The sequence below is a fragment of the Macaca mulatta genome, chromosome 20, assembly GCF_049350105.2.
Source record: "Macaca mulatta isolate MMU2019108-1 chromosome 20, T2T-MMU8v2.0, whole genome shotgun sequence".
NCBI classification, from domain to species: Eukaryota; Metazoa; Chordata; class Mammalia; order Primates; family Cercopithecidae; genus Macaca; species Macaca mulatta.
The window spans coordinates 27645479-27788678 of record NC_133425.1 but is presented as its reverse complement, the minus strand read 5'-3'; the positions used below and the strand labels follow the sequence as shown (position 1 = coordinate 27788678).

The 143200-nt window shown below is 44.7% G+C and overlaps 1 protein-coding gene and 1 pseudogene across 12 annotated transcripts; one reads left to right on the top strand and one right to left on the bottom strand.

Annotated features, from left to right (window-relative positions):
- Positions 1–22432: 22432 nt before the first annotated feature.
- Positions 22433–139951, top strand: XPO6 (exportin 6). Of its 12 annotated transcripts, none has more exons than XM_077985655.1 (25): positions 22433–22519; positions 22752–23038; positions 54507–54597; positions 58869–58981; positions 60084–60281; positions 66599–66758; positions 69821–69898; positions 80095–80548; positions 83830–83956; positions 91033–91142; positions 101932–102040; positions 103331–103420; positions 104905–104974; positions 111769–111928; positions 115834–115926; positions 120118–120262; positions 124225–124371; positions 125290–125479; positions 129616–129771; positions 130796–130910; positions 131079–131250; positions 132567–132728; positions 135663–135761; positions 135920–136150; positions 139287–139951. In XM_077985655.1, the coding sequence occupies exons 2-25, from the start codon at positions 23036–23038 to the stop codon at positions 139386–139388; spliced, it is 3375 nt and encodes a 1124-aa protein (XP_077841781.1). In that variant the 5' UTR covers positions 22433–22519; positions 22752–23035; the 3' UTR covers positions 139389–139951. The 12 variants fall into 12 exon arrangements, with proteins under 12 accessions (XP_077841781.1, XP_077841780.1, XP_077841784.1 ...); XM_077985654.1 differs by having other exon boundaries at positions 103328–103420; XM_077985658.1 differs by adding an exon at positions 25221–25356 and having other exon boundaries at positions 22433–23038; positions 103328–103420.
- LOC114674504 (small nucleolar RNA SNORA25) lies at positions 57007–57132 on the bottom strand (annotated as a pseudogene).
- Positions 139952–143200: the final 3249 nt, after the last annotated feature.

The window sequence follows — 143200 nt, the reverse complement described above, 5'->3', positions numbered from 1 at the left end:
GCACTGATTGACCAGAGTCTGAATCCAAAGTCTCCCTGGGAGAATTTATGTGTCCATAGCTTTTCCTGATGTTTGTACTCTGCCTTGTCTCTGAGGCTTTCCCAGACCATTGGGTTCAGCCCAAAGTGCACCTCTCTCTTCTCCACATTTGCCAGCGCAGTGCATTTGGCACTGAAGTACGTGCCATCTCATCTGTTATTGTCCTGAGATGGTCTTTCAATCTTGGCAAACTTGGGCTGTTCCTCAATTTTTCTCTTTTGAAGTTAACTCCTCCAGGCCAGTGGCTAGCTCTTATTGATTGAATTTTTCCACATAGCTCTTAGCACAGAGCTTAGCTCATTGATGGACTTTTGGGTGGCAGCATGGGATGATGGAAGGAACGCTGGCCTTGCATCCTGGCTCTGTCACTTAACTAGCTGGATGACCTTCGGCAAGTTACTCAAGTATTCTGAGCCCTATGAGAATTGCTGTGAAGATTAAACAACATAACATGTGCCTTATTCCATTCAGGTTTCAATAACAAAAGATCATAAACTGGCTAGGCGAGGTGGCTCACTCCTGGAATCCCAGCTCTTTGGGAGGCTGAGGCATGCGGATCACCTGAGGTCAGGACTTCGAGACCAGCCTGGCGAATATGACAAAACCCCATCTCTACTAAAAATACAAAAAAATTAGCCAGCTTGGTGATGGGCACCTGTAATCCCAGCTACTCAGGAGGCTGAGGCACAAGAATCGCTTGAGCCTGGGAGGCAGAGGTTGCAGTGAGCTGAGATCATGCCACTGCACTCCAGCCTGGGCGATGAAGCGAGACTCCATCTCAAAAAAAAAAAAAAAAAAAAAAATGAAGATAATAAACTGGGTGGCTTACAAACAACAGAAATTTATTGCTCACAGCTCTGGAGACTGGCAAGTCCAAGATCAAGATGCTGGAAGGTTCAGGCTGGTGAGGGCCTGCAGTTCTTACATGGCACCTTCCAGCTGTGTCCCCACATGGATGAAAAGGCAAGGCAGCTTTCTGGGACCTCTTTTATAAGGCGACTAATTCCAATCATGAGGACTCTACTTCCATGACCTGGTCACCTCCCAAAGACTGCACCTCCTAATATCATTGCATTGGGAGTTAGGATTTCAAAATATGAATTTAGGGGGGATGCAAACATTCAGACCACCGTGATGTGTCGTTCAATTGTTTGTTCAATCAATAAATATTTATTGAGTACACATTCTATGTCAGGCATGGGGCTATGGACTGAAAATACAATGAATACAATGGTGAGTGTTTAAGTTAAGATACACTGGCTGGGTATTGTGGCTCACACCTGTAATCCCAGCACTTTGGGAGGCCGAGGTAGGCAGATCACAAGGTTAGGAGTTTGAGACCAGCCTGGCCAATATGGTGAAACCCTGTCTCTACTAAAAATACAAAAATTAGCCAGGCGTGGTGGCGTGTGCCTGTAATCCCAGTTACTTGGGATGCTGAGGCAAGAGAATCGCTTGAACCTGGGAGGCAGAGGTTGCAGTGAGCCGAGATCGCACCACTGCACTCCAGCCTGGGCGACAGAGTGAGACTCCATCTCAAAAAAAATAAAACAACAACAATAATAACAAAAACACTTTGGTTGGCCGGGTGTGGTTGTTCATGCCTGTAACCCCAGCACTTTAGGAGGCTGAGGTCAAAGGATTGTTTGAGGCTAGAAGTTCAAGACCAGCCCAGGCAACACAGCAAGACCCTGTCTCTATTTTATTTTAATGAAGAAAAAAATTTTTTTAAAGATACACTTTGCAGCTGGGAGTGGTGGCTCATGCCTGTAATCCCAGCACTTTGGGGGGCCAAGGCAGGTGGATCACCAGGTCAGGAGATCGAGACCATCCTGGCCAATATGGTGTAACCCCGTCTCTACCGAAAATACAAAAATTAGCCGGGCATGGTGGTGGGCACCTGTAGTCCCAGCTACTTGGGAGGCTGAGGCAGGAGAATCGTTTAAACTTGGGAGGTGGAGGTTGCACTGAGCTGAGATCGCGCCACTGCACTCCAGCCTGGGTAACAGAGTGAGACTTGTCTCAAAAAAAAAAAAAAAAAAAAATACACTTTGGTTGCTTGCAAGCAATAGCGACAAGCCTAGTTTCTTTTTTTCTTCTGGCACATGGTTAGACTACATTATTTCTTAGCCCCTCCCGCAGCTGGATGGGGCCATATGAGTAAGTTTTGGTCAATGGAGTGAGGGCAGAAGTGATATATGTTGCTTCTAGGCCTTTCTCCTAAAACCCTTCCAGAAGAAGATCTGATGTAGGTCCAAAGACCTAGAGGAATGTTAAGCCCCAAGATGGAAAGGGCCTGGGTCCCTGAATAACTGTGGAGCGGAGCCCCACTGCCAACTCACTGTGACTGTGACGTGAACCAGAAATAGGCTTTTCCTTTGTTAAACTACTGGGGTTTTATTTTTAAATGTTATTGATTGATTTGTTGCTTCCAAGACAGAGTCTTACTCTGTCACCCAGCTGGAGTATAGTGGTGCGATCATGGCTCATTGAAACCTCCACCACCAGGGCTCAAGTGATCCTCCCATCTCAGCCTCCTGAGTAGCTGGGATTATAGGTGTGTGCCACCACATGCAGCCAATGTTTAAATTTTTTGTAGAGATGAGGTCTTGCTACGTTGCCATGGCTGGCCTCGAAATCCTGAGCTCCAGTGACCCTCCTGCCTCAGCCTCCCAAAGTGCTGGGATTACAGGTGTGAACCACTGTGCGTGGTTCCTGGGATTTTAGATTATCTGTTACACCAGCATAGCCTACCCTGACATCAATTCTGGCCAACTCAAGCAAAAATGGATTTCTTGGAAGGAAATGGGATGCTCATAAAGTCGACAGCTAGCTTGGAAATGAGCAGCTGTGGAGGCTGGAAGGGAGGACTGGTCATGGAGAGCATGCACTCATTTTGGAACTGTCATCCAGCCATTTCTATCTCTTTGTCTCAATATTAAAATTTCCAGGCTGGGCGTGGTGGTTCATGCCTGTAATCCCAGCACTTTGGGAGGCTGAGGTTGGCAGATCACAAGATCAGGAGTTTGAGACCAGCCTGACCAACATGGTGAAACCCTATCTCTACTAAAAATACAAAAATTAGCCAGGTGTGGTGGTGCGTGCCTGCAATCCCAGCTACTTGGGAGGCTGAGGGAGGAGACTTGATCAAACCCTGGAGGCAGAGGTTGCAGTGAGCCGAGATTGCACCACTGCACTCCAGCCTGGATGACAGAGAGAGACTCCGCCTCAAAAGAAAAAAAAAATTTCCAGAAGGGAGGATTTATCTGGCCTAGTTTTGATCATATGCCCCTCACCTTGGCTAGAGGATAGCAGACCTTTTATTTCAATCCCTACCAACTGTATTTATTTATTTATTGGTGACAGAGTCTCAATTTAGTATCCACACATACTAAAATTAGTTGGGTGTGGTGACACACGCCTGTAGTCCTAGCTATTTGGGAAGCTGAGGTGGGAAGATCACTTGAGCCCAGGAGCCAGAGGTTGCAGTGAGTTATAATTTTGCCACTGTGCTCCAGCCTGGGTGACAGAGCAAGAGGTTGTCTCAATCAAATCAATCAACCCACCAATCAATCAATCAATCAATAAAGGGGGAAAGAAAAGGGAAGGACATATGTAACAGCTATGAAGTACTACAATAAATGCAAATTTCTCTCCTCTTCTCCTCACTGAATGTGCAGGGCTGAAGCATTTTATTTATTTATTTATTTTTGAGATGGAGTTTCGCTCGTTTTTCAGGCTGGAGTGCAATGGCACAATCTCAGCTCACTGCACCCTCCACCTCCGGGGTGCAAGCGATTCTCCTGCCTTAGCCTCCCGAGTAGCTGGAATTACAGGCATGCACCACCACACTCAGCTAATTTTGTATTTTCAGTAGAGACGGGGTTTCTCCACGCTGGTCAAGCTGGTCTCAAACTCCAGACCTGAGGTGATCCGCCCGCCTTGGCTTCCCAAAGTGCTGGGATTACAGGAGTGAGCCACTGCGCCCGGCCTGAAACATTTTATTTTTAGTCACTTCTGGAAAATGGAAGAAGTGGCTGGGTGTGGTGGCTCAGGCCTATAATCTTAGCACTTTGGGAGGCTACGGTGGAAGGACTCTTTGAGGTCAGAAGTTTGAGACCAGCCTGGGCAACAGAGCAAGACTCCGTTGCTATTCTATACATTTTTTAAAAAATTAAGAAAAGAAAATGGAAAAAAGGAGATAAAATTAACATGATTTACAGATGATACAGCCTTATACCAGGAAAACCTAAGCGAATTTGTTGCAAAAAAAAATGATAAAAATATTCAGGGCTGGACGCGGTGGCTCAAGCCTGTAATCCCAGCACTTTGGGAGGCCGAGGTGGGCAGATCACAAGGTCAGGAGATCGAGACCATCCTGGCTAACATGGTGAAACCCTCTGTCTACTAAAAATACAGAAAAATTAGCCAGGCGTGGTGGTGGGCGCCTGTAGTCCCAGCTACTCGGGAGGCTGAGGCAGGATAATGGCGTGAACCTGGGAGGCAGTGCTTGCAGTGAGCTGAGATCGAGCCACTGCACTCCAGCCTGGGCGACAGAGCGAGACTCCATCTCAAAAAAAAAAAAAAAAAAAAAAAAAAAATTTCAGTTAGTTAGCTGGGTCCAAGATTAAAAAAAGGAAATCAATTGCTTCCTTATTAATACCAACACCAACCACTTAGAGGGTGAAATGGAAGGGGTGACCCCATTTGCAACAGCAACACAAAAGATGAAAGACCTAAGAATAGATTTAACAAGAAATGCATAAAATATATATGAAGGAAACTTTAAAATGCTGCTGACGAAGGCAAAAGAAGACCAGAACTCACAGGATGACAGACTTATTCTTGAAAGAGCAAAGTCAACAGCATAAAGACATCACTTCTCCCTAAGATGATGTATACAATTAATGCTATTAGAATTAAAAGTAATTCTTAGACCAGGTGTGGTGACTCACACCTGTAATCCCAGCACTTTGGGAGGCCAAGGCAGGCAGATCACTGAGGTCAGGAGTTCCAGATCAGCCTGGCCAACATAGTGAAACCCTGTCTCTACTAAAAATACAAAAAAAATTAGCTGGGCATGGTGGCAGGCTCCTGTAATCCCAGCTACTCAGAAGGCTGAGGCAGGGGAATCACTTGAACATGGGAGGTGGAGGTTGAGGTGAGCCCAGACTGCACCACCGCACTCCACCCCGGGCAACAGAGTGAGACACTGTCTCAGGAAAAAAAAAAAAAAAAAAAAGTAATTTTCTACCTGTTGAAAACTCAACTTTTTTTTTTTTTTTTTTTTTTTTTGAGACGGAGTCTCGCTCTGTCGCCCAGGCTGGAGTGCAGTGGCCGCATCTCGGCTCACTGCAAGCTCCGCCTCCCGGGTTTACACCATTCTCCTGCCTCAGCCTCCCGATTAGCTGGGACTACAGGCGCCCACCACCTCGCCCGGCTAGTTTTTTTGTATTTTTTAGTAGAGACGGGGTTTCACCATGTTAGCCAGGATGGTCTCGATCTCCTGACCTCGTGATCCGCCCGTCTCGGCCTCCCAAAGTGCTGGGATTACAGGCTTGAGGCACCGCCCCTGGCCAATTTTTTCTTTTTTTTTTTTTTGAGACGGAGTCTCGCTGTGTCTCCCAGGCTGGAGTGCAGTGGTGTGATCTCGGCTTACTGCAAGCTCCGCCTCCCGGGTTCACGCCATTCTCCCGCCTCAGCCTCCCAAGTAGCTGAGACTACAGGTGCCCGCCACCACGCCCGGCTAGTTTTTTGTATTTTTAGTAGAGACGGGGTTTCACCATGTTAGCCAGGATAGTCTCGATCTCCTGACCTCGTGATCCACCCGCCTCGGCCTCCCAAAGTGCTGGGATTACAGGCTTGAGCCACCGCGCCCGGCCAATTTTTTCTTTTTTTTTGAGACGGAGTCTTGCTGTGTTGCCCAGGCTGGAGTGCAATGGCTTGATCTTGGCTCACTGCAAGCTCTGCCTCCTGGGTTCACACCATTCTCCTGCTTCAGTGTGAGCTGAGCCACAGGCGTGAGCTACCGTGGCTGGCCCAACAATTTTTTAAAGTTCAGCTCAAATGCCATCACCTCCTACATGAAGCCCTCCTGAAAGTTAGGATGCATTATTCATAGTCTCTTGATTTTTATTTATTTTATTTTTTGAGATGGAGTCTCACTCTATTGCTAAGGCTGGAGTGCAGTGGCACGATCTTGGCTCACTGTGACCGCTGCCTCCAGGGTTCAAGTGATTCGCCTGTCTCAGCCTCCTGAGTAGTTTGGACCACAGGTGCATGCCACCATGCCTGGCTGATTTTTGTATTTTTAGTAGAGATGGGGTTTTACCAGGTTGGACAGGCTGATTTCAAACTCCTGACCTCAGGTGATCCACACACTTTGGCCTCCCAAAGTGCTGGGATTACAGGCGTGAGCCACTGTGGCTGGCTGTTCACAGTCTCTTGACCTTTATTTTATTCTGCTTTTGGTCTTAGAATTCTTGGCTGATACATGTGACTCTTCTTTAAGAATTAGAACCTTAGGCCGGGCGCAGTGGCTCACACCTATAATCCCAGCACTTTGGGAAGCCACGGTGGGCAGATCACAAGGTCAAGAGATCATAGACCATCCTAGCCAACATGGTGAAACCCCATCTCTACTAAAAATACAAAAATTAGCTAGGCGTGGTGGTGCGTGCCTGTAGTCCCAGCCACTCGGGAGGCTGAGGCAGGAGAATTGCTTGAACCCAGGAGGCAAAGGTTGCAGTGAGCCAAGATTGAGCCACTGCACTCCACACTCCAGCCTGGTAACAGAGCGAGACTCCATCTAAAAAAAAAAAAAAAAAAAAGAATTAGAACCTTATGTATGTATTTAACTCCTATTTTTTTTTTTTTATTATTATAGTAGAGATGGGGTTTGCCTATGTTGCCCAGTGTAGTCTCCAACTCCTGGGCTCAAGAGATCTGCCCACCTCAGCTTCCCAAAGTGATGGGATTACAAGCATGAGCCACCGTGCTTGGCCTTATATATTTTTTTAAGAGACAAGGTTTTGCTTTGTCACCCAGGGTAATCATAGCTCACTGCAGCCTCAGTCACTCCTGGCCTCAAGTGATCCTCCCACCTAAAGTTCCCGAGTAGCCGGGACTACAGGTGTGAGCCACCACGCCCAGCCAATAAGAACTTTTTGAAGGTAAGGATGCTTTCTCACCTGTCTCTATGTATCAGGAAAGTAGGGCTCAGGGAAACAGTGACCTTGAGGCTCAGGAGGCCCGGAGTCCCAAAGGTCAGGCCACAGGCAGGCTTTGTCTGAAGTGCAGAAGTAGCATCCCCCTCCCTTTTCCTGCCCTCCTTGTCCCTCTGATGGCTGGGACCCGGGCTTGCCACCTGATTCTGCTTCTTGCCATTACCCCTACCGGGACATGGTGTTGCCTCCTGTTGTCTTGGAGCCTAAACGTGGCCAGTCCCAGGCAATTCTTTTGCTCCATGCATCAAGTCCTGGCAACTGGCCTGGCCTCTTCCTGGTAACAAAGTCACCTGTCTTTGGTTTGGGTTTGGCTTCTCCAGTCTCAAAACAACAGCCTGGACTGGGCACAGTGGCTCACGCCTGTAATCCCAGCACTTTAGGAAGCCGAGGTGGGTGGATCACCTGGGGTCAAGAGTTTGAGACCAACCTGGCCAACATGGTAAAACCTCATCTCTACTAAAAATACAAAAATTAGCCGGGCGTGGTGGCGGGCGTCTGTAGTCCCAGCTACTCAGGAGGCTGAGGCAAGAGAATCGCTTGAACCCGGGAGGTGGAGGTTGCAGTGAGCCAAGATCATGCCATTGCATTCCAGCCTGGTTGACAAGAGTGAAACTCTGTCTCAAAACAAACAAACAAACAAAGCAACCTGGATTCATACCTCATACTGGACACCAAGATAGACTCCAAGTAGATGAAAGATTTACCTGCTAAAAAGAAAAAACTAGAAAAGCAGTGGAAGAAAGCATGGGCAAATTCCTTTATAACATTGGTATGAAAACCTCCATCTTTTCTTTTCTTTTTTTTTTTTTTTTTGAGATGGAGTCTTGCTCTGCCGCTCAGGCTGGAGTGCAGTGGCGTGATCTCGGCTCACTGCAACCTCAGCCTCCAGGGTTCAAGTGATTCTCCTGCTACAGCCTCCCGAGTAGCTGAGACTACAGGTGCGCGCTGCCACGCCCAGCTAATTTTTGTATTAGGTGGGGTTTCACCATATTGGCCAGGCTGGTCTCGAACTCCTGACCTCGTGATCCGCACGCACTGGCCTCCCAAAGTGCTGGGATTACAGGCATGAATGACTGTGCCCTACCTCTTTCTTTTTTTAGAGAGAGTCTCACTCTGGCACCCAGGCTGGAGTGCAGTGGCACAATTATAGTTCACTGCAGCCTCAAACTCCTGGGCTCAAGGGATCCTCCTGCTTCAGCCTCCCAAGTAGCTGAGACTACAGGCAGGTGCCAACATGGCTGGCCAATATTAGAAATTTTTTTGGTAGAGAGGGAGTCTTGCTATGTTGCCCAGGCTGGTCTCAAACTCCTGGGCTGAAGCGATCCTTCCACCTTGGCCTCCCAAAGTGCTGTGATGATGGGTATGAGCCACTATGCCTGGCCAGGATAATGTGTTCTGTTAATGTAAAGGTCGTTTGCTTTGCTGAGCACCAAGAGTGTGGATATGCACATGGGGGGCAGCATCTAGGGCAATGCTGAGTCCCATTTCTGCATAATAGTGGGGAGAGTGGGCGGTGTGCAGTGGCTCATGTCTGTAATCCCAGCACTTTGGAAGGCTGAGGCAGGTGGATCATGAGGTCAGGAGTTCAAGACCAGCCTGGCCAAGATGGTGAAACCCCATCTCTACTAAAAATACAAAAATTAGCCAGGTACAGTGGCGGGCGCCTGTAATCCCAGCTACTCAGGAGGCTGAGGCAGAGAATTGCTTAAACCTGGGAGGCAGAGGTTGCAGTGGGCCAAGATCGTGCCACTGTACTCAAGCCTGGGCAACAGAGTAAGACTCCATCTCAAAAAAAAAAAAAAAAAATTGGGGGAGAGAAATGTGAGATTTGGAGTGAAATTCTGAAGGGAGGGAAGATGTCCCAGACAGCCAGGCATTATGGGAGATGAGGGGCTCAGGAAAAAATGAGCTAGCAGCAGCCCAGTTGATGAAAAATTGTGAAAAAAGCAGAAAGTATGGAGGAATAAAAAAGCTGAGGGCTGGGCACCGTGGCTTTCCCCTGTAATCCCAGCACTTTGGGAGGCTGAGGCTGGTGGATCACGAGGGTCAGGAGTTCAAGACCAGCCTGGCCAACATGGTGAAACCCCGTCTCTACTAAAAATACAAAAATTAGCCTGGCGTGGTGGCCTGTGCCTGTAGTCCCAGCTATTTGGGAGGCCGAGGCAGAAGAATCGCTGGAACCCGGAGGTGGAGGTTGCAGTGCGCCAAAATCAGAGGTTGCAGTGAGCAGAGATCATGCCACTGCACTACAGCCTGGACGAGAGGAGCGAGACTCTGTCAAAAAAAAAAGAAAAGGTGAAACGTGGGCCAGGCACAGTGGCTCACACCTGTAATCTCAGCACTCTGGGAGGCTGAGGCAGGCAGATCATGAGGTCAGGAGTTAGAGACCAGCCTGGCCAACATGATGATACCTTGTCTCTACTAAACATAAAGATTAGCTGGGTATGGTGGCGCTCGCCTGTAGTCCCAGCTACTCGGGAGGCTAAGGCAGAAGAATCGCTTGGACCCAGGAGGTGAAGGTTGCAGTGAGCCGAGATCGTGCCACTACACACCAGCCTGGGTGACAAAGTGAGTCTCAAAAAACAAACAAAAAAAAGGGGTGAAAGGTTAGGTTATTTGCTATGGGGTCAGTAATGTATCCTCATGTATACATTATCTGTATCCTCATGAACTCTTAGTAAAGAAGCATAGGCTAGTGTAGGGGCTTGTGTCTGTAACCTCAGCTACTCAGGAGGCTGATGTGGGAGGATCTCTTGAGTCCAGGAGTTCAAGGCTGCAGTAAACTGAGATCACAACACTGCACTCCAGCCTGGGATACACAGCCAGACCCCATCTCCCTTAAAAAAAAAAAAAAAAAAAGTCATGGTGGCTCACGCTTGTAATCCCAACACTTTTAGAGGCCAAGGTGGGAGGATTGCTTGAGCCTAGGAGTTTGAGACCAGCTTGGGCAATGCAGTGAGAGCCTGTCTCTACAAAAAAATTAAAAAATTATCCAAGTGTGGTGGCATATGTTTGTAGTTCCAGCTACTCGGGAGGCTGAGACAGGAGAACTTCTTGAACCTGGGAGGTGGACGTTGCAGGGAGCTGAGATTGCACCACTGCACTCCAGCCTGCGGAACACAGCGAGACTCTGTCTCAAAAAAAAAAAAAAAAAAAAAAAGAAAGAAAGAAAGAAAAGAAAGAAAAGAAAAGAAAAAAGAAATCTATTGTTCCAACAACCAGCTAAAAGTGAAGGTGGGAGGTTGGGTTCAAGCTCTGAGGGATCTCATCATCTGAAAATTGCCTGAAGTTCTTGGAAGATGTGAGTATGTCTTGCGGTTGGATGGGAGTGGGTTTTTTGTTTTTGTTTGTTTGTTTCTTTTTTGAGATGGAGTCTCGCTCTGTCACCCAGGCTGGAGTGCAGTGGCGTAATCTTGGCTCACTGCAATCTCTGCCTCCCAGGTTCAAGCAATTATCTGCCTCAGCCTCCTGAGTAGCTGGGATTATAGGCAAGTGCTGCCACGCCCGGCTAATTTTTGTGTTTTTAGTAGAGATGGGGTTTCACCATCTTGGCCAGGCTGGTCTTGAACTCCTGACCTCATGATCCACCTGCCTCAGCCTCCCAAAGTGCTGGGATTACAGGCAGGAGCCACTGTGCCCGGCCAGGAGTGGTCTTAATGAACATGAGTCTCAGGTACCACCTTTCTTTTTTTTTCTTTTTTTCTTTTTTTTTGAGACAGAGTCTCACTCTGTTGCTCAGGTTGGAGTGCAATGGCATGATCTTGGCTCACTGCAGCCTCCACCTGCCGGGTTCAAACGATTCTCCTGCCTCAGCCTCCTGAGTAGCAGGGATTACAGGTGTGTGCCACCATGCCCAGCGAATTTTTGTATTTTTAGTAGAGACGGGCTTTCACCATGTTGGCCAGGCTGGTCTTGAACTCCTGACTTCAGGTGATCTGCCCACCTGGGCCTCCCAAAGTGCTAGGATTACAGGCGTGAGCCACCGCGCCCGGCCTACTTCCTGTCTTTTAAGCATATTGTTAGCAGATGATGGGCCAGGTCTCGACGTCGGGCGGCTGCCTATCAGTTGGTTGACTGGAGTTATGGGCAACTGATTTTTCATAGTCCTACAAGAGAAGAGCTCTGGCTAGATACAGTGGCTCACACCTGTAATCCCAGCATTGTGAAAGGCCAGGGCAGGAGGATTGCTTGAGGTCAGACATTCAAGACTAGTCTGGGAAACACAGTAAGACCCTATCTTTACAAGTAAAGAAAAAAATTAGGTGGGCCTGGTGATGTGTGTGTCTGTACTCCCAGCAACTCGGGAGGCTTAGGTAGGAGGATCACTGAAGGCCAAGAGTTTGAGTCCAGCCTGGGCAACATAGCAAGATCCTGTCTCAAACAAATTTAAAGTGACAATGTATTATTGTCTCTCACTGTTCTGAAGACTGACTGGCCTTAGCTGGGTCATTCTCATTTGGGGTCTCTCATGTAGTTACAGTCAAGAGGGATGGGGCTGGAGCCTTCAGAAGTCATGACTGAGCTTAATCATCCAAGATGGACTCTTCACTCACATCTGGCACCTCAGTTGGGCTAGCTGCAAGCGTGGACGCTGGTCAGGCAGCATCCTCTTTCTTCACGAGGTCTTTGCAATTGGTTAGCAAGAACTTCCTTCCAGCATGGCATTCTCAAGTAATCAGACTTCTAACCTGTGGCTGGCTTGCCCTAGAGGGAATGGTTTAAGAGTGTCAGGCAAAAGCTCTAAAAATTTTAGCCATCTAACCTTGGAAGTCATACTCCATTCCACTCATTCCTCTTTCTCTCACTCTCTCTCCCTTTCTCCCTTTCTTTCCCTCCCTCCCTCCGTCCCTCACTCCGTCTCTCTCTCCCATCCTCTTTCTTTCTTCCTCTTCTTTTTCCTTTTTCCTCTTTCCTTTCCTTTCCTCTTTCCTTCCTTCTTCCCTTTCCTTCCCTCCCTCCCTTCCTTCCTCTCTCTCTCTCTCTCTGAGTCTGTCTTTGTCACCCAGGCTGGACTGCAATGGTGCGAACTCAGCTCACTGCCACCTCCACCACCTGGGTTTGAGTGATTCTCCCACCTCAGCCTCCTGAGTAGCTGGGACTATAGACACACGCCACCATGCCTGGCTAGTTTTTGTAATTTTAGTAGAGACTAAAACTAGAGTAAAATTTTGTAATTTTAGGGTTTCACCATATTGGTCAGGCTGGTCTTGAACTCCTGACCTCAGGTGATCTGCCAGCCTTGGCCTCTCAAAGTGCTGGGATTACAGGCATGAGCCACTGCACCCAGCCCACTTTCCCTCCCTTCCTTTTTTCCTTCCTTCCTTCCTTCCCTCCCTCCTTCTTTCTCTTTCTTTCTTTTTCTTTCTTTCTCTCTCTCTTTCTTTCCTCTCTTTCTTTCCTCTCTCTCTTTCTTTCCTTTCTTTCTCTTTGCTTTTTTCTTTTTCTTTCTTTTCTTTCTCTCTCTCTCTCTCCTTCCTTCCTTCCCTCCTTCCTTCTCTCTCTCTCTCCCAACTTCTCCTCTTTCTCTGCTCTCCCCCACTCTCCTCCTCCTCCTCCTTCTTCCTCTCTCTCTCCTTCCTTCCTTCCTTCTTTCTCTCCCAACTCCCCCTCTTTCTCTGCTCTCCCCCACTCTTCTTCTTCTTCTTCTTCTTCTTCTTCTTCTTCTTCTTCTTCTTTTCTTCTTCTTCTTTTCTCTCTCTCCCTCCCTCCCTCCCTCCCTCCCTCTCTCTCTCTCTCTCTCTCCCCCACCCCGTTTCTTGTCTCTCTCTCTCTCTCTCTCTCTCCCCCCCCCCACCCCGTTTCTTGTCTCTCTGTGTTGCCCAGGCTGGAGGGCAATGGAACTATCACTACTTACTGCAGCTTCGACTTCCCGGGCTCATACAATCCTCCAGCCTCAGCCTTCACATAGCTTGGACTACAGGCACATGCCACCATGTCTGGCTAATTATTTTTATTTTTGTAGAGATTGGGTATCACTATGTTGCCCAGGCTGGTGTCAAACCTCTAGGCTCATGTGATCCTCCCACTTTGACCTCCCAAAGTGCTGGGATTACAGGCATGAGCCACTGTGCCTGGTCAGATTCCCTTTTGACCAAGGAAATGGGTAGAATAAAGCCAGACATGGTTCCTGTAGTTCCAGCTACTTAAGAGGCCAAGGTGGAGAATCACTTGAGTTTAGGAGGTCAAAGCAGCAGTGAGCCATGTTTTCGCCACTGCACTCCAGCCTGGGCAACAGAGCAAGACCCCGTCTCAAAAAGAAATCTGCTTAAGCTATTCTTTAAAACAAAGCCTTATGATTCTAATATCAGAAATCCTATCTAAAAGAGCAACGGGGATGCAAGTGGTCAGTATCTAGTGCCATGTGACTTTTGGGTACAAGGAAGTGGGTCAAAGAGCAGTCTGGTTAATGCTTAACTGTAACTGTATTTCTGTGCAGAATTATTGTTAATCCTGTGAGGATGGCTTCATTCAGGCAAAATGTCTCCATTAATCATGGCAATGGACGTTTGCAAACATTCATTTACTCTATGCCAGGAAATCACGGAGTAGGATACATTTGAGTTGGGTCTTTAGGGTGAGTAAGAATTTAAAAGGAAGGGAAAGGGATGAGGAAAAGGACACTCCAAATAGCAGAACATGAGCCTTGGCTCTGAGACATGAAAGAGTCCGCCGGGTGCGGTGGCTCATGCCTGGAATCCCAGCACTTTGGGAGCCTGAGGCAGGTTAATCACCTGAGGTCAGGAGTCCGAGACTAGCCTGGTCAACATGGTGAAAACCCATCTCTACTGAAAAAAAAAAAAAAAACAACCCACAAAAATTAGCTGGGCGTGGTGGCACATGCCTGTAATCACAGCTACTAAGGAGGCTGAGGCATGAGAATCACTTGAACCAGGGAGGCAGAGGTTGCAGTAAGCAGAGAACGCACTCCAGCGTGGGTGATAGAGACTCTGTCTCAAAAAAAAAAAAAAAAAGAGTCTGCTGTTTCCAGGAGCCATGAGGACTCTAGCTTGCTGGGCTTGTGTATGGAGGGGAGTTAGAAAGGTGGCATGGAGGCCGGGTACAGTGGCTCACACCTCTAATCCCAGCACTCTGGGAGACCGAGACGGGTGGATCACCTGAGGTCGGGAGTTTGAGACCAGCCTGGCTAACATTTTGAAACCCCGTCTACTAAAATTACAAAAATTAGCTGGGCATGGTGGCAGGACCCTGTAATCCTAGCTAATTCGGAGGCTGAGGCAGAAGAATCACTTGAACCCAAGAAGCAGAGGTTGCAGTGAGCCAAGATCGTGCCATTGTACTCCAGCCTGGACAACAAGAGTGAGACTTCATCTCAAAAAAAAAAAAAAAAAAAAAAGAAAAAAAGAAAGAAAGCTGGGATGGATATAGTGATTAATAACTAAAATTTATTGAAAATCTTGGGGGGAGGGGGGAGGGATTGCATTGGGAGTTATACCTGATGTAAATGACGAGTTGATGGGTGCAGCACACCAACATGGCACAAGTATACATATGTAACAAACCTGCACGTTATGCACATGTACCCTACAACTTAAAGTATAATAATAATAATAAATAAATAAATAAATAAATAAATAAAAGAAAATCTTGACCAGGTGTGGTGGCTCATGCCTGTGATCCTAGCACTTTAAGAGGCCAAGGTGGGAGGATTGCTTGAGCCCGGGAATTTGCAACCAGCCTGGGCAACATAGTGAGACTGGTCTCTACAAAAAATAAATAAAAAATAGCTGGGCGCAGTGGCACATGCCTGTACTTTCGGCTACTCAGGAGGCTGAGGTGGAAGGATCACTGGAGCCTGGGATGTTGAGGCTGCAGTGAGCCATGATTGCATCACTGTACACCGGCCTGGGCAATGGAGTGAGATCCTGTCTCCTGACCCGACTGATCCACCCACACAGTTCTAAACACTTCCTGTGCTTTGCCGTGGTCATGGTGGGCGGCCGGATCTCTTCCATGTGCTCCCCTGCTGTCACACTTGCCCTGTGCTGCCTGCCCTGTGTCCGGAAGGTTGACCTCTATGGATTACATCAGCAGGCTCCCTTGCTCCCTTGGCTGCAGCTGGACTTACCCAATGTGGATCCCCCAGCAGGAGATTAGCAAGAGAGTGGACAGTGAGGTCAGCGTGTTTATTTCACTGGCGTTCTCCCCACAGCATCACTTTGATTGGCTGCTTCCTTCAGCTGCTCTCACACAATTCTTCCTTTCCAGATTCTGGCCCCGTTCCTCCTCTTGTCCCTGCAGGCTTAGAAGTACTAATAATCATGCTGTTACTAGACCTCACGTGTTGTGTTTTCCTTTGTAGGGTTTCCTTACACTCCACCCTTTAAAAATAGTGCCCTTGTCAGCTAGGCAAGGTGGCTCACACCCGTAATCCCAACACTTTGGGAGGCCGAGGCGGGGGGATCACCTGAGGTCAGGAGTTCACGACTAGCCTGGCCAGCACAGTGAAACCTCGTCTCTACTAAAAATACAAAAATTAGCCAGTCATGGTGGTGCATGCCTATAATCCTAGCTACTTAAGAGGCTAAGGCAGGAGAATCGCTTGCACCTGGGAGGCAGAGGTTGCAGTGAGCTGAGATCATGCCACTGTACTCCAGCCTGGGTGACAGAGTGAGACTCTGTCTAAAAAAAAAAAAAAGTCCCCTTCTCAACATTTCTTTTGTTTTTTTGAGACAGAATCTTCCTCTGTCTTTCAGGCTGGAGTGCAGTGGTGCGACCTTGGCTCACTGGAACCTCTACCTCCCAGGTTCAAGCGATTCTCCTGCCTCAGCCATCTGAGCAGCTGGGACTACAGGCGTGAGCCACCACGCCTGGATAATTTTTGTGTTTTTAGTAGAGACAGGATTTTGCCATGTTGGCCAGGCTAGCCTTGAACTCCTAACCTCAAGTGATCCACCCGCCTTGGCCTCTCAAAGTGCTGGGATTACAGGCATGAGCCACTGTGCCCGGCTCCCTTGTCAATATTTTGAATCCTAATTTGATTTTCCTCACAGAATTTGGTTGAAATAGGTACCTACCCAGCCAAGTAGGTACTAGTATTATTCCTATTTTATGGATGAGGAAACTCGGGTTACAAAGAGTTTAAATGACTTGCTCAAGGCCACACAGCTATGTAACAGGCTGAGTGAAAACTCAGAGAGTCTGGCTCTAGAGCTGTGAAGGCCTTCAAAGACCGTGAATGCCAGACTATGCAGACAGTGAGTTCCCAACACCGACAAAGGCTGCCAGACTCTCACCCTTTCTTCTTTCTGAGATCCTCACAGAGCTGTCGTGGGGCTCAGAGAGATCCTGGCTATGGAGGCCAGGCACGGTAGCTCATCCCTGTAATCCTAGCATTTTGGGAGGCTGAGGCAGGAGGATTGCTTGAGCCTAGGAGTTGTTTTTTTTTGTTTTGTTTTTTTTTTGAGACAAAGTCTTGCTCTTGTCCCCAGACTGGAGTGCAGTGGTGCGATCTTGGCTCACTGCAACCTCTGCCTCCCAGGTTCAAACGATTCTCCTGCCTCAGCCTCCCAAGTAGCTGGGATTACAGGTGCTTGCCACCACGCCCGGCTAATTTTTGTATTTTTAGTAGAGACGGGCTTTCACCATGTTGGCCAGGCTGGTCTCGAACTTTTGGCCTCAGGTGATCTGCCCACCTCGGCCTCCTAAAGTGCTGGGATTACAGGCGTGAGTAACCATGCCTAGCCGAGCCTAGGAGTTTGAGACCAGCCTAGGGAGACCACCGTCTCTACATTAAAAAAAAAAAAAAAAAAATTAGCTGGGCAGAGTGACTGTAGTCCAGCTACTCAGGTGGCTGAGGTGGCAGGATCACTTGAGCCCAGGAGTTTGAAGCTACAATTCAAAATAGGTCCCCCCAGTCTAGCCATAGTGAAGGAGGATGGAACTGCTATGATTGGCTTATAGAATCCCCTGGAGTTGCTTTCAAGTCCTCAGAATAAACTGGATGTGTGGAGTCACCACATCATAGCTCCATTGCCAGGCTGGGATGAAGATTTAATTTAATGTATATAAAACACCTGGCACATGAGGCATGCGATAAGTCACAGCTATTATAAATTTGACTCCAAGGATTTTGTTCAAGTCAACTAAATAACATTTTGTTATTAATATTAATCTCAAGCCTGTCTTATTCCAAAAAAAGATTTAAGGCTGCTATTACGTTTAGTTGGCACTGTAGGGATGGCCCCCAGCCATCTCCGCCTGCCTATTTCTGTTGCTACTGCCCTGATCTCCTGCAGTTAGTTTTTCATTCAACAAACCTTCAGTGAGTTAGTATTAGCTTTGTGCCAAGCCTTTTGCTAAAAATGAAATATTTAAAGTGAATAAGAATCAGGCAAATTGTCCACTGCCTGGGTCAGCAACAGCCACCCAAATAATTATGGCACATTATGAGGTATGTATGAACTTCCTAAGTGTACAAGGAAATGGGGAGGAAGTAACAAAGATGGTAACCTTTGGGTTGGGTCTTGATGGATGAATAGAAGTTCACCCAGCTGCTGCAGTCTTCAGTCCTTGTCCTACTCCAAGCTGTCTTCCACTGTGTCCGGACTCTTTCACTGAAAGTAACGAGGTGGGGACCCTAAAGTTTGGACTCTAACAGTCAAAGGAGAAAAAAAAGAATATATTGTCTCGTAAAACGCCATCCAAAGGTTTGGATGAACTTCAGATATGGTGGATTCAGGGTGTGAATACCACAGAATTCAGTTTCTCTCTATTCGTTGGTTCTGCTTCCTTGACTGGGGCCCTGGCATATCCAGGTTTTGCCTTTTTCCAGGTTGAAGCCTGGTGGAGAGAAGGGCATATGCGTCTCCTACAAATGTCATAGGAAAATAAACCCTTTGGCTTTGATTGAGTCACATGCCTATTCCTGAACCAGTCACCATGGCCTGGGGAGTGTGATGTCCTGATTGGCTAATCTTGGGTCACACGTGCCACCAAGCTCCAGAGTAGCTCTTTCAATGGCCAGTATCTCTCTCGAGCTCTCATTTTGTTTGTTTGTTTGTTTGTTTTGAGACAGGGTCTTGCTCTGTTACCCAGGCTGGAGTGCAATGGTGCGATCTCTGCTCACCACAACCTCTGCCTCCCGGGTTCAAGCGATTCTCCTGCCTCAGCCTCCAAAGTAGCTAGGAATATAGGCATGTGCCACCACGCCCGGCTAATTTTTGTATTTTTAGTAGAGACGGGGTTTCTCCATGTCGGCCAGGCTGGTCTTGAACTCTCGACCTTAGGTGATCCACCCGCCTCGGCCTCACAAAGTGCTGGGATTACAGGCATGAGCCACCATGCCCGGCCTAATTTTTGTATTTTTAAGTAGAGATGGGGTTTCCCCAGTTGGCCAGGCTGGTCTCAAACTGCTGACCTCAAGTGATCCATCCACCTCAGCCTCCTAAAGTGTTGGGGATTACAGGTGTGAGCCACTGTGTCCGGCTAAAAGGTGTTCTCTTTTGCTGGATTTGAACAGGGAATTTTGTGGCCCTGGCTGTTCCTGGCAACCACCTTGACAACAAGCCTGATAATGGAGACGAGCAGAGCAAGAAAGTCCTAGAGGAATGGCCGGGCGTGGTGGCTCATGCCTGTAATCCCAGAACTCTGGGAGGCCGAAGTGGGCAGATCACTTGAGCTCAGGAGTTGGAGACCAGCCTGGGCAACATAGTGAGACATTGTCTTTGCTGAAAAACAAAAACAAAAAAATCAGCTGAGCATAGTGGCGCACACCTGTAGTCCCAGCTAATTGGGAGGTTAAGGTGGGAGGCTTGCTTGAGCTTGGGAGGTCGAGGCTGCAGTGAGCTGTGATTGTGCCACTGCACTCTAGCATGGAGAACAGACTGAGACCCTGTCTCAAAAAAACAAAACGAAACAAAACAAACAAACACACAACCACACACAGAAAAAAAAGAAAATCCTAGAGGAATGGATCTAGGTCTCCCATCACACCCAGCCAGAGCTACTGAATCTCTGGAAGTCCAGTTATGCGAGTTATGTAACCCAAAGGCATACCCTTAAGTGAGTCAGTTGCATTTCTGTTATCTCATTCAATTTTACAAACCAAAACTTGAGAGTCAATTACTCAAGATACCCTAGCTAGTGAAGTTAACAGCTGGATTCCACTCCACATGAGTCTCATCCCAAAGCTTTCGCTCATCCTACTAGACTGAGCCAAGAAAGTGACTTGGCCTCGGTTCTGATTCATCTGCTTACCTGCCGAGATGGCTTCTCTTGTATACGCTGTTTCTACTGCCTGGAATATTCTATGCCCCCTCTCTTTGCCTAGCAAATTCCTACTTCTTTAGACCAAAGCTTAAAGAAATGTTACTTCCTGACTTCCTCCCCATCCTAATCCGCCAGATTATTTTAGATTCCTTGACCTTATTAGCGTGTAAACTATATTAAAGTTGTATCATGTTAGTTTACATTTTTCCTTCATTGCTCTTATCATAATAACCGATCCATTATTGTATACTTTACATATAATTTGTCTTTAAATTCCATAAGGGCACACATATATTTCGTTTTGCTCAGCATTGAATCCTTGAAGTAGTGACTGTCACTTAGTGGACAACAATAAAGATTCGATAAAATAAATGTGTTTGAGGCTGGGCGTGGTGGCTCATGCCTGTAATCCCAGCACTTTTGGAGGTCGAGGTGGGCGCATCACTTGAGGTCAGGAGCTTGAGACCAGCCTGGCAAACACGGCAAAACACCGTCACTACTAAAAATACAAAAATAAATATAGCTGGGTGTGGTGGCAGGTGCCTGTAATCCCAGCTACGCGGGAGGCTGAGGCAGGAGAATCACTTGAACCCGGGTGGCGGAGGTTGCAGTGAGCCGAGATCGCGCCATTGTACTCCAGCTCGGGCAACAAGAGCAAAACTCCCTCTCCAAAAAAAGGTGCCTGATGGCCGGGCGCAGTGGCTCATGCCTGTAATCCCAGCACTTTGGGAGGATGAGGCAGGTGGATCACCTGAGGTCGGGAGTTCACTACCAGCCTGACCAACATGGTGAAACCCTGTCTCTACTGAAAATGCAAAAAATTAGCCAGGCGTGGTGGTGGGCGCTTGTAATCCCAGCTACTTGGGAGGCTAAGGCAGGAGAATTGCTTGAACCCAGGAGGTGGAGGTTGCGGTGAGCCGAGATCGTGCCATTGCACTCCAGCCTGGATAACAAGAGCGAAACTCTGTCTCATTTAAAAAAAAAAAAAAAAAAAAAAAGGCCGAGAGGTTGAGGCTGCAGTGAACAACGATCGCCACTTTCTCAAACAGAAATCAAAAACAAAAAACAAACAAACAAACAAAAACCCCTGAAAGCTACTGCTTTCAGTGGTAAAGCGTTTTATCAGGGGTTCTCCAAATGTGGTAGGTATCCAGACCTGCAGCATCAGCTTCATTTGGTAGCTTGTTAGAAATGCAAATTATTCAGCCCCATTTCAAACCTATGAGTGGGGCGTGTAATCTTTGTTTTAACAGTCCTTCTGGGTGAATTGATTCAGATCACACTGAGGTTTGAGAGGAAAGAAAAATAGCTCAGGGCAGTCTGAGTTATGTGAAGTATGCAAAATTTGTCAGGTCCACTGAGACTTGTGTATGGGAGTTCGGGCACACTCCTACCTCCACATGCCCGGGGACAATTGTTTAAAGACATTTTGTTCCAGACTAGCTGCCTCCCCCATTTCCTTCAGGTTCCTGAAATTTGTGATAGAAAGAACAATGTATAGGCAATAGCTTATGTTATTTTTCCCCCTTTCTCACCATTCCTATTCAACCTTATGTTATGCCTCTTTTTTCCGTAGAAACCCACTTGAGGCTGGGCAGGATGGCTCACGCCTGTAATCCCAGCACTTTGGGAGGCCGAGGCTGGTGGATCACCTGAGATCAGGAGTTCAAGACCAGTCTGGCCAACATGGTGAAACCCATTTCTACTAAAAATACAAAAAATAGCCGGGCATGATGGCGGGTGCCTGTAAGTCCCAGCTACTCGAGAGGAGGAGGCAGGATAATCGTTTGGACCCGGGAGGCGGAGGTTGCAGTGAGCCGAGATTGCGGCATTGCACTCCAGCCTGGGCGAAAGAGCAAGGCTCTGTCTCAAAAAAACACAACAACAAACTACTCTAGCCTGGGCGACACAGCAGGACCCTGTCTTAAAAACAAACAAACCCCATTTGTAACTGCCGCTAATTGGACTATACTTCTGGTGAGCCATCGTCAAGCTTTGGGCTTGAATAAACCCTATACTTAATACTATTTTCTCAATCTCGTTATTTAAGGTTGACAAGAGCCATTGCGTTATATAGATTTGCTGCAATCTATGTAGTAGGCACACCCGCGGGCTCAACCTCAGCTGTTTGGGATAGTTTCCTGATTCTGTTTCTTAAAATTAGCAGTTTCAGCCTGGCTGGATGACTCACACCTGTAATCCCTGGAAAGCTGCTTGAGCTCAGGAGTTCCAGACCAGCCCGAGCATCAAATCCTTTTTCAGAGACCTCATCTCTGAAAAAAATAAAAAAATTTAGCTAGGCATGGTGGCGCGACAGGAGGTTGCGGCTGCAGTGAGGCATGATTGTGCTACCGCACTCCAGCCTGGGCAACAGAGCAAGATCCTCTCCCTAAAATAAAACAAAATAAAGATGCGCACTTTCATGAGTAATGTGGGTTGGAGGATAGGAACAGGAATCCAACACATTCTCTGCCCCCGTCAGCACCTTGACTATTGAAGTTATGTTTATCTCCCCGGTCCTAGCACACACAGCAGCACCTGGCATATAGTCGGGCAAGAGTGTGTGGACTGCATGAATGTAAGCTCCATGAGGCCGCGTGTCGCCACGCTGCCAGCTCGATGCTCCGCATGTAAAAGACACTCACTAAAGCTTTGCGGAATGAATGGGCGAAGAAAGCGAAACAGAAACCACGCCTTTACTAAAATGGCAGCCCGGGTTCCCTTTACCAAGATGGCTGCCGGCCCGCGTGGACGGACGGGCGGTGGGCTCAGCGGGCGGGGCAAGAGAGGGCGTGGCAAGAAGGCGGGGCCTGTGGGAGCCGTCAGGTGCGGCCCCGCCCTCCGCCCTCCGCCCGCTCCTCCCGCTCGCCCCGCTCGATTCCGGATTGGTCCGGTTCCAGCGCCGCAGCCCGGCGGCCGCGCTGTGGGGCCGCCCGGCTCTCGCCACTTCCGGCGCGTTGGGGCTGTTGGTCGGGGGCGGCCGCGCGGTACTAGCGGGCGGCTCCAGGGCGGGTGCTCGCAGGGATGCTCTGGGGGGCGGCGGCAGCGGCCGTGTGGGCTGAGGCTGCTAGGACAGCGCGGGTCCCCGGGCCTCTCCCCTGAGCCGGCCGCCTGGGCCGCGCAGTCGAGGCCCGTCAGCCTCCGCCCCTTCAGCCTCGGGGCCGGGCCCGCCGCCACCTCTGCCCGCGGAGGCCGGGGAGCCCCTGCCTGGGCCCGCAGCTTCCCCCGCGGGGGTCGGGCCCGGGCGGGGGTCCCGAGCCGCCGCCCTCCTCGCCAGCATCCGAGTCTCATTTCCTGCTTTTTCAGTTTCCTTGGGGAGGGGCGGGTGGGTCTGGATGAATTGTCTCAGGGGCCCCCGATGAGGCGACCCGGGCGGCCCTGCCCTTTTTAGAGGGTCCCCTCGGGGCCCGGTGGGGAAGGGGTTGTCTTTGCATGGGTGGGGGACTTCCCGAGTCTGCCGGGACCATGACCTGAACTGTGCGAGCGGGACGTGTCCGAAGCCCAAGAACCAGCTCATCTGAGCAGCCCCCTCCCCGGCCAGCATGGTAAGTGGGATTGGAGCCCCTTTCCCTCCTGGGGTGCCCTACCGGAGGGGTGGGAATGGGCCCCGGGGCTGCTGAACCATCGCTACTCTCCCCATGGCGGGGAGAGGCGCGTGCGGATCTTGGCCGGTGACACATGCGTGCAGAGTGTGCAGCCCCGGCCCTGTGCTCCCATCCCCCCAGGGATGATGGCTCAGGCCTGGGAGGGCCCTGGGAGCGCTGTAGGCACAACCCTTGCATCTGGTGTTTGCCTCCTGCAGCTCCTCCGGACAATAACTATCGTTTGTTGAGGGCTTTACTACTTGGCAAGGCCCTGCGCGAAGTGATTGACGTGCAGTAGTATTTAATGATCACACCAATCCTCTGTTCGGAAGTGGGGAGACTGAGGCACGGAGCAATTAATTCCCCAGCTCAAGGTCAAGCGACTTAACAGTGTTAAGATTTGAACCTCGGCATCTGACTTTGAACCTAGGCATCTCTAATACACCTAGAGAGCTGGGTGATTGTAGGAGAAACATCTCATCCAGGTGTAGGTTTATATATGGAGAAACAGAGAGGGATTTACAGAGGTCACTTGCGCAGGTGATGGCAAGGTCAGGAATGGTCGGCATCTTTTGACACTGAGGCTGCTATTCTACATGCTCTGATGTCTGCTGAAGATACCGTTCAGGTTTTCTAGACCGATAGATACTTTCAATACTCCCCTAAATGTGTGTACCCACATCTGTTTGTTAAGCATTTGTCTTTTTGCTCTTGTAATTATTTCTGAGCCTTATCTATCTATTGCGGTAGACACAGCTCCCTCAAAGACCAAATTGTCTGAACCCCTTATCTGCCCCAGCTCTTGGCACATAGTAAGCCCTTAGTGAGTACTGGATCACCCAGCCTGTGGTTGAACACCTCGAGGGGTGGAGCTGTTCTCCTCAGTTTCACCCATTTTACCCCTGCCAAGTTAGTGGTATAATAGAGAAAGGGACATAGCTATATCTTTCGTGATACAGACCTTAAGGCCTGTGGAATTTTCGAAACATTCAAAAGGCCTGTGGGTAATGTGTAGGTCCTGAGATATGGAGCTTACAGCCAGCTGGATAAAGTACGCCATTAATCCTGAGCAGCACCGTACAGTATATGCTGTACGTATAGTGTATGTGTTTTATTATTACTATTTTTTTTGAGACAGAGTCTAGCTTTGTTTCCTAGGCTGGAGTGCAGTGACACATTCATGGCTCACTGCAGCCTCAACCTCCTGGGCTCAAGCAGCCCGCCCACCTTAGCCTCCCAAATAGCTGGGACTACAGCTGTGCGCCAACATGCCTGGCTAATTTTTTGTGCAGATGAGGTCTCACCATGTTTCCCAGGCTGGTCTTGAACTCCTGAGCTCAAGTGATCCGCCCTCTTCAGCCTCCCAAAGTGCTGGGATTACAGGCGTGAGCCACCATGCACAGCTGAGTCTATATATTTTAACATATGTATTACAAAGTATGAATTGTGGCAAATCAGTTAAGCTCTCCGTTCCAATTTCCTCAACTATGAAATTTGGGGATAGGAATTATCTAAATAATAATCTAGAGGTATGAGGTATAACATTTAGTGCCTGATGAAAGTAGCACTCTTTCCTTCCTTCATTTCTTCTTTCAGTATACTTTTTCTTTTTTTTTTTTTTTGAGATGGAGTTTAGCTCTTGTTGCCCAGGCTGGAGTGTAGTGGTGCAGTTCAGCTCACTGCAACTTCTGCTTCCCGGGTTCAAGTGATTCTCCTGCCTCAGCCTCCCGAGTAGCTGGGATTATAAGCATGCGCCACCATGCCCAGCTATATTTTGTATTTTTAGTAGAGATGGGGTTTCACCATGTTGGTCAGGCTGGTCTCGAACTCCTGACCTCAGGTGATCCACCCGCCTCAGCCTCCCAAAGTGCTGGAATTACAGGCATGAGCCACCATGCCCGGCCTCAATATACTTTTTAAGTTGTGTTTTTTTAATTGTAGTAAAATATACGTAATTAAAATTTGGCATTTTAACCATTTTTAAGTGTGCTGTTCAGTGACATTAAGAGCATTACATTGTTGTGCAGCCATCACCACCATCTATCTCCAAAGGTTTTTTTCCCAAAACAACCTATACCCCTCTTTTTTCAGTTTCTCCCCCACCCAACTTTAGTTTCTCTTTCTATGAATTTGACTGCTTTAGGTAGCTCATATAAGTGGAGTCATGCAGTATTTGGCCTGTTGTGACTGGCGTATTTCACATGGCACAGTGTTCTCGAGTTTCATCCATGTCATGGTGTGTGTCAGAGCTTCCTTCCTTTCGAAGGCTGAATTCCATTGTGTGTATGTGCTACATTTTGTATATCCTTTCATCCTTCAGTGGATACCTGGGTTGCTTCCAGCCTTTGGCTATTGTGAATAATACTGCTGTGAATATGAGTGTACAGATCTTACAAGTGAATTTTCAGCAGCCACCATATACCAGGGCCTAGGGCATGTACAGATGAACAAGACACACGTTCCTCCCCTTGGGAAACTTACAGCATTGCTTTAGGACCCTTGGACAGAATTTTGTTATTGACTGAGCTAGCCCAGCACCCTTGTATTCAGGTTTCATTTTAGTTGACAGTCAGTAGAGCATCATGGGAATGACCACCTTTTAGTAATGAACTGTAAAGTAGTTGGCTTCGTGAACCTCATGTGCATTTTTTCTGGGGTATATTGCAAGTCAAAGTTTTTGTTACCTAGACCTCAGTTATTTAAGTACACAGGGGGTGGCCATAGTTGATGTGAATGGGATTGTCCTTTTTGTGTCACTTGACACAGTGGTTCATCTGTAGGTATCCCAGGGTCAGGAGCTTGGGTGGGGTAGGCCGTGTCCCCCAAAGGTAAGGAAACTATTGCCTGGCTGGTGTCTTACAGGCAGAGGGTCTTTACCCTGGGATCCCAGCTCTTTATTCCAGGAAATTATTTCCTCTCCATTTCTTGCTGACTTAACATTTTTACTTTTAAGGGTATTAGTTGGCATAAGTTTGAGCCTTTTTAATGTCTTCTTTTTAAATCTTCAACTCTAATAAGACTTGAAAGTGGTGTAATGTGATAAAAACTACCACTTATTAAGCATCTTTGATGTGCTAGCTATTCTTCACTCATTACTTTTTTTTTTTTCCTGTCTTTCTTTTTTTTTTGAGATGGAGTCTCTGTCATCCAGGCTGGAGTGCAGTGGCGCAGTCTTGGATCACTATAACCTCTGCCTCCTGGATTCAAATGATTCTCCAGCCTTAGCCTCCCGAGTAGCTGGGATTACAGGCATCTGCCATCACGCTCGGCTAGTTTTTTTTTTTTTTTTTTTGTATTTTTAGTAGAGATGGGGTTTCACCAGGTTGGCCAGGCTGGTCTCGAACTCCTGACCTCAGGTGATCCAGTCGCCTCGGCCTCCCAAAGTTCTGGTATTATAGGCGTGAGCCTCTGCGCCTGACCTACTTTTTCTCTTAGTCATTCAGTATCAGTAAACTCCACCAACTCTGCTAGGTTCCACTATGGCTGTTCCTGCCAGACGGGGAGATGGACAGACCTGCTCTAGGATTCCTAGTTGACAAGTGGTGGAGTTGGCATTTAGACCCAAAGTGCTCTACTCCGGAGCCAGTGCTCTTTGGGTGCTGCCTCATGGGAAGGAAGATCAGGAGAGTCCTCCACCTGTATTTTGTTTGCTTAGAGAGATAGTGGTGGGGCATAGGGAGCATGGGGAATTTCGCTTACACTATCCCTCTTGACCTTCACATTCAGAACCAGTTTAAAAAGATTTATAGTTGCAGTATAGAATTACAGGAAGAGCTAGCATACTTTAACTGAATTGGATTAAATCATTTTTGGTTGCATTCCCATGGATTCTTTTTTTTTTTTTTTTTTTTTTTGAGACAGAGTCTTGCTCTGTCGCCCAGGCTGGAGTGCAGTGGCGCGATCTCGGCTCACTGCAAGCTCTGCCTCCCGGGTTCACGCCATTCTCCTGCCTCAGCCTCCTGAGTAGCTGGGACTATAGGCGCCCGCCACCGTGCCCGGCTAATTTTTTGTATTTTTAGTAGAGATGGGGTTTCACCGTGGTCTCAATCTCCTGACCTTGTGATCCGCCCGCCTCGGCCTCCCAAAGTGCTGGGATTACAGGCGTGAGCCACTGCGCCCGGCCCCATGGATTCTTAAGTGGTGTGACATGTTAGAGGTTCCCACTACTTCTCTGAGAAATTGTTACTTAGTATTGAGTGAGCTGTTGCTTACTATGAAAATTGTGTGCAAAATTGAGTTCTTTTTTAGTTGCTTAGAAATTGAATTGCCTGCTAAGGTTTCTTTTTTCTGTTTTTTTTTTTTTGAGACGGCATCTTGCTCTTTCACCTAGGCTGGAGTGCAGTGGCCCGATCTCAGCTCACTGCAACCCCTGCCTCCCAGGTTCAAGTGATTCTCCTGCCTCAGCCGCCTGAGTAGCTGGAATTACAGGCATCCACCACCATACCTGGCTAATTTTTGTATTTTTTAGTAGAGGTAGAGTTTCACCACATTGATCAGGCTGGTCTCGAACTCCAGACCTCAGGTGATCCGCCTGCCTCGGCCTCCCAAAGTGCTGGGATTACAGGTGGGAGCCACCGCACCTGGCCTTATTTTTCTAATATCAATTACCATGAGTGGCCCCTATAATGGAGGCAGAATCAGAACTGAAATTTAGCCACTTGCATGGCGTGTCATTCACTTGTTCACCCACAGCATTGCGTTGTATCCCATGCTCTGAGAGATAGGAAGAAGACTTGGTGCAGGGAGATGGCAGGGAAAGGTTCAGTGGTACCCAGAGGTTTTGTATGTCAGTCACAGCATTAGAGATAGTCTGGAGAAAAAGTTACCTTTCAAGAAATGACTTGAATAGCTTCTGAAAAAATGAGTGTATGATATGGTTCAAATCACCTGATAAAACCAAAATGTGGTCAGCAAAATTAATGTAGTATAAAGAAATAGGTAGATTAAGCCAGAGTTTTTGTTATTGGTTTTTATTTTTATTGTATGTTTATTTATTTTTTGAGACAAGGTCTTGCTCTGTTGTCCAGGCTGGGGTACAGCGCCTCAGTCACAGCTCACAGCAGCCTCAATCTCCTGGTCTCAAGCAATCCTGCCACCTCAGCCTCCTCAGTAGCTGGGACTGCAGGCCCATGCCACCATGCCCAGCTAACTGTTTTATTTTATTTTTTTGCAGAGAGTGGGGGTTGCTTTGTTTCCCAGCCTAGTCTTGAACTTCTGACCTCAAGCAGTCCTCTTCCCTCAGCCTCCCAAAGTGCTAGGATTACAGGAGTGAGCCACTACTCTAGGCCAAATAATCATGAAATAATGTATTGACTTCTTGCTATGAAGTTTACAACCCTAGGTGCTGTGGTTACAATATAACAATATAATAGTTAATATGTATGTGTGTATGTGTGCGTGTGTGTGTGTGTGTGTGTGTGTGTGTGTGTGTGTGTATGTATGTGTATATATTGCTTTCTGTATGCCAGGCATCTTACATCTATTAACCCATTTCCCATCCCAAACAACTCCAGGAGGTAGAGGCAGTTTTTTTTTTTTTTTTTTTTTTTTTTTTTTTTTTTTTTTGAGACAGAGTCTTGCTCTATCACCTAAGCTGGAGTGCGATGGTGTGATCTTGGCTCACTGCGGTCTCCACCTCCTGGGTTCAAGCGATTCTCCTGCCTCAGCCTCCTGAGTAGCTGGGACTACAGGTGCGCACCACCACGCCTGAATGATTTTTGTATTTTTAGTAGAGATGGGGTTTCGCCATGTTGGCCAGGCTGGTCTTGAACTCCTGACCTCAGATGATCCACCCATCTGGGCCTCCCAAAGTGCTGGGATTACAGGCGTGAACCACTGTGTCTGGCTTAAAGGCAGTTTTAATTTCACGTTTTAAAGCTGACATTCAGTGCACTGAGAGGTTAGGCAACTTCCCAAGGTCACATAGCGAGTCAGTGCTCATACCCGTTACACTTCCAGGGTAATATTTAATACTGCCCCTGCCCTCTGGGAGTCAGTTTAGTGGGGAAGATAAGACAACATACTCTGAAAATACAAGAGACTGTGATACAGGTGATAGTAGAAGAATGTGTTGATGCAAAGGGGCGTTGGTACAAAGATTGCATAGGTACCGACCTGAGAGAGATTGGCTGAGAAGAGTCAGGGAAGTCTTCCCAAGAGGGGATATTTGAGTCTTGAAGGATGAGGAAGAGTTTGACACTGGGACAAAGAAAGGGCCTTGCAAGTGAAAGTTTCTTGCAGACAGTTACAAAGGTCAGATATATAGCAACAAAGATAATAGGAAATGATAAGTGTGAAGTGAGAGTGAAGGAAATAAACGTTTGTTGGGTGCGTAGGACTTTCTAGGGCTTTATATGCATACCTATGCACATATATACATATGGTACACAAACATGATTTTTTTTTTTAATCTGAAACCTTAACTCCTACTTTCCTGGCCAGTTATTTCTCTATTTCTCTGTTCCCCTTTGCAACAAAACCCCAGGAAAGAGTGGCCTGTACTTGGTCTCTAATTCCTCACTTTCCCTTTCACTCATTAATTTTAGACATAGGCTCTCGCTCTGTCGCCCAGGCTAGAGTGCAGTGGAGTGACCATAGTTCACAGCAGCCTCGAACCCCTGGGCTCAAGGGATCCCCCTGCCTAGGCCTCCCAAAATGCTGGGATTATAGGTGTGAACCCCCACACCTGGCATTATTCTCTCTTAATCTCACTTATCAAGGTCCCTCCTACCAGTGTTGCCAAATCCAGTGGTTAGCTCTCATTCCCCATCTTATTGGACCTGTCAGTAGCATCAGACAAGTTGAGTACCCCTTCTGCAGTTCAGCCTTTCGTCACTTGGCGGCTGGGACACTAAGGTGTGTTCTTCATTTTCCTCCTGTAGTGCAGGTTGTTTCTTTCTCATCTCATAGCCGGAACACTCTAGGCCTCGAACTTAGTGTCTTAATCCAGGACACCTATAACCCAACATCTCTCTCCTCAGCTCCAGTTCTTCAGTCTCCGGCTGCCTGCTTGACATCCAAGCTGGTTTGTGAGACGACGGGTCACGTCTCCCCTCTAGCTCGGCTTCTTTCGCTCTCTGGCTTTGCTGCAGCTCCCTTGGCCTTCTTACTGCTCTTCAGACCTTTTGGGCATGTTCCTGCTCCAGGCCTTTGGCCTGGCTCCCTGCCTCTGCTTGGACCGTGCTCTCCCTGAGAATCTGCTTGACTAAACCTTTAAGCCTCAAGAGTCACTTTTCCAGTGGGGCCTGTCCTCACCACCCTGTTTAAAATGTTGATGCCACTTCAGCACTTCCAGTCCCTCACATCCTGCTTTACTTCTTTTTGTACAATTTTTTAACATTTTATATACTCAATGTTATTAACGAGGTCATTCTTTTGTTGTCTCCTGCTAAAATGTTAGCTCTGTAAAGCTAGGGAATCTCTCATTTGTTCATGTATCCCAAGAGTCTAGAGCAATTCTTGGCATAGTGGGCAATTAAATTGTGGTAGGGATGTTGTTGAGGTCTTGTGTGTTCAAAGGGAGCTTTAGGGAGGGAGTAAACTAGGCTCTCTAGCATGGATGGAAGTTTTGGAAGAGACAGATTTGAAGAAGCAGTTGGAGAGAAGGCTATCAAGGTAGTTTGTGGCTAGATGATGGAGGGTCTCCACTACTACCCTAGGGAGTTTGGCTTTCTTTTGTTGGATGATTTTTCCTTAAAGGAAACTCAATCTGCTGTGTGTAGGTTAGATGCAGGAAACCAGATGTTACACCATGCCTGTGTGGATGTGACAAGGGCCTGCATGTTCTTGCATGTGTAATTAGTGGTTGAGAGGGAGTTGTCACTTAAAACTGATTCCAGAGTTAAGAGATGAGGAAGAAGGAAAAGCACAAGCTGATTTTGGAAGCCTGTAGCCTGGCGATTGGGAGTAGTAGAAAGTTTTAATCAGTTGGTGATTTGGATTTGGTAGGAATGGAAGCGATAACAGGTAAATTGATAGGAAGCGATGACAGGAGATGGGCCATGTGCTGATGAAATATGGAAAGTGGCTATCTCTGTAGGTAGGTGAACAGTTGTGGCACTGTTGAGATGAAGGTAGTTGGCCCTGGGCAGGAGAATGATGTTGAAGATCTTAAGTAGTTGCGTTGTCAAACGTATCTGTCTAAGCCAAGGAAGATGTGATGGCATAGGCTGTGTTGAAAGGACAGGAATTCCTGAAAGTGTGGTTGCCACTCTCTGCCTCTACTTTTTTTTTTTGAGACAGAGTCTCTGTTCCCCAGGCTGGAGTGCAGTGGCATGATCTTGGCCCACTGCAAGCTCTGCCTCCCAGATTCACGCCATTCTCCTGCCTCAGCCTCCCGAGTAGCTGGGACTACAGGCACCCGCCACCACACCCGGCTAATTCTTTGTATTTTTTAGTAGAGACGGGGTTTCACTGTGTTAGCCAGGATGATCTCGATCTTCTGACCTCATGATCCGCCTGCCTCAACCTCCCAAAGTGCTGGGATTACAGGTGTGAGCTGCTGCGCCCAGCCCTCTCTGCCTCTACTTTTTCAACCTTCTACCTCTCCTTTCCCCCTGTCATTCATTCTACAACCCATTGCAGACTGACTTTTTTTTTTTTTTTGAGATGGGGTCTTACTCTGTCGCACAGGCTGGTGTGCAGTGGAGTAATCATGTCTCACTGCAACCTCTACCTCCTGGGGCTCACGCAATCCTCCCACCTCAGCCTCCTGAGTAGCTGGAACTACACGCATGCATCACCACGCCTGGGTAATTTTGTATTTTTTGTAGAGATGAGATTTCACCATGTTGCCCAGGCTGGCCTCGAGCCGCTGGGCTCAAGTGATCCTCCGGCCTCAGCCTCCCAAAGTGATAGGATTACAGGCGTGAGCCACTGTGCCCGGCCAGCAGACTGACTTTTTTTCTTCACTACTTTTCAAGATTATGTGTAACCTGTGTGTGCTGAGTTCTGTTTAATGCATATTTTCAATCCTTAGGTCATTTGACCTCTCTGTGTGGCCTTTGGCAGCCACTGATCTCCTTTTCTTCCCTTGAAACACTTTTCTTCTTGGCTCCTGTGGCATCCATGATATTAGTCTCTTTGTTTAGCCTCCCGTGGCTTCAGCTATGACCCGTGTACCAGTGAAAACTAAACCCTTACCAGCTGTAGATATCCAGTGTTCTGACAACATCAAATTAAATGTGTCTTAAACCAAATCCATCATCTTCCTCTCAGTTTAGTGCCTCCTCTGCCGTGCCCTGGTTCTGTTAATGACCTCATTTTCTAACTAGTCAAACAATTAACCTGAGTCATCTTTAACTTCCTCTTCTACAAGCCCCCCTGCTTCCAGACCTGTTGATGCTGCTGCTAACATATCTGTGTCCTGACCTTGACCTTTCCCTCCATTCCCTCTGCTTTGATCAGGCTGTCATTGTCTCTTGCTTTGGTTGTTGCTATCATGACCAGTCCTCTCTTCCAGGTTCTGTGTCCCTCTGTCCATCTTCCGTACTGCTGAGCTGCCTTATAGAGCTCAGGTGTGATCATGCCACGTGAACCCCAGTCATTCAGAGCAGAGGGTTCCCACTGTTGTTAGAGACCAAGTTTTCAACGTGGGCTCTGAATTTTAAGTTTCTTTCTTACTTTGAGGTCTCTTAGTAGGGATGAAGATGGTTCATTAAATACTTAAAGTGATTTATTTGGAGTGTCTTTGAAATACTTCCCAAATTACACCTTGTTTTCCAGCCACAGCAAACTATTTGTCATTCCCAGAACACTCAGTGCACTTTCATACTTGTCTGCCTTTACTCATACTGTTCCCTGTGCTCTAGTGCCCTTTTCTTTCTTGCAAATGAAACTTACGTGACATCTCAAGGTTGCCATAAACACTGCCTCTCTGAGGCTTTCCAGCTGCTAGTTTAACATAGGTCACCTTCGATTATAGTTTAGTATTTTTTGGCTTTTATTATTTTGAGTTATTTATTTTTGTTAATATAAGAATGACAAGACTACATCATCATTATTATTATTATTATTATTGTTATTGAGACAGAGTCTCGCTCTGTCGCCAAGGTTGGAGTGCATTGGCGCGATCTTGGCTCACTACAAGCTCTGCCTCCCGGGTTCAAGCAATCCTCCTGCCTCAGCCTCCCAAGTAGCTGGGACTGCAGGTGCATGCTGCCATGCCTGGCTAATTTTTTGTATTTTTAGTAAAGACGGGGTTTCACCATATTAACCAGGATGGTCTTGATCTCCTGACATTGCGATCCTCCCGCCTCGGCCTTCCAAAGTGCTGGGATTGCAGGAATGAGCCACTGTGCCCAGCCAAGACTACATTCTTACAGTAAGTGTCAGACAGTTCAGAAGTTTCAAGAGCAAAATGTGGAACTCTTGCCTCCTTCCCTGTTCCCTCCTTCTCCTTCCCACTGCAAGCCTGGGGGTGAGGAGGATTAGTTCTTTCTCTTTAAGAGCCCATAGCAGAGTGCGTCTGACTCTGCTTTGCCTCTCTAGTGCCTAGTGAGCATTCAGCAGATACATGAGTAATTAAGAGTCAGGTGTAAAAATAAACCCAAGCAGGTCAGGGTGGGCCCTTGAGGTTAGTAACTGATAGTAGTAGTATTTGGAGAGGGTGGTAAGATTGAAATAGAGTATGAAAGCAGTAAACACCTTGTATTTCCAAAATCCATGCAACCAGCAAGCTCAGATAACTGTATTTTTCACCCTGGTGGATGGAGATGGGTAGCAGGTGAGCAAGGGAAGTTGTTAGAACAAGTGCTGGGGGTGGGGGTGTGCTTACTGGGGAGCCCCAAAGCTAATTGCTACTAGAAGAACCACGGAGGAACAATGAAAAGAGGAGGAGTGGGGTGAGGTGAGGTCCTTGTAGATCTTAACCAAAGAAAGACACAGGGCAGAGAAGTGAGGGGGTGAAAGAGGCTAATGAGAAGGGAAAGAAATGGATGTAGAGGGAGAAAAGGTCTGTGTTTCATAATTGCACTCTGTGCAAGTCATCGTTAAGGGGCTCTCATGCATACTGCGTAGGGTCCTTGATTTAATCTCTCACAGCCACCCTGCCAGGTAGGTATTATGTTCCCATTTTATAGTTGAGGAGGATAAGGATGCTGAGGCCCAGGATGGGTAATGCTAAGTAACTTGTCCAAAGTTACCTACTGTTCTCTTCAGCTGGGCTAAGAAAATAAAAAAACAAAAAAACGGAAATCAGAATTACCTAGTGAGTTGACAGAGCCAGGATTCAGCTAAGGTTCCAACTCTAAGGCCCGTGTTTTTTCTAGATCACTAGGTTTCTTTTTTATGATACGGAGTCTTTATCTGTTGCCCAGGCTAGAGTGCGATGGCACGATCTTGGCTCACTGCACTCCAGCCTGGGTGACAGACAAGACTCCGTCTCAAAAAAAAAAGAGGGCACAGTGGTAGCTGGTCCATATTACGGGACATCAACAAAAAGGAAGATTGCTTGATTTCTTTGAGTTTTAATTCAGGTAAGCCCATTAGGCTTAGCATATACAGTAGGTTCATTTCCATTAGAGCAGCCTACTGCTGTTTATATGAAGGTTATAATGAAAAAGATCTCTGGTATAGGGCTCCCTGAAAAGTTAAAGGTATTTTATGAGACAAATGGAGCTGGAAGAAAAATCATTAGTTTCTAAACTGACTAATAATCAGACCTGAGAAGTTCTGTCCTTTCCTTTCCCTTTCTTTTTTTGAGCTAGAGTCTCCCTCTGTTTTGCCCAGGCTGGGGTGTAGTGGCGTGATCTTGGCTCACTACAACCTCTGCCTCTGGATTCAAGCGATTCTCCTGCCTCAACCTCCCAGGTTGCTGGGATTACAGGTGCCCACCACCATGCCTGGCTAATTTTTGTATTTTTAGTAGAGACAGGGTTTCACCATGTTGGTCAGGCTGGTCTCGAACTCCTGACCTCAGGTGATCCACCCGCCTTGGCCTCCCAAAGTGCTGGGATTACAGGAGTGAGCCACCGTGCCTGGCCCAGGGAAGGCCTTTTAAAAAATTCATGAGGAGGCCAGGTGCGGTGGCTCACGCCTGTAATCCCAGCACTTTGGGAGGCCAAGGTGGGCGGATCACAAGGTCAGGCGTTGGAGACCAGCCTGGCCAACATAAGTGAAACCCTATCTCTACTAAAAATACAAAAATTAGCCAGGTGTGGTGGCGGGTGCCTGTGATCTCAGCTACTTGGGAGGCTGAGGCAGGAAAATCACTTGAACCCAGGAGGTGGAGGTTGTAGTGAACTGAGATTGCACCATTGCACTTTAGCCTGGGTGACAGAACAAGGCTCTGTCAAAAAAAAAAAAAAAAAAGGCCGGGCAAAGGCCGGGCACGGTGGCTCATGCCTGTAATCCCAGCACTTTGGGAGGCTGAGCTGCGCGGATCACCTGAGGTCAGGAGTTTGAGACCAGCCTGACCAACATGACGAAACCCGTCTCTACTAAAAAAATACAAAAATTAGCTAGACGTGGTGGCGTGCACCTGTAATCCCAGCTACTCAGAAAGCTGAGGTAGGAGAATTGCTTGAATCCGGGAGGCGGAGGTTGTAGTGAGCCAAGTGCTTTGTTACTGTCCAGGAAATTATTCATCTGCGTTTTGTTTTTAGAGAAAGATAAATTGAGTGATCTATCAAGGATTTTTTAATTTTAGGGGCACATGTCATCAGGACCTCCTGAGGCTGTGTCACAGGCTCATGTCCTTTTAAATAAAACATTTTTTATAAAAAGGGTTTATTTAATTTCATTTTTTTGAGACGGAGTTTCACTCTTGTTGCCCAGGCTGGAGTGCAGTGGCATGATCTCAGCTCACTGCAACCTCTGCCTTCTGGGTTCAAGCGGTTCTCCTGCCTCAGCCTCCCAAGTAGCTGGGATTACATGTGGCACCACGCCCGGCTAATTTTTATATTTTTAGTAGAGACAGGGTTTCACCATGTTGGCCAGGCTGGTCTCGAACTCTCAACCTCGGGTGATCGGCCCACCTCGGCCTCCCAAAGTGCTGGGATTACACGTGTGAGCCACTGCGCCTGGCCGGATTTATTTATTTTAAGTATATAATTTTGAGATAATGTAAGACTTATAGAAGAGTTGCAGAAATAGTGTAGGGAGTTTTTGTATGCTCTTCTCCCATAGGTACTTACAAACAAAAAACAAAACTGCAGCAGCCAAGCCCTCCAACATTTGTGACCAACAATTTATTTTTTTAAAAGTGTCTTTTTTTCTTTTTTTCATTTTAAAATTATTATTTTTTCTTATATCAGCATATGATCTCGCTATATTGCCCAGGCTGGTTTTAAAATCCTGGACTCAAGCAGTCCTCCTGCTTTGGCCCCCCAAAGTGCTGGGATTACAGGTGTGAGCCGGTGTTCCTGGCCTTGTGACCAATAATTTAGCTCAGTTTCTGTCCCTTCTTCATTCTAGTACTGCTAGACAATCAGTAGGTACTGATGCTACTGTAGAAACACAAAATCTTCTCTGCCACTTCTTGATTTTGCTTAGTAGTTGTTATCCTGATTATAAAAAGTATTTTGAAGTCTGTAGAATATTTGATAACTTAAAAAAACAAAGAAATTACTACCATTGGATTCAATCTCTAATTACATTTTGATTTGCTTCCTTCTTGTCTTTTTTCCTGTTTACTTTTTAAATATGGTTGAGATTACACTGTAAATGCACTTTTTTCTTCTGCCTTTTCCACTTTATAGCGTAAGTGGCTTTTCAGATCATTAAATATTTTATAAATATTTGCAGTGGTTTTATAATACTGCATTGCATGGATTCTTAAGCAGTTCTTTGTTCTGTTTTTTTTGCCATGGTAAATAATAATGTGATTAATGTCTTTGCGAAAAGCTTTGTATGTATTTTAGAAAATTGCCTTAGGATAGATTCCCAGAAAGGCCCAAGGGTCTGAGGGCTGTGTTTTTTTTAGATGTAGTCTGAACAGTTTTTTTTTTTTTTTTTTTTTTTTTTAAGACAGAGTCTGTCTGTGTTGCTCAGGCTGGAGTGCAGTGGCACAATCTTGGCTCACTGCAGCCTCCACCTCCCGGGTTCAAGCAGTTCTCCTGCCTCAGCCTCCCAAGTAGCTGGGAGTACAGGCGCCCACTACCACGCCTGGCTAATATTTTTTTGTATTTTTAGTAGAGTGGGGTTTCACTATGTTGGCCAGGCTGGTCTTTAACTCCTGACCTCGTGATCTGCCTGCCTCAGCCTCCCAAAGTGCTGGGATTACAGGCGTGAGCCACTGCGCCCAGCCTAGTCTGAACATTTTTAAGGCTCTTCATCACGTTTTCCAGAAAGGTTACTTGAGTTTTTTCTTCCCATCAGCTGTAGATAAATATACTCATCAGCATTGGGTAATCTTAAGAAAATTGTTGCTAATTTAATAGGTTAAATAATGGCTTCTCATTATTGTTCCTCAGTATCTTTTTCTGTGTGTTTATGTAGGAAACTTACTAACAAGTTAGATTTTATTTTTTGTCTGTTTATAGGAGACAGATCCCTTAAGCTTTATTTAGGTATCCCTTATATTTACATTAATGTATTAGAAATAGTGTCTTAACATATTTTTTCTAGTCTTAAGTTAGTTACTTTTCAAAAAGCTATAGTAAAATGCACATTTTTTTTTTTTTTTTGTTTTTGAGCCAGGCTAAAGCGCAGTGGCGTGATCTCAGCTCACTGCAACCTTTGCCTCCCGGATTCAAGCGATTCTCCTGCCTCAGCCTCCCGAGTAGCTGGGATTACAGGCATGAACCACCATGCCCGGCTAATTTTTGTATTTTTAGTAGAGACGGGGTGTCACCATGTTCGCTAGGCTGGTCTTGAATTCCTGACCTGAAGTGATCTACCTGCCTCGGCCTTAAAATACTACATGTTTTAGTCTGTTTTGTGTTGCTGAAGGAGTATTTGAAGCTGGGTAGTTTGTAAAGGGAAAAGGTATATTTGGCTCCCAATTTTGGTGGCTGAAAGGTTCAAGATAGGGCATGTCGTAAGGGACTCAGGCTACTTCCACTCCTGGTGGCCGGTGAAGGGGAATCTGTGTGCAGAGATCACAGGGCGAGAGAGGAAGGATGAGAGTGAGAGGAGAGGCACCGGGCCCTTTCAAACAGCCAGCTCTCAGGAACTAGGAGAGTGAGAATTTACTTACCCTCACCCCCCAACTCCTTACCAGGGAGGGCATTAATTTATTCATCAGGATCTACCCCCATGACCCAAACACCTCTCATTCGGCCCTGCTTCCTACATTGGGGATCAAATTTTGACATGAGATTAGGTGGAGACAAACCACATCCAGACTATAGCAACACATAACATAAAACGTCACCATTTTAAAGTATGCAGTTCAGTGACATTAAGTGCATTCACCATGTTGTGCAAGAGTCACCACTCTAGTTTCACACTTTTTCATCACTCCAGAGGAAACCTGTACCCATTAAGCAGTCATTCCCCTTTCTCCCTCGCCGCAGCCCCTGGTGACCACAAATCTGCTTCCTATCTCATGAATGTGCTTATTCTGGATATTTTATGTAAATTATCATACACTATATGGTCCTTCCTTATCTCCTGATACATAAAAAGATGATGTAGATTAAGTAAAAGTTGAATTTAATCTATATTTTGAAAATTGAAATCCATCTATGGCAACAGTCTTGAATTCAGCATATTTAATTGCCCAGGATGTCCCATGCCCCAGCCACTAGGAAGAAATAGTTTATACCAATAGTTACTGCCAGTGGACAGAGGGTTATAGACCTTGGGGTAGGATGGAACCTAAAATAGAGACAAAGATGGGAAAAGTATGGGGCTTGGAGAGTGAAAGGCAGTGAATGGCAGGCAGCACATTCCATGGTGGAATAAACAGGAAACTTCTAGGTATTTACCTTGATTTGGAGTGCAAATTGGAGAACTTGCAGGTAAGTGCAAGTTCTTCTGTGTTATCAAAAAAATAACCATCCTAAAGAATGAATATGTTTGTGACAGTGTCTAGTACATAAGACCGTAGGAAATGTGCGGAGTTTTGCTTAAGAGCAAGAGTGGTATTTGGGATGACAAGGACAAGCAGAGAAGATCCCCAGGCATCTCTTTCTCAGTGTTTGGCATTTTCTTTTTTTTGAGACTGAGTCTCTGTTAGTCTGGAGTGCAGTGGCGTGATCTCTGCTCACTGCAACCTCCGCCTCCTGGGTTCAAGCGATTCTCCTGCTTCAGCCTCCTGAGTAGCTGGGACTGCGGGCTCGTGCCACCACACCTGGCTAATTTTTGTAATTTTAGTAAAGACGAGGTTTCACCATGTTGGCCAGCTGGTCTCTAACTCCTGACCTCAAGTGGTCCGCCCGCCTTGTCCTCTCAAAGTGCTGGGATTACAGGCGTTAGCCACCACGCCTGGCCATGTTTAACTGGGATCCTTGGGTATGGGGAAATGTGTTTTTAGGTGAGTGGTTTTCATGGTTCTATATATGTATATGTATAGAGCTTACTCACTGTTTTTCATAGTTAGAAGGTGTTCCACCGTGTGGATGTACTTTATTTAACCAATCCTGCCTTGATGGAAACTTAAGTTGTCTCCAATCTTTTGTTTTACAAACGGCATTGACATGAAGATCCTTTACACCTAAACTTTGGAGGAAAAATCACCAAAAGTGTATTGCTGAGTGAAGTTGTCTTTGTGTTTGAAATGTGATAAATATTGCTAACTTGTCTTCCCTTAAGGTGGCACCAGTTGTCTTGCCATCTCTGTATGAGAGTAAAAGATGTAATTTCAGTTCATTGTGATCGGTATCATGTTGAAGCCCAGGAGTGAGGAGCTCTGAGGGTGGGGATAGGGGGACTGCATTAGGCTTTACAGAGGTGGGGACCTTTTCAAGGAATCAGGAGCATATTAGAGGAAATAGCGTGTGTGAAGACGGAACTGTTATGTGGAGGGGAAAGGGTGAATTTGGGTTTGGCTGAGGCAGAGGATAGGTGGGTGGCTCTGGATGGTGAGGTGGGGACAGTAAGTCAGCTAGGTTAGGGCCAGGTGATGAAATGGTTTAATCACCCCTGGTGGTCAGGTAGCAAAGACCCTGGGTGGCAGTGGTGATGGGGCTCGCGGTTGAAAGATACTTGAGAGAGAATGTACAAACCAGTCTTTTTAGCAACCATTTTTTACCCCCCAAAAACTTTCTAGACTTGTTAGAACCAGAATCACAAAGCTGGGAACGGCTTTAGCGCTGGGCTTTTCTTGTGCTCTGTAGGCCCGTAGGGATTCTTGGAGGTGTCACAGGTACTAGGTTTGGGAGTACAGACAGGCGTTTGAGACCCCCTCCTCTACCCTTATTAATTAAGCAGTTTCTCATTTAGTCTGCTTTACATGGTGGGGTTCTATGCAATATTTCTTTCTTTAAAAAGAAAAAAAGTGTTTGCTGCTAGAATCATGAGTTTAGTCCCAAACTCTTACTGTCCTGAACACACAGATGGAGGCCTGTGGGACATGTTTTCATTCTTACATTCTTCATTTGCAGCAGTGAGAGGTGATTTGTATATAAAAATGAAAGTGAAAAGGCATTTGGCATTCTTGGGATGTTTTTGAGCATTTAGCTAATTTTTTATGTAGGATTTTAATTTTGTTCTTTTTTTTTTTTTTTTTTTTTTTTTGAGACGGAGTCTTGCTCTGCCGCCTGGGCTGGAGTGCAGTGGCCGGATCTCAGCTCACTGCAAGCTCCGCCTCCCGGGTTCACGCCATTCTCCTGCCTCAGCCTCCCGAGTAGCTGGGACTACAGGTGCCCGCCACCTCGCCCGGCTAGTTTTTTGTATTTTTTAGTAGAGACGGGGTTTCACCATGTTAGCCAGGATGGTCTCTATCTCCTGACCTCGTGATCCATCCGTCTCGGCCTCCCAAAGTGCTGGGATTACAGGCTTGAGCCACCGCGCCCGGCCTTTTTTTTTTTTTTTTTTTTTTTAAAAAAAAAAAAAAACCTCATTGACTCACCAGTGAAATATGTAGTGAAATAGTTTTGCTCATTTATGGATAAGGGTGCTAAGGGATTTACATCCATTGATGTCATTCCCACAACTACTTGGTGAGGGAGAGTACGGTTGAAAGTTCATTTTGCAAGTGAAGAAACTTGAGCTCCGAGAGGTTAGGTAATTTGCTCAGGGGCATGCAGATAAGTAATCAGGAAGTCATCATCAGGTGCGACCTGCCCTGACTCCACAGCCCACACCCTTCAGTTCATATTACGGCATTCCCAGGACATGTGTACCCAGCCACCTGTTGGGGGTGGAAGGGCCCAGGAAGAAGAAGGGTGTGGGATTTCTGGTCAGTCTTGGCTTTGTGCTGGTGCCTATAGAAGGGGCAGAGCTTCGAGACGGACTGAGTCACTTCTAGCAAAATTGGTTGAGAATCGTGGGACGGGTGATGCGTGCTTGCTGTGCGAGGATTGAAGTCTCATTAAAAATCCCATGTAGAGTCATCTTCACCATCCAGGGATGTGAGCAAGGCCAGGGTCCCTGGCTGAGTACCTGTTTCGTTTCACTTGTGCACCGACTCCCTCCAGAAAGGCACCGTCTCCTTTCCTGCTGCTCACTGTCACCACAGCCACCACTACCACTGTTTTGCCTTTCTAATCCAGTGTCTCGCCAGTGGGGTGAAGGGACGGAACTGTGTATAGTTCCAATATTACAATATCTTTTTTTTGTATTGTATAAGTTATAGTTTATTAGTAGAACCCGGGCACATGAGAGTGCCTATTTAGAGAGTTGCTTTGCAGCGTCTTCTCCCTTTGTGGCTAGTAATGATCTGCAGGGATGGGAGGAGCATTGAGAACCTATTGGCCAAGAAGAGTCACTTCCTCCCGACACAGATCTCTCCTTGTGCAGTGCCCTCACACTTCCTGTGTAATGCGGTGCCTTCAGAGATCCCCCAGCAGCTGCCACCCTGGTCAGCGTTATCTATATTTGCAGGGATACTTAAGGACCCTTTGGCAATTGGCAGTGATATCTTGAGAGCCTTCGAGGAATGTGACTGAACATGAATTTAAAAAACGTATAAAGGTGGCACTAGGTGTATTCAGAGGGACAAGCTGGTGGCAACTTAGGGGGACTTTGCCTTTATAAAAGCAGACCCACACATGGAGTTTACATAAGAAGAACTTACAGTGAGGGAGAGATGACTGTATCAGCCAATATGTGCACAGTGTACACACCTGATTACTTTCAATATGAAGAATGCTCTAGGAGCTTGCGGGGTTTGCTCATAGTTCCACAGACTAGACTCAGTAGAGCCAGGACTGGCTCTAACCTGGCACTTTTTGCCTGCTGTGCTTGGCCATGTACCCCTCAGTGACAGCGCTATTTCCCATTAGAGAAAACAAACCTGTAAGTTTTCTCATTTCTTGTGTAGAGGGTAACCTTCCTGTCCCCTCATTCTTGCTTTAGCCTACATTCAGGGGATTGTTGACTGCACACCAGGTGGGAGCAGTATTGGGGCATATTCTTTTGGGCCCGTCTCCACCCTCTCATTTCTTCCTTTCCATAGGGGTGATTTATCTGATTGGTGCACCGGGGAGAGCCTCACTCCGTTGGTCCACATCTACCAGGTGTGAGGTCACTGTATCAGAACACACAAAGCCTGGCTTTGTGCTTAAACTCTCTCCCCAGCTTACCCTTAAGAGAAGCCTGTCCTCAGCTGTGTCCTACCTTCCTTTCACCATTCTTTGTCCCTAGGTCTGGAGGCGGGTGGCAAGGCCAACTAGAAATGGGAAGGGCGAGGCGCTGCAGCTTTGCCATTGACAAAGAGGATGGTAGACTTTGGTTTGCTCTCGGCTTCTTGAGACTTTATGGCAATTGGGTGGAACCTGGAGGGGGTGATTATGCTACCCCAGTTCCCAGTAGTAATGCAGTCTAGAGATTTTTACCAAAGTCAAATAATATTATGTTAACTTTTTTTTTTTTTTTTTTAATGAGATGTAGTCTCGTTCTGTCGCCCAGGCTGGAGTGCAGTGGCATGATCTCAGCTCACTGCAGCCTCTGCCACCTGGGTTCAAGCGATTCTCCTGCCTCAGCCTCTTGAGTAGCTGGGATTACAGGTGCCCGCCACCACCACTCCTGGCTAATTTTTGTTTTTTTTAGTAGAGACAGGGTTTTACCATGTTGGCCAGACTGGTCTCGAACTCCTGACTCAGATGATCTGCCCGCCTCAGCCTCCCAAAGTGCTGGGATTACAGATCTGAGCCACCGCGTCCAGCCATTATGTTAACTTATTTAAAATGCCAAGTCTATCTGGGAATAATTCAGGATGAAAGTGGTTTTACAAAAGAGGTTTTACAAAAGAGACTGGCTCTTAAATAGCACAGGTGGTAGTAGCAGCTGAAATGAAATTACTCACCTGAAGAGTAGTGTTAATCATCATGTTAGATTTGCAGCATGCTTTTAGAGTGGTTTGTCAGTTTCGTACTCATTCATTACCTGATGTCATCCAATGCCAGGTAAAGCCAGCTCATTCATCATCCTTAAAACCCTTGGAGCAGAACTCCTCTGTGCTTCCTCAAGGGGTGCAGGGAGCTGTCACTGGGCAAGAACTCTGGTGGCCTGCCTGTGTCTTCACTTGACCCACAGCTGGCTGACTTTGGGAGGATGCTCTCTCGGCTTCATTTTCCTCGTTGTAGAACAAGATTGGACTTGCTGTGCTCTGGGGTTTGTTTACTTCTGTCTTAAGATTCTGTGATCCTGTTTTAGGATTTCTTGGTAGCATGCCTTGTGTTAATGTGCCCAGTAAGTATCTTTTGAGTTTAATACTAGGCATGCAGATATAAACATCCATCCTCCTGGGATATGTACCTGGGAAAGGGAAGCAGATGGGACTGTGAAGAGAGAGCCTATTCTTGGCTGTATTACTCATTTATTTTAGACAGTTTCTTGCAGAATAACTATTTTTATCATTTACTTTTTTGGCTGTTTAATTAAAGCCTTCTGACTGGAATATAAATAAGTATATAAAATATATGTGTTTTAGCTCCTAGTGGATATGGTTATTGCCCAACCAGTAGATGCAAACATTTTAATGTCTAGGCTGTGTAACCGTGGTGAAAATAAACCTGGCATCTGAGAGAATAATTCCTTCCTATTGTATCCTTTTCTCCGTTTCTCTTTGCCATATGCCAAGCTAGCTGGGAGCAGCCAGGAACATCCAGGAGCAAGGTAGAGGGTACCAGCCAGCGGATGGTATTTTAAAAACTGTTTATTTCAAAATGATTTCAAATAGAAAGATTTCAAGGAATAAGTGTTACAAAGATCTCTCATACCCTTTACCCAAACTCAACTACCATTAATATTTTGTCCTGTTAACTTTATTATTTGCACATTCCCTCTCTATATGTATATATAGGCATATATGCACGTACATGCACGTACATTCACACACACATGTATTTTTTTCTGAACAATTTTAGAGTAAGTTGCCTTTGTCATGGTCCATTGCCCTATATTGTGTATTTCTTAATAGGGGCATTCTTCTACATGACTATAGTACAGTTACCATCTTCAGTTAATAGAACATTGATTCAGTACTTTGATCTAAGCTACTACCACCTTTATTCCAGTTTTGTCAGTTGACTCAGTCATGCCTTACATAGCATTTTTTCCCTCCAGTCCAGGATCAGCCTGTGGTCAGGTGTAGTATTTACTTGTCATACTCTTTAGTCTTTAGATTTGTTGTCTAAAGTTATGGAAATCTGGCTGGGCATGCTGGCTCAGGCCTGTAATCCCAGCACTTTGGGAGGCCAAGGTGGGCGGGATCGCTTGAGGTCAAGAGTTCAAGACCAGCCTGGCCAACATGGTGAAACCTTGTCTCTAATAAAAATACAAAAAAAAATAGCCAAGTGTGGTGGCGGGCACCTGTAATCCCAGCTCCTTGGGAGGCTTAGGCACAATAATTGCTTGAACGGAGGTTGCAGTGAGCTGAGATCGTGTCACTGCGCTCCAGCTGGGCAATAGAGCTAAACTCGGTCTCAAAAAAAAAAAAAAAAAAATGTAACTGGTGCACTTCTCCATTGGTAGCTAATTGGTGAGTCTTGGTTTTATGAATTCTCCAATAGTACGTGGATGAGTTTTCCCAGTGTAAAACATACCATCCTCTGTATACTAAGATGTTTCCTCTAATTGGTTTCCATGGGGAGAAAATATGCTGCTTCCACTTATCACTTACCACAGTGGGACCAGTTGAACTTCCTGGCTCAGACACCTGGCAGTCATCTTGCTTCTAACTCTTGGTCCTCAGCAGTAATCAGTGGAAGAGACAGACAATCTGGGCACTTTATGCAAATGGAAGAAATAATGGAGGAATGTTCTGCCATTGATAAACTTTATGGTAGTTTTGGATTAAAGGAGAAAAGTGCTTTTTTTTTTTCCTTGAGACAGAGTCTTGCTCTGTCGCCCAGGCTAGAGTGCAGTAGCACGATCTCGACTCCCTGCAATCTCCACCTCTCCGGTTCACACCATTCTCCTACCTCAGCCTCCTGAGTAGCTGGGACTATGGGCGCCTGCCACCATGCCCGGCTAATTTTTTGTATTTTTCGTAGAGATGGGGTTTCACCGTGTTAGCCAGGATGGTCTCGATCTCCTGACCTCATGATCCCTCTGCCTTGGCCTCCCAAAGTGTTGTGATTACAGGTGTGAGCCACTGCACTCGACTGAAAAGTGCTTCTTAATGACTAAAATTATGTTTAGATGCAGCCAGAGTGTGTGTTTTAATCAAATATTAAATGTCTGTGTGGAGATACTGTGCAAAGTTATGTCTAGATCTAAGCTGCAGACAAGACAACAAGAAGCGTTTCTCATGCAAGGGGATGACTTTGTTCCAAATGCATGTTAATAGAGGGGTGGGTGCGCCTGCCCAGCCTTAGCAGTCCTGTTACATGCTGTGGTTGTCTGTTTCTTTGCTTCAGTAGAAGACATTTTTTTCCCCCTGCAACTCTTGTATACAATGTTTAGAATTAATTACATCAATGTATATTTGTACCCCAGTCTTCCCTCTGCTTGGCCTTACTCCATCCTATCACAGTCAGGCTAAGGAAAGGAACTCACATGGGTGTGGCTGGAGCTGAGATTCCGGCTGGCTGCTCACTGGCTGTGTGTCTTTGAGCTAGTCATCCAATGATTGCCCTGCTGACTGCTAGACTGGTCAGTGGACTTCACCACATTTTCTTTTTTTTAAATAGAGAAATAAAGTGAGATTTCTACTTCAATATGGTGTGCGGTTTTTTGTTTTTTGTTTTTTTTGTTTTTGTTTTTTTTTTAAAAGGAATTGTCAGTTGGGCACTGTGGCTCGTGCCTCTAATCCCAGCACTTTGGGAGGCTGAGGCAGGCGGATCGCTTGAGCCCTGGAGTTTAAGACCAGTCTGGGCAACACGGTGAAGCCCCAGCTCTACAAAAAATACAAAAATCAGCTGGGTGTGGTTGTGTGCGGCTGTGGTCCCAGCTACTTGTGAGGCTGAGTTAGAAGGATAGCTTGAGCCCGGGAGATAGAGTTTATGCCACTGTACTGAAGCCTGGGCTACAGAGCAAGACCTGTGTCTCCAGAAAATAAAAGGAAAAGGAAAATATCTACGGGCTGGGATGCGAAAGAGCAGTAGTGACGGGAGGGAGAGATGGGAGGAAGCCTTGTTCTGAATGTCGGTCTCCTGACTGGGGCTTCCTTGATGCACTTTTCTATCTTTCTAGCTTTTTGAGCTGAATGACTTCAGGAGGGGGATAGGTAGATGTCACTCGCCTTGGTTCCCGTGCATGTTATTTTAAGCTTGGTATTTCATCTCATACTTGTGTGCAGGCCTACAGGTCAAAGATTTTTTTCCCTCCTCTGTTTTTTTTTTTTTGCAGTGGTGAAGGGTGTAGGGAAGTGAGAGTGATGATCTGAGAGTTTAGACATCTATGGTAATCCTGTTAGCTTTCAGATAAAAGTTTACATGGCGTGTGTTGTAACACACCGGCTATGTTTTGCATACTTTTTAACCTTGGTTGGCAGCAGGGATAGAATCACTTTTCTTGGAGACCTTTATATACAAGCAAATAGGGTAATGACACTGTTCTAGATGTGCCACAGGGATAGTTGAATGGGACTCCGGGATACTAGTCCTCATTTTGTTGAGGTTTGCTATCAAGGAGCCATGAACCTGAATATAGGAGGCCCATATGATTCACCTCCTAGTAGATTATACAAAATGTGGCTCTGGGAAAGGGTGACAAAAAGCTTAATAGAAGTGGCTTTAAAAAATAGTCATTTTTGACTGGTTGTGGTGGCCCATGCCTGTAATCCCAGAACTTTTGAGAGGCATAGGTAGGAGGATTGCTTGAGCCTGGGGGTTTTAAGACTAGTTTGGGCAACATAGCAATACCCCATCTTTATTTTAAAAAAAATTAAAAAAATAGTCATTATTGCCCAATATTAATTTTGTAAAAAAGTTATGCTTGGAGGGGGTTATTTTAGAGGCCATTAGGTAACATGTTACAGATTTAATCAGGGTTTGAGGAAACCACCTTCTAGCTGTCACATCTTAGGGAAAAGCACCTTGTTATCCACCTTCAGTCTCAGTCTTAGTGTTAGCAGTCTCCTGTTTTTCAACACAGATTGAATCTGCGTGTGAGCAGAAGTCTGCTTATGGTCAGAGCCCTTGAAGGGGAAAATGTAAAGAGTCACATGTATCTTCAATTTGGAGGAATTACCAGTATTCTTGAGAAACTGAAAGTGATATTAACAGTTTTCTTGTTCCTTTTACTCTCTTGAATTTGGTCTTTAAAATAGTTGAGCACCAGTCCATGGTGGATATTGTAGAAAATACAAACATACTAGATAGAGCATCTTTCCAGACAGTTGATGTTCTGGTTAGAGAGAGAAGCCTAATATGATGTATGAACAGTGACTTTCAGCCCACACTTCATGCCTGACATTGTGTTTACTATGTATTTTACATTTTATTTAATTCTCAGAATGACCCAGTATGTTAGGTACTTTTACTATCCCCATTTGTGCACAGGAGGAAACAGTGACACATTAAATAACTAGGCCAAGGTGAAGCTGCGCGTTTGGATTCAAACTTGGGGAAACTGACCCTAGAGCTTGCATTTATTTTGCCGTTCTGAAATGACCAGAGTAACAGCACCATGGGCAAAATTCTATAGTACTGGTTACAAGTCAAAGACAAAAGATGAAAATGACCTGATCTGTACTGTAACCTGTATAAGAAAATTCATGAAGGTTAAACTATAAAGTATAGTCTCAGGAGCAAATGCAGGATGGGGCTAGGTACTTGCTTATGATACCATGAGTGTTCAGACTAGAGTGGCTTCCTGTGGTGAGTAATGTTGAATCAGGCATGCTTTCCTTCTTATCCTCCTAGTAAACTTCTTTGCTCTTCAAAACCAGATCACCCCTGTGAAGCTTTCTTTCCTTCAGACAGAGTTAGTTTTCTCTTTGGTCTTCTGAGGCTGTTTATATCTACGCCAGGACTACAGGATGTAACTGCTAGGCCACCTTCAGTTCTTTGAAGTTAGGGACCGTCTTACTCATCATCGTATCCCAGGGGCTTAATTTAAGCAGTATCAGTTACCTAGTGCGTATTGGATTCTCATTTGTCCAACAAATAGCTGAGTTGCTTAGTCACTCCAGCATTAAAGCTAGGTTTAGAATAATTGGAGCAGAAAATTAGTTGGGTGTGATGGCATGTGCCTGTAGTGTCAGCTTCTTAAGAGGCTGAGGTGGGGAGGATCGCCTGAGCTCAAGGGTTTGAAGCTGCAGTGAGCTGTGATTGTTCCACTGCCCTCCAGCCTGGGGTGATACAGCAACACTCTGTCTCTTTAAAAAAAAAAAAAAATTAGGCTGAATGCAGAGGCTCCCGCCTGTAATCCCAGCATTTTGGGAGGCCAAGGTAGAAGGATCACTTGAAGTCAGGCGTTCAACACCAACCTCGGCAACAGAACAAGACCCAGTCTCTACAAAAATGAAAATAAAAACCAGCCAGATGTGGTGGCTTGTGCCTATAATCTCAGCTACTCGAAGCTGAGGCAGGAGGATTGCTTGAGCCCAGGAGTTTGAGGCCTTAGTGAACTATGATCATGCCACTGCACTCTCGCCTGGCAACAGAGCGAGACCATGTCTTTAGCCAAAAAAAAAAAAAAAAGAATAATTGTGTCAGAAAAATGTATATTTAGGAGAATTTATCTGGCGGTAAAGTACTGGTTGGATTGGAATTGGAAAACCTGATAACCAGGTAAAAGCAATTATAGTAATGTGGGCAGGAGATGATTAGGGCTCCGTAGAAATAGTGGTGAGGGAGAAGATAACAGTCTGCAGACCTGATAGTGTTGGCTGTGGATGGAGAATATGGGGAAGAAGCAAAGGTGATCTCAAATTACGTCACCCTTCCCCTTCTTCCAAGTTTTCATTTTTAGGTGATTATGAGTCTTGGTGCACTTAGTAGTCCCTTAATAAATGAGGCAATGGCATAGATCTCTGAACTGCTGACCCATGAGCAGCAGAGTGAAAGGAGCAGATAAAGTCAAGGCAGGCACAGTCGCAAGCTTACCTTTGCAGATTTTAACTGTTTCTGGAACAGAAAACTTGGGTTTGTTTTAGATCTATGCAGAGCTCTCCAAGAGTATATTCTGAGCCAAGTTTAATTCGTCATCTTGCCCAGGGATTTTAATTTTAAGTGTATGTGCCATTTGCTATTGAGGTGAGCCAAGTAACTCTTGGGGGGGAAGCATAGGCTTATGGGATTGTAATACCTTGTGCTGCCACCCTGGCAGCTCTGAAGTGATGGTTCCTAGAAATCAGGAGCCTCATGCTCACGCTGTTACCTGCAGGCTTATTGCCAGTCCCCAGAGCCACAGTTGTGCTGATAGAGCTAAAATACAGTTTCCAAGGAGTCTGAAAACACCAACCTGGACTTTAGAAAATGAGGATTTTAAAACATTAAGTGTTTAAAATTGCAGTATATATATTTACATACAAGCAGATAAATCGTAAAGTTGATCATCTTTGTGTAACTAACACTGAGATAGAATAGACTATTACTAGAATCCATTCTCCTCCAAGGTAACCACTAGTCTGATTATAATACCATAAATAAGTTTTACTTATTTAAATTATTATTATTTTTTAAGAGACAAGGTCTTGCTGTGTTGCCCAGGCTAGAGTGCATCGGTGCAATCATACCTCACTGCAGCCTTGAACTCCTGGGCTCGAGTGATCCTCTTGCCCCAGCCTCCCAAGTAGCTGGAATTATAGGTGCGCACCACTGTGTCGGGCTTTTTTTTTTTTTTTTTTAAGATTAATATAAAGTGAATAATGAATAATGTGTTTTGGTTTCTTTCACTCTACATTGTGTTTGTGAGATTCATCTGTGTTGTTGCATGTGTCTATATTCATTCCTGTTGTCTTATAATATTCTCCTCTATCAAGAAATCACTATTCATCCATTCCAGTGATGATGGATATTTGGGTTCTTTTGACTTTTTGGGTATTGTGTATAATAGTGCTATGAACATTTGTGTATATTTTCATTTGGTATACATGTAAAAATTTCTGTTGGGTATATATCAAGGAGTAGAATTGCAGGGTCATAAGATATGCATATGTTTAGCTGTCAGTTTTCTAGAGTGGTTGTATCAGTGTATACTCCCACCAGCAGTATATGCATGTTCTGGTTGCTCAGCATCCTCATCAACACTTGTTATTGTCAGTCTTTTAAATTTTAGCCACTGTGGTAGATGTGTAGCACTACCTTATTTTAAATTTGTATTTTCCTGATAACTAATGAGACTGAACACTTATTTATAGGCTTTTTGAATATCCTCTTTTATAAGTAATTATTTGCCTGTCCAAAAAAATGGAAGTCCTTTGTCTTTTTTTTTTTTTCACTGATTTGTAGAAGTTATTTTATGCTCTGATATGAGTTCCCTGTTTTCCATTTTGCAGATAGCTCCTATTTTGTGGCTTTCTATTACACTCTCTCCATTGTGCCATCTGATGAACATTTCAACTTACCAGTCTTTTCATTTATGGTTAGTGGTTTATGTGTTCTGTTTAAGAAAATTTTCCCTACCCCTAGATTGTGAAGATACTCTGTATCTACAATCCTCCTGGAATTTTTGTGTGTGAATGTGTCTCACTTATTTTTAAACTAATCTTGCCTTTCCTTAGTTTGTCAAGGTCTGAGGCTTAAATCCCAAGCACAAGGTAGGAGGCAGTCAGATAAATTTTCTTGTTCTTCATAAATTAATGCAGCGTAGGAGATAAAGTTTTTGCGTAGCCTTTGGGAATGGAAGCCTTGTCTCCCTACCATACAATGGCACTTGGATTTTGTTTTATGTTCTTTGTCCCTTTCATTACTTGAAAGTGTAATCTGCTTGGAGTATTACCTCTTCCTCACTTGCAGTTAATTCCTTAACTCACCCCAGTCTACATTCTGGCTTCACCACTTGCTTGAAACAGCTGGCCAAGGTTCCAGTGGCCTTGTTGCCAAATGGGAGCCAGGGAATTCTCCAGGATCCTTGAACCAGTGTCCTTGAATGTGCCTTCTGTGTCTTTTCTACCTCTGTTCTGATGGTGTGATGTTGGCAAATTCTCAGCCTCCTGATTTTTACTCCGTATACATTTACGTAGCTTCATTTTGAAATCTAGTCTGAAAAGCCCCACTAGATGTGATTGGGACAAAGCCCTTAAACCTGAGGGCATGAGTCTCTAGTTTCAGAGTAGGCTTGATCACTTGCGTTGTTTTGCTTTGGTCTATTTTCATTTGGTATCTGAGACCAAATAAAAATGAGAGCAGCCATAACTACAGATTAGATGATTCCTTACGGTTTATGTAGCAGTTTTACATGGATCGTCTCATTGGATCCCATATCACCGTGTGAGGCAGGTGTTGTTGTTACAGATATAGAAATGATTAAAAATGCAAGCAGCACTTATTTGTTCTTGTTGGGAAACACCTGGTGATGCCCTGGATTAGGTTTTGGAGCTTCCTTTTTCACGTAGCCATCATTTAATGGGAGAATGCATCTTTTTTTTTTTTTTTTTAAAAGACTAGTGAAGTGCAATAGTGAGAACGGGGGAAAGAGTAGAACAAGGAGTTGCATCTGTAACTGACTGCAAACAGTCCATTGAGGTAACTCAGTACCTTTGGACCAGCCCATCTGGGATCCTTAGGAGTACTTTTGTCCTTCCACTTTCCTCAGGAACCGTAACTTCTTCAGTTGGGGCAGAGTAAAGGGTAGGTGGGACCGGGAATGGAGACAGAGTTGGATTCTTTTTGAGATTATCAGGAACTTGCCAGTAATCATTTATTTCTCAACTCTCTTCCTCAAGAATCTAGTACTAAATAAATTTTGGTGGTTGATTGCCTGGATGTGATAAGCTCACATTTGCTCCAGGATCTACTTTAAAATGATTCAACACAAGAAGAAGTTGTGGAGAGATATGATTTGCAGATGTTCCCTTAGTTTCCAGGAACACATTTTGGCTCCAGAAGAACTATTTATTTATTTTAACATGCGCTATTTTTCTTATTCTTCTGCATCTTCCCACAGCCTTTTTATTTTAAATAGCAAATCCTTTTTTCAAATGAAATGGCATACCAGACTCGATTTATGAAACAGTCTACGGCATTCTTTTATTTATGTACACTCATTTTAGAGGTTTGCATTTATAGCATTTATTTATAAAGTAAGTGAGAACAGTGAGGCTGTTTTGATCAACACAAACATTTGAAACAGATTTTAGAAGATTGCAGTCTTATTTTAGCTTCACTTTTCAGATTATTTCTGGGTTTGAAAAAATAGATAGTTTTTAATAAAACAGCTTGGCTTGCAAGCCAAGGATATTTTTTAGTTAAACCGATATGGACATTTGAAAGAGGAGTAGGGGGCTAGGCTAATCTTCATCCTAAATATAAAGTTCAGGGAAGAAAGTCCCTCTCACTCACAAGCGCTCAAACTACTATACAATAATTCATTCAGTGTGTCACAGTTCAGGTGTCATTGCAGAGCCATCATTCTGTGACCTCAGTGTGGGAGGAACAGATGTGCCTTGCACTGTATGAACGTGGCCCTGCATTCTGTGTGGTGCATTTGAGTGTGTTGGTTGGTGTGCACACGCTTGTGAATCAAGTCTGATTCAGCCTCTGTAATTGGTACTGAAAAGTGCTGGTTTTTCCACAGAGATGAAAAGTTCCTCAGTCTTCCCAAAGTCAATCACCCGACGGAGGCCTCTGGTGTACTATAGTTTGACATGTGACACATTTGAGTGTGGGCTTGTCGTTTTAAAATGCAGTTTTTATAGTCAGGTCTCAGTCCATGGGTGATGGAGAGGATATGGGGAAGGGAGATAGGTGGGAAGAAAGAAGTTAAGAGATGATTAAAGAATCAGAACTGCTGCTGGCTCTTGATTATCTCTGGGGTAGAATTATACCAGTGATGACTCAAAAATGGTTTGGGAATGGTTACCTTTTTGAAGGCAGGTTGTGTGAAGAGTGTTAACTCAAGGTTATTTCTGCGACTCCTCTTACTTGAATAAGAATAAAGGAAGTGGGATTTGGGGCTCAATATAAACCCCAAAGGGAGAGGATGAGCACTGGGGGCCTTGGGCTCCCTCTCCTCTCATTTCCAATCTGAGCAGTTCTGCTGAGAGTCTGGCTTTCACTGTGGGCCTGTGGTTTAGAGGAACTAATTTTGAACCCCTATTTAGCTTGGTTCTCAGCTGCACTTTAATCTCTGTTGGCTGCTCATGTGAGATTGAGAATTGACTGTATGACTCTTGGAATGCCTTCAAAAACCGCCAAGAATCCGTGGCCAGGTGCAGTGAGTGACTCACACTTGTAGTCCCATTGCTTTGGGAGGCTGGGACGGGAATTCAAGGCTGCAGTGAGCTATGATTTTACCGCTGTACTTCATTCTGGGCAAACAGAGACCCTGTCTCTTAAAAAAAGACAACTCTCCCCGGTTCCCCTCAAAAACCCCTGAGAATCCATGAAGCAGTTTGATATAAGTGCTGTGAATCAAAATATGGCAAATTATTCAGACGCAGGAGAAATGTATCAGGGGTGGATAGTCTATGAGGAGCTCTGGCCTTCTTGAATCTCCCCACTCTGCCCATTCAGGAAGGGCCAGGGGCTAATTTGCTTTCAACCATGATTCCAGAGTTGAGTTTTGAATTTCCTCTTTCCTTAGCATACATAATTGAAAATCAGCTGCACAGTAGCATGAATTTATAGAGGCTGCAGCAACAACATTGGGTTTCGAGTCAGCTGGGAAATTCCCTTCAGTTTTTCTGGTGTATACCATGCATTTGAAGAATGTTGAACCAAGATTTTGAGGAAGTAAATTGCTCTTGCTGTTGAATGTGACCTAGAAGGAACTGAGGAACCGTGGAACTGAAGATACAGCTTATTGATTTTTTTTCAAATTCCTTTGTTAGGCATCTGAAGAAGCCTCTCTCAGGGCACTGGAAAGTCTGATGACAGAATTTTTTCACGATTGTACGACCAATGAAAGAAAACGTGAGATAGGTAAGTGGAGCATTGACTTGTAAAGAGGAATTTATAATGAGGAGGCCCCGGTAGGGAGGAAGGAGTTGTTCATAGCCGTGACTGCATGCTTTCCCCTTGAATTCTTGCTTTTTTCGCTCTGATTCTGCTGGCACGTGGCTGGGGAAACCCCTCCACTTGACCAAAGGAAAGAAAATCCATCACTATGGATCTTAATTTCAGCAATGTTGTTGAACTTTTATATAAGAAGCCTGCGACTTCTTGGTGGAGGGTCTAGGGTGAGTGGGACAGGGTCTCGCTGTGTTGCCCAGGCTGGTTTTGAACTCCTGGCCTCAAGTGATCCTCCGTCTCAGCCTCCTGAATAGCTGGGATTGTAAGCGTGAGCCACCGCACCTGGATGGTTATTTAAAGAAAAACAGTAACAACTCTGGAAAGTGTCAAAATCAACATGTTTTGCTGTGCAGAAGTCTGATCTGAACCTAATAGTGCCCAGAAATCCCAAAGCTGGTATTACATTTGAGGACTTCCTGCTGCCTGGGCAACATAAGATTCTGTCTCAAAAAAAAAAATTTGTTTTTTTGAGTCGGAGTCTTGCTCTGTTGCCCAGGGTGGAGTGTGGTGGCACGATCTTGACTCACTGCACGCTCCGTCTTCTGGGTTCGTGCCATTCTCCGACCTCAGCCTCCCGTGTAGCTGGGACTGCAGGCGCCCGCCACCATGCCCAGCTCATTTTTTTGTGTTTTTAGTAGAGTACAGGGTTTCATCATGTTAGCCAGGATGGTCTCAATCTCCTGACCTCATGATCCGCCCGCCTCGGCCTCCGAAAGTGTTGGGATTACAGGCGTGAGCCCCCGCCCCCGCCCCCGCCCCCCCCGCCTTTTTTTTTTGAGAGGGAGTCTCACTCTGTTGCCCAGGCTGGAGTTCAGTGGGGTGATCTCGGCTCACTGCAACCTCCGCCCCCTGGGTTCAAGCGATTCTCCTGCCTCAGCCTCCCATGTTCCTGGGATTACAGGTGCCCACCACCACCCCCGGCTAATTTTTTGTGTTTATAGTAGAGACGGGGTTTCACCCATATTAGCCAGACTGGTCTTGAACTCCTGACCTCAAGAGATCTGCCCACCTGGGCCTCCCAAAGTGCTGGGATTACAGGTGTGAGCCACCGTGCCTGGCCATTAGTCTTCGATATTCTGACACTCTATTCTTTGAAGTCTTTTTTTAGATTATAATTGAAATGCTTTTGATTCTTTAATTTTTGGTTTGCAAATCAAATATTGCTCACCTTGTTTTTTTTTTTTTTTGAGACAGAGTCTCGCTCTGTGACCCAGGCTGAAGTGCAATGATGCCACCTTGGCTCACTGCAAGCTCCGCCTCCCAGGTTCACGCCATTCTCCTGCCTCAGCCTCCCGAGTAGCTGGGACTACAGGTGCCTGCCACCACGCCTAGCTAATTTTTTGTATTTTTAGTAGAGACGGAGTTTCACCGTGTTATCAGGATGGTCTCAATCTCCTGACCTCGTGATCCACCCACCTCGGCCTCCCAAAGTGCTGGGATTACAGGCGTGAGCCACCTCGCCCGGCAAACATGTTTTTTTTTTTTTTTTTTTTTTTGAGATGGGAATCTCCCTCTGTTGCCCAGGCTGGAGTTCAGTAGCATGATCTTGCCTCACTGCAACCTCTGCCTTGCTCACCTTCTATTTCATGAATTAAACATAGAACCTGCTGAACATGTTCATATTCTCATCTGATCTTAAAAGAGATTTAAGTAGCCAAATGCTCCAGATGCCAAATTTGAATGCAGGCTGAGGAGAATCCGGGGGTTTGTTTTTATACAGTAGGCTTGTCTTAGTTCAGTTCTCTTTGTACCTAGTCATTGTAGCTTTATTTGAGTGTGTGGGCTTGGACCACTTATTACTTCTTTTCTATGGTCTTGGGATAAACTCTAGGCTTTTCCTAGTTTGGTCAGAGAAAGGAAGGAAGCCTTTTCTTCAAAGGGCTCCACCCACCCTCCAGCAAAGGTAAATTACTAGTGCTCTAGAAATTGATAGAGCTGTTAGCAGGGACCTTGAGACCATGTGGTCATTGTAGAATGGAGGAAACAGAAGCATCAAGGAGGAGCAGTGACTCACTTGGGGTCAGACTCAGAGTCTAGAACAGAGCCCAGAGTTCCTCAGTTCCAGTCCGGTTTGACTTCACCTTGGGGATTCACAGAAACCTTTGCTTAATTATTAAGGCAGGCTATTAGCTTCCTTTTATGGATTTGTAATTAACTTTTATTTTTATTAAAATAATTTTTTTTGACTGGGCATGGTGGCTCATGCCTGCAATCTCAGCCCTTTGGGAGGTCAAGGCAAGTGGAATACTTGAGCCCAGGGGTTTGAGACCATTATGGGGAACATAGTAAGACTCTGTCTCTACAAAAATATGTTTCCCCCCTTATATCTCTTCAGGAAAACAGCACCATTGAGTGCTATGGCATCCTATAGAGAACTTCAGTCTTTGGTCATAGCGTTAAGAGCTCATGGTTTCACAGCCCTGTGAGCCCTCTTTGAAATGATCTAAAATTGAAAGGCTGGGATTTTTTTTTTTTTTTGAGACGGAGCCTCACTCTGTTGCCAGGCATGCAGTGGCGCAGTCTCGGCTCACTGCAACCTCTGCTTCCCGGGTTCAAGCGATTCTCCTGCCTCAGCCTCCCGAGTAGCTGGGACTAGAGGCGCGCACCACCACGCCCAGCTAATTTTTGTATTTTTAGTAGAGACGGAGTTTCACCATGTTGGCCAGGATAGTCTATCTCTTGACCTTGTGATACGCCCGCCTCGGCTTCCCAAAGTGCTGGGATTAACAGGCGTGAACCAATGGGCCCAGCCTTTTTCTTCTCTTTTTTTTTTTTTTTAAAGAGATAGTATTTTGCTCTATCACTCAGGCTGGGTGTAGTGGCATGATCATAGCTCATTGCAACCTTGGCCTCCTGGGCTAAAGCTTCAGGCACACCAAAGCTGTTCATTTTGACACTCTCCTAAGTTGTTGAGTTCTTTTTCTTTAAATAGCCTTCTGGGCGTGGTGGCTCATGCTTATAATCCTAGCTCTTCAGGTGGCTGAGACAGGAGGATCACTAGAGGCCAGGAGTTAAAGACCAGCCTGGACAACATAGTAAGGTCTCCTCCTGCCTCAGCCTTCTGAGTAACTAGGACTACAGGCATGTGCCACCATATCTAGTTAAGTTTTTCTTTGTTTTGTACAGATAGGGTCTCAGTGTTGCCCAGGCTGGTCTTTGAACTTCTGGCTTCAAGCAGTCCTCCTGCCTCAGCCTCTCAAAGTGCTGGAATTACAGATGTGAGCCACTGTGCCTGGCCTTTCCATGGATTTTTTTAAATGAGACTGCCTCGTTGGATTTAGCTTGAGTTGTAGGGAACTAGCAGAGCAATGACTTGAGGATTAGAAGAAACTGCTGTGTATTCTGCTTTTCCAAAGGCTTTCTAGAATCTCTCAAAGTTGTGGGCCTTTGCACTTTTACCCTTTTTGGATTATATTTCATGACCAGTGCAGCAGCTCAAGGTGACTAAGGGACAGCATGTCCAGAAACATAATGGTAGCCCCGTAATGCTTGCTGCCTTGTGGGTTCTGGCTGATGCCATCAGCAGCCTAAGGAGGAGGAACACCTTTCTAACCAACATGATGTGTGGACAGGGCTGCTCGCCACAACACTCGTCATCGTTGCTCTTGCCTCAGGTCATTTCACTTTTTTGGTGGCAGTGTTTTAAAATAAAACCAACCCAAATGAAGAGTTAGCCATTTTGGATTCCTTGCATTTTTTTTCCTTTCCTATCTTTCTAGGGTTAGTCTTAATCTTTACTTTTTCTGCCTTTCTAGCCATCATTTTGTGTGTGTGAACAATGTAGACTCCACTGAAGATTTGTAGAGGAATGGTGAGGTGCTAGAATGTAGCTCACATTCAGAGGAAGTTAGCTAGCAGTTTTAAGAAGATGGAAGGGCACTCTTAGAACATTCCAGCCACACATTAGCTTAAATAAGAACTTTAGCAGTGAAAATTTCTCTGCCTAGAGAAATATCCATAGCAAGGTAGCTTTTAGATGGCTGAAAACATTGTCAGTGTCCATGATCACCTCAGATGCAGAAAAATATTGTATGATTTATTCTATCTTGAATAATCTGCTGGTTTTGACATCATTTACATTATATGCAGAGAGGAATGTTTAAATAGTAATAAGATAGCCCAGCCTTGTCTAATTTCATGTATTTTCATAGCTTTCTTTTGTTACCATTTAACTTTTCCAGAGGAGCTTCTTAATAACTTTGCCCAGCAAATAGGAGCCTGGAGATTCTGCCTGTACTTTCTCTCCAGCACTAGGAATGACTATGTAATGATGTACAGTTTAACAGTTTTTGAGGTAAGTTGTCAGTAATTTTATACTCTTCTGAAAAGGATTTTGTAGTCGTAGTGCCATATCATTGGCACTAGACTAGAGCTGTAACGTGCTGGGAGAGGGTAGCTCAGCTCTGGGACGTCGTCCCACACACTGTCTTTGTGTAGCTGTGTGTTGTTTGGGGCATCTTCCATCTTCCACACTAGAAAGGGAAGATAGATGGTTGACTTTAGGGTTAAGTAGGTAGGTCATTTGTGGTAACATATAACTGTTCCCTGCCTATTATCATTGATAAGGGAAAGATAATTAAAGAAAAACATTTTAGGAGGAGAAATGATAACCATAATAGCATCATCTCCAACAGCAAAAAGTTTTATTTATATCACCTCTCTTCCAATCCTTGTTTTCTGTGCGCACCTTTAAAAAATCTAATTGTAGGCTGGGCGCAGTGGCTCATGCCTGTAATCCCAGCACTTTGAGGGGCTGAGGTGGGCGGATCAATGAGATCAGGAGATGGAGACCATCCTGGCTAACACAGTGAAACCCCGTCTCTACTAAAAATACAAAAAAAAAAAAAAAAAAAAAAATTAACCAGGCGTGGTGGCAGGCACCTGTAGTCCCAGCTACTCGGGAGGCTGTGGTAGGAGAATGGCATGAGCCCAGGAGGCGGAGCTTAACAGTGAGCCCAGATTGTGCCACTGTGCTCCAGCGAGACTCTGTCGCCCAAAAAAAAAAAAAAAAAAAAATCTAGTTATAATCATATTGCCCATGATATTTTGTATTCTGCTTTTCCCCACTTTATTTTATATCCCCACATGTAGTTCTGACATTATTAACCAAGACATTCTTCTGTTTTTGAATATTGAAGTTGTTTCTGTCAGTATATTTTGGTGGCTATTAGAGACAGTGGGGTAAAAAAGTTTTTACACATACAGCTTTTTGTTTCTGTTATGGGACTGCTGTGTCATAAGATTTGAATACTTTTATTATTCTTATTGCCATATTGCTCCAAACCTTTATTTAAAGAGAGTTTCTTGTTGATATGTGATATAGCTATCTGTGGGATGAAAAGCAGTTATTTTTGTGTATAGGTTGTTAACTTAAAAGATGTATATTTGTTTTTCAGAATCTGATCAATAAAATGTGGCTTGGGGTCCCATCTCAGGATAAGATGGAAATCCGTAGCTGCCTGCCCAAACTCCTTTTGGCTCACCATAAAACCTTACCTTACTTTATCCGGAACAAGCTCTGCAAAGTTATTGTTGATATTGGACGTCAGGATTGGCCCATGTTCTACCACGACTTTTTTACTAACATTTTACAGGTAAGGATATGCCTAAGGAAACTTTATCTTGTAAATAGTTTGTTTGTTGAAGTGATTATTTCCTTGTCCTGAAGAGGACTTTTAAGATTAGCATTTTGGAACTGCAGTAGTGAGGTTATTGTAGGACAGATTATCACATTCACTTAACTTTATATTTATAAGACATACTGTATCTTTGTGCAGTGGAGAAAGTAGGGGAGAAAAACCTAATCTCTTTGTTAACCTGTTGTGCAATTTGTTCAGCCAGTATTTGAAAGTCTGTTAGGTGCTGTACTAGGTGTTAAGGGTACAAGGGTGAGGCCTTCAGTAGTTTCAGCATTTAGTGGGGGAAATAGCTGTGCAAACAGTAATTACTCAATAATATGGTAATTATTGTGGGAGTATATGCAGAGTGCTGTGGTGGCATAGCATGTAGACTTAGTGGTGTTGGGCTGAGATGTGAGATGGTGAAGTGGTAGAGTAAGGGGCTAGATTGATGGACAGAGGCCAGGCCAGGAAGGGTTGGGGGGTTCCATTGTGTAATTCGTAGTTTTTCCTAGGGAGCTAATGAAAATTTTGAGGAGGGAGAAAACATGGCTACATGTTTATGGTGGAATGATGGCTAGCTGGGGTTTGGATTGCAGAGGGGCGAGGTGAGAGGGAAAGAGGCAGGATGAAGAGGATCTGAACCAAAAGGAGATGACCTGGTGGGTGGAGGTGAGGCACCCAGGGGATAGGGGCAGGAAGCCAGTGACACTAGGTGAGAGGGGAGAGAAGGGAGGAATCTAGAATGACTTCCAATTTTTTCTGGTTCAGATAGATTTTTCAGGCCAGGGTTGAAAGAAGGGGAATGAGTTTGGGCAGAAGTTGGTGAATTCAGTTTGATAGAAAATGCATTTAAAATTTGTGTTCCTTCTCTGTAATAACTAATGAGACATTAGGAAGTGTGGATCTGGGGTCAGGATTTAGAAGTCAGAAGGGAGTAGTTGGGACCTAAAAGCTATGAGGGAGATGCTGTTGCTCATTTGAATCCTGTGGTCAAGTTGGAAACATTTTCATGTTATTGAGCTAGTCTTGAGTATGCAGGAAATGGGTATTATATACAGTTTATAGAAATAAAGTTCTTTGAAAATTGGTTATAGTCTCAGTGACTGTAGGATTTTCCAGAACAATATCATTTTCTAATGTTCTGCTTGCTCTTCATTCAAACCATTTTAATGATGCAGCAATTAAAAAAGAATTCAGCATCCAAAGTGCTTCTCTCAGATAGAGCACAAAATTTCTTCATTTAGTTTTGTTTTGTATAGTGCTTCATTCATGTAGAGATTTATTGGGTTGTTACTGCAAAGGAGATTCATGCCTTTATTCAAGTAGTCAACTATTTGTTGAACACTAAGCACGTGAGGGGATATAGTAATGAACAAACACCAAGTCCCTGCCTTCCTGGAGTTTATGATCTCAGGGTGGGGATGGGGGCATCAGCAAACAATAAGCAGATACACACTTGGCGGTATTTATAAGTATGATGAAAACTCAATCCAGGGAAGGGGAAGGAAACTAGCGGGGGTTGTGTTTAGATGGGATGCTCGTAGAAGGCTTTTCTGGGGACAGACATTTGAGCAGAAACCTGAGTGGGGGTTATGGGGTGAACCATGTGGGTATCTAGGGGAACAGTATTTGGGGCAGAGAGAATAGCAAATGCACAGGATCTGAGGAATGGCAAGCAGGCGAGTAGGCCTGGACTCGGGAGACATGAGACAGGAGACACTTCCCTGGCGTTCTGTCCAATACACTTGCCTTCACTCCAAGTTGAGGATGGTTATGGTAACCCTCTCCAAGGCTTTCTTAAGTGGGCGCCAGGGAAGCCCACTGGAGACGGGAAAGACTAAGAGGGTTTGGAGTCTTCTAAGTGAACCTATTCCTGGGTTGGTTAGTGGTGTGTCCTGTGACAAGAGAAGGACCTTGAGTCGGAGAGTCACAGGCCTGATGATAGCCGGTAAGGAGGAGCCACAGTTGCACCGCTGGGATTGGTCCCTGTGATGAAGAACAGAATGTTTCCTGGCTACATTTGAAGTATAATTATTTGTAACAAAAGATGGATTTGGAAGAGAGCACTTTTAGGTGAAGGGCTTCTGGAGGTTTAAAAAGGCTAGTTGTCCACTGTTCTCCACCACCTCCCCCTTTCAACCCCTTCAATAATGACTCCTTTAACCTCATGTAGCTTTGGTGACTTTGAAACACCATATGGTAGAAGAGCCAGACTCTGAGGCAGCAGGTTTGGGTTCTGCACCCAACTTTGTAAAGTCATCTTTTCCTTTTCTTTAATTTTAGTAAAGATAGAGTCTCACTATGTTGCCTAGGCTGGTCTTGACCTCTTGGCCTCAAGTGATCTTCCTGCGATGGCCTCTCAAAGTGCTAGGATTATAGGCGTGAGCCACTGCCCCAGCCTAAAGTCCTCTTTGATTTTAGCACCTCCTGCTGCTTACGTAAGCTTCCCTTTCTTTCTTTGTAAAATGAGAGGCTTGGACTAAGTGATCTTTGAAATCCTTTCCAGTTGTGTTATGTCCTGCTTCTTATTTATTCTTGTGAACTAGACAATGGCATATAAGCCTTGTCAAGAATGATCAGTGCTCAACTGCTGACATTTCTGATAATATAGTTATCCCTTTGTATCTGTGGGGGATTGGTTCCAGGACCCCCTTGGATACCAGAATTCATGGATGCCGAATTCCCTGATATAAAAAGGCATAGTTTGCATGTAACCTATGCACATCCTTTTGTGTAGGTTAGACCATCTCTAGATTACTTCTAATACCTAATAGAACATACATGTTCTGTAAATAGTTGCTATACTGAGGCTGAGGCGGGGGCGGATCACGAGGTCGGGATATTGAGACTATCTGGCTAACACGGTGAAACCCCGTCTCTACTAAAAATACAAAAATAATTAGCCGGGCGTGGTGGCGGGTGCCTGTAGTCCTAGGTACTCGGGAGGCTGAGGCAGGAGAATGGCGTGAACCCGGGAGGTGAAGCTTGCAGTGAGCCGAGATCGCACCACTGCTGTCCGTCAAAAAAAAAAAAAATGTTGTTATACTGTATTGTTTAGTAAATAATGACAAGTAAAAACTATACATGTTTAATACAGATGCAGCCGTTTTTTCTTCTTTTTCCTGATTATGTTCTATCTGTGGTTGTTTGAACCCTTGAATACAGAACTCATGGGTATGGAGGGCTAACTGTAAATGTTTTCTTCAGATATTGGTAAATAATGCCAAACTGGTTCTGGAATCAATTTCACCATCACATGATCCTTTGAGTAAATCATCTAAAGCGTTTTTTTGGGCTCATATGTTTGCAGTCTGGGGTGCATGGTTTTGTTTTTTTTGAACTCTGACAGTTTGTTGGGTGGTATCTATGCAGTTTTTGTTATAATTGTGGTGACCACCATAAGCAGATAGAGAGGGGTTGATTTGGTAACCCAGCCTTACGTGCTGTGGGTTGGTTATACCCTTTCTAGGCTGCTGGAGAAGTAATCGAAATTGAAACCGACCCCTTTCCTTCCCACCTGCCCACATATACTCTAGCACACACATGACACCAACGGTTCTAGAACCTGTTCTTCAAATTCCTAAAGTCTGTTGAGCAGAACCTGTGGTCACATTGTGCCTGGGACCAGATACTTAAGGGGCAAGCAGCACAGGAAGAGAATTGCTGTTTCTTCTGTTGGGTTGTGGAATAAAAACGATGGAACCTTTTCAGAAGTTCACGCTAGAAACCTGAACTTGTTCTTCAACCTGCAGGAGCTCATTGTCTGTTAAACTGCAGAGATTAACTGTGTTACAAGCTTAAATTAAAGATGTGAAGATGGTAAAGGGAAACACTGTTTTAATAAAAAGCTTTCTGGGTACAAAGCTAATGAGAAGAAAAATTACACATTTTATCAAGCTCTTTTTCAAGTAAAGAATAGTTTTCTCTTTTCATCTGGCTTCTTGCCTGGAAGGAGAACTTGCAGATAGATTTTCCATATCGTGGGGGAGTTTTATTTCTGGGAAGTACAGCATTTCATATTTATAGGAGGGTGTATATTGCCAAATGGGATATTTGGCATTGTGAGTCATTTCCAGCTGAGAGAGTAAGGATGCAGCCTGGAGGGGAAAATAGAGACAAGAGGTAGAGGAGAAAGAAAGGAAAAGGAGGAAGTAATGGGAATCTTTTAGAATATAGGCCAATAAGCCAAAGGTCTCCAAATGGAAAGAGATGCTTACCAAGGATCAGTTCTACTTCATTGTGTGAAGAGAAATTTCCTGTCCTCCCTATACTGCATGATCTGAATTTAAGTCAGTGTTAGAAATAGGCCGAATTTGTAGAAAACGAAGATAAAAATTGTGGAGAATATACAGAGTTTTAGTGTTCAAGAGACCTGAATTTATAGAGAGCATTTTAAACACATCATTCATTGCTGCTGGTTACCTAGTGCTGCTTCTGAAGACACTTGAATTTACCTTAAGTTCCCATTTTTGAGTACTTGTCCTGTTCTTTAGGGATGAGCTTTTCCTTGCTTTGTGAAAGGGGAGTTATTTGTAAGGGAAAGGAATGTACCCTGTATTTCTTTTCTTTTCTTTTTTGTTTTCTTTTTTTTTTTTGAGATGGAGTCTTGTTCTCTTGCCCAGGCTGGAGTACAGTGGGGTGATCTCGGCTCACTGCAACCTTTGCCTCCTGGGTTCAAGTGATCCTCCTGCCTTAGCCTCCTGAGTAGCTGGGACTACAGGTGCCTGCCGCCACACCCGGCTAAGTTTTGTATTTTTAGTAGAGACGGAGTTTCACCATGTTGGCCAGCCTGGTCTCGAACTGCTGACCTCAAGTGCTCTGCCCCCCTTAGCCTCCCAAAGTGGTGGGATTACAGGCATGAGCCACCACGCCCAGCCTGTACCCTGTATTTCTTGAAGCGAAGAATATAAAATCTATGGGTACAGTTCCTGAGTGTTCTCCTCTTCCCTAAAGTTTATATGTATTTTTAGCTTAAGTTAAAAAAAAAAAAAAAAGTGTGTCAGAGAATTAACTACATTTAAACTTAATGAAGATTAAAGAAAAACTTGAAGTGCTTTTCAAATTGTCTGCTTTTTTATAGATTGTAGCAATTAACAGATAATTTTAGTGGCAACTTGTTTACTTTTATCATTTCTGGAAATTACAAAACAAATATAATAGTAATGCTTTGAATTTTGTAAAAATGATTAGGAAGATGTAGGTAGTGCTATGCTGTTGAAGGTGTACTTTTTTTGGTCTCGTTTAATTAAACTTTCTTATGGTAGAGAGACTATTACAGGTGATAGAAAAAGTAACTTAGTTTGCTACATAGGTATTTGCAAAATCCTAACTAGTCATAGTTTAATGACATGTATGTGTGGTGTTGCTCTGCCATATTTAATCATTACCTTTTCTGAAACATGCAGAGTTTAGAAGTATAAAGTTGATTTAATAGCATGCATATTGAAAAGACATCACAAATTGATTTACACATCTTTTTTTTTTTTTTTTTTTTGAGACGGAGTCTCGCTCTGTCACCCAGGCTGGAGTGCTGTGGCCGGATCTCAGCTCACTGCAAGCTCCGCCTCCCGGGTTCACGCCATTCTCCTGCCTCAGCCTCCTGATTTACACATCTTAATCACTAATATAGATGTTATTTATATACATGCACACACAAAACTTGGTTACTAGAAAAAGTAACAAAGGCTGTGGTAGGAATCTGGACATGTATAAAAATGGTCATGTTAGGTATAAAAGACGATTGTTTTCTAGCTGTTTTTAAGTTCATGGTATTAGAATTTTGTCTGTAAAATATGATGAGAATGTATTTTGAATGATTAAAAAGAGCTCCCTAAATATCCTCTAAGTGATGTTTCTTTTTTTTATTTGAGACGGAGTTTCACTCTTTTTGCCCAGGCTAGAGTGCAATGATGCAATCTCGGCTCACTGCAACCTCTGCCTCCTGGGTTCAAGTGATTCTCCTGCCTCAACTTCCCGAGTAGCTGGGATTATAGGCATGCGCCACGACACCCGGCTAATTTTGTATTTTTAGGAGAGACGGGGTTTCTCCATGTTGGTCAGGCTGGTCTCGAACTCCCTACATCAGGTGATCCGCCCGTCTCGGCCTCCCAAAGTGCTGGGATTACAGGTGTGAGCCACTGCACCCGGCCTCTAAGTGATGTTTCTGAAGTGTTGTTTTATGTTCATATAAGATTAAACACACACAGATGCTTCACAGCTTTAATACTGCTGAGTCCTCTTTGTACTTTATCAGTTCTACACTCTGCTCAGAACATGCTTTTTCCTGGCAGTTGATCCAGTCCCCTGTGACAACCCCTCTTGGGCTGATCATGTTGAAGACAACTTCAGAAGAGCTGGCTTGTCCCCGTGAGGACCTCAGTGTGGCTCGGAAGGAGGAGTTGCGGAAGCTGCTACTGGACCAGGTGCAGACAGTGCTTGGGCTACTGACAGGTGAGCAGTATGGTAGTACACAGATATAGAGGCCTGCCCGCAGGCGTCCAGAGTTCAGGCCTTGGCGCTCAGCAGCTTTGAGCAGTTGTTTGCACTGTTTCTGAGATAGTGTGAAAATGGGAAGCTGCATTCCCAACACCTATAGCCCAGTGTCTAGCACACAGTAGGACTGCAAAATAGATTTGAGCCCTATTTTCCTCGTAGTCTTTCACTAATTGGTCCTCACTGTAACTGTGATCAGTGAGGGAGAGTCCAGGTCATAGGAGTATGCCTACAGTGCCAATCACTGCATGGTAAGTTAGGTGAGTGGCAAGCACTCTATTTAAAATAATTTGAATTGAAGATCAGGAGAAGTTGGAGTAGGAGGATATGAAAATTCCCGTTCTGGGTAAGGAAGTGAGACGTGGTGTGGAGCCATCTCCTTGTGCACTAGGTTGTAGTTGTATGTAGCATTTTGTCTCTTCTGTTTGATGAGTGCCTCGTGACAAGGTGTAAAGGGTAAGAAGAAACAGAAAGCAAACCACAACATGAGACAGGAAGGTAGGAGGAGAGGGGAGTACCCTGGGTGCCCGGGGTGGCTTCTCTGTGCTGCTGTGAGACCTGTTTGCTAGGGAGGCACGTATGCAATGCCTGGCCATGAGGCCCTGGGAGTGCCGGCAGCCTGGGCTTGCTACTTGAGGGAATCTTGTAGTGAAAAGAAGTGTTTTTATCTCTAACTCCTTTATCCAGGCTTCTTCTTGGATGTCTAGGAACTTTCTTTGTATCTCCAGTTTAGTGCTTGGCATGTGGTGGGCACTTAAAATTGGCTGAAAGAACCATTGATTTAAAAAATAAACTTGGGTTAGTGCAATGGCTCAGGCCTGTAATCCTAGCGCTTTGGGAGGCTGAGGTGGGAGGATCACTTGAGCCCAGGAGTTTGAGACCAGACTGGGCAGCATATTGAGACCCCCATTTCTGGAAAACACAAAACAGAACAAAACAAAATAGTTAGCTGGGTGTGGTGATGCATGCCTGTATTCCCAGCTACTCAGGAGGCTAAAGAAGGAGAATTGCTTGAGCTCAGGATTTTGAGGCTGCAGTGAGCTATGATCGTACCATTGCACTCCAGCCTGGGTGACAGAGTGAGACCCTGTCTCTTTAAAAAAAAAAAGAGCTTGGCATTTGCCCCCGCATCCTTCCCTAAAGCCCCAGGGGTAAACCTAAACCTTTAGAGTATTTGTTTGTTCAAAGCACTTTTTTTTTCTTTTTCCTTTTTTGAGACAGGATCTCTTTTGTTGCCCAGGCTGGAGTGTGGTGATGTGAACACAGCTTACTGCAGCCTCAAATTTTGGGACCTAAGTGATCCTTCTACCTCAACCTCCCCTGTATTGCCCAGGCTAGTCTCTAACTCTTAGGCTCAAGTGATCCTTCTGCCTTAGCCTCCGAAAGTGCTGAAATTACAGGCGTGAGCTACTGTGCCTGGTCTCAACGCACATTTTTTGACACCCCAACTAAATGTCAAATTTCTAATGTTAGGGACCATGTTTTATACCTCTGTGTCCTACTGTGCCTAGCAGTGTATTAAATATTTAAAAAATTGAGAGAAAACTCACCATTTTAAATTGCAGTATTGACTGGCTTTTAGTATATTCTTGAGGTTGTGCAACCTTCAGCGCTATTTAATTCCAGAACATTGTCATCACTCTAAAAAGAAGCCTCATACCCATTAGCCGTACCCGCCCCCCCAACCCCATTCTCCTCTCCCCCAATCCCTGGCGTTCACTAATCTACTTAGTCTGTCTCTATGGATTTGCCTTTTTTGGACTTCTCATAAAAATGGAAGCATACAATATGTGATCTTTTGTGTCTGGCTTTTTCACTTAGCATAATGCTTTCAAGATTTATTCAGGTTTTAGTATGAAAAATTTGAGAATAAGATATTTTCAAAAGCCTTTATGATCACCTTATGTTCCGGGTTCCATATGGGTACAAAGAGGAAGAAAACACAGTTCCCACCCTCAGGTAATTTACACTTCAGTGGGGAGAGACAAGTAAGCAGTTAAAGATGTTTTAAGAGCTATAACAGAGTTATGTTTTATGTGTAGCAATTCCTGAAGGAGGTGACAGCTGAATGGAATTTTGAGGGACAGGCAGGTGGCATTTAGTCTGGTAGAAAGGTCAAGTTGAAATTGGGAGGAGGAGAGCAGGTCAGAGGTTGAGAGGGACACATATAGAAGGAACAGCAGACCTCATCTGTTGGGTGGGCTGAAGCGTCGGTCAGGTGAGGCTAGATGAGGCTAGCAGAGGCCAGGATTTCCGGCCTGTTTCCTGCATGAGGAACGAAAGAGAATTAGTGGCAGGTTTGTGGGGAACGAAAAGTTGAGTTTGGGATATGCATGTAGTGTAGTCCAGGAAGCAGGTGGACATGCAGGTCTGTAATTCCCTTGCCTTGTTTCTGAAGCCCCCATCATGTGATGCAGTGCTTGGTGTATGTAGTCAAGGTGAGTTTGGGCCAAGAACAGGAGACTTGAGAGGCTTCAGAATATGTTTTCGTGAAGCCATGGCAGTGGATGAGTCACTCTAGCAGTGAGAGTGAAATGAGAGGAGAAGCAGAGCAGTAAGGGAACCTGGGGAAACGTGTGTTTAAGTGACTCATGGGCAGAGGATGGAAGTAATAGTGAAAGGGATGGAATCGAGTTCAAAGAAACCAGAGAAAAACCAGGAAAGAGTGGTGCTACTGGCTCAGATAAGGGTATAGGCAGTGGCCTGTCATGCCACAGCGTGGTCAAGGAGGATGGGGATTAAGTGACCGGTGAGTGCACGCAGCAACCAGGTGACTCTGGCAAAGAGCAGTGCTGGAGGCATCAGTGGGGAGAGGCCACACCACAAGACCACAGTGAAGCAGTGGAGAGCCAGAAGGCAGCTGTGAAGTCGAGAGGCACAGCTGCTTGCTGGAGGAGGACATGGTCAAGAGAGGGATGTTCAGGTGCTGATGTTTGATCAAAGGTATCAAGAAACTTTCTCGAAATCTTTATATGCTGGACATTATTTCTCTTATAACTCTGTTTCTCCTTTCTTGGTAGGTATCTTGGAGACTGTCTGGGACAAACACAGTGTTACTGCTGCCACTCCACCACCATCCCCGACCTCAGGAGAAAGTGGTATGGTCTGCCTGCCAGCCAAGGCATTCTTCTTTTTAAATGTATTGGGGGCCAGGTGTGGTGATTTGCACCTGTAGTCTTCAGTACTGAGGAGGCTGAGGTGGGAGGATCACTAGAGGCCAAGAGTTTGAGACCAGCCTGGGCAACATAGTGAGACTCTATCTCTATTTTTAAAAATTACATTAAAAAAAATAGTCCTAGGTCGTTGTCCTCATTTTTTTCTTTTTCCCAAATGTCATGGCTATGTGCTTGTGCTGAGATTGGTAGGAGCCTTTGGGCTTGACACTTCTGCTTGTCCTTCTTCTACAGGGGTGGCAGGAGGTGGGCAGCAGCCCACAGGAGAGGACATAGGAACAGGAATATTGAGTGCTTTCTTCCTCACTGGACTCATGTTGCCCAAGGCAGAGTGGGGACCTCTCTGCCTGCATAGTGGCAACTATGCAGTAGTTAGCATTGAGTCAACATTGGTTAAGAGTCATTTGGTAAAGTGGGGCATATTTGCAGAGGCTATTAAATAGTTTACTGGTTGCTAGTTATTGTCCACAGTGTATTAATATCTGCTTCAAAATTCAGAGTGCAGTTCATCTAAAGATGACTGCTTTCAAGGATGGATGGAAAGAGGAAATTGCATCTGAACAGGAACTTTTAGTTTCTAAATGCTGCTGTTTACACTAAATGATCACAAATGCTTTTCCAGCAGAGTACATCCTGTGAATTGGCACATATTTCTTCCTCTACTGTAAAGGTTGATGTGGCTAATGAGAAATATTTCCACATCTTCTCCTTTACTTCAAGGAGCTAGGCTGTGGAAGTCAGACATCTCTAAGCCCAAACTGTTTTATGTAGCCTGTTGTTAGTATGTGGAAGTTGAAATTCTTGTAGAGTTACTCTAGAATTGAAAATCTATCTGAAAGTTTTGAGGAGTACTCATAGTGCACTAGTTATTACAAATTCTCATTATCTTACTTGGATTAAAAATTATTAGAGGCCGGGCGCAGTGGCTCAAGCCTGTAATCCCAGCACTTTGGGAGGCCGAGACGGGTGGATCACGAGGTCAGGCGATCGAGACCATCCTGGCTAACACGGTGAAACCCCGTCTCTACTAAGAAATATAAAAAACTAGCCGGGCGAGGTGGCGGGCGCCTGTAGTCCCAGCTACTCGGGAGGCTGAGGCCGGAGAATGGCGTGAACCCGGAAGGTGGAGCTTGCAGTGAGCTGAGATCCGGTCACTGCACTCCAGCCTGGGCTACAGAGCGAGACTCCGTCTCAAAAAAAAAAAAAAAAAAAAAAATTATTAGAGAGCCATTTGTCATACTGCTTAGATTACAAATAATTATAGAGTTCTAGAGTGCATTATAAGCTCATAGGAAATGGAACTTTGTATTTGGTGGCAAACCTTTGTTCTTTAGGTAGATATTTGAGGTGGCTCAGCAGATTTATATGTTGTAGTATCTGGTTGATTAAAGAAACATTTGGAAATGATTCAGAGATTTGATTTTATGAGTGAACGAACACCTTGGAGTATCCACAGTTAAGTTTGTCGTTTCATTTAAATTCTGTTTGCAAATACTAATTCTTTTTTTTGAGACAAGGTCTCTTTCTGTCATCCAGACTAGAGTGCAGTGGTGTGATCACAACTCACTGCAGCCTCGACTTCCTGGGCTCTAGCAGTCCTCCCAACTCAACCTCCCAAGTAGCTGGGACCATAGACGTGCACTAACATGCCTGGCTAATTTTTGTATTTTTTGTAGAGACAGGGTTCGCCATATTGTCCAGGCTGATCTTGAACTCCTGAGCTTAAGCTATCCACCCGCCTCAGCCTTTCAAATTGCTAGGATTACAGGTGTGAGCCACCATACCCAGTCAAGATTAGTTCTTTTGAATTAGATTTGTTTTAGACAGTTGACTACTCGCTAGCACGGTTTACTAGCAGCAGCAGTTTACTGTAGAAGAAACGCTTGTTTGTGTTTCAGTTGGCTTCATCCAGAGAGGTTCTGAGCTAACTCAGTTTATACTTTGATAGGCTCTATTTTCCTCACAGCCATGTTAGGGAATGTCAAATAATACAAACCAGAAATGTGTGCTTACCTCTTCCATGTGTTGCCCAGGTTTTATGAGGCTAGGCGGAATAAAATATGAACTTGCCATTTGCATGTAACAAAACCTAAAATGTGGTGCCTACTTCTTGAGAATTGCCTCTTAAAATGTTTTGAAATGTTGGATTTTAGTATTTGAGAAATAACAAAATAAATTGAGACTATAGGGGCACCTAGGGAGTGACATAAGCTTTTAAGCTGGTATACTTCCCTTTTAAAAAAAATTGCATGTTTATTTGTTACAATGTTTTTCTTTCTTTTTATGGTAATGTAAGTGAGGTCATTAGATCTTGCCCCACTATTTGGACAGTGCTGATGATGCAACCACCATTCATTTTGATGCTTTTGCTCAACTGTCTTTGTGCACTTAAGACGCCAAGTTAAGCAGTAAAATTTCCAGAAAATTGTTTTGCTTTCTTGACCATATCAGTTTTCTGGAGAAAATTTATTCTGAGAAACTTTAGGCCCAGTGAAGCAACCAACCAAATACCTTAGCACACCCCAGCTCAGCCCCTGCGGAACTCTCCTGCCCTGTGTGTTAGGTTTAGTAGCCCCCTGAGGCTTGTGAGGTTTTTTCCCCATATACTTTCTTTTAATATAGTTTTCTGTCTCATCACTTTTAAAGAACCAAGCCCAGGGACTAGTTCCTGCAACAACTCCTTTAATAGTCTGGATGTAGAAAAAGGTTTGAAGGAATGTGTGTGGTTTATTTCTCAGCATAGTTCCCCCAAATTGTTACCCTGACTCCTAAACTGGCTGCAGTAGTGATCACTCACCTCACAAGATCGGACTGCTGTGGGACAGATGATAGTCTGTTTCTTGCCTACAAACAAGGAAGCTTGCCAGGGGTTGCATCGCCAGTGAGCAGAGTGGGGACATGAACCCCTACCAGAACCCTAGAATTCCGAATCTAGGTGCACGGTCATCGTCCTAGCTTTGCTTTCTTGGTCGTTCTCACCACTTTCGTCTACTTCCTTCTTCCCCTGGTTTTGAGTCTTGGCCCTGCCACTTACTCTATGACCTGGAATGGATCCTTTACCTTCTCTGACCGCTGATGTCCTTGACTATAAAAAGGGAATAGCTTTCTCTGTGGATAAATGAGGGAAGATGTGGACATTGCCCCCTGCCTGCTGAGGCTGTTCCTTCCTGCTTCACTTGAGCAGCTTCATCTTCCTTCATCTCCTCTCATCTTCACTTCTCTCTGCCTGGACCAATGGGGAAAAAAGTGCACAGAATGAGATTATGTGACTACAGCAATTCTGAGTTAGCTTTGATTGTTCTGCAGTAAAATTAAGGGACCATATCTTTCTCATGCACATGATATATAGTTTCAAATATAGAGCTGTACATAGGTGATGATGAAAAGTTCTTCAGGGTGAGGATGTATCAGAGAGCATGAATTGAGGCCAATTCTTAACAGATTGCATATCTTCATGTACATCTTTTCATGTATTCCTTATATACTACCTATAGAAAGGTGGGACTTGGGAGGGTCACTTACAACTCCTGTGATCTTATTTTCTCCTCCAGGGGCTCCTTGAATAGAGTTTCCCCCCTCTTTTACTGGACCAAGGCTGCAGTTAGATCTGTGATTTGTCCTGCAGGGAATATTTGTTAATGTCTCCATGACTGGAGAAGTGCTATTGGCATCTAGTGAGTGGAGGCCAGGGATGCCGCTAAACACCCCACAGTATACAGGGGACCAAAGAATGATCTAGCCCCGGGTTCCAGGAGTGCTGTGGTTGAGAAACCCTAAGTTAGTAAATATACAACTGATAGAAAACACATGAAGTTTCAGTAATTAAAAAGCTTTGCATGAAAGTTTATTACAGGGCTGGGCATGGTGGCTCAGGCCTGTAAATCCCAGCACTTTGGGGGGGCCGAGATGACAGGATCACTTGAGCTTAGGTATTTGAGACCTGTGTTGGCAACATAGTGAGACCCCATCTTATACACACACACACACACACACACACGAGACCCCATCTTATACACACACACACACACGGGCATGGTGGCTCATGCCTGTAGTCCCAGCTACTTGGGAGGATTGAGGTGGGAGAATCACTTGAGTCCAGGAGGTTGAGGCTGCAGTGAACCATGATTGCACCACTGTACTCCAGCCTGGGCGACAGAGCAAGACCCTGTCTCCAAAAACAAAACAAAAAAAACAAAAAAATAAGAGAACTTGATAAAGTTCTCTTAGGTTTGTATTGAAAGTGCTGCTGCATGAAGCAGAATCTGTTTTGTGGTGATTCCTTCCACTTTGATTACAGTGTAAGTTTTGAAATTTTTGAAAAACACTTCCGTCATCTACTAAAATACCTTGAAACTTTTAAATTTGAGTAAAATCATTTTTATGGAGAAATAGCCTTAACAGGTTCTTTCCCCGGCCCCAACCTTTTTAGGGAAATGAGTCGTGGTACACTCCTTAGCGAATGCTGACTTCCATGACCACGGTCCTGCTACTTTCTTTCTTTTGAGGACAAAAGCAATCGCAGATCATTCATATCCACCTAAACAGTTTTTGCCTTTGCATAATCTTGTTCAGTCTTTGTCTTCACATATTTGTCTTCCTATGCTTGTAGTCATGGTATACACATGCTATTATTTTACATATGATTTTAGGCCATACATGTTTTTCCGTATTTTTTCTCTTTTTTTAATACAGAGAACAATTAAGAATATTTTTCTGTATTTAAATATTAGCTTTCTTACTGCTCATTTTTCCTGGTTGCATTATCTTCCCAGTTAACTTGCTTTTTGGAAGGAAACATTGGTTTTGAGGCCAGATCCTGGTTTGATTTCGTTTCTACCTCATGCTAACAGAGGGACTTGGGGAAACACTTGGTTTGTCTGTGCCTTAGTTATTTTAATGATCTGTACATATGGGTAATAATACCTACCTTAGAGTTGTGAATATTTAATTAGAATATGCTTATGTAGTTTTCAATATAGGGCCAAGCAAATAATCACAGAGCGACGGTGGCTGTTACTGCTTTTACTATAAGTATTATTATAGATGTTTTGTTTTTTTTTCCTTTTAGCATCCATTCTGGAAAAAGTCTTCTGAGCCACATACTAGGGACAGCTCTTTTTTTGGCTTCTCATAAATCAACTTGATAAGTCCACTTTTAAGAATAGAACGTAAACCCTTCATTAATAAATTCACAGAATCCTCATTATAATGGCGGAGGAGGTTGAGGCCAAGAAAAGCTAACCAACTTCTTCATGTTCATCCAGCATTAATGTAAGGCCTCAGCTCTCAATAAGTTTGGGGACCCCTGGAAGTCCCCTAAACCCTTTTGGGAAGTCCCAAAGGCCAGGTATTTGTTCATAAAAATACTAAGACATTGTTTGTCATTTTTATTCCCATTCTCTCATGAGTATATGAATAAAAAAGTTAATTCCAGATTTCATATTGCAGTTAACCCTCAGAAATGACTGTTCATCAGACTTTAATATGATAGAATAGACACAGTCACTTGAAAAGGCCACTAAAGCCCTTTGTTCATTTGTAGTTGTGTATCTGTGTGGAGCTGCATTTTCTTCACGTACTTCAGTGAAAACAATCTATTGCAAAACAGTGAAGGCAGAAGCAGTTGGGAGAGTCTAGTTATCTTTTAAACCAGCCACTAAAGAGATTTCAAAAATATAAAAACTGTATTACCCTTCTCACTAGTTTTGGGTGAAATACAGTTTTTTCCATTTAAAAATGTTATGCTAACATGATGGCTTTGTAATTAAATGAATTAAATATTTAAACACTTCTCAGCTTTAATTTCTAATATGGCAAATATCAATAGAAGTAACCCTCCTAAGAGCTTTCTCTTTGGGATGCTTAGTAATTTTTAAGAGTGAGGACTTCTGAAACCCAAACATTTGAGACCTAGTGCTATAAAGTACAAAATAAAATGTAAACATTTACCCAGTATCTCATATAGAAAGAACATCAAATAATATTTGATCACCCCAGACGTCTCTACACGGAGATAAGACAGATAAAAAGACAAAAATAGTATCAGATTATATATTTTTTGTTTTTAATAACAATTAAATTTTAGTTTTACTTGATTTTTTTTTTTTTTTTTTTTTTGAGATGGAGTCTCACTCTGTTATCCAGGCTAGAGTGCAGTGGGCATGATCTTGGCTCACTGCAGCCTCCGCCTCCCGGGAGCAAGCGATTCTCCTGTCTCAGCCTCCCGAGTAGTTGAGATTACAGGTGGCCTCTACTACGCCCGGCTGATTTTTGTATTTGTAGTAGAGATGGGGTTTCACCATGTTGGCCAGGCAGGTCTGGAACTTCTGACTTCAAGTGATCTATCTGCTTCAGCCTCCCAAAGTGCTGGGATTACAGGTGTGAGCCACCGTACCCAGCATTTTCTTGATTTTTTTTTAAAAGATAGAGGCTCACTCTGTTGCCCAGGCTGGAGTGCAGTAGTGCGATCTCTGCTTACTGCAACCTCTGCCTCCTGGATTCAAGCAATTCTCCTGCCCCAGCCTCCTGAGTAGCTGGGATTACAGGCATGCACCACCATGCCCAGCTAATTTTTGTATTTTAGTGGAGACAGGGTTTCACCATGTTGGCCAGGCTTGTCTCGAATTCCTGACCTCAAGTGATCTGCCTGCCTTGGCCTCCCAAAGTGCTGGGATTACAGGCATGAGCCACCGTGCCTGGCCAGGTTTTACTTAAATGTAACAACGTATTAAATTTAAGGAATTGCTGACCTTGAGGTGCTTTTTCTACAGTTCTATAAGAAATATTAATTTCTAAAAGATACCTGTATGGTTAAGAAAAAATGATAAAAATCAATTTTGTACTACGTGTTTGAATTTTGTGTATCACCTCCCCCTCACCATGTTTAATTTTAGACCATGTATTTTGGGACTTCTTCCTTGTGAAAAATGGGAAAGTTAGCTAGCTAACTTTTTAGCTAGCTAAAAAGGAATTACCCTCTGTAATTCCTACGTCTGTTTAGTCTTGAGTCTCTATGTAATTTGATGCTGGTGTGTCCTTTTGCTACAGCTTCTCCATTCCTTAATTCTTTATTTTGATTTGTCTCTTTATCCTTGTGGTTTCTTTGTTTGGTATCCTCCTTGAGAAGAATTTGTGGAGTTACCTGAGTTTTTGCATGTTTGAGAGAATGTCCCCAGGCTGTGAATGTTACTGTGGAGAAGTCTGACTGAGGTGTTTGCTCCTTTGTATCTGTACTTTTCTGCCTGCACTGCTTCCTCATTTTAAACATTCTTAATATTGATCACTCTTCATCCTTTTTTTCTTGGAACAGGATAAACCTTTTCATGTTGTAGAGTCACATCATATTTCAGGAAATTTTTCTTCTTATTATAGTTTTTTTTTTCTTTTTTTCTTCTTTTTTTTTAAAGACGGAGTCTTGCTCTGTCACCCAGGCTGGAGTGGAGTGGTACAATCATAGCTCACTGCAGCCTTGACCTCCCTGGGCTCAAGCGATCCTTCCACTTCAGCCTCCTGAATAGCTGCGCCTATAGGCATGCGCCACCCTGCCCGGCTAATGTTTGTATTTTTTGTAGAGATGGGGTCTCGCTATGTTGTCCAAGCTGGTTTTGAACTCCTGGGCTCAAGTGATCTGCCTGCCTCAGCCTCCCAAAATGCTGGGAATGCAGATGTGAGCCACCACTCCTGGCCTGTTGTTATAGTTTTAAATATTTTTCTTCTTTTGTCTTCTCTAAAATAATTTTACAGCTTTTTTCCCTGTTTCATTTTGTTTGATTTCCTTTAGTTTAGTGCTTTCAAAAATCAAGCAAGCATAAGAATCGCTTGGAGTGCTTATAAGAACACAGATTCCTGGGCCCCAACCCCTTCAGGCTCTACTCTAGTAGGCGTGGGTTGGGGCCTGATGATTTGTATTTCTGACAAGTTCTCTGATTACACTACTGGTCCAGGTTCACAGAGTAGCCCCATGTTTCTCCAGTTTTGGGTCTTGGGGTCCCTTGACTCTTAAAAAATTACTGAGGTCCTCAAAACACTTTGTAAGTTATATCTGTTGATAGAAAAACTGAGAAAAATATAGAAATAGTCATTAATTCATTTAAAAATAACTGATGAACCCATTACATATTAACAGATAATATACTTTAATAAAAAAACCTACATTTTTCAAAGCAAACAGAAAAATTCACTGAGAAGAGTGGTGGTGTTTTGCAGTTTTGCAAATCTCTAACATGTGGCTTAGTGAAGGGCAGCTTCTGCATTTCATCTGTTGCAATATCCTGTGTGATGTAGCCTCTGGAAAGCTCCATTGTACACTTGGAGATAATGAAAGTGGAAAAGGAAAAGAGCATCTTAGTATTCCTTTAAAAATAGTTTTGAATTTGTGGACCCCCTTCCCCATAATCAACAGCCATTTTAATGTAGATAACCTCTATCTTTTGTTTGGTAACATGCTCTTGTAAGAACTTACTGTTTTGTGTCCATATATTTTAATATGTAAGCGATATAGTGAAACTATCATTCTGTTTCTTTCTTTTAATTCAACTGTATCTTTTTAAGGTCTCTCCAAACTGTTGCCCGTCTATGCCTTAGTCCTCTATCTGCTCACTGTGTGATATGATATCTGCCTCTGCATTCCCTATCTTCTCCCGCCAAGGAGGAGGTCAGACTGCCTCTAGCTCTCCCCTTCATGCACCTCTGCCTGTCCCCTCATGGACCCGTGTGAGAGTTGTGTTGGGAGCATACCAGGAGAATGGTCAGGCGAGAGGATATGTGAATGTTTAGTAGGATTCCAGAGTGCCAGGTCCTCCTCAGAATGGCCCTTCCTCCTGCACCGCCTTGTGAAGGTTCCTACGTCCATTCCTTGTACTTGACGTCTGGCATTTGCCAACATTTTTTCCGACTCCTTTTAATTTGCTTTTTCTGATTACTAATGGAATTTGAAATCTCTTCATATGCTTTAGAATTTCTTCTCTGAAAATTGTCTCTCCATATCACCTGTCTGTTTTTGTACTGGGGTTGTTGTGTTTACTGATGTGTAGCATTTTAAAAATAGATTTTAGCTTTCAGTCCTTTTCGATGTTAGAAATTGTGAATATCTTCTCACAGTCTGTTGTCCGCCTAGTAACTTTCCCTTAATGTTTTTCGTTGATTAGGAATTCTGTTTTTGTTTTTATTTTTTATTTTTTGAGATGGAGTTTCGCTCTTGTTGCCCAGGCTGGAGTGCAATGGTGTGATCTTAGCTCACTGCAACCTCCACCTTCTGGGTTCAAGCAATTCTTCTGCCTCAGCCTCCCAAGTAGCTGGAATTACAGGCATGCACCACCATGCCTGGCTTACTTTGTATTTTACTAGAGACAGCATTTCACTATGTTGGTTAGGCTGGTCTTGAACTACTGACCTCAGGTAATCCGCCCGCTTCGGCCTCTCAAAGTGCTGGGATTACAGGCATGAACCACTGCACCCAGCCTTGATTAGAAACTCTTAATTTTGATATTATATTCATCAGTATTTTTTGTTAAGGTTTTCATTTTGGTGGTTTTAAGGAGTCTGTTTCTCTCTTTTCTTATATTTCAAATACTCTTATATTTTCTTCTGTTAACTTTAAAGTTTTATCTTTGGTTTAAGTCTTTAATTCATTTGGTGCCCAACTTTGTATGTGGTGTTAGGGGTTTTTATTTGTTTATTTATTTAATGGTCATGTATCATGCTTTTCAACAGCAAGGTCATGATTTGGGGGAAGACTAGCAAGAAAAGAAAAACTTGAGTGGATTTGGGGTTTTGCAGCCAGAGAATAATCCCATCTTCTCTTCACTTATGTCTCCTGGGAAACCGCTATTGTACAAATCTCACTAAAACTAAATTTAAGTCAAAACACTAAAGATTATATCCAGATCCCCCTCACTAAGAATCATAATCAGTTATCTTATTTGTACTGTACTGTTAAAATTTCCTAATTAGTGTTTAACTTTGAGCATATAGATTTTATTTTTTTCACAGCTAATTAAACTGATATATTTAATTAGCTGTGAATATATATATATATATATATATTTTTGAAGGAGAATTACTTAAAGTTATTTGTAAGAGATTTGATGCTGGATAGCTTAAAAGCCTTTCCTATTTTTCAGGTGACTTACTGAGTAACCTGTTGCAGAGTCCCAGTTCAGCCAAACTGTTGAATCAGCCAATTCCCATCCTTGATGTGGAGAGTGAGTATATCTGTTCCCTGGCCTTGGAGTGCCTGGCCCATCTCTTCAGTTGGATTCCTCTATCTGCCAGCATCACCCCATCCCTCCTTACCACCATCTTCCACTTTGCGCGATTTGGCTGTGACATCCGTGCCAGAAAGATGGCGTCAGTTAACGGCAGCAGCCAGAACTGTGTCTCGGGTCAGGAGCGCGGCCGGCTTGGGGTCCTGGCCATGTCCTGCATCAATGAACTCATGTCCAAGAACTGTGTGCCTATGGAATTTGAGGAGTATTTACTGCGTATGTTCCAGCAGACTTTCTACCTCCTGCAGAAAATCACCAAGGATAACAATGCCCACACAGTGAAGAGCAGGCTAGAAGAGCTCGATGAGAGGTAATGAAACCAGGCGTGGAGCTGGTGTGCCCCAAGAAAGGGCCCTGACTGTTTACCATGCTGTGCTGCATGGCATCTGTAATCCTCTTTGATTTCAGAATATGGGGCTCCTGGTGAGGAACAGAAAGGTAGGTGTGTGCCAGTAAGTCTGAGATTAGCTGGAAGGGCTTGGGTGGTTAAGGGAAGTGACTGAGTTTGAAAAATGCTTGTGCCTTGTGTAGGTTTGTTGTCTTTTCTCCCCATCCATCTCCTGTCCTCCCTTCTACTCCTCTTGCCCCCTTTTCCTTACTATTTGCTTGCAGGTCTGAGGTGGTGCAGGGACTGAAACTGCTGCTCCTGCGTAGCCAAGAACAGGAGAAGAGGTCCGTGGAGGTACAGGAGTTATAATCGCCCTTTCTCACTTGGTGTCAGTTTTTACTATTTGACTTTTCCCAAGTGAACATCCTGCAGTATACAGGAATTGTTATTATTGTGAGTTTTACATCAATGGCAAGTTTTCATCAAACTATAGGAGGGATGTTAATGTGTGCACAGGTTAATGTAGCACACAACTGTGTTTCTTTGTTATTTTCCTCTCGATGGCGCCTACAATGACCTCCTTTGTTTTTTTAAAAAGCACTCTAAAAGATGATTCTATCATGGTACTCTGAGGCAGGGTTTCATGATTTATGTCTCTTGCAGATGAGGTCATTTATGTATCTTACAACTTTGGTTAACATGATACTACTGCTGTATGAAAACAAGAGGGAAGTTGGAAACTTATATTATGAACAATCAGATTGACTGTTTAGAGACTTTCAAGCAATAAATTGTATCGAATTAGTAAATATTTACAGATGACATGGCAGCGAAAGTTACTAATATTCTCAGTTTTCCTTAGATTGCCCTTTGTTATTAAGCTATTTTCTTTCCCTTAGAGTAAATAGCAGAATATAAAGTCAAGTACCTAAAGTTGAAAGTTTTAGTGCTTTTTAAATTGGACAGTTTTGTAACATTTTTCTAAAATTAAAAAGTTGGTATATAAGATTATTTTGGTTTGGGTTATTGTAAAACTGTCATGTTTGCTCTCTATAAGAACACAATCTGATATGGTAATATGTTCTTAAAAATTATTTGGTGATAGCTTTCTACATGAATTCAAAGGCATCATTATTCACTTTCATATTCTTTCTGTTTGTTGTTAAGAAAGCCTGTATTACCTTCATTTTTTTTTTTTATGATCTGTGTGTCTCATGTCAATATCTCATATGTTAATTTAAAATTCTAGCTGCTTGTATCAATTATCAAATAGCAGTTGTTTTGACTTTAATCATAATGTAGTCACAGACAACTTTGTTGTGGCTTCCATTTGTGGATGGTATAGAAATGTCATTATGGATTGTCTATGTACTGATGTTACGTGTAACTTTTGTGCTCTTGGTTTTACATTTTAATCCTGTGCTTCCTATTGCCCTGTGAAAGCTGAGAGGTGCCTGGGAGCAGAAAGGTGACATAAGTAATGCTGTGTGCTTGCTTCCTGGCTCTGGGTCCCCTACCACTAATTCTAAACAGCTCAGTCTATTCTCAGTTGTTTAGGAGCTGCTAACCAGATCCTTGGCTTCTCTTTCCCTCTACTGCCTTTCCTTTCCCCCTAACTTTCTACTGTTCATTAGCACCTGTACCAGAAGGTGGGCAAGGGAAAGAAAATGAGGTGAAATAAAATCTGTAGTTTTAGCTACTGAACAGCCTTGTTTGTATTTTTAAAAAATTGGGTTAGATACTAAAGTAAAATTGAGATTGTTCTGTATTTAGCCCATGGCTTTTTTTTTTTTTTTTTTTTTTAAATGGGTAGTAGGGAATTGAGTGCATCTTCCTAAAGAACAGTCAGCTGGCTGGTGACTTTGAATATCCATGTAAAACTGTCATAAGCGAGTGAGGAAGGAGTTCCTACTCTTGAGTATTAGTGATTGATGACACCAGAGAGAAGTGTCTTTGTATGTTCCTGTCTCTAGAAACAGTTGATTTTAGTGCCTTACTGTTTTGCGAGTACTTGGCCCCATGATCCACAGAGACAGCCGTTCTCTTTATCAAAACAAATTAATATGTATTTTTTAAAAAGCTGCAAATAAGCTCGGCCACATAGAGGTCAGGCAGGCAGGCTGGCCACCCTCAGGGACATAGGTCCCAGGAGCAACATGGGACATGTTATTTCTGGGCCAGTTTTGCTTTTCTGAGTAGTAGTTTTCTCTCCTTTTATTATTTCACATATCTTTGTTTTGAAAAATAGCTTTTGCAGTAATGAGTTTCAGAATTGCTTTTAGCCGTTATTTCATTTTCAGCTAAGGCCTAGTATGTCTTTACCTTTTTGTGTTGGTCTCCGAAATGTGATTTATGAAAGTATGGCCATCTCATTTTCTAATCACCTTTTGGTATTTAGGGGCTTAAAATGACAGTTTCTGAAATGTGAGAGTGATGATGTGCTGTGTATTTAATAACGGAGATCTCTTATCCTTGCAGCTGTGACCCACACTCCTCTGTGAAATGATTTTGTGAATACAGATGAGTTGGGGATTCACTGTGAAGTGAAAAGAAAGAGCACTGGATTGGGAGTGGATGATAGTCCCGTTCTGCCATGAGTTGGCTGAGTGACTTTGGGCTGGTCACTTTACCTCTCTGGGCTTCATCTGCAAAATGGAAGCATCAGACTAAAGTCCCTGAGGCTTGCCCAGCTCTAATAGCCTTCCTCCCTTATGTTTGAAATCACTTTTAGAGTATTGGGATATGCTGTGTTTAATTAGCACCAGGAACCAAAGGGGGAAAAAATGGCCATTAGGTTGCAAGCCTGAGTACATCTTACCTGGATGCCATGCCATTTGTAGCCTGGTTTTGTTTTTGTGTCTTTAGCACCATTCATTTTAGTATTTTGGCCTCCTGGAAAGAAAACCAGCCTTCTGGACTTGCCAGATTGAAATAATACAGTGATCTGCCCATCAACTTTTTGATTTCCCTTCACTTTAATTGGGTCACAACACAAATGACTTAGTAAATATGAGCGCACTAGATTATAAGAAGCTTTAGCAGACAGTGTCTGAGGATTAAAGTTGCTTTTCTGCTATGTTTCAGGTGGTTAATGGAATGAAGGGTTGCCTGTCCTGTAGGTAATTGTTGCAGGCCTTTATATTTTTAAAAGAAAATATATTACAAATTTGTATAGTTCTGTACTGAAAGAACTTTGGATTGAATTTAAGTTCTAAGGAGGTGGCTGGGTTTCTTATTGTCACCTTTTGTCTTGTCTCGTTTAGCTATATCGAGAAGTTTACCGACTTTCTTCGGCTCTTTGTGAGTGTTCACCTAAGAAGAATCGAGTCTTACTCCCAGTTCCCTGTGGTGGAGTTTTTGACACTTTTGTTCAAGTACACATTTCATCAGGTAAAGCACCAAAGCCATCCTTCCCTTCCAGAGAAAAGGTTTATTACCTTGTTACTTTGAGAAGAAAAAACTTTTTCTTTCAGCTTTATTTTCTAAACATTAATATAATGCTTATTATGTGAAGAGTCACAGGTTTAATCTCCCTAACATCCCTGTGAAGTAGGTTCTATTACCATTGTCATCTCTATTTTGCAGGCAAAGAGTCTGAGGCACAAAGAGTAACTTTGCTTAGAGTCATACAGTTAGTAAGTGGTGGAGCTGGGATCTGAACCCAGAGTCAGGGCTCTTGACCACTATTATGTGAGCAAAGCCAAAGACAGGAAAAGTCTGAAATTAGGGCCTTTAGTTCTATTCTGTAACTGTCATTGAAACCTCCCTCAAGAAGATTATATATAGTGAAGCTCTTGAGAGTTAAGTTTTGGTAGTGTCCAATTTTTTCTCCCCCTCAACAAATGTTTTTTGAGTTCCTATTATATTCTAGGAGCTAGACATATAACCTTCACAAGCAAAGTGTTTGCCTGCTTTGAGTTTACTTACATTCTAGTGACCCTACTCATTCTAGTATGTGTGTATGTATGTATATATATATACACACACACACACACACACACACAAAAATATATAAAATTATATATGTGGCTTTATTGAGGTATAATTGTATATACCATGAAATTCACTCATTGTAATTGTATAATTCAGTGATGTTCATTGAATTCATAGAGCTGTCCAGGCATCACCACAGTACAATTTTAGATATTTCTATCACATCCTATCCCCTGTACCTGTTGGTGTGTGTTTTTATTTTAGTTTTTAAAGTTTTTGGTAGTGACTGGGTCTTGTTACATTGACGAGGCTGATTTTGAACACCTGGCCTCAAGTGAGCCTCCTGTCTGGGCCTTCTAAAGTGCCGGGATTATAGGTATGAGCTACTGTGCCCAGCCATGTGTTTTTAAAATAAGCTTTTTAAATTAAAGTATGACACACATACAGAAAAGTGCATAAATCTTATGTGTATTAGATGAATTTTCCCCAAATCGACATATGCATGTAACCATCACCTAAGTCAAGAAATAGAGTGTTGCCAGCACCCAGGAAATCTCCTCATGTCCTTTCCAAGCACTTCCCCTCTTTTCTCCCCAGAAGTAACCCCAGTCCTGACCTTAATACCACAGACTAATTTTGCCTGTTTTGGAGCTTCTGTGAATGAAAGCACATAATGTATGTTTTATCTGTGTTTTTGTTGGCCATCGTGTTTGTGAGCTTCGCTTGCGTTGTGTGTGGCAGTCGTGTGTTGATTTTCATTGTGCTGTTGTTAAGTCATTGTTTGCAAGTCCACTCCCCTGCTGATTTGGCTGCTTCCAGTGCTTGCTGATCTTGCAGTGAGCATTCTTATACGTGCTTTTGGACGTACACAGGTTACTCTTTTTGTTGGCATGTACCAGGGATGAAACTAACGGGTCGCTGAGGACATTTGATTTTAGAAGTAGTTTTTTTTAAAACCACTAGTGTTGTAGCTTAATGTGGCTAGAGGAGAGACAAGGGTCTAGGCTAGAAGGGTTGTGTATATGACTTGGAGCAGGGGTTTGATGTGAAAGCTGTCCTTTCTCAAGGAAGGTCTTGACATGTGAAACTAGAAGAGTACCCAGTGGTAAAGATGAGCCAGTTCTGGGAGCAGGGGTGGGAAGGCCAAAACCTGAAGAAGCTCAGAGGTGTCACGTAGAGGGGCAAGTGCGTGCAGAGCATGAGGAGAGCCGTGCCGAGCTCACTAGTCCTTGGGAGAACTTGAAGTGGCTGCAGGAGGGTGAGGATGTAGGGGAGAAGCATCAGAGGTGGGACAGTTTTGAGACATCCAGAGGAATTTTAAAGGAGACCATGAAAAAGGAGGATTTGAGACAATGTTGAGTGAGTGTTAAATAGCGTAACAGAAATGGGGGAGCTGAGGAGCCAGTGCTGAGGCCAGAAACAGGAGGCTTACTTGGGGGAGATGGAATGACAATGTCTTGACATTTCACTCTCTATGTAAAATGGGGTCTTCTAGTGTGTATAGTATAGAAGAAAGTGAAACATCTTTTAAAGTAGGCATGTCTTATGCCTGATTCTTTGGATTGGACCCAAAAGTTTTGTGTTTGAGGTCTGCTTATTTCTATTAGTTCTGTGTCCTTGGAGATACCTTAAATTTACTTAGATTTCAGTTTCCTCACCTAAGAAGATAGACTGCAATGGACATCTTCAGGTCTTTCCCCTTGTTTATTTTTTATGATTCTTTCAATAGACTCCTATGTGTCATCGAATTGAAAATGGTGGTTTTATATATTTATATATTGGGAAAGTAATTGGGGAAAAAGTGTGCCCGTGAAGCCAACCACAAGCTTCTTTCCTCCTCTCTCTACCTGCAATCGTCAGACGAGCTCCTTTCTGCTTTCCTGTCTCCTGTATGAGGACCTTCCTTTCTGGGAGCAGGCTGGCCACCTGTGGGAGTAGCTGTGTCTTTGAGGTCCAGACAGAGTCAGATTCTGAGCACTAGGTGGAGGGACAGGAACCTGAAAAGTACACTGTCCCAGCTTACTGTGGGTAAACCAGGGTAGACAGCCCTTTGCTGGGGAGGTAGAATGGTGAAAAGGTGGCAAGGTGCACTCTAGGACCAAGGCCTGCTTGTAGGGGAGGTCTTTGGAATAAGACTTAAGAATAAGAAATTAAATGATCTCAAGAGACAGCTTTAAGTTCTCATCTGTTCACTAACAAGTATGATCTTACTCTATCATAGCTTTTTAATAAAGCTATGATAGCTTTATTAAACTGTAATGTGGGAAAATGTGTCTTTCTCTCATCTAGAGGGTTATATGAATATACTTACTATTTTTGTCTGTTGTTTCTAAAATTCACAAATTTTAGTACGGTCATGCGTTGCATCCCTTAATTGACAGGGATGTGTTCTGATGAATGTGTTGTTAGGTGATGTCATCATTGTGTGGACCTCATAGAGTGCACTTACACAAGCCTAGATGGGAGAGCCCATCACACATGTAGGCTAGGTGGTGCAGGCCACAAACCTGTACAGTGTGTTACTGTGTAGAGTACTACTCTACTATTTGTACTGTGTAGAATACTGTAGGCAGCTGTAACACAAGGGTAGGGATTTGTATCTAAACATAGAAAAGGTAGAATAAAAATACAGGGTTATCTTATTGGGCCACTGTCATACATGCAGTCTATTATTGATGGAAATGTTGTTATATGGTACATGACTGTACTGATAAACATAATTTTGAAGAACAGTCGTAAGACAGAAGATGGTGCGAGTATCTTCTTTAACCATTTCTCCTTTTCTTTTTCTTTTCCTGCATTTTTCTTTGCAGTGCTCAGCAGGTGTCTGCTGCCTCCTGCCTTGCGTTGCTCGCTGAGCCTCTTGGCTATGTATAATCCTATGTCTCTCTGTCTTAATGCTCCTAAGCTTAGTGCATCCTCACCACTCCTTCTTGTTCTTGTGTTTTTCATTTTGCCCGTTCTTCCTGAAACTGTGCCTGAGATGGTATACCCTGTGGGGAAGGGCTGTGGACCAAGAGCCTTAAGATACACCTTCTTCTTCTTCTTCTTTTTTTTTTTTTTTTATTGAGACAGAGTTTTGCTCTTGTCACCCAGGCTGGAGTGAGATGTAGCGATCTTGACTCACTGCAGCCTCTGCCTCCCGTGTTCAAGCAATTCTCCTGCCTCGGCCTCCTGAGTAACTGGTATTACAGGCATGCGCCACCACGCCTGGCTAATATTTTGTATTTTTAGTAGGGATAGGGTTTCACCATGTTGACCAGGCTGGTCTCGAATTCCTGACCTCAGGTGATCCACCCGACTCAGCCTCTCAAAGTGCTGGGATTACAGGCATGAACCACCATGCCTGGCAAAGATCCACTTTCTAGTTCTGATTTTGTTCCTTAATTGTCTTGTTACCTTGGCAAGACATGACTCGACTTGACTTCTGAGCCTTGAGTTCTTTATCTGTAAAAGAGGAAGATGCAAAATATTTGTCCACTTTCCAGGACTCTTAGGGAGATCACATAGACCAATGCAAATGAAAACTAAACAGCGTAAACCACTTGGAAGATAAGAGTGGTGTGATTAGTTTCTTAAAGAAACCTGCCTGGCCGGGCGCGGTGGCTCAAGCCTGTAATCCCAGCACTTTGGGAGGCCGAGACGGGCGGATCACGAGGTCAGGAGATCGGGACCATCCTGGCTAACACGGTGAAACCCCGTCTCTATTAAGAAATACAAAAAAAACTAGTCGGGCGAGGTGGTGGGCGCCTGTAGTCCCAGCTACTCGGGAGGCTGAGGCAGGAGAATGGCGTGAACCCAGGAGGCGGAGCTTGCAGTGAGCTGAGATCCGGCCACTGCACTCCAGCCTGGGCGACAGAGTGAGACTCCGTCTCAAAAAAAAAAAAAAAAAAAAAAAAAAAAGAAACCTGCCTGGATTTTCAGAGATCAGTTAGCCCTGGAATCTGAAAAGTAAATTGGAGTCTAGGTCCATTTAAAAAATGGGTCTGTGAAGGTTTTGAAAAGTTAGGTGACTTCAGAAGTGGAGCCAGCCCATCATCTTGATGACCGGAATGAGCCATGTCCACAGGAACTATCAGATGCCAGGTCATGGGCATTCTGTGGGCAGGGCACAAGCCCTCACAGTGGGGCCTGCAGGAATGGATGTGAAAGGTGGTGCTTCAGGTTATACAGGGATGTCTGCTCACCTTTCCTCCAGCCTTGAGCATATAGCAAATCCTCAATTCACATGCATGAAGTTTACATGTATAATTATAAAGTATTTTGACGGAGCTATAATACTTGGATTTATGTGGTAGCCTTTCTCAAAGGCTCTTCCTTATGCATCTGATGAACTGTGCTCTTTTGAGGGGGCTGGTGGATAGTTTTGAACCAAGGAGGGATAACCTTGGTGATTGACTTGAGGGAAGCTCAGCAAGTTGAACCCAGGACAAGAAGTGTGTCTCTTGGATGGGTGAGTCTGGTGGCCTGTCCAAGGACTGTTCATATCATTTCTTTCTCCTTTTTTTGAGACAGGGTCTTGCTCTGTTGCCCAGGCTGGAGTGCAGTGGCACGATCTCAGCTCACTGTAACCTGCACCTCCTGGGTTCAAGCGATTTTCCTGCCCTAGCCTCCCTAGTAGCTGGGATCACAGGCATGCATTGCCATGCCTGGCTAATTTTTGTATTTTTAGTAGAGAGAGGGTTTACACTATGTTGGTCAGGGTGGTCTCGAACTCCTGATCTCAAGAGATTGACCCGCCTGGGCCTCCCAAAGTGCTGGAAGTACAGGCGTGAGCCACTCCGTCTGCCTGCCATATCATTTCCATGTGGCTTATTCATTGTTTTTCCTAGTTATTCTCCTGGTTCACTTCATGTCATGAATATTGTCAGTATTGCCAAGTATGAGGTGGAGACAGGACTTGGTCATTTTGTTTTCTGAAGTTGGTCCTGTCTAGTTCCAGAGCTACCCTTTGGGTTGTGAAGTTGGAGTTTGCCTGGCTTTTTAAGTTCCACTTTTTCTTTTCTTTTTTTAATATATTTTAATTTTTTTTTCTAAAATATACACACTGGGCCTCACTATGTTGCCCAGGCCGGTCTCGAAGTCCTGGTCTCAAGCAGTCTACCCACCTTGGCCTCCCTTAATGCTGGAATTACAGGCATGAGCCACCGCACCCAGCCAAGTTACACTTATTCTGTCTCAGACTTCAGCTTAGGTACAGAGAACTCCCACTGGATACCACCACCCAATGTTAGTTATTTCTTGGGCACCTCCATGTATGCCCTTGTAAACGTCTAGATTTCCATGTGGGTCAGCAGTAGAAAGAAACTGATCCAAGAAGGTGATGTTATTGTTTATTTTCATATTTGATCTTGTCACCAAATATGTGGTCCAGTGAGACAGCCACTAGCAAAACCAAAGGAGTCTTTCAGGTAGTGAGCATTTCAGTGGAGATATCAGGGGTTGGAGCCACAGGTTGAACCGGAATGCATAGGGGAAGGATTGGTGTTGGAGATTGTGTTGCCTGGACTTTGCATGTAATAGAATCTCAGAGCCCCTGAGAAAATTAACTAGTGCAGTGGTCTTCATTGTACTACTAGGATCCTACAAAGACTTCTCACTTTGTTCCTCCACATCAGCACCTGGTTAGAGGTTGCTATTAGCAAGTTTGACACCCCTGCCTTTGCAAATAGGATAATGCCCTGAGGGTCAGACTTAATGAGTTCATTTTCAGTCTGTTCTATAGGAAGACTGCAAGTGTTACTTTCCTTACATTCCAGTGTGTGAACCTGTCAGCTTTGAAGCCACTGAAACTGATTTTTGCTTTCATAATGGTTTGTAGTGGAAAGAGCATTGGCTGGGGGTAAAGGGACCTGTTTTTAACTCTAGCCTTAAACAGCTTACATCTCTGAATCTCAGTTTCTTTCTCTTGAAAATAGATTTAAACTAGATGATCTGTAAGAGCCCTCTCCACCATCTCAGATTTTTTTTTTTTTTTTTTTGGAGACAGAGTCTCACTCTGTTGCCCAGGCTGGAGTGCAGTGGCACTATGTCGGCTCACTACAAGCTCTGCCTCCTGAGTTCACGCCATTCTCCTGTTTCAGCCTCCCGAGTAGCTGGGACTATAGGCGCCCGCCACTATGCCCGGCTAATTTTTTGTATTTGTAATAGAGACGGGGTTTCACTGTGTTAGCTAGGATGGTCTCGATCTCCTGACCTCGTGATCTGCCAGCTTCGGCCTCCCAACATGCTGGGATTACAGGCGTGACAGTCTGAGATTTTAAGATAGATTTTTGCTTGACTTATTTTATAACTCAGTTTATCCTGCACAGTATCTCCCTTATGATGTGTTCCATGGTACTCTTGTCTTGTTAGGTTCGGGAGGGCCCAGTGTTATAGACCGACTAAAATCCACCAGTTTTGATTACCAGGAAACTGGGGAATCTAGGCTTATGGTATCATCATTCTGCTGGAATTAAACGCCGGCATGTGTGTGTTTCTAAGGAATAGTAGCATTAAATAATTTCATTGTCTGGATTTTTTTTGTACCATAGCCTACTCATGAAGGTTACTTCTCTTGTTTGGATATCTGGACGCTCTTTTTGGACTATCTGACAAGTAAAATTAAAAGTCGTCTTGGAGACAAGGAAGCAGTTCTCAACAGGTAAACTCCTTAAACACTGATAACTAGATACGGTCATTTTGCCAGTTATTCTAGTGGCCTAAGGGACAGCCATGCATCTGGACCTTTTCAGTGAAGCTGAGTCATGTAAGCTGTTTAGGCAATAATGCCATTGAGCATTTCCTTTTTTTTCTCTTTTAAGTATTTTGTTAAGACTTTTTAAAATTTTAAAAGTAATATGTATTACTAATTTTTTATATTTTAATGCGTTTGTGTTAATGTTTTTAATTTTTTAAATAGCCCTTATTTTAGAGATACAAGCTGAAGTATTTATTGGATAAAATGATATGACATCTGGGATTTGCTTAAATAACCCAGTTGGGGGTAGAACGGAAGTGGGTTGGTGTAGAGAAGAAATAGGCTGCCCATGTGTTGGTGATTGGTGTTGGAGTTAGTTCATAGGAACTTGGGGTTCATTATGTTCTTACTCCATTTGTATGTGTTTGAAAATTTCCTAAATAAATTAATAAATACCTGTTAAGAAAAAGGTGTTCATTTTTAAATCTAGGAGAAGATACAGAAAAATGTAAGGAAGATAAATTATTCATAATTCCACACCCCAGAGATAATTGCTTTTGCACCTTTTATTATATTTTTAAAAAACAGAGAATGGGGAATGGTTTGTTTTTTCCCCCCATATGTTTCTCAAACCCATTTTTCTTGCTTGCAGGAAGAGAGTATATTTCCTGTACAATATGTTCTTTGTGTCACAGGGTGGGGAAAAGAGGAAGGGAAGGTGGAGATTCAGCATGCCAGGAAAATAATGGCAGCATCCATATATGGGGAAAGTAAAAGCGGCAGCTTTTCTTAGCAGAAGCATACCCATCGTAGTCTCAGTAGGTGATTGCATCGCATTCACACAGTGAGCAGGCAGTGATGAAGGAGGCAAAGAAGCTATATTTTACATTGTAGGATCAGAGTAGTTTCCTAATAAATAAACCTGATTCGTATAATTCGTATATTTACGCTATGAGATTACAAACTAGGTGATCTAGCCCTAGGTACTTTATCATACTTAAGAGAGTGCCTGCAGATTTTACTGTTTGGTTATAGCTCCTACTTCTTTGCACAGTATTTATAAGAGCAATTTCAGATTAGGTGGTCCTTGTGTTGTAAAACCAGTGCATGAGGGAGGTTCTGTCAAGTGGAAGCCATGCGGGGAATCGCACAGACCTATATTTGGATCCTGGTTTTGTAGTTGCTACCTAGGGGTACTTGGATAAGGTACTTAGCCTGTGGAAGCTTCTATTTCCTCATTTGTAAACTGAGGATGAAGATAATAGTTGCTGATACATTAATTGAAATAACGAACTAACATATTTAGAATGCTTGGCACACTGTAAATGTTCGGCTGGTGGTGGTGTTAGTGAATACTCTTTCCCCATAAATGTACCAAATGGAGGAGGGTGGAGAGGAGAGACTCCACTGCAGAGAAAAGGTTGGACTGGAACTCCAAAGGCTTTTCCATTCCTGAGGTTTTGTGAGTTTTAAAAATTCTAAACAGGACCTAGATGTGATAGTATGTACCTATAGTCCCAGCTACATGGGAGGCTGAGGCAGGAGAATCACTTGAGCCCAGGAGCTCAGAACTGCTGTGTGCAGTGATCACACTGTGGCTGGCCACTGCTCTCCAGGCTGGGAACATAGTGAGACTCTGTGTCTCTTGGTACCAATCACTGGTTCCATTTGCTGAACTCTGTCTCTATTGAAAATTAAAATAAATAAATATGCAAATTTCTTTTGAGAATTTTATTTTCCAAGTTTAAACATTTGTTCTTTTGTTCCCAAAGATGGTTTTTGTAATTGTGGAATAAGTTCCAGATTGCTACGGTGTCAGGTTATAGGTAGTACGTTCATATATCAGAAATCGTATTACACACAGGAGATGCTGTTTTTGGTGAAGTTGCCAACTTTAAGTAATTGTGTTTTTGAAATGAGATTCTTGAAGGAAAAGTTACTTGTGCCAAAATATCTTTCTTGCATGCTAAATAGGCATATCTTTTTGGTTCTGGGACTATGCCTAATTTTTCTATATTTAGTGTACATATTCTACATATTCCTTCGTATCTCTCAAGCTTGTTGCGAGAATAAACTGAGGAAATGGTTAATATAAAAATGCTTTTTAAAAAACAGTACAAGGCCGGGCGTGGTGGCTCATACCTGTAATCCCAGCGCTTTAGGAGGCCAAGGTGGGTGGATCACGAGGTCAGGAGTTCAAGACCAGCCTAGCGGAGAAGGTGAAACCCTGTCTCTACTAAAAATACAAAAATTAGCTGGGCGTGGTGGCAGGCACCTGTAATCCCAGCTACTTGGGAGGCTGAGGCAGGAGAGTCTCCTGAACCCTGGTGGCAGAGGTTGCAGAGAGCCAAGATCACGCCCCTGGACTCCAGCCTAGGCGACAGAGTGAGACTGTCTAAAAAAAAAAAAAGAGAAAATATATACTAGCAGATTATTAGTATTAAACACTTCTGCAGATCATTATACCAATAGAAGGAGCAGTGGTGTAGAGAATTTAAATTCCTTTTTTGCTTTAGGCTAGCTGTGTTTACTTTTGGTCAGGTTATATGCTGATCACATTTCCTCTTGCAAAATGGACGTACTTAATACTTCTCTTGCAGGATGGTTGGGGTTCAAGGAAATCATGTATGTAAAATAGCTGGCACAGCATCTAGATATATTAGGCACTCAGTACGTGGTCATAGTGATGACAAATAGCAAAGAGGAATAATAGAAGATGTTACTGCCTTTCGACTGTGGTTGTGACTGTGGAGATAGGTGGCATGGCCCCTGGACAGTCTAAAGGCCTTTAGCCCATCTGCAGATGTTTACCTGCTTGCCTAGGCATCTGTTATCTAATGTCACAGTTGTCAGTTGTTCTGGCTGACCACTTGAAACAGTGGGATTTTTTTTCATTGATCATGTGATTATCATCCTAAATGTGGCTTTCTAATTTTTTTTTTTTTTTTGAGATGGAGTCTCGCCCTGCCACCCAGGCTGGAGGTGCAGTGGCGCGATCTCGGCTCACTGCAAGCTCTGCCTCCCGGGTTCCCGCCATTCTCCTGCCTCAGCCTCCCGAGTAGCTGGGACTACAGGCGCCTGCCACCTCGCCCGGCTAGTTCTTTTTTGTATTTTTAGTAGAGACGGGGTTTCACCATGTTAGCCAGGATGGTCTTGATCTCCTGACCTCGTGATCCACCCGTCTTGGCCTCCCAAAGTGCTGGGATTACAGGCTTGAGCCATTGCGCCTGGCTGGAGGCTTTCTAATTTTTCATGATTCATTCTTTTTTAAGTGTAACACATATAATGCCTTTATGCCTTTGAAAAATAAAACAACAGGCCAAGTGCCATGGCTCATTCCTGTAATCCCAGCACTTTGGGAGGCTGAGGCAGGAGGATCACTTGAGGGCAAGAGTTTGGGACCAGCCCGGCCTACATAATGAGACCCTGTCTCTACAAAAACTTAAAAAACAAATTAGCCAGACATGGTAGTGTGCACCTGTAATTCCAGCTCCTTGTGGGTACCTAGGTGGAAGGATCACTTGAGCCCAGGAGTTTGAGACCAGCCTGGACAACATAGCAAGACTCTGTCTGTACAAAAAATAGAAAAAATGGTGCATGCCTGTAGTCACAGCTACTCAGGAGGCTGAGGCAGGAGGACTGCTTGAGCCCGGGAGTTGGAGGCCACGGTGACCTATGATCATGCCATTGCACTCCAGCCTGGCTGACAGACAAAGACTCTGTCTCTAAAATAAAATAACAACAACAACAACAAACCCCTCCAAGTTCCTCTGGTTAATGCTGTTAAATAGTAACCACCATCTGGGGAACTGCATGTCCTATCAGATACCCCCTAGTGGTCTAGGACAGTAGACTACAAAGAACATGTATTAGTCCACTGGGCTGCACAAAGAGAATATTTCAACTTCAGCTTATAATTTTTTCGGTAACCCTTACATTCACCACTCCAGGCTGTGAGAGACTCTTAATATATCAGAGAGATACTGTTTTGCAGGAGCAGCTGCTAAAGAACACTGGCTTCTGGTGGTGACCGTATTTATGTTAACTAAGAGCATGCACGTGTGATCAAATGTTTGTCAGCTGATAAAATATACCAGAGAGAAGTTGGGATATTCTGGAATCATATTTCAGAAGCAACTAATCTTGCAGGAAGTAGTCAAAAATGTTTTCTTGCTGTCTTAAATGGGAAACATAGGTGTGGTTAAGTCACAAAGGCAGCACTCGTTTCCTGTCCCTTGTGGTTTAAAGGTCTTGCATCATTCATCACAACAAAGTGGTAAGCATTGTAAGCTACTAATTTAGAAGCACAAATGTACATAGATTTATTTTTGGTCCTAGGAGCTTGGAAATTGGAGCTCTGCATGGTCTCTTGCCTGGTCAGGAGCTTCTTGATGAGAGACGGTGGGGACTTGAGAAAGCCTGAGCCCCAGTGTTAATTGGGTAAATGTTCTGTAGCCATTCCTGCAGAGCGGAATGGCTGATGGGGTAGACGTCCTGATCTCTATTTTGAGGTGGTGGCATGGAAAGGCCCGGATTTTCTTTTCCCTTTCTTTGTTTGTGCTTTTGGATGGTTGTGACTTCCTCACAAATTGTTGAGAAAGTGGAATGAACCAATGAGTGTAAAGTGCCTTGGCTGACAGTAGGTGCTCAGTAAAAAAGCATTGGTTCGCCTCCCCTTTCTCTCTCACTTCCGGCTCTTTGTGCTTGTCAATGTGAGGGGAGTCACCTGTGTAGAAATTTATTTTTACAGGAAGATGAAGAAACCTGAGTATGTGAAGCAACCTAAAGTCATTGTGTCATGTTCTATGAGCCTCTTTGTGACTAGACTTCTGGCAAGTACCGGCCACAAACCAGCGTAGGGATTCCGGTGACATTAGATTGGACTGTAAACAAATGTGAGCGAGCGTGAGAAAAACTGCTCCTTGCTTTTTGGAGTGGGTGAACCTGCTTAATAAAGAGGAAGTGCCAGTGTTACACATAACATTGTGGTGCAATAAAAGGTGTGAACAAGGTTTAGATCAGAGCTCTAGCAGCTTTCTGGTTACTGCTCTTGACTGCCCCACAGGGCAAGTGAATAGAGTCTTAGTTGCTTTATTGAGTTGAAAAAGCTATCCAGGAATATGCTTCAGTCCTTTGTATTTACTTGACTTAGAATTTTGTCTGTTTATTGCCTGTGTGTTTTTCATTCATTTCTTTGTTCATTTGTTCTTTATTCATATATATTTTATTGAGCACCTACTATGTAGTTGCTTTAACATGTATAATTTTATTTAACTTTTAGAACTTGAGGCCTATAGGCTTATCTCTGGGGTATATATAAGCCTTTAATGCTGTAAATTTCCTTCTAAGCCCTGCTTTAGCTTTATCCCTCAAATTTTTTTTTTTTTGAGACGGAGTCTCGGTCTGTCACCAGACTGGAGTGCAGTGGCGCGATCTTGTCTCACTGCAACCTCTGCTTCCTGGGTTCAAGCAGTTCTCTTGCCTCAGCCTCCCGAGTAGCTGGGATTATAGGCATACGCCACCATGCCCAGCTAATTTTTGTATTTTTAGTTGAGACGGGGTTTCACCATGTTGGTCAGGCTGGTCTCAATCACGTGACCTCGTGATCTGCCTGCCTTGGCCTCCGAAAGTGCTGGGATTACAGGCGTGAGCCACCATGCCTGGCTGTCCCTAAAGTTTTAATGTTACATTTTAATTTTCATTTGATTTAAACTATTTTCTAATTTCTTTGGAGATTTCCTTTGTTTAGTTTCCAAATATTTGGGGATTTTCCATATACCTTTTTGTTATTGTTTTCTAGTTTAATTTGTACGTATCTTTTTTTTTTTTTTTTTTGAGATTGGGTTTGAGATTGGGTCTTGCTTTGTTGCCCAGGCTGGAGGAGTGCAATGGTGTGATCTCGGCTCACTGCAACCTCCACCTCCCAGGTTCAAGCGATTCTTCTGCCTCAGCCTCCCAAGTAGCTAGGATTATAGGTGCCCGCCACTACGCCTGGCTAATTTTTGTATTTTTAGTAGAGACAGGGTTTCGCCATGTTGACCAGGCTGGTCTGGAACTCCTGACCTCAGGTGATCTGCCTGCCTTGGCCTCCCAAAGTGCTGGGATTACAGGCGTGAGCCACCTCGCCCAGCCTATACATGTTTTCTTTATCCTACTTGTTTTATCAGTTACTGAGAGAGGGGTGAATTCTCCAAAAATAATTTTGGATTTGTCTGTCTCCTTTTAGTTTGATCAGTTTTTGCTTCATTTATTTTGAGACTCTGTTAGTTGCATACACATTTAGTTTTCTTTTCTAGTGTGTCTATTGAGTGTTGGACCACATTTCTTTATGTGGGTTTTTTTGATGGTTGTTCTGGGTATTATAGTATATATACTTAACTTTTCACAGTCACTTTTTACCACAAGGGTGGTATGGAAACCTTACCACCATATAGATTAGAGTCCTTTAGCCTCTCTTCTTTATATTGAGGTTTTATATATACATACTTGGAAAACCCCACCAATGTTCTAATTTATACACATACCCATCATTCATATTTTATAGCTCTTAAGAAAGAAGTAGTCTATTAGATTTACCCAGACATTGCCATTTCTCTTGCTTTTCCTTCATTCTTGAAGTTCCAGGTTTCTTTCTCATATTGTTTACCTGCTCTATTAGTTAGCTGGGGCCACTATAACAAAATACCACAGGCTGGCCTTAAAGCCTTGAACAACAGAAATGTATTTTCTCATAGTTTTGAGTCTAGAAGTTCCACTTCAAGGTGCTGGCAGATTCTGTTTCTGTGAGCTCTCTTGGTGGCTTGCAGACACCGCCTTCTCTCTGAGTGCTCACGTGGCCTTTCTTGTGTGCACGTGAGGAAAGGGAGGGAGAGAACCCTTGTGTCTCTTCGTCTTCTCATAAGGGCAACAGTCCTATTGGATTAAGGCTCTGCTCTTTGACCTCAGATAACTTGATTACCTTTTTATAGGCCCTGTCTTCCAAGTACAGACACATTGAGGGTTAGGCTTCAATATATGAATGAGTAGTTTTTGGGGAAGAGTCGCACAATTCAGACCTTAGAGGAACCTCATGGAGCATTGTTGTTATAGCTGTTTTAGAGTCATCGATAATTCCTACACCTTTGTCATCTTGAGGTTGGCATCTGTTGATTGTCTTTTCCTTGAGAAGTCGTGTCTCTTTGTGTAGCAAGTAATTTTTTGAATCCTTTTACCTATTTATTCTACCATTATGTATGGTTTCCCTCTCCATCATCATCTTATGGTCAGAGATTGATGCTGGATATGCTACAGACATCACACCCACGATTCAGGCAGCAGTAATGAGAAGTGGGATAGGTTGGGCAAGAGAAGACTTCTTAGAAGTCCCACCCAGTAGCTGCTTTCAGTCTCTCGTTGGCCGCCTCCATGTTCAGGGGAGATGTTGTCTTTGAGTTGGCCCCAATACCCAGTGTTCTCTTGCTGAGGAAGGAGAATGGGTATTGGGCAGGCAACCAGAGTGTCTGTCACAGCCATATACTTTCTCCACCTCCCACATGATACTTGGGGAGATCAATGATCTATGTGCATATTTGCCTGGTTTTTGCTTGTACTTAATTTTCTAAGTGATACTTTTTTTTTTTTTTTTTTTTGCAGCCAGAGTTGCCAATTGCCAGTTAAGATTTTAGGTCTAATTTAGGGTTACATTTGCATAGAAAGTCTCTAAATTTCCTTTTAGCACAGCAAGACAATTTATAGATGACAAAATTCATCTGTCCTCTGGTCTGAAGTAGATTTTCTTTCCTAGCAGAATTGTGAAAATATTTTGATCTGTCACAGCAATTTGTAGCGTGAAACTTCTGTAACTTTAGAATTTATGTCTTGAACAAAGGCAAAAACGTAAACTCTAGGCCTAAATGTTTGATCTTACCTTTCTATGGAGTTTACTAAGTGGGATTTTGACTTTATTGGGTGAATTTTCCCACAGATGTTGTTGATTTTATTAGTGCCTTTTTCCCTACCAGCATTCTTTCCTGGGCCCTGTTCAGTTGCCAGTCTACTTTAGGGCTGGCGTGTGTTAGATTGTTAAGTCGTTTGCTTACAGTTGGGGAGTCACTGCTGGATATGGTAAGTAAGGAGTGTCTGTCTGTAGTTAAGAAATGAACTGTCGGGAGCTAAACAGTGGGTGCTCATGGACATAGGATGGCAACAGCAGACACTGGAGACTGATAGAAAGGGGAGTGGGGAGGAGGGCAGGGGCTGAAAAGCTATTGGGTACTATGCTCAGTGCCTGGGTGAGGAGATCAGTTGTACCTCATACCTCAGCATCACACAGTATACTGCAGTAACCAGTCTAAACATGTATCCCCTGAATCTAACATAAAAGTTGAAATTATGTTAAAAAATAAGTAAATAAATACAAATGTCAATTTTGGCATAGGTTAAATTCTTAATGTAAAAAAAAAAAAAGACACCAAAATCTGAAATGGGACAATCCAGGAGGATTTGTAAGTGGTCTGTAGACTGAGTCTCATCACATGGGCTGTACCTCATGGACTAAATGGACCGTGTTTGGTCTTGGTATTGGATATCTTTTAGCTTTGATTATCATGTTGTCCCAGTACTCAACTGTAGTAGATTGGGTGGTGTATTAGTTAGAGTCCTGTCAGGAAATCAGAAACCATACTTAATTATTTGAACAGAAAATTCAGTGTAGGAAATTGATTAAATAGGTTTCAGAGGGAACACTGAGATAACACGGTTGATAAGTACAGGAAGTGGCTCCACCCCTAAGGCTAGAAGTGCAAAGGCAAGAAGCTGGGGCTTTCAAAATCTGGATGATCAGAGCTTGGGCCCTAAGCAACTAGGGTTCAGATCTCTGAAGAGGCAGCCCCATCCAGCTGCTGCAGGAGTTCAGAGGAGGGACCTTTTCGAACTGGCACCATTCCTTTGAGGAGAGGGTGTTGCCTCTACCTCTGAGGGTGCACGATACTAGTTCTGGGAATGTGGAATGAAGCTGGAAACTGGAACCAGTTGCTGCTGCCAGGTATCTGTTGCTGGGGCAGCACTGCCAGGACAGCAAGCCCACAGGAAGGATACAGTCCTTTTGTCCCTTCTGCCTTCCAGTCTCCCTCCAGTGTCCCTGCTGTAGAACCTGACTGAAACGAAGTGTCCTTTGAGTCTCAGCCCCAGCATTGCAACTGTGGAGAGTAGATTGATGTGGAGAGCTTACTAACCAGCACTGGTGGTTTGCTGTATGAGTGGGAGCAATCCGTTAACTTATCTTAGAAGCATTTCAGGATAGGCGAGTATTTAGGCAACATGATTTGTTCTTGAAAATGAGCAGTTTGTTGGTCTTTGTGGTAGCAGTTGTTGCTTATAACTTGGTATCTTCTGAGTTGGGTTCTTATTACATGTGGGAAATACCAAACCTACCGCTCTGAGTATTTCTTTGAGAAATTATTCTTAGACACAAATCAGAGGGTCACGGTTTCCCCAGGCTCTTTTTAATTTCTAAGTCTTCTTAAAATGGACTAAAGATTAGGTTTTGGGAGTTGGGTGGAGCAGGCTTAAAACCCATTGGTGCCGTGTGCAGTGGCTCACGCCTGTAATCCCAACACTTTGGGAGGTCGAGGCTGGTGGATCATCTGAGGTCGGGATTTCAAGACCAACCTGACCAACATGGTGAAACCCCGTCTCTACTAAAAATACAAAAATTAGCCGGGCATAGTGGCTCATGCCTGTAATCCCAGCCACTCGGGAGGCTGAGGCATGAGAATCACTGAACCTGGGAGGCAGAGGTTGGAGTGAGCCAAGATCACGCCATTGCACTTCAGCCTGGGTGACAGAGTGAGACTCTGTCTCCAAAAACAAAACAAAACAAAACAAATCCATTGGTGATTTATGTGTAGAGAGAACATGATTTTGAGTTAGGGAGCCCTGGGTTTGAAATAGCTTTGTGGCCTTGGACAGTTTATTTAACTTCTGTTAATTGTTGTTTCTTCATCAGAAAAATATTGATACCATTTACTTCTCACAGCTGTTAAAAGCATTAAATCATTGAATTAGGTAATATTTATATGCAGTGCCTATCATCCCCAGAGCAACTGCTAAGACCATAACTTGAAAATACTTAGTAAAAGGAAGGACAAGGGATTTAAAATGCAGCACTACAAAATACCTGTTTGACCCAAAAGAAGGCAGGAATGGAGGAATTGAGGAACATAAGTCATAGAAAATAAATAGCAAAATGGCAGAAATGAGGCCTTCTTATCAGTAATTACATTACATTTAGTAGATTAGATTCTCCTGTTAAAAAGGCAGAGAATAGATTTTTTAATAAAGCCATGACCCAATGACGTGTTGTCTACAAGAGACTCACTTTGGATTCAGATACAAATAGATCGAAAGTAAAAAGATGGAAAAAGATATTCCGTGCAAAAAGTAACCAAAAGAAAGCTCAGGTCTCTGTACTAATAGCAGACAAAATATATTTTAAGACAGAAAATATTGCCAGAGACAAAAGAGGCTATTATATAAACAGTCTGTCAGGAAGATACATGGTGCCTGGTACATCGTTAAATAAATACCTCTGTTTCTGTTCCATGCGCGCACACACCTGCCAACCCATAAACTCAGCCTCAGGAATTTAGATGCTCCTTTTCCATGGTGATCAACATGGACACCACTTCTTTTATAGTGCAGGGGACCTTTTCCAAATTCTAAGCTGAAAGCCTCCTTTCACCTGATTGATGTTGAATTTCTCCCTGCCATGTAGGTACGAAGATGCCCTGGTGCTCCTCCTCACAGAGGTGTTGAATCGAATCCAGTTCAGATACAACCAGGCCCAGCTGGAGGAGTTGGATGACGAGACTCTGGATGACGATGTAAGGGGCACGCCCTCATTGACTTTTTGTCGCTCTCACGTTGTAATGTGAATCAGAATGGGGACCTGTAACCCAGAGCCCTCTGCTCCAGAGACTGTTCTGAAACCAGAGTAGTCTTCTGGTTTGAGTTGTACATTTGAAATTTTTAATCTCCTGCTAGTCCCTTTTGACTTATTAACCATAAAAAATGTTTTACAGGCATTTTTATGTGGACTAGAGATGTAAGTAGAGAAACCATATGTACAATGAAAAGTAGTTTAGTGAGAACTCTGTATCCTCTCTGTCTCCCCTGCCTTGCACCCTCACCTCTGCTCCCCAACCTGGGCAGCAGTAAGAGCTCGCTGGATGCTTGTGGAGACCGTTAGCGAGATACTGAACCAATAAGGCTAGAATGAAAGGATGTCTGTTTGGGGTATATTATGCAAACTTCTACTTCTTAAAATCAGTCTTGAATTTTCTGATGCTGATGTGCCCAACGTTAATAAGGAGAATGTCTGTAAGGAAACAATTCCAGTGTGTGTTTGTTTTTTTTTAAACCATTAGGTGCTTAAAATTTTTCAAATTAACTGCTGCTGTTCTGAAAGTTAGAGTGATTGTGGCATGGTCAAGAGCTTGTGGGTGGTCATATTTGGGTTACAGAGAGCCCTTTGCTTAGAGCCAGATGTCCTGGGTTTGAAGCTCTGCAACCTTGGGCCTGGAGGAGATTGGAAGGCTGGGTGTGGCATTTCTCTAAGCCATAACGTCCTCATCTCCCAAAAGGGGAATGACATGTCTTGCTTCTTAAATGTCAGCATGGATAAGAATCACTAGAACAGCTTGTTAAAGCAGATTCTGATTCTGGAGGCTTAGGGTGGGGACCACAGAATTTGCATTTCTGACAGCCCCCGCCAAGGGATGCTTTTGCTGACTGGCTGTGGACCCCATTCTGAGTGGCACTGAGTCAGTCGGTTATTTGGATAGGGACACAGTAGTGGACTGTGTCAGAAGGTGATGTGTGATCATTTCCAACAGGTGATATCACAAGTGGCTCTCCATCTCTGTATCCTATAACCCAAGGGGGGAAAATAGGTTATTCTTTATGGATCATTTACTTTCTGAGGAAATAGTTTTTAATGAAATTAATTCATTGTTTTTAAAAAATTCTAGCTTGGCCTTTTTATTGTACCAGATAACCTGGTTCCATCATTTTCCATTTCTTCAAAATTTTATTTCTGAAAGTGGACTTGAGGTTCGCAAGGAAGATGAGAGGATTCTGGGAGAGCTGATTTTCCTGTGCTTCCCCCACAGCAGCAGACGGAGTGGCAGCGGTACTTACGGCAGAGTTTGGAGGTGGTGGCCAAAGTGATGGAGCTCCTGCCCACGCATGCCTTCTCCACACTGGTAATGCGCCGTTTGGGGGAGTGAAAAGTGTAGCGATTTTCCTGTACACAGAGCATGGCTGGTTGACTCCCCTGTGTCTGTCTGTCTGTCTGTCTGTCTGTCTCTCTCTCTCTCTCTCCCCCCCCATATGTACTTTTTAAAAACAGAATAATAATTACCATTTAACTGTTGCTCAAACTGAACAAATACTAACATTTCCACAAAATATTAAACCAACTTTTGGAACCCTGTTTAGTCTTGGATATAATAGGAATTTGACTAAAGCCTTAATACCTTTATCAGTAGCTTGCAAGTGGCCAGGCCAAGTGGGAGCTGTTACTTATAGAAGTTACATTGCTGAAAAGCTGGCCGTTGTAAAGCTCACTCTTGGCAAATTGCTAGCTTTCTCTGCCTGTGTCTATATGTGCTGGAATCTTTAGTTGTAAGGATTGATTCCCTTTCCTATGTGGTGCTTGTTATTCAAAGAGATTTTCATTAAATTCATTTCTTCTTCAAGGCAAGGCAGTTATTAGGATTATTCCTTTTTTTTTTTTTTTTGAGACAGAGTCTCACTCTGTCGCCCAGGCCAAAGTGCAGTGGCGTGATCTCGGCTCACTGAACCCTCGCGGGTTCAAGCGATTCTCCTGCCTCAGCCTCCCGAGTAGGTGGGACTTCAGGTGCCCACCACCACACCCAGCTAACTTTTTGTATTTTTAGTAGAGACGGGGTTTCACCGTGTTAGCCAGGATGGTCTCGATCTCCTGACCTCATCATCTGCCCGCCTCTGCCTCCCAAAGTGCTGGCATTTACAGGCGTGAGCCACCACCCCTGGCCATAGCGTCATCTTTTGCATTGAATGACCTAGCTATACTTGTGTTCTCTCCTGAAAAGCTTCATTTTACTTTGCCATCTGCCTTTCTTAGGGGCTGGTTACGTTTTAATCTTACTGGTGAGTGTAGCAGCTTGCGAAAGAAAGATGCAGCTCTGGTTATGATGTTCTGACTGCTACTTGAGCAAGGGAACTGACTTCCAAATAATTAGGCCCATCTTTTCACTTTTCCATGTACTTTAATAAGGCATAGCTGACATTTCTCTCACGTAGATGTTCCCTTGGATTTGAAGGGAGATATGGTCCCTTCTCAGAGTTCTAGAAGGTGTAGATCATTTCAGGGTTTGATCTCCTCTGTTAGGAATTTAATAGTCATACCACAGTGTCCTTTACTTTAAAAAAAAAAAAAAAAAAAAAGAGGGTCGAACTAATACGTTTTCTTTCTTACTCTGTATTAATTGGTGGTTTCAATTGTAGAAACTGTAGTTGGCGGGGGGGGTGCACTGAAGAGTGGTCATAGGTTTTTAGCTGCATTTATGCATTTAAAGGTTCCTAGAGAAAAGGTTTTGATCCTGTTCCTCACCGCTTAGTTGCTTGTTATGTTGTAACGTTAAAGTGCTATAAAAACTTGCATTTATGACTTAAATTTTTTTTGTTGTTGTTTCTTTGTTTTCAGTTCCCAGTTCTTCAGGACAATTTAGAAGTTTATTTGGGATTACAGCAGTTTATAGTCACTTCAGGGTCAGGTAAACTGATTTTTATTTTCTAATTTAACCGAACATTCAAAAAACCATTGGACTGATATTTCATTATTGCTGCTGTTGCTGTCGGAACATGATTTCTTCACTGCGGCCTCCCCACTTCTAAACAGGGAACGTTTTTAAAGGTTTATGAGGCCGGGCGCGGTGGCTCAAGCCTGTAATCCTTGCACTTTGGGAGGCTGAGACGGGCGGATCACGAGGTCAGGAGATCGAGACCATCCTGGCTAACCCGGTGAAACCCTGTCTCTACTAAAAAATACAAAAAACTAGCCGGGCGAGGTGGCGGGCGCCTGTAGTCCCAGCTAATCGGGAGGCTGAGGCAGGAGAATGGCGTAAACTCGGGAGGCGGAGCTTTCAGTGAGCTGAGATCCGGCCACTGCACTCCAGCCTGGGCGACAGAGCGAGACTCCGTCTCAAAAAAAAAAAAAAAAAAAAAAAAAAGGTTTATGATAAAAAGAAGCTGTGGGGGAGGTAAAAGATGAGGTCATGACAGGGTATTCCAAGAAGGTATTTGGAAAAGAAACTGATTTGGAGTAAAGAGACAGGACTTACTAAAAAGCCTCTAATATTTCCTTATGTCCTTTCAACCAGCAGGTGTACTAGGGAAAACATGGCCTTGTGCTTTCTTGCTTCCTGCGCACTCTAGAATTGGAAGGCCATAGCGCAGCTGATGGTCTATGGACCCGCCCCCCCCCCACCTGTTGCAGATGGCCCCAGGGGCTCCGACCAGAGCTGGTTGGAAAGGTTTTTGGCTGCTGTTTACAGGCCCTGCCTGCTTGGGGTTTAGGGTTAGCTTTCTTTGTTATTTTGTTGATAACAATAATAGTAACAGCTTCCTTTTGTAGCTCTCATTACATGCCAGGCACTGTGTTATTGACTTATATTACTTAATTCTCTCCATTGTCCTGTGAGGTGTAAGTGCTATTACTAGTTTCCCCTATTTTACATAAGAGGAAATTGATGTTCAGAGATGTTAATTTACCCAGGGTCCCATGGCTTTGTTGGTACTAGTCTCATGATGGTATAATAGGGAATGACAAAACGTTGAAATAGCTTAACATCTGACATTCATTTTTGTCAACGTTGAAATAGCTAGCATCTGACATTGATTTTTGTCAGCTGAAAACACCAGTAACTGAAAACCACGTGTGTCCTCCCTGCCCCATCAGCTGCTGTGCACCACTTCTCACCGCCCTTCCTTCTTCCCAGCGTGCTTCTTACGGGACCTGTCCTGGCTCTGGCGTGCAGCCCCTGTGTTGGGTAACTGCTGTTTCAGCCCAGCACAGAGCTGCCCATTGTGCAGCCTGTGTCCTGGATGAGCTTGTGATTCATGGCAGATCCTCCACGGGAGCCTCTTTCCGAGGCTGTCCTTGGTGGTCTGTGATGGCTGGTTTCCATGACTATATAAGCTTCTAAATAATCTAGTGGGCCCCAGAAGGCTGATGGGCCTTGGCATGTCCCGAATGTAGGCCCTGACTTTGTAGATAGGGTAAGAAATTTAAAAAGACAAAACTTTAAAAAGACACTTTCAAAACAAACATGCCTGTAAAATGTGCTGTCACCACTAATGAAAATCATTTGGCTGTGTAGAAGTGCTACAGATGTTTCCAGAAGCCATTCTTGGGAATAATCATGCCCAGGTGGTCTTTCCTTCAGGACCACTATTCAAATTAGAATGTACTCAGGACCCTGAAGACACTGTTCTTGATCTATTAAAAAAACCAAGCAGGTGTTCTTTCCTCCCCCACCTTGACCCTTCAGTGTCCTGTTTACTTTTGTAAAAGCTGACGTTTTTACATTCCATGTGTCTGTCTTTAGGTGAAAGTCTAGTGAATCTGAAACTCTATTTTTGGGACATAGCTGATAATTCTGAGCTTCTCTCCCTAGAAGGATAGTGTGATTTATTTTTTCCTATAGGAAATACCACATACCTGCTTTCACTAAAGCCTATTTACTGGCAATTTCATAGAACTCGGCTCTTCCAGATCATTTGTAAATCTCATCCTCAGCACTGATCCTTGGCTTGTATTCCAGTGGCAAAACCTCTCAGGCCGGAGAAATCCTTATTTCCTGTTTTAAAACGAGCTCTCTCATCCATGACAAAGCATTCCCCAATTTTTGGTGGCTCAGAAGCCAAGTTTCCAGTGCAAAGGCTATTAACAAACGGAAACTCTGAGTACATTTTTTCCCCTGATTCCCATAGCCATTTACCCCCTCAAATAACCTCCATGCCACACCAGCCTTATGACCCTCAACAGAAACTGTGCCCTCTCATCCCCGATAGGCCCTGGGCCCTCCTTCATTTGCATTTACTTTCTAGCCCAGCCTTTAATTCTTGGGTCTCCTCTGGAGCCTATGTAAACGGGCACCAGCTGAAATTCTTGCTTACTCCTGGTGCTGCGACCATATATGACAATGGGATGCACATTTTGGCCAGCAGTGAGACCTGCAGTGTGGTTGAGGCCTGCAGTGTAGTTACCCAGCCTGGAAGGCTCCCACTTTTGCTTTTGTCAGAGCAGTTGGATTCAGAAGATCCTGTGTGCTTCGCATTGTTTCCCTTCCTGCTGCTGAGCCTGCCTCCACTTCCCTGTCAAGACCAAGGCACAGCTTGTGTTGCCGGGCCACGCTGGTTGCTGTGTGCTGCTCTGGCTCCTGGCAGGTAGTCCTTTGCTCCCTCTGTCTGTCTTTTCTACCATATGTAGGTTAAGAAATCCTCATTGGTGGTGTTCCGCTTACACAGCATTGATGTCTGTATGTGGCCCCAAAGCCTCCATTCTGTATGTGACTTCTGCCACTCCTCATTGAGATCTTCCTTCATTGAGACAGTGTTTCTCCTCTAGGTAACCCTTTAACTTTTCTGGGTACCCATGCAAACTTTCCTGTCTAAGGGATTATTTTGTCTACAAAATTTTATATAAGATTTTTAGACTTAAATTGTTTGTTCCTGCTGGGTTCGTTTATGATTTATGATTATGATTTGTTTGTTCTCTCAGAGGGAAATACCTGAATGCTAGTTTTTATACCTTCCTCAACTCCTCAAAAAGAGAAGACTAAATTATGTTTAAGATTTTTTTTCCCCCCTAGGGCAGTGATTTACCAAGGAGCTGTTCTTTGGATATGGCTTAAGTCATATCTAAACAGCTTTAGGATGACTTGGTTTGTGGAAGATAGGACTTTCATGTGGACATGGTGTTTTATGCCTCCAAACGTTTCAGCATTCTCATCTGAAGGTTCTACCTTGCAGATGTCCTGTGCTTTTAGGGGGAAATCTAAGCCTTGGCCAGACATAAGAAAGTGTGGGTGGATCTGAACAGCTTTTCACAGTGGGATGCTGGCCTGTCCCCTCAAGTCTACTTGATGCCCTGCGTGACTTTTGTGGTGGTGATAATAGGTTTCTAGGCTGGAGGAAGGTGTCAAGGTAGAGAATTTGACTTGGGGTATTTATTGCCCATGTGATTGTCTGCCTTGCAGATAGAACAGGAAAGAACCAGCTATGATTTTGATGAACATGAATCTTAGATGCACATATGTGCAAAGTGGAACTGTATGGAATTGCAGTTTTGTTGGGTCAGAAGTGATCAAGTGTCAACAGTTTCATATTGTTCAAACTCATAGTTTAAAACACACACCCAGCACTTCCAAGCTGTTTTTCATCCTAGGTACTGGATGCTAGGTACCCATAGTTTTCATCCTAGGTACTGCTCTTTGCTAGATGAAATAGGACAAGTTCAGAGGGAAGGGATCAGGATGGCAAGGATTCTCAGGAGGGTAATGAGGGATTACATCCTCAGGGCTATCATGTGGTCAGCAGGCTTTGGCTTGTTCTGTGTTCTACCCTCAAGGAGTGGGCCAGGGGTGATGAGCAATCACAGGGAGACATATTTTACCCGTGTTTGTGACCAAGTTGTCCAGAGGTGGAAGGGCTCCCTTGAGCTCCCTAGCATTCAGCCGAGGTCCAGGAAGAGGCTGAAGGGCCAGGTGTGCAGGGTAAGTGCTGGGCAGAGGGGAAGGCTTGGTCAGGGTGACTTTTAAGCTCTCTAGTAATTATCTATTAAGGACCATACTCAAATGGAAACTTGATTTAGGGTAGTGTTTTGGTTTGGTTTTAAAAAAAAATAACAGTGTTCCCTTTGCACACTTAAAATATTTCAGAAGCTCGTTCTCAGGCATTCAGCGGGTACTGAAGGGATTGGATACCATAGAGAAGTTAGAAACTGGTGGTCAAGGTAGAGCCTGGGGGGAGGTGGAGGTGCGAAATGAAGGTTGAGCATGCACAGAGCGCCAAGGGCTACTGAAGCAGACTCAGTGACCCCTGGTGTCGCTCTGAGAAAGAAAAGCTGGCCTCCCCTCTTTTTGGGCCTGTACTATGCCATACCCAGTGTCAGGTGTATTTTTCATAAGAGGTTATTCCCACAGAGCCCTGAGATCTGGTTGGTGTGCAGAGGAGCAGCAGGTTTTAGAAGTTGACCCTGGGAGTTGGTTGCATAGATGTAGCCTTGAAAATCCCATTGACATTCAGAGGGTATATAATTGTGGCACTTCAGTTAACTGAGAGATTGGGGCTCTCTCTGTAGCCCATGAAGTCTGTGTTCTCTTTTGCATAACCAGCGTGATGAAAAATCCCTCTCAGTGTGTTGTTTCTGTGAGCTCATCTGGCTGGGTGGGGTGGTCATTCTGTTGCTCTGGCTGGAGAAGCTGGCTTACTCCTTAGCTGCACCGACAGGCTCTGGAGGGGCTGCCTCGGGCTGGGAATCTTGTTCCTGTGCCAGGGCACTGCTGTCCTTGTGGAGTGGAGGAGGCAGGAGCAGGTGATTTGGGGCAGGTCAAAACCAGCCTTTGTCACTGGCCCTCTCTGTCTAAGGTCCTTCCATGTGTTACCTCTTCTTTCGTTCTCCTGCTCCTTGAGATGTGGCCCTCTGTCCGGTCTTCCAGCCTCCTGTCTTCCTTGGGGGCTGTTGCAAGCACTGTTGGCGGCGGATCGAGGCATTTGGCCTGCTACTTCATCTGCCACTTGCTTCTAGGTGTCCACCCTTCCTTTCCACAGGTGCCACCCATCCATGTTTACTGTCAGTAATACATGCCAGTATTCCCAGGGACCGGGTGAGGAAGGAAGCTGCCTGGGTCTCCCTGTCCTGCTCTAGTTTGCTGTCTGTTCTGTTGCATCTAAATCATTCATACATATACGGTCACTCACTCTGTACCAGCTGCTGTGCTGGCTGCTGGACGTAGCTGCTCACCACAAGGGATTTTGTAGTCGGTAAGGAGATGGTCTTGTAAATCATCAGTTTATCTCCTTATGGGTATGGGTGCCAAGGAGGAAGACAGGAGGGGTGAGGCCTCACAGAGAGAGGATGCCCCTGAGAGGCTGGAGGCTATCTATGTAGGAGCTTGCAGAACTTGGGTGGGCAGAGGATGAAATGATGGGCAGTCTAGGCAGAGGCACAGAGACATGAGGCTCTGGGGAATTAACCATTGGGTCTGGCTGACATAGTGGCATAGTAAAAGGTGTCGAGGCCATAAGAGACCTGAGTTGAAACTGGAGAGTCTAGGTTCTCCCCTTTTAGCAGGAGAGAGCCTCCAGAGGCTTCAGCACCTTGCTTCAGGGGAGCTGCAAGCTTAGTCTGGGCTCTGGGAAGCTGATTGTGGAGCACGGCGGGAGGAGGGTTGGTAATGACCAGTGTGAGTCTTGCCTCCTAAGAGACAGGAGAGAACTGAAGTAGGGGGAGGGAGCAGGTGTGGAAAGTACCTAGGGAGTGCTGGGATCGTAGGTGCCCTAGGAACAGTGCCCTAGTCGTGTTACCACCCCACCCTCACTCCTGCTGTGTCAGTGAGAAGGACTTGAATCAGACCTGCAGGTCTCTGTTCCGGCCTGAAAATTCTTACTGTCTTTTGTGACATTTGTGAAGAGAGGGATCCAAAAACCAAGGAAGTGACCAAATCAAGGGAGAATGTTTTGTCCTTCATCTTAGCATCCTCCTTGTTCAGTTTGAAGAAGCTGTATTGAAAAGTAAGGAAATTTCAGACCTTAGTAATTCACTAGTTCTTTGCTGTTTATAATAATTACAAATACTGAACAGTGTTCTGTACCTTGGAGAGTTATATATTTTAACGTGGCCCTTATAATAGTGATACTGAGGCTTAGGAGGGTTGATTGAGGCACTGAGTCCGGAAGTGGCAGGGAATCTGTGTCTTCGGAATCCAAGTCCCATGCTCTTTATTTCATACTGTGCCACCTCCCAGCCTTCAAGGGTGGAGAGCTGAGTATACCCCTCCTCTCTTAGCCAGGGGCAGGTCCTCACTGTTGGGCCATGGAAATTTCATTCTGAGATAGGGCCCTATGCCAAAGGAAACAGATTTGGAGTCACATAGACTCAGTGTAGAATACCAGCCTTGCCCCGGAAATGTGACACGTGCTGGGCAAGTGCTTGGGCCTCACTGGGTGTGCCTCCTTGTATGTAACAGTGGTGGTGTCAGGACCTTACAGGATCAAAAGGAATCAGATCAGGGGCTCCCTCCACGTTAGCACACACCAGGCTGTCTGCCCCTCCCCTCAACTCTGTCTCTGTCCCTGGCCTCTGGATCACAAATGTGTAGTGTCTGGTGGAGACCTGTAGTGTCAGGTGGAGACCGGGCCCAGTGCTCAGTACTGGGAAGTGGTCCATGGGTTGCTTTGTTTCGAGAATTGGTTTTGCTGGGTGTGGCTTGCTGGACGAGCAAGTATATGTAGAATCTAAAGCGTGGTCTTCCTGTGGAAAACTGTCTGGGGTGTTGTGTTCCAGGACACAGGTTGAACATCACAGCGGAGAACGACTGCCGGCGTCTGCACTGCTCCCTGAGAGACCTGAGCTCCCTGCTGCAGGCCGTGGGCCGCCTGGCTGAGTACTTTATTGGGGATGTGTTTGCTGCGCGGTTCAATGATGCCCTCACAGTCGTGGAGAGGTAGGCTGGCAGCTACCTTATGGAGCTGTTCCTTCTTCAGAGTTCAGCTTTACCTTCTTGTGTGAGGGGCAGCATATTGCCAAATAGCTTCCGCTCTAGGCCCGGGTAAATCTAGACTCTGCCACATACGAGCTAATATGGAACAAATTACTTAACCTCTCTGAACTTCAGGTCCCTCATTTACAATATGAAGTAGAAGTAGTTTCCTATAGGTTTAGTATGAGAATTAAATGAGATAAAGCACTTAGCACTGTGCCTAGCACATAACAAAACACCTGATAAGCTATTTAAGCTGTTGTTTCTTTGAAGATCTTGTGTATAAATGTAAACACAGTTGTAGACCCAGGAGAAACCAGGAAAGGTCAGTCTTCATGTCTTTCCTCATAGGATAAAGAGATATTAAGAAAGTCCTACTGATAAGGAGTCAACTCCACTGTCCAAGTAGGCAGCTAGATGCACAGGGTGGGGCTTTTTGTGTGTTTTTCCAGTCCCATTAGGGCCTCGAGAGTGAAAGCTGGGTAGCCTCCACGCCTGGCCCGAAAGGTGGTTCCCAGCCTTTCACCACTGGGCTCGTTTTCTTCTCCTTCTTCTTGGGTCTCATGCCAGGTTTACAGCTGCACTTGCTGAGGAACATTTGAGTCTACCCAGTCACCAGTCCCTCCTCCCTCTCTCCCTTCAAAAAACCCAAGATGTAAGTGACAGGACATCTAGATCATTTAAAGGCAGCTGTTGAATTGGTTAGATCAAAACTGAGTAGATGTGGATCCAGCCCAAAGCCAAGATACCTGATGCTTCGACTGGCCCAGCAGCCGCATCACTGGTGACATGCAGAGGAGAAGTGAGCTTCAGGAGCCTAGGTGCATGCATGCCGGACTTCACTGCCACCTCTTAGCTGAAAAGCAGAGATAGCCAAGGGGCTTAAATCCCTTAAAAGCCAGATTCATATTAATAATAATAACAGCACACAGTAGTAGGACATTTTTTGTGTTTTTGCACATGGTCTTTCATTTTATTCTGTACTTTGAGATACAGGCATTGCTGTTTTATTGTTGAGTACATTGTGGCTCAGCGATGTGAGTGCCTTGCCTCGGTTCACACAGTCCTTGAGAGGGAGAGTGGATTTTAACAGTTTCCTGGGTCCACATGTTGTTCTCTTTCCAAACCACAGTGGTTCCTCCTCTTCTTCTTGTGCTGGGCCCATTTGCACTGAGGGTTAGCAGGGATAAGACATGTTTTTCTGTCTGAAATCCAAAGATAAGTCCATTATTTGAATTTACTCTGTTAAGCAGTATAGATACATCTGTCAGTCAGCCGGGTGCAGTGACTCATGCCTGTGATCCCAACACTTTGGGAGGCTGAGGCGGGCGAATCACCTGAGATCAGGAGTTCAAGATCAGCCTAACCAATATGATGAAACCTCATCTCTACTAAAAATACAAAAATTAGCTGGGCGTGGGGACATGCACCTGTAATCCCAGCTACTCGGGAGGCTGAGACAGGAGAATTGCCTGAGATCGCGCCGGTGCACTCCAGCCTGGGCAACAAGAGTAAAACTCCGTCTCAAAAAAAAAAAAAAAAAAAAAAAAATATATATATATATATATATATATATATATATCTGTCAGTCATCTCAACTTTGTAGTGAGATGATGTCTCAAAGATCCTGAATCATTTGATAGGTTCCCTATCTTTCTGCACTGCTTAGATTTGCAAGCTCAGTGCTTAAACATACTTGCTATTAATATTTTGTCTTCATTTAGATTAATATATGAGAGAAGGCTCTTGTTATGACTGTGTGACCTTAATAGCCAGTATGATTAGCAGTGTTTTCATTTATTGGTTATATAAAGCAAAGCTAATATTAAAACTGCTAAACACACATTAAAAGATGTTTGGAAATGCATTTTTAGTGTAGAACAGGATTTAGAGTTAAACACCAGGTGCATATTGGTATATTGTTTTCTGATAACTGTTCTGATCACGAGGACTTCGTGGGACTTCGGGAACCATAGTCTTTTGCCCTCACTTTCTTGACTGACGGAAGTGCTCCTTTTTGAGGGCTTTCTCATTGCTCCCCAGCAATCAGAAATACAAATACAAGTTTGTATTTGTAACAAGTTCCTTAGTTGATTGTTATGCTGGGACAAAGACAAACACTGCCTTCCCTGGCATCCGCTTCCAGGTTTCCACCCAGAGTAGGCAGAGAGAAACTAGCCAGGTCTTGGGTTTTTTCCCCTTCACTCAGAAAGGAATGTCTTTCAACTCCAGGCATCGTGGCTCACCTGTAATCCCAGCACTTTGGGAGGCTGCGGTGAGCAGATCTCTTGAGTCCAGGAGTTCAAGACCAACCTGGATAACATGACGAAACCCTGTCTCTACTAAAAAGACAAAAAAATTTAGCTGGGTGTGGTGGCATGCGCCTGTAGTCCCCACTATGGGAGGGGGCACTGAGGCAGGAGGATTGATGGAGCCCGGAAAGTCTAGGCTGCAGTGAGCCAAGATCACTACACTCCTCTGGCCTGGGTGACAGAGCAAGACTCTGTCTCAAAAAAAAAAAAAAAAAAAAAATTAGAAAGGAATGTTGTTTTGTCTGTAATGAAAGAGATATTTCCCATTTCCTACTAGATAGAGCTATTAGTTATTATGTTTAATGCTCGTTAGTATCCAGTGAGCCCTTGAGCAACCAGTGGGCTCAACAACTTGCTTCTGAAAGAATTGTACTTGAACATAAAACACTTCCACCTATTCTGGAAACATTTGCTCCTCTCATCTCCCTCCTCTAAAGTTTTATCAAACATTTTCAGATTTGAAGAAAAGTTGAAAGAATTGTATAGGGAATACCCATATACCCACCACATAGATTCTTTGGTGGACAGTTTGCTCTATTTTCTTTATTATATATCAACCCATCTGAAATATTTTATTTTAAAAATGATTTTAAATAAAAACTAAGACAGTTTTATCATTATCAATTTTATAGAAAAGCCCATGCCATCCTATTTCGATAAACTGCCAAAAGAGCAGGTCTGCTTTTTTTAAAAAACAAAACAAAAACAAAAACAAAACAAAACAAAAAAAACCCACAGGATTTTGGTTTCGTTCTATTACCCAGGCTGGAGTGCAATGGCATGAACCTGGCTTAGTCCATCCTCAACCTCCTGGGCTCAAGCTGTCCTCCCTACCTAGCCTCTTCCAAGTAGCTGAGACTACAGGCATGTGCCACCACATCTGGATAAAATTTTAAAAGACAGGGTCCTACTTTGTTGTCCAGACTGGTCTTGAACTCCTGGCCTCAAGTGATCCTTCCACCTTGACCTCCTGAAGTGCTGGGATTACAGGACTTCAGGCATGAGCAACCATACCCTGACTGCTTTTTAAAGACTATTTTTTATTCTCCTGATTTATAAAACATTATATATTAATTGTAGACAATTTGGAAATGCAGAAAAATAGAGAGAAAAAAATCATCCATAATCTACCCACTCTATCCTTCCCCTAAAACAAGTGGTACCAATAAGCATATTCTGGTGAAAATTCTTACCGTCTATCTTCTGTTAATAGATGAACATTCATGATATATTCTGTATATATATTTAGTACAACCATGTCATGTTTAAAACATCCTGAATATTTATCATTAAGTATGCCTCTAAGTGTGGTTTTTATTGTATATATTGTTTTCAAAATTTTTGGTACTTTCGATAAGGCTTTAGTTAATATGCTTGTTTATAAATCTTTATGCATATCTTGGATTATTTCCTTGGCATAAAATTGAAGGTCTGGTCTTGATTCTTTTTTGTATATGGAAAAAGTCTGCCCTTACACTCTTTGTTGGTACCAGCCTTGTCTGTTTTGTCTTAGTTCATAAGCTGAATGTTCTTGTTTACCTGCCTCTTTGCCAACAGGTTGGTCAAAGTCACTCTGTACGGATCTCAGATAAAATTGTACAACATTGAAACTGCTGTGCCATCAGTACTGAAACCTGACCTCATTGATGTGTAAGTCTAGAGTTTGATGTTTGTGCATTTTTAGGAAAGACCTTGCCCCCAATCTCCAAATGATTTTATTGAGAACAAGGAACAGTAGTGGCTGCCATGAATTGGGAAAAAACTCTTAAACTGCAAACCTAGAAAGAGAGAGAGATTTTTTCACTGTATGTCTGGGGCAGAGGTGGTTGGAGAAAGTGGAATTAGGTAAGTGAGAGCTGGGATGGAGATTCTATGGAGTAGGCATTTCAGGAGGAAAGAACAGTACAGCCGAGACAGTCACACAGGCAAGAGGTGGGTACTCTGTGTGGTGCAAGAAGAGACTGGATAGGTCTGTTGGGACTAATGGGAAACACCTGAAATGCCATCAGTCTTTCCTGTAGATCATTGACTGAAACTGTAGGATACTGTAGGATGCAGAAGAATGTTTGCGGAACACGGTTCTCGGAGGTTCTGATTTTAGCAGAATGGCATAAGGCCATAAGGCTCAGGTATTTGCATATTAAACAAGAACCCCAGCTTATTTTGAAGCAGGACATCTGGAGACCACACTCTCTACAGAAACTCTGCAGATAACATGGGATGCTATTAGGAAAGTGACATATGGAAGGACAGGGACTGGAGATGGGCAGTATCCCAGAGATTTCACTGTGCAGAAGGCTTGCTTTAGACGAGAGCAGGGGGTTGGCAAACTACGGCCTTTACCAAATCTGGCTTACTGACTGCTTTTGTAAATAAAGTTTTATTGAAACACAGCTACATTCATTTACATATGGTCTAGGAGTGGTTTTGCACTACAGCAGCAGAGTGGAGTAGCTGCGACAGAGTGTTTGTATGCCCTACAAATCTGAAAATATATAAACTCGGGTTTTTACAGAAAAGGTCTGCTGACTCCTGCTGTAGAGCATTCTTGAGCTGCAGATTAGATAGACGATGGAAAGAGAATCTTTCTTACTATGGTGGTTTTAAACTTTTAAAAAATATATTGCTTTCCCTTTTGAGAATTTAGAGAAAGTTGTAAAGCGTCTCCCAAGAAAGATGCCAGTTTCCTTATAAATACAACAACTTGTACACATTTTGGGAGTTTCAGAGCCCCTCCTTTCAGCCTTGAGGAGCTCTACAGATGTGCTAGATTGACTGAAATTCTTACTCCTAAGGCTGACTTTGATGTCCTTTCTCCTTATTTTGGTATTTAGAACTTAAAGGACAACATGATTCTAAATATAAAATAAAATTTTAAATGTAAAATACAAAATAACTGTGTGGTCACTATGAATTTCAAACTTTCAGTAACTATATTTTCTTACTTTAAAGTACTAGTCCATTTTCTTACCCAACTTCTTATTTTGAAAAAGTTCAAACCTATAGAAAATGGGAAAAACAGGGGAATAAGCACCCATGGACCCTTAGCCTAGAGTAACCAATTATAAATTGGCTTTTGTTTCTTGTGCCCTCTCTGCACACAATACATGACTATTATTATTATTATTTTGCTGAGCCATTTGAAAATAAACTGCATCGCTGAGTGTGATGACTCATGCCTATAATCCCAGTGCTTTGGGAGGCCGAGGCAGATGGATCACTTGAGGTCAGGAGTTCGAGTCCAGCCTGGCCAACGTGGTGAAACCCTGTCTCTACCAGAAAATATAAAAATTAGCTGGGCATGGTGGCACTTGCACCTGTAGTCCCAACTACTTGGGAGGCTGAGCTGGAAGAGTCACTTGAACCTGGGAGGCTGAGATAGCACCACTGCTCTCCAGCCTAGGTGACAGAGTGAGACCCTGTCTCAAAAAAGAAAAGAAAGAAAATAAATTGCAGACAACATGTCACTTCACCTGTAAATCCTTCAGTGTGTGTATCCTAGAAATAAATTCATTCAGCTCTATAACTATGATACCATTATCAACCCTCACATAATTTAATACATACAATAATGTCATCACTTCTATAGTCCATATTCAAATTTCTTCAGTTGTCCCAGGAATGTTTTTGTATCTTTTTTTTTCCCTTGAATCCAAAGTCTAATTAATCATGAGCCACACATTAAATGTATTTCCTGTAATCTAGCACAGTTCACCCACTTGTGTTTGTATGTCTGCATGTGCATTTGTGTGTGAGAGTGACTGAGGACCTTTTGCAGATCCAGATCTTAATTTTTTAAAAAGCATGTCCTACAATCTGGATTTGTCCAATTATTTCCATTGTATTAGATTCAGTTTAAACATTTTTAGCAAGGTTACTGCATAGGCAATGATGTGCCTTTCCTCTTGCATCATGTCAGAAGGCTCTTAATATCAAATTTCCTTATAATTGTTGATGCTGAGTTTGATTTTAAAATGGTGTCTAGGCTGGGCACAGTGGCTCATGTTTGTAATCCCAGCACTTTGGGAGGCTGAGGTGGGATGATCGCTGGAGCCCAGGAGTTTGAGAGGAGCCTGGGCAACATAGTAAGCCCCTGTCCATTCCCCCTGGAAAAAAAAAAAAAAAAAAAAGTCGGACATAGTGGTGCATGCCTGTGGCCCCAGCCACTTAGGAGGCTGAGCCAGGAGAATTGCTTAAGCCCAGGCAATAGAGGCTGCAGTGAGTTATGATCATGCCACTGCACTCCTGCCTGGGCAACAGAGCAAAACCCTGTTTCAGCAACATAAATAAGTAAATAAAGTGGTATCTGCCTATATCCTAATTTTGTCCACTGAAAGGTCCTAGAAACAGTGATACTCCAGTAGCAATTCTACCCCTTTTCCCCAGGTCTTAGTTTTTCAAATCCGTTCTCCAGAGCACCTTGGAGAAAAAAGCTCAAGTCTGGGGCAGGGTGATGTTGGACAGTCTTGCCAAGTCAGCAAGTAAGGAAGTGCTCAGTGACTGTTGAGAATATGTGAAAAGGATGCAGGGCCCAGCTTGAAAGGGTTCTTCCTGGTCAAACTTGACAGTTCAGTCATCAACAAAGAATAAGTACAGTAATGAATTATACCAGTTTGAATGAAAAGAATCTACTAATTCAAAGTGATTAACAGGCTAGGCCGGTGTAGTGCCTCACACCTGCAATCCCAGCCCTTTGGGAGGCTGAGGCAGGAGGATCGCTTGAAGCCAGGAGTTTGAGACCAGCCTGGCCAACATAGACCCCGTCTCTACAAAAAATATGAAAATTAGCCTGGCATGGTGGCGTGGACCTGTAGTCCCAGCTACTTGAGAGGCTGAAGCAGGAGAATCACTTGAGCCCAGAAGGTTGAGGCTGCAGTGAGCCATGATCATGCCCCTGCACTCCAGCCTGGGCAACAGAATGTGACCCTGTCTCAAGTAAACAAACAAACAAAAACTCAAAGTGATTAACAAAGGATGAGAGGAGGGGAAGCTACTTTTTAGAGAAGAATGCCAAGTAATGAGGAGAAAAGGAAAGATAGAAAAATTACCAATTCACAACCACCACTGTAATACTGATTTAGGCAGGGATCGTTAATAAATGCCCAAACCATGAGGAACACTGTCTTTGTGTCACCTCATAGTAGTATCACCTTACAGCTTACTAATTATTGCCAAAAGGTAATTACGTTTAGGTATGTTAGAAGGCCTGGTGTTTTGAAACTCTGAGACAACTGTCTCTCCTTGTTTAAGATTGATTCTTTATTATATTTGATGAATTGCATACTTTTTTGATACATATTTTGTTGCATGTACGATGCCGTCAGTACAGCCTTTGCTGAAACCAAACATAGTCTTTGTCGCCTCAGTTATCCCCTAGCCAGGTAGAATATATGGTGCGGTGGAAGCTTAAACTCCAAAATCTGACATCAAAGCTCTGTTTATAAAGCTGTCATACCTGGTAGTTGTCTATGCTTTAGTCTGCAGCTATGAATGTTAAATTTGTACTAGTTCTGGAATCAACACATGATCACTTAAGTTCTTTGATTTTGCTTTTATAATTTACCTTTCTCTTAGGTGAGCGTGTGTCACAGAAAGATTGAATAAGATTCAGTAGACATTGACTAACTGCCTTCTGTGCTCTAGTCAGTGGTGGCAATGTTTAAATGATGAATATCTTAGTTTTTAGATTCTACGTGAACCAGTAAATGATTTCTATGCTGTTGCCCATGTCTTAGAACAGCAAATGCAGTGGATGCAATTCTTACCTCCTATGAAAACGAGTTGAACACTAATATATTTTCACCTTAACCTTTAAAATCACATCATCTTTTCTTTCTGCAGGCATGCTCAGTCCCTGGCTGCGCTGCAGGCTTACTCTCACTGGTTAGCACAGTATTGCAGTGAAGTTCACCGGCAGAACACGCAGCAGTTCGTGACACTCATCTCTACTACCATGGATGCAATCACACCGCTAATCAGCACCAAGGTCTCGAAACAGCAAAGCCTACACTTTTTATCTGACTCTGTCTCTCCTTTTGTTCCTATACCCGTTTACTAGAAAATCTAAATATGACACAGAGTTAGACCCATAAATCTTTCTGCTGTTATGCACCTGTTTTATTTCATGTTCCTTTTTAGTTGTAGCCTACCTGCATTCAAATACAACTTTACTTTTTTAGTTATCTGAGTTCCACATGAATACATGCTCACTGTGAAAAAGTAAAATATTGTTCAGATTTCCAGACTGAAAAGTAGTGATACCTCTGAAACCTTTTCCTTCGCGCGGTAAGCACGGTTGGCATTGGTTGTGCAGGCACACCTCATTTTATTGCACTTCCCTTTATTGCACTTCACAGATACTGTGTTTTTTTACAAGTTGAAGGCTTATGGCAACCCTGCATGAAGCAAATCTGTCAGCGCCATTTTTTTTGACAGCATTTGATGCTTCCATGTGTTACATTTTGGTAATTGTTAGAATATTTCAGACTTTTTTGTTACTATATCTTACAGTGATTTGTGATCAGTGATCTTTAATGTTACTATTGTAATTATTTTGGAGTGCCACAAACCAAAGCCTGCAAACTTGATTGATATGTGTGTGTTCTGTGTGTGTTCTGACTGCTCCACTGATTGGAGGCTTCTCCATCTTCCTGTCTTTAGGCCTCCCTATTCCCTGAGCCATTTAGTAACCCTACAATGACCTCTACGTGTTCAAATGAAAGGAAGAGTCACATGTCTCTTACTTTAAATAAAAATCTAGAAATGATTAAGCTTAGTGAGGAAGGCATGTCAAAAGCCAGGATAGGCCAAAGGCTCTTGAGCCAAACAGCAAAATTGTGAATGCAAAGGAAAAGTTCTTGGAGGAGGTTACAATTTCTGCTCCAGTGAACTCATGAGTGATGAGAAAGCAGAGCAGCCTTATTGTTATTGATATGGGGAAAGTTTCAGTGGTTTGGATAGACCAAACTAGCCACAACATTCCCTTAAGCCAAAGCCAAATCCAGATCAGGCCCTTCAATTCTGTGAAGGCTGAGAGAAGTGAGGAAGCTACAGAAGAAAAGTTGGAAGCTAACACAGGTTGGTTCATGAGGTTTAAGGAAAGAAGCTGTCTCCAGGATGAAGCAACAAGTGCTGATGGAGAAGCTGCAGCAAGTTCTCCAGAAGCTCTAGATGAGATCATTGATGAAGGTGGCCACACTAAACAACAGGTTTTCTGGGTAGATGAGACAGCTTTATACTGGAAGAAGTTGTCATCTGGGACTTCCATAGCTAGAGAGGAGGAGTCAGTGCCTGGCTTCAGAGCTTCAGAGAACAGACCAACTCTCTTGTCAGGGGACAACTGCAACTGGAGACTTCAGGTTGAAGCCAGTGCTCATGTATCATTCTGAAAATCCTAGGCCCTTAGGAGTTATGCTGAATCTACTTTGCCTGTCTCTATAGATGGAACAACAAAGCCTTAATGACAGCACATCTGTTTACATCATGGTTTAGTGAATATTTTAAGCTCATTATTGAGGCCTGCTCAGAAAAAAAGATTCCTTTCAAAATACTACTGCTGATTGGCAATGCACTTGGTTACCTAAGGCCTCTGATGGAGATGTTCAAAGGTATTAGTTTCCATAGTTCCCATGCCTGCTCACACAACATCCATTCTGTAGTTCTGTAGCCCATGGGTCAAGGAGTAATTTTGGCTTTCAAGTCTTATTATTTCAGAAATACATTTCATAAGACTATAGCTGCCATAGATAGTGGTTCCTCCAGTGGATCTGGGCAAACAAATTGAAAAGCTTCTGGGAAGGATTCACCATTCTAGATGCCATTAAGGACATTCATGATTCACGGAAGTAGATCAAAATATCGGCATTAATAGGAGTTTGGAAGAAGTTGGTTCCCAGCCTCATGGATGACTTTGAGGGGTTCAGGAATTCAGTAGAGGAAGTAACTGCAGATGTGGAAATAATAAGAGAACTAGAGGTGGAGTCTGAAGATGGGATGGAGTTGCTGCAATCTCAGGATCAAACTTGAACAGATGAGGACTTGCTTATTATAGACGAGCAAACAAAATGGGTTTTTGAGATGGAATCAACTGGTGAAGATGCTGTGAACATTGTTGGAGTAACTGAGGATTAGAATAACACATAAACTCAGTTAATGAAGCAGTGGCAGGGTTTGAGAGGATTGACTCCAACTTTGAAAGAAGTTCTACTGTGGGCAAAATGCGATGAAACAACACCGCATGCTCCAGAGAAATATTTCTTGAAAGGAAGTCAGTCGATGCAGCAAACTTCATTGTTGTCTTATTTTAAGTAATTGCCACAGCCACCCCAACTTTGAGCAACCACCACCCTATTCAATCAGCAGCAGTCACCTTCAAGGAACACCCTTCACCAGTGAAAAGATTCCCAATCTGAAGGCTCAGATAATTGTTAGTATTTTTAGCAATCAACTTTTTAATTAAGATATGTACATTGTTTTCTTAGACATAATGGTATTGCACACTTTATAGACTACAATATAATGTAAACAAAACTTTTATATGCATTGGGAAACAAAAAAAAAGAGTGTGCCTTGCGTTATTGTATAGTTTGCTTTATTGTGGTGGTCTGGAGCTTGAACCTGCGGTATCTCTGAGGTACGCCTGTATATCCTTCCAGACTTGTTTCTCTTTTTATGTAATAAGTAATAAAAAGTTTGTAGATAGCTAGAGATATAGCTGCTTTTGCCTAACAGTATGCCGTGGTTTTCCTTTACATATGTAGAGCAACTTCAGATTTTCAAAATGTCCAATGCTTTTTTTGGGGGGGGGGTGGGATGTATAATAATTTTCCTATTGATAGAAATGAGTTCCTTTTATGTCCATCTTACATATGCTGGTGGGCCTGTAGGATAGATTCTTGGAAGTGGAATTACTGAGTCAAAGGTTATATCCATGTTAAAACTGGACAGATTCTATTATGTTATCCCCCAAGTCTGCTATATTACTAGAGCATATATGTGCTTATTTGAATGTTTTTGTAGTTTTAGTCATACATAGCATTTTATACATTTTAAGCAGTGTATTGTTTTAATAAGAACAATGTGTTGCTTTCCATAAATTTATGTTGTATTTATAATTATAACTTTGAAAATAGTCCCATCCCATCAGGAATATGTTTCATGATTTTCCTAGCCATTGCTGGACTTCTAGGCTGCCTTCCTTAAAAAATAAAAAATCATTACCAAGAATTCTGAAATGCATGCATTCATGAATGTAGCTTTACCCTTTTAGGTAATCTTCTTAGAGTAAGTGGAGATTTAGGGTTAAAGATTAGGAATATTTTGTGGCTCTGGGAAATCATAGTAATTTTTTTTCCTTAAGTAATTCTGCCTGCCTTGACTTTTTGGTGTGCTGTTTTTACCTTAGTCTTACCAGCATTAGGTCCCATCTGTAACACATTTTCTCCTTTGCTAATTTGAAAGCAACAGTGGTAATTGAACCAAGTATTTGATAGGCATGCTGAAGGGAAAGCAGTAGGAGAGACTGGCCTGAGTGTTAAGGCACAGAAAGGTGGGGGGTTCAGGGAGATCATGGCTCTGCTGGAGCAAGAGGAGTGAGGTGAAGAATCCCAGGACCTGGATGACATGCCAGGGAGTGTGCCAGCGAGTGTGATTTAATAGCTGATAGGGAGCCACTGCAGACTCGGAGCTGAGAAGTGCCTGAGTTCAAGGCTGCTGGTGACTTTGAAGGAGGAACGGGAGGAGATGATAATGGCTGTGGCAGGAGCTGTGGACATGACAGAGAAGGTGGCTTCTCTTGTGAATCATCACAGGAAAAATTCTTGAGCTAGATAGAGCTTAAGTGGTGTCATTGGAAACCAAGAACCACACGAAGCTTGTGACTGCCTCAGCAAAGTTGAATCCCAGTCTCACAGGGATGGGGTGAACTGACGTGCCCTCTTCCCTCTACAGGTCCAAGACAAGCTGCTGCTATCTGCGTGCCACTTACTGGTCTCACTGGCTACCACCGTGCGGCCCGTCTTTCTGATCAGCATCCCTGCAGTGCAGAAAGTATTCAACAGAATCACTGATGCCTCTGCCCAGCGACTTGTCGATAAGGTGAGGCCCCAGAGCTCCCCTGGGGTCCCCAGGGCTGTGTGGCTGAGACCCGAGGAAGCTGAGGAAGAAGAGTCTGGCCTTTGATTTTGTACTCAGAGCTTACAGGCTGTGCCAGCATAGACGGATTTCTTATGTTTGTGGCACTGACACAGACTCAGTGATTCTCATCGTGCCCATTGTAAGGCAGGCAGTCAGTGTGCTGATTCAGGCATGGAAAAGCACCTCCCAGTGTGCAGAAAGGTTTTGCTGTTTTGCAGCCTGGTAATTTCGGCCAGTGTTGTGAGTGTTCTCTTTGCGTTCTTTCTGATTCAAAGCAGTCTGATTTTTGTTGTCACTGTTCTGTGTGTTCTTTGGGGTTGAGAAGTGTCAGGCAAGTGCATTTTCTTAGAATCCTCAAAGGAGGCTCAGGCTAGAAGTTTAAAAACTACCTAACAGGAGGAGGGCAGGAAGGCTTGAAGAGGGTATCAGAGAGCACCAGGATGTGATTGCATTGCTTCTGACCTCATGCTAGGGGCGTGGATTGTCATGGATTCTCCTGCAAGTCCTGCTCTAAGTAGCTTCTCGGAGGACTCAGAAGCCACCAGCTGAGCAGTGCCTGAGATGCTGTGTCTGCAGTGTGATTTCTCCCTCTCTAACACTTGAAGTATCAGATTAGAGAGGAAACGAGAGCTCCAGAATAATGATTGAGGTTGGCTCTGGGTTATGCTAGACCTAGACATGGTGCTATTACTTCATTTCATTTTCCTCCCTAAGTTGCCTTCCAGTTGGACCAAAGGCCCTGCCCAGGTTATAAGAAACAAGCCTGGGAGCTAGGGCTCCAGGTGTGCAGCCAGCAGATGCTGAAGGCTGTGTCGGCCATGCCGCTCCACTGTCTTTGGTTCTTTGACCTCTGATGGATGCCTTTGGGGTCTCTTGTAGGCCCAGGTGTTGGTGTGCCGAGCCCTCTCTAACATCTTGCTGCTTCCGTGGCCAAACCTTCCAGAGAATGAGCAGCAGTGGCCTGTGCGCTCCATCAACCACGCCAGCCTCATCTCTGCACTCTCCCGGGACTATCGCAACCTAAAGCCGAGTGCTGTTGCCCCACAGAGAAAGATGCCACTGGATGACAGTAAGTGACCCCTAGGCTGGGACAGCTGGGGAAGGAGGTAGGCAGGCATTGTTCTTTGTGGCAGATGCGATTTGCCCCGGAGGCTCCTGAGGTAAATGTTTTCTGTCCACAGTCCCATAGAGGCTGAGCAGGAAGTCACACTCGGGAGTGGAATCCTGCTACCTGTGGAATTCAGCAGCCAGACCTATTTCCTGAATGCAAACTGTCCCTTCTCTTATTTAAAATGTAAAAAATTCTGGAGCCCTAAGAAAAAATGGAAGACACTGGTGATGGTGCCTTCTGTCTATAAAATACATCTTCAGGTGGTTATTGATCTATTTCAGATGCTTGTGTAGGCAAGCAGGGCAGTTCATCTCTACACGCTTGGAAAATGTGCTCAAGAACTGTTTTTCCAGATTGGTTTCAACCTTTTTCCAAATACAGATATTCCAGAGGTTTTGAAAGAGCTTGGTTTCTTAAAAAATGACACTTGAAGTTTGCTTGTTTATATTAAAGAGGGGAAAAAAGTGATTAAGGAGAAGTAAGGCATCTGATTTCTCAGAAATACCTCTTTGAAATAACAAATAGTACCGAAATATTTTAAAAATACCATCTCTTCCCAAAAAGAAAATAGAATGTTATTAGATGGTGCCACTTATGGAATGTCAGCAAAAATGCTTTGTGAAATGTCAGAAGTTGTAATAAATACAATACTCTTTAAAAAACACTACTTTTATAACCAGGAAGATTAACGTATGCGCATTGTACAAATATATTAAAATAGAATAATACAAAGAAGGAAAAAGTAACTCCTAAATCTGACCAGTTTTAATATTTTAGAAAGTAACCATTTTAACCATGCTTCCTTCTTACCTTCCCTTTTCTATTTTAAAATAGGCTTCATGGTTACATAACTGGATGAGAGTAGCTGACATTTTGAGGGTATACTGTGTACTAGGCTCTTGCCTTGGTGATTTTATATCTATCATCAAGTCTCTGGCTATGCCAGCATCAACTTTTGAAGCTGGTGTTGGTCTGTTCCTGGTTCGAAGTATTTTTCAAAAATCAGTAATTCGTTCAGTTCTCACATTAGCCTTATGATTTCAGTACTGTTATGATCTTGATTGATGATTAGCGTGAGGAAGCTGAGGTCTAGAAAATTAAGGAACTTGCCCGGGGCTTGCATCCAGCTGTTGTGGAGTCACGCTTTATCATGTGTAATGGTCTCCTTTCTGCACTTTATCTTACATGGGAGTTACGTCGGTCTGCATGGGCGAGGATATGCTCAGTGGTAACAAACAACTCCAAAAGCGTAGTGGCTTAGTACAAGAAGAAAGAGGATTTGTTGTTCATGCTACATGTCCAGCTTGGGTCACGCAGGGTGGGGAGGTCACACAGGGACCCAGGCTGAGGAAGGCTCCATTTCAGTGTGTTCACTCTGGAAGGGATTGTGGTGAATTGCGTAGTGGTTCTTAAAGGTCTTGCCTGAAACTAACATATTTCTTCCACCTCTGTTTCCTTGGCCAGAGCCAGCTACGTGGCCTTGGCTTAACTCAGGGCAGGGAAGTGTGATGCCACTGTGTGCTGAAAGGGTTTGCAGTGTAGTATGTGAATGACGTCTTCACTATGCTGACTGTGTGCAGGCACTGGGTTGAGCACTTTGTATACATTATTTCATGTAACTTCCTGTGTAACCCTGTGAGGTGTGTCTTATCCTCATTCCACAGTGTCTTGAAATGAAGTTTGGAAAGTTTCATTTTTCTTATCTTGACTTTATACTTTGAAAAAAAAATTCCAAACCTACAGACTAGCTGAAGGAATAAGAAAACAACTGCATCTCTCTCACCCAGATTCACTAATTGTGAATGTTTTGCCACATTTGTGGTCTTTTCTGCAACACACTTTTTCTTAAAAGCCAGCTGTTTAAGTTGCAGATAATTGACACTTCATCCCTGAATCCATAACCTTTGTATCTATATAGAACAAGATATTAAACGTTGTTACAATAATGTTATTTAACATGTAGGCACATTAACACTTTTCCCCAGTTGTTACCAAATTGTTCTTTTTTGCTTTTAAAAAATCCAGGATGTGATCTAGGACGGTTTCATTGTGTTTGGTTGTTATAACTCTGTAGTCTCCTTTGGTCCAGAAGAGCATGCCCACTTTTTGTCTTTCGTGACATTGGCATTTTTGAAGCATCCAGGCCTGTTTTCTTGTCACATGTCTCATAGTCTTGTTTTGCCTGATTGTTTCCAGTAGGTTGTGGTGTAGTGGTGCATATTCGTGTTCGCATTTCCTCTTGCGTTGTTTCTGTTTGTTCCATCCTTGGTGATGCTCAGTCTGGGCGCCTGATGGGAGTAGGGCCTGCCGGTCTGTCCATTGGGAAGGTGCTTGGCAGGTGTCATTGCTCAGGACTGTAGAGAAAGTGGGCCAGGTCAAGAGTTGGACTTGGGTGTGAATGGCTCCAACTCCTGTGTTCTGCACCACTTTGCCGCATTGCCTCTTTCTTCTTGAAACCTCCCCCCGCCCGCCAAAAAAAGAAAAGAAAAGGAAAGAAAAGAAAAAAGGTTCTTAATAGTTTTATAATGTCCTGTCTCATGGAAGTAAAGCAGTTACCTACTCATTCTCCTATTATTACATACTTATAGTGCTTTCAATTTTTGACTTGTACATTTTTTAAAAATACATCTTTTGTCCTCGTTTGAATTTCCTTAAATGCCAGAGGTCAGATTTTGGTTTCTTGACTGTTGGTTTTTCACCCTAAACTGCTTCCCCTGTTGCCTGTGCGTTCTTGAGGAAGTGGCTGCCCTGAGTGCGGTTTCCTGGCTTAGTGGAAGTCCACATGCTTGTAGTTGTGGATGACTCCCTCCTCAGCAGTGTGGGTGAGCCTTTCCTTTACTCTCCAGTGTCACTGTGATGGGGGACCAGGCCTGTGACGAGAAGCGTCTTCCTTCATCCTCAGCCCTGTGAGTGGGGCAATGCTCTCTTTCCACATTTTCAGATGAGGCAGCAGCAGGGCCAGGCCTGCCTCCATCCACCTCCTGAGCATGTCTTCTTTCTGCCGTATCCCCTCCTTAAAGCTGCGGCAGTCCCACAGAGGCTGCTGAGCACTGGGGTTCGGAGGACCCAGAGAGTGCTCCAGGTGGGGGGCAGCTCTCAGCCCAGCTCTGGCTCAGCCTCTGGCGTTCGCCAGGGTTGAATCTGCTAGGCTCAGGCTGAGCCATGGGTGTCACCTTGGGGAGGTTGGTAGGGGACTCTGCATCTTAAGGGGGTGACTCCACTCGCTCTGGGAACAATGGCAGCATCCCCGTCCTGGACCTTCTTAGATGGCTGGCACACTGCTAGCATCGTTCAGGACCTTGTCTCTAATCCCCACTGCGGCGCTGCCAGGGTGGGGTTGTCGGCTCTCCCAGATGGATGAGGGTCTTGCCCACGGCACGTAGCCTTCAGATGATCACCTGTGGTTCATAGTCAGGGCTCTCTGACCCCTGGCCTGTTTGTGGCCCACTACATCTGTTTTCCCTGTGTGCCAAATGGAGTCAAAAGTCATCTCAGGGTTAGCATTATATATTGTCAATAACATAATAACAATAATTATATGCCTTATCAAGCTACAAACCTAATAGGCCAAAGATGGATCAGGCAGGTTGTTCCTGCAGCCAGCACCATTACATGTGCATGGCAGGTGTTTGTGGGATTACTGGACTGGAGTAGTGTCCCACTGAGGGACAAGGTTTGAGCTGCATGTGTCCATCCTGGCCTGTGACCTTATGACACTCATTTTCTCACCAGTCTATTCACCATCTTTTAGATTTGATTAAATCCAAGGCACCCAACCTGGGGGTGCATTTATTTATCTTTTTTCTTCTGTGGACTTGTTGCTGATGGCCAGAGGCAAAAACCTGAGCAGGCAGGCATCTTCTCCCCAATAGACACTCCAGGCGTCTGGAGTCCTGGCAGTAATAATAGTAAAAACAAAAACTAAAACATAAAGAGAGGAGAATTTATATTGTAATCAAGAGACTGTTCCTTTAATGAGACCCGTGTGATCATCTTCTTGGTACCTTTGCAAGTTTCCTCCCTCTCCCTTGTGTCTCCTCTTGCGTGCTTTCTCCCCAGACAGCTTATAACCTGCAACTCATCTTGATTTGCAGCCAAAGTGATTATCCACCAGACACTCAGCGTCTTAGAAGATATTGTGGAGAATATCTCGGGGGAGTCCACCAAGTCTCGACAGATTTGCTACCAGTCGCTGCAGGAATCCGTTCAGGTCTCCCTGGCCCTCTTTCCAGCTTTTATCCATCAGTCAGGTAGGAGCTGGCCCAGAGCCCCACTGGTGGGTGGTGCTAACAAGGGCCAGAATGCCCACTTAGATCTGTAAAGCACACTGAGTCAGTGCAGTACAGGCCTCGACCGGCTCCGTGCAACGAAACCCGGTACTGAAGGGAAAGGGCAGTGGTGTTTATTTGCGGAGTCTGGGGCCAAGGCCCTATGGAAAAGTGAGCAGAGCCCTCCATATGGGCCTTGGCACCTACAAGAGAAGGCTAGAGAGCTTTTTTGGCTTAGTTCTCCTTATTTTGTGGCAAGGCGCATTTGCCGAGATCATTCCCCTCACCCTTGTCTGTCACTGTCAGTGATAGAGGGCCTCTCTAGCTCTGTGGATGTACTTGCCCAGCTCTCATGAGAGCATTATAGTAGTCTTGTCAGTTTTACAAGAGAAATATCAAGCACTTCTCAGTCAGCAAATATTCATTGCCTCTTGCAAGCAGATTGCGTGCAGTTAGAGCTGAAACACTACACAAGATGATTGTTGAGATCTGGAAGTGAAACTGCCCTAAATGTAAGCAGTATTTTCTGCAATTAGTCCATTTAATGGACCAGGGGCATGCAATCTAAATACACCTTCATTATCCACTTTCAACCACTCAACCTCTGACCCAACTGCAGGGATTATTAGTCATAGGGGGAAATGACTTAAGCACTCAGAGGTTGACCCAGTTGAGTAGTTTCATCACTGTGGGCACAAAGTGATCCCTCTCCAGTGACACTCTGACTGTCACTGGATGTCAGGCAATGAGGAAGGGTTCGAGATGACCTTCATTTCCTGTAGTGAGCCACCAGGTGGAGGTTCCCTATACCAGAACTATTTTCTCAGCATGTCCCTAATCATTTTCCACTTTCTGTCACTGGCCCTGATGGTATTGGGGAAATGTTTCCAGCAGGAAGCCGTAGAGAAAGCTGATAGTGCAGATTTCAGGAGTAGGTCGATGAAGCCCAGGGTTCTGGTTCTCCCTGTGTGCAAGCCTGTGACGGTGTCTCTGCCCCTTTCCCCAGATGTGACTGATGAGATGCTAAGCTTCTTCCTCACTCTGTTTCGGGGCCTTAGAGTACAGATGGGCGTGCCTTTCACTGAGCAAATCATACAGACTTTCCTCAACATGTTTACCAGGTAACCACAGACCCCCCATCCATGGTTTTCAGATTCAAGGGAGAAGTAGTGGGTCTGGCGACAAAGTGTGGCTTTTTGCTCCTGTTCTGTACTTGCCACAGCATGGGTTTTCATGCTGACCCCCAGAGAAACATGTGGTTGCTCACTGTGTGGCTTTCTCATCTGTAGAGAGCAGTTAGCTGAGAGCATCCTCCATGAGGGGAGCACAGGCTGCCGGGTGGTGGAGAAGTTTCTGAAGATCCTGCAGGTGGTGGTCCAGGAGCCAGGCCAGGTGTTCAAGCCCTTCCTCCCCAGCATCATCGCCCTGTGCATGGAGCAGGTGTATCCCATCATCGCCGAGGTAGGGGCTCAGGCAGTCCCCTGTGCGGCCCCCCATCTCCAGATTGGGAAGGGAGTGAGATTTCACAGAAAATGGATTGTGTTTTAAAGTTCATTTGTTAGTTTAATATGCTAGTAAAGTAATTTCTCCCAAGAAAGAAGGCCTTTAGCGTGGTACAGTCTTTTGATATTGATCGAGTTCATTGGAACTAGTCTAGTGTAAGCACAGCAGTTATTCCACAGGGTCAGTTGCTAAGATCAGTCTCCTGCAGCAAATAATTTATACCTTTAAGAGACTCTGGTTTTCTACAGCAAACATTCTAACATATGTACTTTCCTATTAGAAACATTCATGGTCTCAAGGATACAAGGCAAGTTCTTGAAACCATTCAAACAAACCTTTTAATGTTACAGGAAAGCCCTTAGTCCTTAGAAAATAGGCAGGCACTCAGCATGATAAGACCAGGAATAAGTATAGATGTAATTTCAGTTTTTTTGGTAATAGTCATATAAATAAGAGCTAATCTTTAACTGTCTGAACTGAGACTGGCACAGGTCTGGTCTATGGGACAGACTGGCCTATGAGGCTTCTTCTGTGGACGCTTGTGGCCCCTGGTGTCTATTTAATTTTAATCAACACTGAACTGAACATATGTGGGCCTTCTGCTTTTGAATTCTCCAGAGACATCTGGAATAAGGGATTGCGGGTGTTGGATTCAATGAGAAAACACTGCTGAGCCTGCCCCTTCTCCTCTACCTCCTCTCAGAATCCTGGCTGCTGGGAAAGAGACTGGCCCAGAGAGCCTGGCTCCCAAGTGTTCTTTAAACCCTCCTCTTCTGGGGAGCAGAATCACTTTAAGGCATTGGGTCTGTCTTTAGCCTCTGTGGTTGTGTAAGACCAACAGGTTAGTGGGACAGCATTTTTCATCCTGGGAAAAGGAACAAGCAAGACGATCTGACAGGTCGAATAGAACAGAAAATCCATACTCCTAATTGTTTATCCACTTGGTAGCTTTTTTCTAGTGTAAAAGCTGAGGGCTCATCAGAAAAAGGGGCCCCTGGCACTGACCCATGCATTCTCTCTCAAATGTGGGCCCTGTCTCTGCTGAAGAACTCACGGTGTGAACCGCCGACTCCAGGGGCTGGATGTCTTTTGCACAGGCAGTGACAGGACTCCAGGGGCTGGATGTCTTTTGCGCAGGCAGTGACAGGCATGTGGATGGAGTGTTGACACTTGGTTTGCTGTCACGAGGCATCTCCTAGGCATCTTTGCTGCCCTGGGCCCAGGCCAGAGCGGCTCCACAAGCTGCAGATCTGAGTGTCTGTGTGTCTCTGCAGCGTCCCTCCCCTGATGTGAAGGCTGAGCTGTTTGAGCTCCTTTTCCGGACACTCCATCACAACTGGAGGTACTTCTTCAAGTCCACCGTGCTGGCCAGTGTCCAGAGGGGGATCTCTGAGGAGCAGATGGAGAATGAGCCCCAGTTCAGTGCCATCATGCAGGTAATGTCGGGGCGGGGGGACTGCCGGGTGACTTCCTCTAACCTGGCACTGCAACGAGTCCTGTCTTTGAAGCCCCACCAGTCTCGGGTCTGAAGCTCAGTTCTGCCTCTTAGTATTGATGAAGTTAACTAATTTCTTGGAACCTCAGTTTCTTCATCTGTAAAGTGGAGCTAATGTTGCCTGGGTCACAGGTTTGTTTTGAGGTGAAATGAGATGACATACACAAAGTGCATGACACTTGGAGATGCTTGATAAACGTCAGTTCCGCTGACCTCATAGTGCTGTTTCCCCAAGTGTAAAGAGCCTACTTATGCCAGAGTCACCCAGGGCCTTCTTAGCAGGGCACTGCCTGAATAGGAGTCTCTGCAGGAGGGCCCTGGACCTGCACTGTGATTCTGACTCTGACCATACTAGGAGAAACACTGCCCTGGGAGGCAGGGCAGATGCAGCTGTCCGTCAGAGACAGTGCGCTCTCTGGGGGCTAAGCACCCCATTTTGTGGAAGACTGGGACGGCATCCCCTCACGCAGACAGCCAGCCTGCTCTGTGGCTGCATCAGGCACGCTCCCAGGGTCTGCATTCAGGTGTCTTGACATTCTCATCTGAGTCTAGCTAGGGGAGGCTCTTTTTGTCTTTTCAGTGCATGCTTTTCCTCATGGGGAAGCAAGAGGAATTTCCACCCTCCCTCCAGCTCCCTACTAGCACACAGCATGCATATGGGTGTGCGCACACACACACACACACACACTCTCATATACTCACTGACTCTTGTGTGGCAGTTCTTTCCAAGCACGTGCCCTTGCCCTGGACTTCCCATCCCTGGCACCCGGCGAGGCCTCAGGTCTGCAGTACTCAAGTGTTTTTGCCTCCCCTGCCTTTCTCTTGAACCCTGTCCTTGCCTGGAAGACTTCTTTGGCAGGCTGGTGCCTGGTCCCCCCTGATGGCTGGTGAAAGGCACTTTGGAGCATAGTTTCACAGTTTGGCAGTTTCTTTTAAAGTTGAATATGTAGTTACTGTATGACCTAGCAATCTCACTTCTAAGTATTTTACCCAAGATAAATGAAAGCATATGTTCACACAACCTGTACACTGATGTTTATAGAAGCTGTTTCATAATTGCCAAAAGCTGGAAACAATTTGAGTATCTAGCAGCTGAATGGATGAACAAGCTCGTGCGTGCCTCTAAGGGACTGGCACTCGGCAGTAAGCAAGCATGGATTCTTGATACAATCAGCAGCATAGATGAGTTTCACATGCATTCTGCTAGGTGAAAGAAGCCAGATGCCAAAGGCTATGCACGGTGGGATCCCATGCCATTCTGTGACATTCTGGAAAAGGCAGAACTATAGGGACAGATAATGAGCAGTGGTCGCCTAGGGGTGGGGGTGTGAGGGGACGTTCTGGGCGATGGAAGTGTCCTGTCTTGGTTGTGATGGTGGTGGTACAACTCCACAGGTAGGTCAGAATTCATAGAAAGATAAACCTCAGAAGTTTTACTCTGTTATACTTCCATGAACCTAACTTTAAACAGTAAATAAGTGGAAACTGTTGGTCATCATGGAGATCTTATCCCTGCTGCAGGATTACAAGATCCCCCTCTAGTAGCTTAGGGGCCCAGGGATAGAATGACGAAGCAGTCGCCGCTTGTTTTGTAGGGGGTTCCTGTAGACCACCGGCCTCCCCCACTGCCCCCCCGCCGCACTGCCCCCACGGTCACTTTCTATTCTTTCTGTTGGAGCAGGGCACTTTGTGTTGGTGCGTGGGGTGTTTCTTTTTGCCCCTGAACTAGTAATTTTTTTTTTTTTTTGAGAGGAGTCTTGCTCTGTCACCCAGGCTGGAGTGCAGTGGTAGGATCTCAGCTCACTGCAACCTCTGCCTCCTGGATCGAAGTGATTCTCCTGCCTCAGCCTCCCGAGTAGCTGTGATTACAGGCATCTGCCACCACGCTGGGCTAATTTTCGTTTTTTTTGGTTTTCTTGTTTTTGTTTTTGTTTTTGTTTTTTTTTCGAGATGGAGTCTGGCTCTGTCACCCAGGCTGGAGGGCAGTGGTGTGATCTCCGCTCACTGCAAGCTCTGCCACCTTCCTGGTTCATGCCATTCTCCTGCCTCAGCCTCCCTAGAAGCTGGGACTACAGGCGCCCGCCACCACGCCTGGCTAATTTTTTTGTATTTTTAGTAGAGACGGGGTTTCACCGTGGTCACCAGGATGGTCTCAATCTCCTGATCTTGTGATCCATCCGCCTCGGCCTCCCAAAGTGCTGGGATTACAGGTGTGAGCCACCGCGCCCCGCCAGTTTTTGTATTTTTAGTAGAGACGGGGTTTTACCATGTTGGCCAGGCTGGTCTTGAACTCCCAACCTTCAGTGATCTGCCCACCTGGCTTCCCAAAGTGCTGAGATTACAGGCCTGAGCTTCCGTGCCCGGACCGAACTAGTAACTTTTACACCCAGGAATTCCAAAGCAGTTTAAAAATACTTTGCTTAGCCCCCAGGCAGAGGCTTAACTTCCAGGTAGAGGCTCCATGAAGGAGCCTGTAGGGCTTGTGGCTTATGAGACATGGGATGCAAGGAGAAGGAGGGCAAGGAAGGGGATTGCTTGGTTTGAGCAGGGGCAGGCAAGCAGACTTTGGTGTCTGCCAAGATTGCTGAGGGATTTGGCTAGAGGTGTGAGCTTCTTGCTTCAAAACCAGGTCCTGTGATGGGTTTCTAGAGGTTGGTTACAAAAGGTATATATGAGACCATAAGAAGAAGCAAGGCCCAGTGGGGGAAGCATGAACTCTGAGACTTAGGAGGAGAGTCACAGAGGTCTGAGCTGGTGGGTCAGAGGCATCAAGACAGTGGGTGTCCTGGCCCTGGCACTTGTTCTTCTGACATGGGGTAGATGCCCCAGAAGTGCTTGGTCTTGCAGTTTATAAAATGGTGGTCTCATTTCCTAGGCTTTCGGACAGTCCTTTCTCCAGCCTGACATCCACCTTTTTAAACAAAATCTCTTCTACTTGGAGACTCTTAACACCAAGCAGAAGCTGTACCACAAGGTAAGTGCCCCAGCTCTTGGAAAGATTCCTCCATCAGGGGCATTATGGCCTGCGTCCCACCCTCAGGTTACTCACTGGAGAGTGTGACGGAAAGTGGATGGAACCCGGGAAAGGCCCCTGGGGGCCGGCTGCTGCTCACCCGGTCTCTCTGCCTGCAGAAGATCTTCCGCACCACCATGCTGTTCCAGTTCGTGAACGTGCTGCTCCAGGTCCTGGTCCACAAGTCCCATGATCTTCTGCAGGAGGAGATCGGCATCGCCATCTACAACATGGCCTCTGTCGACTTTGATGGCTTCTTTGCCGCCTTCCTCCCAGAGTTCCTGACCAGCTGTGATGGTGTGGATGCCAACCAGAAAAGTGTGCTGGGGCGGAATTTCAAGATGGATCGGGTGAGGAGAGAAAGAGGCCGGGCTAAGAGGAGGGCAGAGTGGGCACTCAAGCCTGGCACCTGTGCAGCAAGGAGGGGGCACATTGAGGCCTCTGGGCGTGGTCTGTGCCCACCCTGCAACTTGGCAACAGCTCACAAGATGCCTGCTGACCCAGTGCTGTAGCCTGATTGAGGGGCACAGCCTTTTCCCCAGTCTTGGTGTCTGTAGCACATATGTTCTTAGTCTCAGCCATGGAGGTCCCGAGTTCCTGGCTCTGCAGCCCCTCCATTTGTCTTGGCATCTTTGTTGATACCCAGGGCCCTGCTGTTCTCCCTCCTGGGTGACGAGCCCTGGTGGGGCCAGCATTGGAGTGTGCCCAGGCTTGCATTCAGGCTTAGATGGTTGGTGCTTGGGAGCTGCACATCTGGGTCCCCAGGGTTAGAGGTGGGACCCAGGTTCCTGGGCTGTCTTGGGCGCTTTCCAGACCGGCCCCAGCTCATCTTGGGCTGAGTTGCTGCCAGGTCCTGGGAGGAGCCCTCCTAGTACCCTCTTGTCCCACTGCTGCTGCCTGTGCAGGGACTCTCAGGTGGGCTGTCCCCACCCATGCAGCACCTCGACGGGAGCTGGGTGCTGCTGGCTTTTGGTGTCCATGGGGTCATCTTTTGTTGGAGCCTGACAGTGCCTGGGGCCTCCTTCCCCATGGGGGCTCACCTGTTCTCTTCTTCCTGTGTCAGGTGACCAGGCCTCTCCCTTGCCTTATAGGAACTTCTGGGAACTTTTCCTTGTACCACTTTATACTTGATGAAATTAGGAGAAGAAATCGCTTTCTCCCTGGTCCTCTTGGGGTTCTTGACCTGAGTCCTCTGTGAAGCAGCTTGTCCATGGCTCCACTGTAGTGCTCAGATGCACACACTGCTCTTGCTGGCGCAAACCTGACCGCCTGCTTTCCTCATTTGCCACGTGTGGCAGGGGAACTTTTGCTTAGACTCATCCTGTTCTCCTATGTCTTGGGATCTTCCTTGTCTTGGGACTCATTCTCTCCTAAGCCTCTTCCAGTTCACTTCAGCCTCTGGGTATGTTTTTTCCTTTTTCTAGAGGCCAGATCCTAATAATTATCAGCTTCTAATGATATCAATATCAGTCAACTTTTTGATTTAAAGCTGTGGTTTCAAAATCTAGTTATAGGCCGGGCGCGGTGGCTGACACCTGTAATCTCAGCACTTTGGGAGGCCAAGGCGAGCGGATCACTTGAGGTTAGGGAGTTCGAGACCAGCCTGGCCAACACGGTGAAACCCTGTCTCTACTAAAAATACAAAAATTAGCCAGCTGTGGTGGCTGTAATCTCAGCTGCCTAGGAGGCTGAGGCACGAGAATCTCTTGAACCTGGGAAGCAGAGGTTGCAGTGAGCAGAGACTGTGCCACTGCACTCCAGCCTGGGCGACAGAGTGGGACTCTGTCTCAAAAAAAAAAAAAAAAGATCTAATTAATATCAGAAGCACCTGGGGTGCTTATTAAAAATGGAGAAACAGACTTCTATGTTCTACCCAGGAAATTCTGGTTTGGCATTTGGGAGCCACTGATTTAAAAGACATGCCTTAGTTGGTTTTTTGAGGGTGAAATAAAAGAATCACCACCTTCCATTCAATCACTCACTGTGTATTTGAAGCCAGCTGCTTCTCAAGCCCCGGGCCAGGAGCTGGGGCGCCAGTCCCAGCCTTCGCCAAGTCTTTCATAGTAGACAGGCCAATACAGCGCCCTCTGTGGACTACACAGTGCCAAGCATGTGACATGTCCTGGCTCGAGTAAGCCTTCCAACAAGCCTCTGAAGTGTGGGTCCTGTTACTCCCCCATTTCACAGATGGCGGGGGCTCAGAAGGTGAGCAGTTCACAGAACTTGGAAGTGGTAGAGCCGCGAAGCAGGAGGCAGAGCTGGATGTTCTGACCCCAAAACCTGCACACACTCCCCAGAAGCGGCACTGACCTGGCTGCTGGGGCCAGGAAATAGGAGGCATCTGTGCAGACTTTGGGAAGAGGCAGGCTTTGAATGGAGTTCTGGAAGAGCAATAGCGGTTGGGCAGGAAAATGGACTCGGTCCTGCTCCTGGCTGTGCTGGGGCTTGCTGGGCCTGTTTGAGTCCTCACCAGGACCTACACTGCAGGCATTCAGCATCCCACACTGAAAAGCAGGGTCTCCTTGTGTGCATGGCGGCGGAGGTCAGGGCCTCACTTCTGGTCCAGGGCTTTCCATGACCCACGCTGCGCCCAGTGGGACAGGCCTCGGGACTGCGTGTGCTGCTGCTCGGGTGGTTCTCGACTGGCTGGGGCGGCCTGGAGCCCCATGGGTAAGCATTCTGCAGACATCACTGGGTGTGCGTGTCACCTCAAGGGGCTATGGTGAAGGAGAGGGCTGTCACTGCAGCCACGCCTGTGTTCGAGGGCCCGGACTCAGGAGCAAGTATGCTGGTCCCTTCTGTGTGAGCTGGGGCCAGCTTCTTCATGGTGCAGTGCTTTGGTCTTTCTGTCCTTAGACTAGTGATTCTGGTGATTCTGGTAGGGCTTGGTGGCAGCCTCGTGGTGAGGACTCAGTGAGTTGATGTCTGTATGTTGATTGCAGCAGTGTCCAGCACCTGGCAGGCCCTAGGGACATATTCCTCTTGTTCTTTTTCTCCCATGGCGTCTGGCACAGAGCCTCTGTGACGCGCAGTGCAACAGTGAATAGAAGTTTTGAGTTTTAGAAAGTGCTCCCTGGCCGGGCGCGGTGGCTCACGCCTGTAATCCCGGCACTTTGGGAGGCCGAGATGGGCGGATCACGAGGTCAGGAGATCGAGACCATCCTGGCTAACACGGTGAAACCCCGTCTCTACTAAAAAATGCAAAAAACTAGCTGGGCGAGGTGGCGGGCGCCTGTAGTCCTAGCTACTCGGGAGGCTGAGGCAGGAGAATGGCGTAAACCCGGGAGGCGGAGCTTGCAGTGAGCTGAGATCCGGCCACTGCACTCCAGCCTGGGCGACAGAGCGAGACTGCATCTCAAAAAAAAAAAAAGTGCTCCCCTATCTTCAGTGCACACTCTGGGATGGAAGTAGCCATTTAGGTCTGGTGGGTGGGTGACCTGGTGTGTTGGGTGGGTGTTTGGCTGCAGCTATGCCCCTGCCTTCCAGGACCTGCCCTCATTCACCCAGAATGTGCACAGGCTGGTCAACGACCTGCGCTACTACAGACTCTGCAACGATAGCCTGCCCCCTGGCACTGTGAAGCTCTAGGCCTGCTACTGGCTGGGGACACGGACTTCTGCTGCTGCCACCTGCGCCAACCCTACCTTCCACCACAGATGTCTCCCAGACGGGCCTCGGTCACACTCCTTGGCTTCTCCCACGCCAAGCAACGCTGCCTGCCTCTGCCGCTTCTCCACATCTTGCCGCTGCCCAGCAGAGCTGGCTTCTGGGTCCACCTGAGCACTGGATGGTGCTCCCAGGGCATTGGAGCAGGCGGAGGGTTGTGTGGCCAGGTACTAGGAGGCACCGGGAAATCCCATGGGGGTGGCCCATGCAGACCAGGCGCATGTGGGTCATGGGGCAGAATCGCCAAGGACAGCTCACGACAGTGCCACCTTCTCACCATTCCAGCCAAGGAGAGATGTGACGTCGGAACTGCTCTGGCACTTCTGTCAAGCCTCCCCCGCCCCAATTGCCTTGAGATCTCTGCTCTTTGTCAGAGATTTGCAAAGACTCACGGTTTTGTTGTTTTCTCATCATTCCATTGTGATACTAAGAAACTAAGAAGCTTAATGAAAAGGAATAAAATGCCTATGTTGTTGTTCTAGAAACCCTGACTGGGGAGCTGCTTGCTACTCACAGCCTCCTTGAGGCCGGGATCCCAGCAAGGCGCATCCTGGTGGGAACGTGGGCAGTGCAGCTTGGAGTGGGCTGGCTGCTGGCGTCTCCCACTTTCTAATGGTGTCTCCCTGACTGCTCTTACTCAGCGAGGGGAGGGGGTCTCACTGACAGTTGGCCAGATGATGGAGGGAGGCTGGAGTCCGGGAGGGGGTCTCGCTGATGGTTGGTCTGGTGCTGGTGGAGGCTGGGGGTTGGGAGCGGGTGTTGCTGACGGTTGGCTTGGTGGTGGAGGGAGGCTGGAGTCCAGGTTGCCTGACTCCTGTGGCCCCTGTGGCCCCCACACCCCCTGCCCCCCAGTGTGGGAAGTGTGGGCTCTGCCTTCCCCGCCTCCTAGGGAATAGATTCCTTCCCACAGTGTGCAGCAGGACCTGGCCCTTTGTGGCCTGAAGTCTTGCTGGACGACAGGGAGGTGGGGTCTCGTGATGGATTGCCTGGGTGAGAATAGAGGTTGGAGAGGGAGGGAGGGTGTGACTCTGTGAGGGTGGGGATGGGTGGGACTCAGGACTTTATGACGTGTCTGAGAGCTGGGGCTTTGCCCAGACGTTCATGTGTGGGAGCGGTACTTGTCATCGAATTGTCCAGAGTCAGGAACCAGCAGCTCCTCCTGCGCTAGGTGTCATGATGACTGGGCAGGCCCAAATCGGGTAGTTGCTGATGTGGACTACAGCGCCTGGCATGGAGAGATTGGCTTACCTGGACGGGAGGGCAGGCATTGACTGGCTTGTTGCCAGGCCTGGGGAAGTGGGGAGCTGTGGGTTGATGTCTGTTTCTGAGACTTCCATAGGAATCACCTGGGCAGGGGCTGGGCTGGAGTGAGCAGGGCGTGCATGATGTGCGCTTGTGTGGCAGGCCTTGGCTCCGTGTCCATCACAGCCTCCGAGCTGCAGCGAGCTCTGCTTCAGAGTTCAGAAAGGAGATAATAGAAATGCCGATTGCTCTTTTGTAGAAAGGAATTAGCATCCAATTATGCGTGGGCTATAAATACCACCTCACCTGCCTGCTAGGGAAGGCCAGGAGTGCTGTCTGTGCCTGAGACTGTGAAAGGGCTTTTTCCTCTGGAGATGGAGGGGTTGAAGGGATGGGATTTGTTGCCTGTGAACCCCACCCTTGGACAGAAGAACACAGGCAGGACTTAGGAGCACAGAGGAAAGGCCAATGTAAGCTGGGCTGGGATGGAGTGTTTTTTTTGAGACAGAGTCTTGCTCTGTTGCCAGGCTGGAGTGCAGTGGCGCTGCAACCTCCGCCTCCTGGGTTCAAGCAGTTCTCCTGCCTCAGCCTCCCGAGTGGCTACAGGCGTGTGCCATCACGCCCAGCTAATTTTTGTATTTTTAGTAGAGACAGGGTTTCACGGTGTTGGCCAGGATGGTCTCAATCTCTACCTTCCACCACAGATGTCTCCCAGACGGATCTTGTGATCCGCCCATCTCAGGCTCCCAAAGTGCGGGGATTACAGGTGTGAGCCACTGCGCCTGGCCTTTTTTTTTTTTTTTTTTTTTTTTTTTTAAGAGACAAGGTCTCACTCTGTCACCCAGGCTGGAGTGCAGTGGTACAGTCATGGCTTACAGCTTTTAGTGATCCTCCCACCTCAGCCTCTTGAGTAGCTGGGACTACAGATGTGCATCACCATGCCTGGGTAGTTTTGTTTATTTTTTGTAGAGACGGAGTCTCACTGTGTTGCCCAGGCTGGTCTCAAACTCCTGGGCTCAAGCAATCCTGCTTCAGCCTCCCAAAGTGCTGGGACTACAGGCTTGTGAGATGCCATGGCTGGTCAAATGAAGGATGTTCATTCCAGGACTGATAGCACGGCCCAGAGATATGGATTGTAGTGAGCCCCTAATTCTTAGAGGTGTGCAAGCTGGTCTTTGACCTGACCTAATTCTTAAAAGTTTTTATTTATTTATTTATCTATTTATTTATTTATTTAGAGACGGAGTCTCGGTCTGTCGCCCAGGCTGGAGTGCAGTGGTGCCATCTCAGCTCACTGCAACCTCCACTTCCTGGGTTCAAGTGATTCTTCTGCCTCAGCCTCCCAAGTAGCTGGGATTACAGGTGCACGTCACCACACCCAGCTAATTTTTGTATTTTTAGTAGAGATGGGGTTTCACCATGTTGGCCAGGCTGGTCTTGAACTCCTGACCTCAAGTGAGCCCAAGTGCTGGGATTACAGGTGTCAGCCACCACACCTGGCTCTTTGACTCAATTCTTATCTGCAGTGCCTCACATAGGGCCTGGCACCAAGCAGGCTTAAGAAGTGCAGGTAGAATTGAGTGAGTTCTCAGGTCCTAGACACATCCAGAAAGTGTCTTTCCCCATTTTGAGGAAGGGGATGGGGAAAGGGTAGAGGTGGACAAGAGTGGGCCTTTGGAGCCAGACACAGTAGCTCATGCCTGTAATCCCAGCACTTTGGGAGGCCGAGGCTGGAGGATTGCCTGAGTCCAGGAGTTTGAGACCAGCCTGGGCAACACGGTGAGACTTCATCTCTATAACAATAATAATAATAATAATTTAAGAAAAGAAAAAAAGTGGGGCTTTGTGTCAGTCTTGGGTCGGGGCGTATAATGGCAGGGGGCTCTCAAGGCGGCTGTTTTTCCTGCTGCCTTTGAATCTGAGGCAGATCTTCTCTCTCCATTTGGGTGTCCATGTCCTGCTTTTCTTCCAGCTTGTGTCATTTACATCTGCCAAGAGTGCAGCCACTGGCTTTAGGACGAGATCAGATGAAACCTTCATCTTCCTAATTTTCAGCATTTTCCTCCACTGCCCATTATTGGCCTCATGTGATGGAGGGTTGAATGTTTTTTTTAACAGCATGAATTTTTCTCCCGACTATAAAATGCTTGTTGTACAATATATGAAATACGCGGAAAACTTTGAAGCAAAAAAAAAAAAAGTTAATTCCACTGCCCAGAGAAAAATAATATTTTGGTGTGTTGGTGTATTTCCTTTTTTCTTTTTGTAAAATTGAGCTCCTGCTGTTCTATTTTATTTTTTTAAAAAGATTTTTTAGGCTCAAGTGATCTTCCAACCTCAGCCTCCCAAAGTGCAGCAATTACAGGTGTGAACCACTGCACCTGGCCGAGCTCCTGCTGTTTTATGGCCTCCTTTTTATTTAATATGTTGACCGTTTTCTCATGTTATTAGATATATTTTTTTGGAGATGGAGTCTTACTCTTTCGCCAAGG

Bases quoted from the DNA above. Each gene is read 5' to 3' on its own strand.
- XPO6 (XM_077985658.1), top strand. From the start codon at position 25,279: ATGGCACAGTGTTCTCGAGTTTCATCCATGTCATGGTGTGTGTCAGAG. The intron at 102,041-103,327 runs GTAAGGGGCACG...CTTCCCCCACAG, and splicing joins ACGAGACTCTGGATGACGAT to CAGCAGACGGAGTGGCAGCG. The intron at 132,729-135,662 runs GTAATGTCGGGG...CTCATTTCCTAG, and splicing joins AGTTCAGTGCCATCATGCAG to GCTTTCGGACAGTCCTTTCT.